Source organism: Odontesthes bonariensis, chromosome 23, assembly GCF_027942865.1.
Source record: "Odontesthes bonariensis isolate fOdoBon6 chromosome 23, fOdoBon6.hap1, whole genome shotgun sequence".
NCBI classification, from domain to species: domain Eukaryota; kingdom Metazoa; phylum Chordata; class Actinopteri; order Atheriniformes; family Atherinopsidae; genus Odontesthes; species Odontesthes bonariensis.
The window spans coordinates 3,719,387-3,848,973 of NC_134528.1; the positions used below are offsets into that span (position 1 = coordinate 3,719,387).

At 42.4% G+C, this 129,587-nt stretch overlaps 6 protein-coding genes and 1 non-coding gene across 10 annotated transcripts in view; 5 read left to right on the plus strand and 2 right to left on the minus strand.

The window, feature by feature from the left end:
- Positions 1-2,160, plus strand: part of LOC142373465 (uncharacterized) — a 9,302-nt gene extending 7,142 nt beyond the window's left edge. Inside the window, exon 3 of the mRNA XM_075456733.1 lies at positions 1-2,160. This exon is cut by the window's left edge and continues 1,731 nt beyond it. The gene's annotated coding sequence lies outside the window, so the exon portion shown is untranslated.
- The window catches only part of LOC142373462 (uncharacterized), a 155,595-nt gene extending 139,991 nt beyond the window's left edge, over positions 1-15,604 (plus strand). The window contains exons 1-4 of one of the 3 annotated variants that reach the window (XM_075456731.1): positions 5,783-6,109; positions 7,369-7,423; positions 9,183-9,353; positions 12,535-15,604. In XM_075456731.1, coding sequence (XP_075312846.1) covers positions 9,206-9,353; positions 12,535-13,844 — 1,458 coding nt within the window. In that variant the 5' untranslated portion in view covers positions 5,783-6,109; positions 7,369-7,423; positions 9,183-9,205 and the 3' untranslated portion in view covers positions 13,845-15,604. Of the gene's footprint in view, positions 1-5,782; positions 6,110-7,368; positions 7,424-9,182; positions 9,354-12,534 lie in introns of those variants that run through there. The other 2 variants (XM_075456730.1, XM_075456729.1) reach the window with 2 other exon arrangements.
- Positions 15,605-22,400: 6,796 nt separating this feature from the next.
- Positions 22,401-32,991, plus strand: LOC142373468 (uncharacterized). Of its 2 annotated transcripts, none has more exons than XM_075456736.1 (4): positions 22,401-22,728; positions 25,101-25,188; positions 27,525-27,692; positions 30,740-32,991. In XM_075456736.1, exons 3-4 carry the CDS (start codon positions 27,548-27,550, stop codon positions 32,209-32,211), a joined length of 1,617 nt encoding a protein of 538 aa, XP_075312851.1. In that variant the 5' UTR covers positions 22,401-22,728; positions 25,101-25,188; positions 27,525-27,547; the 3' UTR covers positions 32,212-32,991. The 2 variants fall into 2 exon arrangements, with proteins under 2 accessions (XP_075312851.1, XP_075312852.1); XM_075456737.1 differs by having other exon boundaries at positions 27,525-27,608.
- Positions 32,992-35,112: 2,121 nt separating this feature from the next.
- LOC142373872 (hydroxycarboxylic acid receptor 2-like) lies at positions 35,113-39,958 on the minus strand. Its single transcript, XM_075457328.1, has 2 exons — positions 39,497-39,958; positions 35,113-38,277 (listed from the first exon to the last, which is right to left on the minus strand). Exons 1-2 carry the CDS (start codon positions 39,887-39,889, stop codon positions 37,585-37,587), a joined length of 1,086 nt encoding a protein of 361 aa, XP_075313443.1. The 5' UTR covers positions 39,890-39,958; the 3' UTR covers positions 35,113-37,584.
- A 4,991-nt stretch (positions 39,959-44,949) lies between these two features.
- Positions 44,950-97,239, plus strand: stxbp4 (syntaxin binding protein 4). Its single transcript, XM_075457387.1, has 21 exons — positions 44,950-45,243; positions 55,336-55,409; positions 55,567-55,662; positions 55,762-55,831; positions 57,884-57,958; positions 65,067-65,152; positions 69,493-69,646; positions 70,890-71,022; positions 72,383-72,489; positions 73,579-73,804; positions 74,235-74,316; positions 76,117-76,196; positions 77,137-77,233; positions 78,258-78,382; positions 79,680-79,769; positions 81,508-81,573; positions 89,970-90,149; positions 91,076-91,192; positions 91,749-91,798; positions 96,029-96,165; positions 96,287-97,239. Exons 1-21 carry the CDS (start codon positions 45,188-45,190, stop codon positions 96,298-96,300), a joined length of 2,115 nt encoding a protein of 704 aa, XP_075313502.1. The 5' UTR covers positions 44,950-45,187; the 3' UTR covers positions 96,301-97,239.
- An 11,115-nt stretch (positions 97,240-108,354) lies between these two features.
- Positions 108,355-110,935, plus strand: LOC142373981 (syntaxin-binding protein 4-like). The gene is made up of 3 exons (XM_075457469.1): positions 108,355-108,429; positions 109,470-109,527; positions 110,776-110,935. Exons 1-3 carry the CDS (start codon positions 108,360-108,362, stop codon positions 110,927-110,929), a joined length of 282 nt encoding a protein of 93 aa, XP_075313584.1. The 5' UTR covers positions 108,355-108,359; the 3' UTR covers positions 110,930-110,935.
- A 9,778-nt stretch (positions 110,936-120,713) lies between these two features.
- trnas-cga (transfer RNA serine (anticodon CGA)) lies at positions 120,714-120,795 on the minus strand. Its single transcript has one exon. It is a non-coding gene; the product is annotated as a tRNA-Ser (tRNA).
- Positions 120,796-129,587: the final 8,792 nt, after the last annotated feature.

A 129,587-nucleotide genomic window follows, 5' to 3' on the forward strand; every position in this document is an offset into this window, starting at 1 on the left:
CAGTTGGTGCTTTTATTCAAAGTTTGAGCACCTACACTTTCACATTCGCAGTAGTTGCACTCGTGATTCTAACTTATCCACGAGAAAAGTCTGCTGTAAAATAAACATTGCTTACAGTTCAGGCCTCTTAGATAGTTATGAGATGATAATATTATTATTAGTTTGCTGCCTCTGAGAAACTAACTCATCAACTCGGCGATGTAGGCTGAGTTTGCTTCGGTTTGTGTTTGATTGACGGAACGCTGAGAGGGTGATTACGTGCCCATGGCATCGTGTTTATGTCAAAAAGCGTGATGAAACATGCTCCTTCGCATGCAACAGTCCAGTCTTCTCTGATGGCGGCACCTTTTTCTCACTTCAGCCCAGCAGGTTCAGTTGCTGATGACAACTTATAAAAGCATTCTTTCTCAATAGTTGAAGTTATTATTTGTACAAGTCGTAGTAAAGCTGTATGAAACATTTGATCTGGCATATATTACTGACCTGTGTGTGTTATATATGCTCTCCAAACTCGCCCCCACGGCAGTGGCTACCCTTTAAAGCTTGGATTCTTTGGCGGTTCTGTGTGGCATCTTAGCCGTTCCTAGGACTATGCTTTGCTGGACAAAGATCTCTCACCTTGTTCCTGGGTTCTGTTGAAGCCACTTTCCCGGTTTGGGGGTTCGTCCTTCGGTCCTTGGTATGTTTTTTAAGCTTCTTGATGTTGCTGCCACTTGGAATTACTACATCTATCACTACTGACTCCTTCTGTAGTCGACCACCACATCGTCCGGTTGGTCAGCCTTCTACATAGCTCATTGTTATCTTTGATGTTAGCTGTAATGTTAGCTTTGATGTTAGCTGTAATGTTATGTCCTCATCTGTAAGTCGCTTTGGATAGAAGCGACTTACAGAAAGATAACATAACATGTAGAGGAGGTGGCTGCTCCACTCTGGACCCGGTATCCATAGCCACTCTTTGTTATGGTGTGGACGGAGCATCTCCTGCCCCTGATGGTAACTTGTGCAGTCGGCTTTGAAGTGGCCTTCAGGGTTGTCTTCCATCTCCCACTGGTTCTTAATTGAGGCTCTTAGTGTCATGTTGTTGTACAGCTCAAAGCATTCCAGTGTCCATGTGTACAGCATTGAGTCCAAGACTTTCTTGTAGTCAATCGATGCACAGAGTTGTTCGTCTGATCTCACAGTCCTGTCAGTCAGTAGTTGCTGTTCAGTTCCTTTGTTGTTGCACCTGGTTCCCCTCAAGGCCCTGCTCATTTATGGATCCACATGCCTGCTTATGATGCCTGAATGGAGCTGTACAGAGGCAGGCTGTTGGCTGGTAGTTTGGTGGAGTTTCCCTCCATGAACCATGACTGTCTGACCTTCTGTCTAACCAGTCTGAGTTGGTTCCATCCGTTAGCAGCTGGTTCACGTGTGCAGCTAGTTTCTTTTGCCAGCGGTGGAGCTTGGTATCCATTCTCTGATCGTGGGGGTGTCGATTTTACCCCCCTGACCTGTTGTCTTAGCTACTTCTTGCCTTGGAATCTTAGTTTTTCATCATCAGTCTCTGCTTCTGATTGCAGATTTGGTTTCTGAGCATTAGAACACTGGCTCAGAGGTTGTTCTTTTGCTACTTTAGATGTGGAGTTTCTTACTCTCCATCGGTCTCACATCTCTTATTTTCATCCCCTCTTATTGGGATGGCTGGAATAGTAGAATTCCAACAAAGTGACAAAGGATCCTCCAGTCTGGGGGATCCTGAGAGACTCCACATCACACTTAACTCCTGTGCTGCTGTCGCAGTTAGAACTTACCTGAAGTCTTTCTTCTGTGCACCACAAGGACTCGTGCACAGCCAAGAAAGTGTCACCCAGAGAGGCTGCCTAACTGAGCAGACAGGTAAGGGCTTTAGCACACCTAGGTTTCTGTAGGCTGCTAATGCTGCCGTTCTCCACCCACAAACTGACTTTATGAACAGGCTATATTTAGTTTGCTTTGTTTTTACTTATCAACGTTTTTATATATTATATATTGTCCCCACAAAGGAAATGCTCTTACTTTTTAGCAGTTTAAGTTATGAATATTAATTTAGTGACTGTATGCTAATAGAACTGGTATCTAGTTGCATCTGGAAAGAAAAGCAGGACAAGAATTGTTCATATTTTGTAATGCTTACATGTTTAATGACATTTATGTGATTAAAAACACTTTTAAAACCTTTATGTGCAACCTTATTACACTTTTTCTTATGTTTAAGAATTATTTATAAAAATGATTTGCGGTGGAAATAAAAAAAATTTACAAAATCAAATGAAAGCAACTTTAAAAAGTCAGCAGGGAAAACTCAACCGTGTTAACACAATAGCTTATTCTTAAATAAAAATGAGTGGTGCAGATATCACAAAGCACGTTACTGTTTTTTATTTTTTATTTACTTTTTATTCGTTTTTACTTGGTAACATACACATATGTGCCAGTTGGGCACAAAAACATGACATGACATGACGAAGGGAGCATTGTGCACTAAGTAAAACGGCAACATAAGCACATCATACATAGAAATATAAGGATGTTGCTCGAAAATAGGGAAAAAAATTTAAAATAAAAATCTTAATAGAGGGTTTGAGCTCGATCTATATCGATCTATATGAAATCAGGTCTTACAGTTGACACGTAGCTGAGCCATTTTGACCAGTTCTCTTCAAAAATATCAGTTTGGTTTCTTAATTTCAATGTAATTCTCTCCATAACATCTATATTATATTATGTATGACATCAATCCACTCATTTATTGTTGGTTTTTCTTTCTTAAGCCATTTTCTGGTCAGAGCCTTTTTACATCCCACTAACAACACTCTCAAAGGGATTTGTCCCGCTTCGTGTATTCAAGTCCATCCAGATCACATAGGTACATAAGTTTGAAGTTTAGAAACAGTTTCCTTTTAAAAACAGTCTCCAGAACCCCGAGAATCTCTTTCCAAAATGGAGCCACAGAGGGACGGCCCCAAAAAATGTGAAAATGATTTGCTGAAGTATTCCCACAGGACCTCCGGCAGGCAGTCTGATCGGAATATTTGTTTTTTTGTGCTGGGAGCTAAAGAATCGAGTTTTTCCAGCTGAATTCCCTCCAAGAAGGGGAGCTTGTCACTGAACACTGCTGTCTGCAAGTCCTGTCCCGCAAGTTACTGTTTTAGCTGGAGGTAAAAAACATCCACATCTGCAGCATCTGTCCTGCTCGTGCTGTTGAATCCTCACCAACTCCTCCTGCTGTAACTCCTCCTGCTGTAACTCCTCCTGCTGTAACTCCTCCTGCTGTAACTCCTCCTGCTGTAACTCCTCCTGCTGTAACTCCTCCAGTCTCTTGAAGCTTCAGTCTGTCGGCTGCTTACTCTCAGAACCTCGGAGACCCGTGATGGAGAAGACGGAGGTGGATGGAGGTGGTGGGAGGCAACAGGATGGGGACAAATGAACTGGTGCTGTTGTTCCGTCTTCGGCTGGGACGAGGTTTTCTTTTACAGTCGAGTCCTTGATGAGAACAAAAAAATATTTGTTCAGATTCATTAAAGTACCGCAGGTAAAATGGATTTTTTATATGGTTCCTTTACATTTAGGTATCTTAAAAACAATACATATGAGATAAAATGTTGTGTGTAAATGTGAATTATCTCTGAATATCACTGTATCATAACTATAGCTTAAAGGGACAGTTCGCCTCTTCTGACATGAAGCTGTGTAACATCCCATATCAGCAACATCATTTCTGAACATCTTCTTACCCCCTGCTGCGTCCTGTGAGCAGAGTTCCAGCCTCGTTTTGGTGTTGATGAAGCTAGTCTGGCTAGTTGGCTGGGGTTTAAAAAATAAAGCGTTTTGCTTCTCAGAACAATATGTGTTCAACAGAGTAATACATTTGCATCACAAAATCGTTCTCCAGGAAAAAGTCAGACCTCACAATCGCTTGGCCCTATTTTCTCTCCCTTCATATCACTGATCAATCAGAAGAACCTGGATCCTGGATAACCGACCAGCTGACCCAAAGGCCATCATTTCAGGGACTGCTTCTCTGAGACTGTGGACAGTAGCACCTTGTAACCGTCTTACTTCAGCTACAACTCAGAGTCAGGACCAGAGGTGGGTAGAGCAGCCATAAACTGTACTCAAGTAAAAGTACTGTTACTTTAGAATAATATGACTCAAGTAAAAGTAAAAAGTAGTCATCCAAATAATTACTTGAGTAAGAGTAAAAAAGTGCTTGGTGAAAAAACTACTCGAGTACTGAGTAACTGTTGAGTAACGTCTGATTTATTTGTTAACACAAGCATTCAATCAGACAGACAAAAATACTAAATAATCATCTTTAGGCAAATTAGAGTTCATCCAATTGATAAAATATATTAAAATAAATTAATTACAAAATATCTTAAATTAAAATAATCCAGGTAAATTCAAGAACTTCAATAAAAAATAAAAGAGACTTAGGAAATGTTTAAAACATATGTAACCCATATGTAACCTAAAAAACAAACATTCACCTATCCATGGGGGAAAAACGAGTTTAGGAAACTTACCGCTACATGTTTCCTCAAGTTAGATGTTGAGTTTCTGCTGAAATGTGCGTTTGTTTTGGTTGCCACAGAAGACACATAATGTAGCTGCTGTTTCTCACTCTTTGTAAGGTAAACATGCTTTCAGTATGAGGCCTCGTCTGCGTCTTCATTTCCCACCGTTGGTTCTGACATTTTTCATCCGTTTCTTTGTTTGTTTGCTACGACTGCTAATGCTAAAGCTAACCCGTCCCGCCGCTGAGATTGAGTATGGTCACGTGACCAGACTGCACGGCTGCGTCTGATTGGTGGAACACAGTCAGGTGGTAGAGCCTTTGGCGGAAGTCTCTCTCTCTGTCAGAATAAAACATTAAAATGAGGCGTACGCGGGGGGATAAAAATAATGAGGCGTAGAATACCAAAGAGGTAAGAAGAAAAGTAACCAGCTCATTGTAGCCTAATGTAGCGGAGTAAGAGGACAGCTTCTGCTGCACACATCTACTCAAGGAAAAGTAAAAAGTATAGAGATTTAAAACTACTCCTAGAAGTATAATGTTTTCATAATTTTTTGCCCCGTCTCCAATGAGGGATCCACGTGCAGGTCTTCAACAAAGTGCTGTTATATTTTCTACCTAAATTCTGTGTTATTTCTATTTTGTACAAGACTTTGATCAACTGTGTGATTTTTAAACGTGCTTTATGAATAAAACGTATTGGATTTACTCTTTGCATCCTTTGGGTCTATTCTACATTTAAACAAATTCTGCACTGCTAATATCATATATTTAAGTATAAATTATTGCGCTGCCTTAATGGAAGAACTTTTAGCTCCTTTCTGTGTCACTTCCACTCATACCGTGTCACAGGGTCAGTTTCCAAGCTGGATTCTGATCCTCTCACAACACTTTGTACATGCCTGTGAGTGCTTTGCTTTACATTTATTTATTTATCTATTCATGTGTGTCTGTGAGCTGTATAAGTTACTGAATTCCCTCAGAATAAATGATCTATCCTTCCTTCCTTCCTTCCTTCCTTCCTTGATAGGTTTTGGTTATAACATTTGTTCAGTTTGATTACATTTACTTGTAAAGAGTAATTGTACAGTTGTATTGTTGTCTTTATATATTGTTTATTATAATATGGGACTTAAATACGTTTCTCCCCTTCAAACTGTTGGTTTGTTCTGCAGCATTGAGGCAGAATACGGCGGATAGGAACGTTTTGTCGCTCGCTTTGTGTTTCAAGGGGGACCAAAATAAAGTGCGGAACAACTGGCTAACGGTTAGCTACTGCACCTTTGCGGTGAGCCTCCAGCGGAGTTTTCACCGTCTCTACGGAACAGTTTCTGCTTCTGGTTAAACATTTAATGCTGTGAGAAGTTTTAAAGCCAAACTGTGACAGATGGAGGATCAAAGGAGCCGAAGAAGAAGCGAGGGAGCGTGAAGAAGCGGAACCGAACCCGGAAAAGACGGCAGAAAAGACGGCAGAAACACGGCAGAAAACACGGCCTTTCCCGGCTGGAAGTCACTGATGAGGGACAAATGTTTTCAGGGAGACGCCGAAGTTGTCTGTTTTCTGCTGGACAGGTAATTTAACCCACCGATGGAAATGTAGCTAGCTGTTTGATAGCGTTAGCTAGAACATGGAAACCTTTTTCTGACTGTTAGCAGGGCGAGTTTATCTGTGCAGCACAATTCAACAACAAGGTGATTCAAAGTGCTTTACAGAGACATTAAAACAGTAGAAATAAAAAGCACGATTGAAATTTTAACCAAAAAAAGAAAGAAAGAAGAACAATAGATAAAATCAGGAGTTAGAATGTGATTAAGTTTTGAAACTCGAGCTTCAGATTTGGAGCTTTATTCAGCTGAAAATAGGTGTGTCTTCAGCCTGGACTTAAACACACTGAGTGTTTCAGCTGATCTGAGGCTTTCTGGGAGTTTGTTCCAGACATGTGGAGCATAGAAGCTGAATGCAGCTCCTCCATGTCTGGTTCTGACTCTGGGAACTGATAGAAGACCGGATCCAGATGACCTGAGGGGTCTGGGAGGTTCATACTGGGTCAGGAGGTCCCTGATGCATTCTGGTCCTGGACCATTCAGAGCTTTATAGAGCAGCATCAGAACTTTAAAGTCTATCCTCTGATGGACAGGCAGCCGGTGTAAAGACCTCAGAGCTGGACTGATGGGGTCCACTTCTTTGGTCTCAGTGAGGACTCGAGCAGCAGAGTTCTGACTGAGCTGCAGTTTTTAGGTAGACCTGTAAAGATGCTGTTACAGTAATAAAGCCGACTGAAGATGAATGCAGGGACTAGTTTTTCCAGGTCCTGCTGACACATCAGATCCTTTAACCTCGATATATTCTTAAGGTGATAGTAGGCTGACTTTGTTACTGCCTTAATGTGTTTTTCCAGATTTAGGTCTGAGTCCATCACTACACCCAGATTTCGGGCCTGGTTGGTAGTTCCTAGGTGTATAGATGGAAGTTCTGTGGTGACCTGTAATCGTTTCTCTTTGGCTCCGAACACAATTACCTCAGTTTTGTTTTTGTTTAGCTGGAGCAGGGTTGGAAGTTAATATTTCTGCTCCAAAAGTAGAATTTATCTTTGTTTTTTACCCCCAAAAACCTGACAAAAGTGCACCTCTGAAATATTTAAAAGGCCAAGTGTGTAGGCTATATAGTGAGAATGATTTTATGTTGCATTCAGGGACTCGTCGTGAACTCAATAATTCTCACTGAAAATGCAGCTGAAGTCCATAAAGTTATAGATAGTTGAAGGTTATCAGTAAACAGCGTGTGAGACGGTTTTAAAGCCAACAGAACATGCTGTGGTTGTTCTTCACAGAGATGAACACCTGAACGTCTCCGCAGAAGACGGAAATTCAGCGTCTGGAACAAAGGTAACATTTAAGCTGTTTGATCTGCGTGTTTTTTTCATTAATAATAATCATTTACGTGTTTCTAAAGTTTTTATTGGGGAAGCTTACATGACACAAACAAAGTTTTAATGAACTTGAATCCCTGAAGACAAAATAAATGAACATTTTACGCTTAGAATTAGGGCTGGGCGATTTTTTTATTTTTTTTTTCGGTTGAAATATTAAACCGCAGTTTTATTTTCCTACGGTTTTTGAAATGGCTGAACCGAAAAAATCGCGATTTAAAAATGTTTCTAGACTCCGCAGATTTGTTTTGCTTTAAAGGGATAGTTCGCCTCTTCTGACATGAAGCTGTATAACATCCCATATCAGCAGCATAATTTCTGAACATCTTCTTACCCCCTACTGCGTCCTGTGAGCAGAGTTCCAGCCTCGTTTTGGTGTTGATGAAGGTAGTCCGGCTAGTTGGCTGGGGTTTAAAAAATAAAGCGTTTTGCTTCTCAGAACAATATGCGTTCAACAGAGTAATATATTTGCATCACAAAATCGTTCTCCAGGAAAAAGTCAGAGCTCGCAATCTCTTGGCCCTATTTTCTCTCCCTTCGTATCACTGCCTGCTGCCGACAGCCGCGCCTGTTACGGTGTTTGCTGCTCGGTCTGCACAGCAGGCAGTGATACGAAGGGAGAGAAAATAGGGCCAAGAGATTGTGAGGTCTGACTTTTTCCTGGAGAACCATTTTGTGATGCAAACGTATTACTCTGTTGAACGCATATTGTTTTGAGAAGCAAAACGCTTTATTTTTTAAACCCCAGCCAACTAGCCGGACTACCTTCATCAACACCAAAACGAGGCTGGAACTCTGCTCACAGGACGCAGCAGGGGGTAAGAAGATGTTCATAAATGATGTTGCTGATATGGGATGTTACACAGCTTTATGTCAAAAGAGGCGAACTGTCCCTTTAAGGGACTCCGTAGTGGCCTACTCTCTCACTTTGCCTCATACGATCACATTCCCCGCGGCACCGACAGATGTAGCAATGAAAATGGCGTCTGAGACAGACGCTGATACAGACCCACTGCAGTGGTGGAAGCTACATGAAGCTAACTTCCCAAGACTGAGTAATCTGGCCAAGAAATATCTCCATTCCTGCCACAAGTGCCCCTCCGGAGAGGGTTTTCAGTACGGGGGGTAACATGTAACATACCAAAGAGCGAGCCTCAAGCCAGAGGCAGTAGACAGGCTTGTCTTCCTCGTGAAAAACCTGTAGACGACTGCCTACAAATTATTATCATTTATTATTTATTGTATTTCATTTCACAAGTTTTTTTTCAGGGATGGCCGACAAGAGATTTTTTTTTTTCAGTTTGAAATTTTTGCACATTAATGACAGCCAAGTGGTGCTGTTTTTATTTCATTTTTTTTAATTTTTTTATTCTTGAACTGGTTTGTTCACATAGGCCTAGACTACTTGGTAATTCTCAATTGTGTCAATAAAGAAGATATGTATTTAAATTTGGCCTTGGTCTGGTTTGTTTAGAAAAAAAACAGAAAAAAACAGAAAAAAATTGAGATTTAAATCGAAAATCGTCCATTAGTTAGAAAAAAATAGAGATTTTATTTTTAGGCCAAATCGCCCAGCCCTACTTATAATATTTAAATATACAGACAAACATTTTATTATAACTAACGATTTGTTTGGAAGTAATTATTGAAATGTTCACTCGAGGTTTTCATTTCTTTCAATGAATAACTGACTGAGTGCTGTGAAAAACCTCCAGAAACATCAGAGCTAGAAACCAGGATGGTGAAGAGGAGACTCGCAGGTGGAGCAGGGATGCCTCAGAGGTGGAGCCTCCAACCAGATGAGCCCAGAGGACCCAGCCTGGAGCCCCCCAGACCTGCAGCATCCACATCAGAACCGGAGCAGACACGAGACGGCACAGATCCCAGTGAGTGACTCGCATCTGATTTATCTGTCCAAGGAAAAACAAAGAACAGAACAGAAACACTGTGGAGTGCGACGGGAGAACCGACATTATGTTATTTAACACAATTAATCACGTTTGGTGCCAGTTGTGAAAAGATGTCGAGGAAGTGATGCAGGAGGTATTATGGACACTTATTCTTGAGGGTTCATAAGAGCCAAATTTATTCATGCAGCACAGTTCAACAACAGTGTGACTCAAAGGGCTTCAATGGAAAATAAAAGCATTTCCAACTAAATTTAATGTTCAAACTAAAAGGAAGATTTAAAACGGAGTCGGGGGCCAGAAAGCAAACCTGTTCCTGAACACGAGGGGTCTTAAATAGGGATGTCCCGGTCAGGTTTTTCTGCCCCCGAGTCATTTGATTTTGAGAATCTGCCGACACCGAGTCCCGATCCGATCCTTCTACAGTACATTAAAAAACTTAAGAACGGCGAAGAAACAGATCCAGGATGTCCCTGACTCTTTATTTTATTCACCTTATTTTATCATTTGACACTTACAAACAGAGCACTTCTGTGAGGCAGCTTGAACAACAAAAGTAATAAACAAAATCTTCACATTGTAGTTTAGTGCAACAATGTTTAATATAAAAACCTGAAATACCTGCAGGCATGTAAGCAAATAAAAGTGCCTCAGTGTTCTAAAGTAAGGCCTGTAATGTGCTTTAACTGCACTCCTAATTCTTCCTCTCCTCCTCTGGCTTCACAGAAGGAAATGTACGTTTTTCTGGATGAAAACCAACATCTCTACCATGTCAGGTTTGAGCCTGTTCCTGTTCTCATCAAGAATGTTAGTCATGTCCTCGCCACCTCTTTAAATCCTAAAGTTTGCATATCTCACAGTTTGCAATCGCAGCGTTTTTTGTCGTCTCCTTTAAAATCCCTCCACACCGCAGACATTCGGCCCCCAGCTTCAAGCTGCTGCCGTGTTCTGCTTCGCTTTATGGCAGCAAAGTGACGTCATGCCGCATGTTTCTGTGTGGAGTTCAGACCAGAGACATAAAGATTCGCGGAGTTATGATTATTGTAGTTGGGGATATACACCTTCCTCAGTCGAAATAAATGCAATGTGGAGGCATTGGAGACCCATCCAAGATGGCGGCCGGGCTGATACTCAGCTCCAACAGGCAGCGTCAGTCTATGAGGCGTCTGCCTATATTATGTCTGTGGTTGAGACGGTACCACCACAGAACAGTAAATACTAAGCTGGTATTTTTTCCCTTTTGTTTTGAAATATTATAGTTCTGATAAAAAAGGCTATATATCCGGGATGAAACGTCCGATACCGATCGAGTCAGAAACCACGTGATCGGATCGGGACGTCCCTAGTTTTAAAGTCTCATAGCAGAGCATAAGATCTGATAATAAACCATTTAAAGCTTTATATAGCTTTATAAACCAACAGCAGTGTTTCATAACCTGCTCTCTGATGGGCAGGAGTCCGTGTGGAGACCTCAGGATGGACGGATAGGATCTACTTTTCTGGTCTCCGTGACGTCTGAATCAGCCGTCTGATCATCTTTTAGGAAATTTAGTTATCCAAATTAAACATATTTGGAACAAACTTTAAACATTATGTCTCTCTCGGCGCATATTTCTCGTGCAGAATAGACCTGTTATTCTCCCTCTAAGGCTGTGATGACTAATATCTAACCAGCATCGAAAATGCAGACCAAAGGTAGCATGAAATATGAACCATTTTAATAGGGCTGGGCAATGATTTAAGTGTTTAATCTAATTAATCACATGATTTCCCTGATTAATCACGATTAATCGCATTTGTACGCAGAATCCAAAAATGAATCCAAAAGTAGTGTATAGCTTTTAGCATTTAGCTTTATCTTAACTCATTGGCTGCCAGCCATTTTCAGTGCAGAGACACCCATACTGCCAAGTGTTTTACAGTATTTTGACTGATTTTCCAAGACCCACAGAAAAGTGTGTCTTATGACTATGTACACACCGAAATTACCAAAAGAAAGAGTAGACTCTCTTCTTTCATCAGGAAAAAAAAAGTTTGTTTCTACCATTTTCAGTCCTTTAGTAATAGACAGTAGAACATAGGTTGGTTTCACCAAAAACAGCTGTTTGACCAAAAAAATGGAGAAAACACGCTTTTTTTGTGCAAAGTGGCACTGCTGCCACCTTGCGGGTTATTTTGCCAGTATATTCTCTGTTTAGTGTTTACAAGCCTAAGATTTAGTGACAAACTCCGCTAGATTGTTCCCCAGCCCGCTCCGTTAAAAACGCAATTGACGTCTATAGACGTCTTTGGCAGTCAGCGTTTTTTTTTTTTTAAATTGACGTCTATAGACGTCAATGGCAGCCAATGAGTTAAATGTGCTGCCATATGAATGAAAGTGCCATAACATTTGTTGTGCAAACACACTTTTAACATCAGCATCTTTCTGTAGTTTTTATGTAGAAGCCTCGCTCCACTGTCTGTTTCCTTGAATGACTTGCTGCTATCAGTTGTGTGTTTTGCCTTTAAGTGATATTTTAGACTGGAACTACTACGCTGAGAAGACAATTCAACTTGGCAGTGTTTACAGATGACTTTGGTTCTGTCGACTCCGCCGTCTGGAAGAACTTTAACATGAAAATGGCCGAGTAAAAGTTCCGTACCCTTCTCCATGTTTGGTGGATCCGCCGATTACTTTCTTTTCCTGTTCCACAGCAGACAGCAGCAGACTTTTACAAAATAAGATAAACAATAAAACAATAAAAATAATAATAAAAAAAAAATAATAAAAATTTTTAGAAAGAAAAAACAAATAATTAAAACCTGCGTTAATGCGCGATAAAATATTTATCGGCGTCAAAACAGGATTTTCTTAATGGGACGTAACCTGAATACGCGGAACTTGGGGGTGCGTACGTGCAGCATCCTTTATGGCGAACACATAACGACGTTAAATACGACCGCTCAACAACTTAAACTTCTGATCATTCCTGAGGTCAGACAAGCTCCGCATCAGTCTTCTTAACAGCTAACAAGCAGAAAAGATCCCAGGATGCAGTTCCACATCCTCCTTGTTGCCCATAAGATGTCATCTTCATTGGTCCATTTACCCTCTGTTCTGTTATTTTCACTGATTTAACCACTTCCATTAGTGTCACAGCGGTGTATGTGTGTGTTTCAGCGTTTCCTGGTGATGTCCAGCAGCTGTCGGCCATTAAAGAAGAGGCTTCCTGGAGCTCCAGTGTGGACCAGCAGGACCCAGAACTGCTCCACATCAAGGAGGAAGAGGAGGAACTCTGGAGCAGTCAGCAGGAAGAGCAGCTGGATGGGCTGGAGGAGACCGATATCAATGGATTCCTATTCAGAGTCATCACTGTTAAAAGTGAAGACGATGAAGAGAAGCCTCAGTCCTCACAGCATTTTCAGGTTAAAGCTGAAGAAAACGGAGAGACAGAACCTCCAACCAGCAGCTCAGCTGAACACATGAAAGCAGAAAGTGATGGAGAGGAACCAGCCAGGAACCCCGATTCAGAAGGTTTTCAAACGGATGATGATGATGTAAAGGTTTCAGACAGCTCTGACACTGAAGTCAGTGATGATGAATGTTGGCAGAAATCTCCTTATTCTGAAGCTGAAGCTGGGGACACTGATCGGTGGGCACCTGAGCCAGGTGTGGATCATGGTGTCGGATGCAGCACAGACAGAAAGTCTTTCAGCTGTTCTGAGTGTGGGAAACAGTTCATCTCAAAGTATTCTCTTGGGAGACACTGGCACCTCCACACGGGGGAGAAAACATTTTGCTGTGATGTCTGTGGGAAAAGATTTAACCAAAACATTAATCTTAAGGCGCACATGAGGGTCCACACAGGCGAGAAACCGTTTGGCTGCGACGACTGCGGCAAAACATTTAACCACAAATCAAATTTAAAGAAACACATGAATATTCACACAGAAAAACCGTTTGGCTGTGAAATCTGTGGTAAAAGATTCAATCAAAACACCAATCTTAAGATCCACATGAAGCTCCACAAAGGAGAGAAACCGTTCGGTTGTTTTGAATGTGGCAGAAAATTCAAAAACAGGTCCAATCTCAAATCGCACGTGAACCTCCACACGGGAGAAAAGCCATTCAGCTGTGGCATCTGTGGTAAAAGTTTTAATCAAAACACAAATCTGAAGATCCACATGAAGCTTCACGTAGGAGAGAAATCATTCGGCTGCGAGGTTTGTGGGAAAAGATTTCATCAGAACACGAATCTCAAGGCGCACATGAGGGTCCACACAGGCGAGAAACCCTTTGGTTGTGGTGATTGTGGTAAAAGATTCAACCACAAGTCAAATCTAAAGAAACACATGAACGTTCACGCAGGAGAGAAAAAGTTCGACTGTGATGAGTGCGGTAAACAGTTCTGCAATCGCAGAAGTTTCTCACGACACGTGAGAGTCCACAGAAAAGACGAATCCTTTAGCTGTGTCACAATTAAGCTCTAACGGAGCTTAAAACTCAGCCGTCTGACTGTGATGATGCGGGAAAAGATTCAGTGAAAAACCCTTCAGCTGAGCCACAAATTAAAGTCGACAACAGAGAAAAAGCTCTCATTGGTCGTGTTTCCTGTAAAGAAAAGATCCAACAGGACAAATCATTACGTGAAATGATAATTAATCCTGTTGAAATGTTTTAACTAGGGCTGGGCAACGATTAAAATGTTTAATCTAATTAATCACATGATTTCCCTGATTAATCATGATTAATCACATTTGTACACAAAAAAAAGTAGTGTATAGCTTTCAGCATTTAGCTTTATTTTAAATGTGCTGCCATATGAATGAAAGTGCCATAACATTTGTTGTGCAAACACACTTTTAACATCAGCATCTTTCTGTAGTTTTTATGTAGAAGCCTCGCTCCACTGTCTGTTTCCTTGAATGACTTGCTGCTATCAGTTGTGTGTTTTGCCTTTAAGTGATATTTTAGACTGGAACTACTACGCTGAGAAGACAATTCAACTTGGCTGTAAATGCAGGAGGTTTTTTTTTTTTTTTTTTTTTTTTTACATTTATTTTGAAATATGTGCTTTTATGTTGAAACCAGTAAAACAGGAAGTAGCGCCGGTTAGCTCCGTTAGCTTCACACCTGTAGCAGTGATGTTACCTGCTAGTTTATCTTTATTTTATTCCTCCATGCTTGGTGGTGTTTGCTGTAACTGTGTGAGTGTGATGCAGAGGAGAAGTGGAAGTTAAAGAATCCTAGTTCTGACCGTGAAGATTGCCTCTGGGGAATGACTCTGCCGTTGGTTGAGAAGCAGCTAAAGTGGCCAGTATTACTGTGATGACTTTGGTTCTGTCGACTCCGCCGTCTGGAAGAACTTTAACATGAAAATGGCCGAGTAAAAGTTCCGTACCCTTCTTCATGTTTGGTGGATCCGCCGATTACTTTCTTTTCCTGTTCCACAGCAGACAGCAGCAGACTTTTACAAAATAAAAGCCTGTGAGCAGCAGACTTTTACAAAATAAAAGCCTGTGAGCAACAGACTTTTACGATAATAAAACCTGCGTTAACGCGCGATCAAATATTTATTGGCGTTAAATAATTAACAAGTTAACTCGTTATTATCGCGTTAACTCGCCCAGCCCTACTTTTAACACCCCTGGAAACATCCCACTTTGAATATTCAGCTTCATTATTACCCGCTGACCTCTTCACAGACGATTAGACGTGGACTCCTAAATGCACAAGCTCTTTATTCCAGGCTTTTACTGTTAAAACAATCTCATTATTAGTCATAAAATAGATTTATTCTGTCTAACAGAAACCTGGCTACACCAAGATGAATAGATCCCTACGAAGGTACCTACACCCCTGATGGAGGAGGTGGAGGGGTGGCAGCCACAGCTAATTCGGGCCTTTCAGTAAATGTGAAATTTAAAAGTCTCACACTCAGATTCTGCCACACCAGAACACTTTATTTTGTTGGACTGTGTCCATCTGGCCCTGAAACTGAGGTCTGTTAACATTATTCACTGCTTTCTCTTATGGGAACATTGTGGAGAACATTGTGGAGAACTTTATGGGAACATTGTGGAGAACTTTATGGGAACATTGTGGAGAACATTGTGGAGAACTTTATGGGAACATTGTGGAGAACTTTATGGGAACATTGTGGAGAACATTGTGGAGAACTTTATGGGAACATTGTGGAGAACTTTATGGGAACATTGTGGAGAACATTGTGGAGAACTTTATGGGAACATTGTGGAGAACTTTATGGGAACATTGTGGAGAACTTTATGGGAACATTGTGGAGAACATTGTGGAGAACTTTATGGGAACATTGTGGAGAACTTTATGGGAACATTGTGAGAACATTGTGGAGAACTTTATGGGAACATTGTGGAGAACATTGTGGAGAACTTTATGGGAACATTGTGGAGAACTTTATGGGAACATTGTGGAGAACATTGTGGAGAACTTTATGGGAACATTGTGGAGAACATTGTGGAGAACTTTATGGGAACATTGTGGAGAACTTTATGGGAACATTGTGAGAACATTGTGGAGAACATTGTGGAGAACATTGTGGAGAACTTTATGGGAACATTGTGGAGAACATTGTGGAGAACTTTTATGGGAACATTGTGGAGAACTTTATGGGAACATTGTGGAGAACTTTATGGGAACATTGTGAGAACATTGTGGAGAGCATTGTGGAGAACTTTATGGGAACATTGTGGAGAACTTTTATGGGAACATTGTGGAGAACTTTATGGGAACATTGTGGAGAACATTGTGGAGAACTTTATGAGAACATTGTGGAGAACTTTATGGGAACATTGTGGAGAACATTGTGGAGAACTTTATGAGAACATTGTGGAGAACTTTATGGGAACATTGTGGAGAACATTGTGGAGAACTTTATGGGAACATTGTGGAGAACATTGTGGATAGCAGTTCCCCAGGTTGTTTGACTCTCGGTTCTGTTGCTCCTTTAAAGAACCTTCTGATCCAGAACAGACAGAATCTCTGGTACAGCTCAGATGTTTCAGGCTCAATAAACATCCAGAATAAACTAAAGGCGCTGGCCACTTAAACCTGAAGAGAACATGACCTCATGTGTGTTTTCAGCTCTGTGGATAGATGTCTGCCTTCGATAATTAGCAGCAATGACTTCATTAACGGTTCTCTCCGGGTACTCCAGCTTCCTCCCACCGCCCAAAAACATGCATGTTAGGTTAATTAGTGTCTCTAAATTGTCCTCAGGAGTGAGTGTGAGTGGTTGTGTGTCTCGTTTGTCTCTGTGTGGCCCTGTGATGGACTGGCGGCCTGTCCAGGGTGAACCCCGCCTCTCGCCCGATGACCGCTGGGATAGGCTCCAGCCCCCTCGCGACCCGACCGACGGATTCAGCGGGTATAGAAAATGGATGGATGGACTTCATTAACTTTTTACTGACAAAACAGGCTCTCCAGTCCAAATACACACAGAACTTTTGATTTAAAACCCTAATCTGTCTGATCTGGACTCATAAATTTAAACCATTAGAGCCTCTAAATCATCAACCTGTCTGTTGGACCCATATAAGCCGGACTGTTTAAGGATGTTTGACCTCTAATCAGCCCCTCTGGTTCTGATGGGATGCAGCTATCTTTGCAGCTGGTTGTGTCTGCATGCCTTTGAGCGAGCTCTTCTTAAACTCTTAATCCTAGTTCTAACCTTCCTTTCATCTCCAATCTCCTGTGTTGAAACGCCTAACTGCCTTTTTATTTGCAGAACAATGATGTCTGGAACCGCTCCACAGTTGTGAAACAGCATGAGTTAAAGTTAGCGATGAGCTCTTTCTGACCTCTCAGTGGTTTTCTGACCCTGCCGTTGGACCTCAGTGCTGCATCCGACACCATCACAACAACTTGAACACATCAGGATCAAAGGTGCTGCTCTGGGCTGGTTTCAGTTTGTACGTGGAAGGGATGTTTCCTCTTCACTTGCTGGAGTCGTTTATGGTGTTCCACACGGTTCTGGACCGGGACCAGTTCTGTTTAATCTAGTTCTGTTTAAAACCAGTTCTGCGACATCAGGAAGCCTGACATGCATTTCCACAGTTATACCAACGACACCCAGCTCTATTTATCTATGCAGCCTGAATAAAGTAATCATGTTACATGCTTGTGTTTAAGATGTAAACCCGGATGTCCTTAAATGTTCTGAACCCAGGAGAAACATGAAGTAATTGTTCCTGGTCCAAAGTGATTCACTTTCACACACGATGGTGATCCTGGATGGCTTTGCAGTGGACTCCAGTTCTGTTGGTTGAAACCTGGATTCATCTTTAAATCAGTCAAATGTACCTTCTTGAAGGTAAGATAGAGTTTAGCTCACTTAGCCTTTGTGCACCACTTGATGTGATTATTTTTGGGATCTTTTGTTTTTGTATTATTTATTTGAAGTCATTTTGGATGCTTTTTGAGATTGACTGATCACAGTTCTTTAACTTTCTTTGTATTTGTTTAGTCTCTTTTGCTCTGTAAAGCACTCTGGGTTAGTTTTCCATGGAAAGGTGTCAGTCAGTGCTGATGAATGAATGAATAATTATATAAATACATCATTCTTGTGAAGATTCATTTGATGTTGATAGATGATTTTTCCTCAGCCAACAGATCTCCCTTCTTCTTTCCATTTAAGATGTTTTAACTCAACTTCTTGTTGACATTATACATTTATTTATATGAACAATATTCCCATTTACAAAAGATATTCTGTAAATAAAGTGAAAGAAGAAGGTTCTTATCTAAACCTTGAAAAACAGGATGTGAAAGCAGATTTTCTCATTGCTGGAACCAGCAGACATTTTCCTTTAGGTCATATGTGTCCAACTCAAGGCCCGCGGGCCAAATGTGGCCCACCACGTCATTTTATGTGGCCCGCGAGAGCTTAAAAGGTCTGATTGTCTAAAAATAAATAAGTCAAATACGTGCAGTGACCAAAAACTACATTTCCCACAATGCATGCCGATTATGTTATGCGCAAAGTGACGGCATCACGCCACTAGACTGAAGTGTTTCCAAATCGATGCGATTTTCCCAACAAGTGGAATTGAGAAATACAAATAATGATCCCAAAATGTCCAGGAAGAGAAAAATCGATGCGGATGCCCTTCCATCTGCATCAATTTTTCTGTTTCAAGAAAGATCGGAGGGCGAATTAAAGATTGTGTTATGAGGCGGTGGTGGTTGTCAAAGAGTACGATCTACGTCCGCATTCTGAGACCAAACACGGAGCTGAGTTTGCCGACATCAGGCATCAAGAAAAACAACAAACTGCCCGAGAATTAAAAGGCAAACTGCGATCGCAGCAGAATGTGTTCACTAAAAGCCACAACCGAAAACAACGCGGCAGTGAAAGCTAGCTTTGTTTGATATTTCAAACTTTGAACAAAGTAAATGTCATAATTTTCCTTTTTCTTTATTCACTTGGATAGTTTGATCGTTGATTGATGGAGTTGATGTGGGTTTCATAACCTGACAAATTAAAAGGATTCATGATATAATAACAGAGCAACAAGCAAACTTTTTTTTTTTTTTTTTTTTACATCTATGCAAATATATATATGTAATATTTGTAACTTGAATAAGTAATAAATTCAGAGTTATTTAACATTAAGGAGTAGTTACATTTATAAGTTACATCTGGACCTTTGAGGGCAACGATTATGCTGATATGGCCCTCGGGGAAAATGAGTTTGACACCCCTGCTGTAGGTTGTACTTCCTGTGAGCGTCTGCTGAATTCACCACAAACTGCTGCTTCATCAGTGAAAACACTGGTTTAGGAGCTCCTGACATTCAGGCATGAATCTTGTTTAAGATTTGTTAAATGGATTATGATTGAACTATGTCGAAGATGGATGTCAAAGTTGAAAACTAAACAAGAGCCGACATGACCGTGAGCAAAGTCCTGGTGAAGTGAATAACTGAGTGATTAAAAGACCTGAGACGGGTAAATGGTTTGATAAATGTCTCCCTGAGACAGTGTCAGTCAGAGGCATAAAACTGATAATAGAGCATCAGGGTTCCCATTGATTTCTGTTGACCCTAAAACACTAACGTTCGGTGTGTTTTACCAGGTAAAAAATGACTTCTCGTCAAGATATATCAAAACACAACAATACACTGTAAATGTATGCACTCTTCTTTTATTTCCAGCTGACAAGGAATCATGAAACAAACAAAAAAAAAAGCATAAAAACAGGGCGGGGCCCATGATCACCCAACGTTGGAAGTCATGAAAGATCAAATATTGATGTGATATTAATGATTATGTGTTATTAATAAAGAGCAAAAATGTTTAATAAAACATTATTTTTTCATTACTAAGAAATAAAATAATTGGGGGTCCTAGCAGCGAAGCTGCAGGAACCCATTGAGTTAGTAGCTTTTCCTATTATTATTATTATTATTATTATTCCTCTACTTTCTGCTGCAATTGAAGTCTATGGCAGCCCCATGAACGCTATGGTAAAAAGTTGTGAAATTTGGCACACGTAATCAGCCAAGTGCCAAAGCCAATGTCAAGAATTTTCATGGCCCAAGAGCTTACTCTCTAGCGCCACCAACACGTGAAAGTTCAAAGTGCATTCAGCCTAATAACTTTTGAATACTTGGCCCAAATTTTACAAACAAGACATCATTGGAATCCTTGGATCATGACGAGTCCAACGCACCCTATGACGTCAATTTGCGTATACTTAGATTTTCCGCCATTTTGAATTTTATCAAAAAGCTTAAAAAAGCATTTCAGGTCACACAGATTGTCAAATCTTCACGAAACTTGGCACATAGACTCTTAAGACCAAGCCGCACAAAAGTTATCGTGTGGAATTTTTAATTATGCTTCCATTTTTTCATAAAAGCCAATCAAACTCGAGGTTGACGCCCCCAAACCGGAAGTGAGGTCATATCTTGGCAACCATTTGATATCATGACGTCAAACTTATGACACAGACTCAAGACTGCTAAGGTAAGAGGCCCAAGAAGTTTGGTGACGTTCGGCCTATAGATGGCGCTATAAGTAGCAAAAATGCATTTTTGCTCATATCTTTGGACCCCTTGGTCCAAATGTCACAAATTAGGTATCAGTAGAATCCCTGGATAAGGACGAGGTCAACACACTTAATGACGTCATCTGCGCCATCATGGATTTTCCGCCATTTTGAATTTAATCAAAAACCTTCAAAATGCATTTCAGGCCACTAAGATTGTCCAATCTCCACGGGACTTGGCACATAGAATCTTCAGACCAAGCCGCACATAAGTTATTATGTGGATTTTTTTATTTAACTTCCGTGTAACCGCGGCAGCCAATCAAACTCCATGCCGACGCGCAAATGGGACATTTTGCCGTATCTCTGTGATGCATTGATGTATTGATGCCAAACTTGGTGCATGGACTCACGACGCCTTCCTGAGCAGCCCAAGCCTTCCCTATTGTGCCATTCTGCTAGGACCCCCACATCGCTGCTTGCAGCTATATTTTTACTTGAATTTATAATTTTTTTTTTCAAATATCTTAACATATCAAACATGCTGACGAACTTATTTATTCTTTCCTCACGAATAAATAACTCAGGTTTTGGTCATAAAATCTGTTTACTTTGATTACATTCACTTGTAAAGAGTCATTTTACAGAGGTATTGTTGTCTTTATATATTGTTTAATAGAATAGGGCTCGGGCACACGCGTTGCATTCTGGGATATGGTCGCCATATTGGAGGCACAATCTCGTAAACAAACCCTGAGGCAAGACGGAGATCAAGGACCAAACAGTGAGAGAAAAGTGAGAGAAAAGCATGTTAAAATCGAAGAAAGGATGTGGGATATACCGGGATACATTACAGAAGGAAGCCAGAGATCGGTACATGCAGAAGATTGGCGTTATAAACGGACTGGACCCTTATGAAATACCGAGCAAGGAATGGATTGTCGACGAAGATTTACTGCCTAAATTCACCCTTTCGGACATAATTGCGTATATAGTATGTGGTGTCAGTGCTTATACTTTGCAACAGTTTCAATTATAATGACACTTTACACTTTTGTCATGTTACTCTACTTGTAAATAAATAATGAAACACACACACTTGGCTGTATCTCAAAGCATATTTATTTCAGACTACTTCAACTTTGCACAACACTCCTGCTCATGGTGGTCAGAGTACAACATACAGACACAATCTTGTCAAAGAATGTTTTGTCTTCACCTTCGCATGGCAAAACTATGTTGATAGGTACTTTTGCTGAAAAAAAGGTGTATTGTTTCTGACAGTTCCAATCGCCCTTTCCATGTGAATTTGGAGATGGGCAATTTTCCTTGTATTTTCCACATTAAATTAAGATTAAGATCAGATTTATTTTCATGTATACATGCATACACACGAAATTTGTCCTCCGCTTTTAACCCATTGAGACATCCCTTGCTTCCAACTGACAGTGTCCTCTTGTGAAGGCGGGGATCTTTACCTCAGCACACAAAAGTCTGTAACTTACCACAATGAAAATGCAGAGAACACACTCTCATCGACACCGGGATTGAGTGGAAAGTTATGCTTGGTCGTCTTACAGCAGCGATCCATGCTAGTCGACGACGCTTTGTTATCTCGGACACTTGGTCTCCGTGGGTGTGCCTCCAAGCAGGAAAGCGTTAAAAAGATAAACCATTTACGATTTCCCCCCCATTCCTGTCACGGTTTACGCTATTGCACCCCACGACACAGCAACGTGCGACCATAGTGGCAAAGACAATAAGTAAAATAGATAAACCAACGAAGAAAGTTCCGAGACCAGGCGGGAGTACGTCTGCGCGCAGTGGAAAACAATGTAAACAAAACAGTTCTGAGCCTCCAGTATGGCCGCCGCTCACGTAGTGACGTCACGTGCCCGAGCCCTATATGGGACTTAAATACGTCTCTCACCATCAAACTGTTGGTTTGTTCCGCAGCATTGAGGCAGAATACGGCGGATAGGAACGTTTTGTCGCTCGCTTTGTGTTTCAAGGGGGACCAAAATAAAGTGCGGAACAACTGGCTAACAGTTAGCTACTGCTCCTTCGTGGTGAGCCTCCAGCGGAGTTTTCACCGTCTTTACGGAACAGTTTCTGCTTCTGGTTAAACATTTAATGCTGTGAGAAGTTTTAAAGCCAAACTGGGACAGATGGAGGATCAAAGGAGCGAGGGAGCGTGAAGAAGCGGAACCGAACCCGGAAAAGACGACAGAAACACTGCAGAAAACACGGAGACACATCGGTGTGGCCTTTCCCAACTGGAAATCACTGATGAGGGACAAATGTTTTCAGGGAGACGCCGAAGTTGTCTGTTTTCTGCTGGACAGGTAATTTAACCCACCGATGGAAATGTAGCTAGCTGTTTGATAGCGTTAGCTAGAACATGGAAACCTTTTTCTGACTGTTAGCAGGGCTGGAAGTTAATATTTCTGCTCCAAAAGTAGAACTTCTCTTTGTTTTCGGCTCCAAACAACCTGATAACGTTGCTGGAATCAGCCAAATCTATGAAAATGACGGAAAACAAACAATTAAACGATAGAAAGTAGCTGCTTTACTCGCGCTGAGTTTGTGTGAAATGACCCGGATGTGAACACAGGTTGAATGCTGGGTTGCTCTTCAGTGGATGAACCAGTATCCCTCCTGTGCAACTTAACGGTATAACTGAGCTGCAACCACAATGACTACTTTAATGAGGACATTCTGGCTTTTCTGTTAACTGTGCCGACTCAATTGCTAAATGAATTTGAAGTCAAATCAAATTTATTTATATAGCACATTTCATGTACAAACAATTCAAAGTGCTTCATATAAAATAAAAGCATTGCAGCAGGGAGTGGAAGAAGCATTAAAATACATAAAAGAATATAAAGAGAAATCAATAAAATCATTTAAATGAATTTAAAAACAAGCAACAGTCCAGATAAATTCAAAGATATCGTGCAGATTTCATGCATAGACACATGAGAACAGAAATGTCTTTAACCTGGATTTAAAAATGTCTCCATTTGGTGAAAGTTTAATCTCCACTGGCAGTTTGTTCCACTTGTTTGCAGCATAAAGCCTGATTTATACTCGGAAACCAGGTCGTCTGCGTGTGTGTCGCAGTTAACGCAGACACTACGCAGACACTCTGGTGCACCTCCTCAAAATTGTAACTCACCGCAGACAGTGCCGCAGACATCGCCGCAGGGAGGAGAGAAAGGAGGCCTCTGATTGGTCAACTCTACATCCGCTCCACACTATGCGTATTTCCGGTTTGCTAACTGGCTGGTGCTAACCGTGACGATTCTTTCGCCTCTCTGCCAGCTCCAGTAGTAGCAATATTTCTTCTATTTCTAGATCGATCAGCTGCATCTCAATCAAAGTGCGCATTCGTCCAGTCGCCATTGTTGTTGAATGACCTCCGTAACCGTAACACCCACAATCCTAGCTTGTTCGTGATTGTCCCTCTTGCGTTGTGGCGTGGGATTAACATAGCGCAGACAGCGCTTCAAGGCATAAATCAAAAATAACTGCGTCATGTCTGCGACAAGCTCACTGCGACACACTGCTGCGAAGTATACACGAGCCTTAACAGCTAAATGCTGCTTCTCCATGTTTAGTCTGGACTCTGGACTGGACCAGCTGACCTGAGTCCTTGGATCTAAGAGCTCTGCTGGCTTTATATTCTCTGAACAGATCACAGATGTAAACCATCAGCAGGCTTTTAAAATCTATTCTGTGACCGACTGGAAGCCAGAGTAAAGATTTTAAAGCTGCTGTGATGTGAGGTCGGCACATTTGCACTTCAGTGAACCGATCCTGGCATGCAGAAGTGGGCATGAGGTCCAGACACGCCTCCTGGAAATGCTGTTAAAAGGCTTCACTGCATATTATATGTTGGTCCTGGAGGTTTCACTGAGCTTGTGCCCAAACTTACAGCATCACTCTGATCTGAGTGTTTTGGGATTTTCCTTGTTTGGCTGCTTTCACGGTCGCTGGTAAAACCCAGTTTGGATTTGGGTTAGTATGCATGGCGGTTTGTCTGTGTTGGACTGGTTGGATGGTTGAAGTTAAAGGGATAGTTCGCCTCTTTTGACATGAAGCTGTATGACATCCCATATCAGCAACATCATTTCTGAACATCTTCTTACCCCCTGCTGCGTCCTGTGAGCAGAGTTCCAGCCTCGTTTTGGTGTTGATGAAGGTAGTCCGGCTAGTTGGCTGGGGTTTAAAAAATAAAGCGTTTTGCTTCTCAGAACAATATGCGTTCAACAGAGTAATACATTTGCATCACAAAATGGTTCTCCAGCAAAAAGTCAGACCTCACAATTGCTTGGATTTACAGATAAACTGGTCTTGCCTAAACGCATATTGTTCTGAGAAGCAAAACGCTTTAAACACACATGAAATGAGGAACTGAGCTGAACAATATTATGTACTCTGGAACACTGAAACTTTCCTCAATAAATCCCAAAGTTAAAAACGGATTAAATTCTCGTTCTCTGCTCGGTGTAAAGTTGCTGTTGTGAACTTAAGAATGAATTTTCAGTTTTGATGAGTGAATGAAGGCTGATCAAGGTTTACCACGACTACTGTCAGATTTGACTGTGACCGGCACCCGTTAGACATCATAAACAGTGTTATATCTATTTAATTAGGAACCAGCGCACCGGTCAGAAGCAGATTCATTTCATCATGTTTCTGATTGTTTCTCCAGCTGTGAGAGACGTGTGACGGCATCGACTCCCATGAAGAGAAAACCTTTCCGAGTCTCAGCTCCAGCAGAGTCGGCATTGATCAGACAGGTGAGGCATCACAGGAAGTAATCTTTAGATGTTTGTTTACAGCTGATTAATCATTGGTCTTTCTCTGATTTGTGCCTCCTCATCTCCTCTCGCCTGTGATCGATCTCAGTCGCCTCTTTCACAAACGCCTTTTGAAGCCGGGGTCGAGTCGTGTGTGAAAGTACAAAGACGGGGAGTCCAAGTCGATCCGCTGCTGATAGTAGTACTACGACTACTACTACTTCTTTATTTATAAAGCACTTTAAAACAACAGCAGCTGCGACAAAGTGCTGTACAGATGAAAATCAATAAACATGCAAAATATGGAAAAGACAACAGAAACAATAAAACACGATAACAGAAGTAAGAGCAAAAGTCTCAACGTGTGTTAAAAGCCAAAGAATAAAAATGTGTCTTAAGATGAGTTTTAAAAGTGGACGATAAAGGGGCACTTCTGATGTGTAACGGCAGATTGTTCCATAGTTTGGGAACGGCAACGCTAAAAGCTCCGCCTCCTCTGAGCTTTAGTTTAGACCTCGGTACCTCCAGCTGATCAGCTGACCTGAGGCAGCGAGCGGGAGAATATGAAGCAGCTCAGAGAGGTCAGATGGGGCAAGACCAGGGCCGTGTTTGAAACCGCATACTCCTATTTCTCCTACTAACTTTTTGAGTTAGTATGCGAGTTTGAGTAAGCAAGAAGTTCCCGGATGCATACTAGATTCTCTGAAATGTTGGGTATGCATCATGAGGTTACTACTCATACTCAAACTACCCAAGATGCAACCTAACGTGACGTCTCCGATCGTCATTTCCCGTCAAAACGTCTCAAGCTAGCTACAACGAGGGTAGGTTCACTTCCTGTTTTCAAAACAAAAGCACCAATTGTATCGTAATGGCTTTCCCTATGATAAAAGGCAACGGGTATTTTATTTTGTGAAAATAACCGGAAGTGCATTAGCTCACTGCGGCTAGCTTTAGTAGCGCCGTGGGAACAAAATTGTAAATAGCCGGTATTTTGTCAGGTTTCCAACACGTTGGGGATCTAAACGACTACTTTCTCTCCTGAAAATGTTTCAAATGTTGCTAAAGTTTACAGAGTTTAGAGCTTAAGAGAAATCAGCTTCAGGCCGGCTGATTTCGGCTCGGGCAGGAGTGAAATGCATTGTGGGTAAACACTCTGCATACTGTCTGATCGATGAGTATGTAGTACTTACTTATATATTTTTATATTCGCACTCTCTGTTTTTGGTGGCTTTGAATTTCGTTGTACCATGTATAATGACAATAAAGGCATTCTGATTCTGAGTATGGAAGTATGCCGTATGCAAGAAACCGCATACTGCATACTCATCGATCAGACCGTATACAGAGCGTTTACCCACAATGCATTTTGCTCCTGCCCGAGCTGAAATCAGCCGGCCTGAAGCTGATTTCTCTTAAGCTCTAAACTCTGTAAACTTTAGCAACATTTGAAACATTTTCAGGAGAGAAAGTAGTCGTTTAGATCCCCAACGTGTTGAAAACCTGACAAAATACCGTCTGTTTACAAGTATGCAGTTTCAAACACAGCCCGTGTAAACTTTTAAAAACAAATAAAAGAATCTTAAAATGAAGCCTAACCTGTACAGGCAGCCAGTGGAGAGAAGCCAGGATAGGGCTGATGTGCTCCCTCTTCCCGACTCCGGTTAGAAGCCGAGCAGCAGCGTTCTGGACCAACTGGAGACTGAGGGAAGACCGGCTAACTCCAAAGTAAAGAGCATTACAGTAATCCAGCCGAGTTGTAATGAAGGCATGAATTACTGTTTCATCTTGTCTTGAAAGACAAGACAAGATTTGCTTAATCTAAGGACTCTAATGGCTCTAAGACCTTTGAGCCGACGCGGGACATAGCACCGATGAAGTGGTCCCGCCTTGTGTGCGCTTCCACACTTTATGGCAGCATCGTGCCTCTCGCCGCTGTCGTCATGAAGCCGATTGCTCAATGCTGAACGTCTATTTTTCGACGAGTATAACACTGTGAAGAATGTCTTAACGCTTTGTGTTAAAGTAAAACTAATTTCATCTTAAAATGCCCCTGCAGGAATCCTCTGTGGAAGTCTTTTTAACATCTGCAACATCTGAGCGGCCATGACACATTTATCCGTCATTATAAACTGAATTTTTACAGTTTATTGTGACACAAAGAGGAGTTGAGTGGGTACAAGATGGAAAACCATCTGCAAAGTTGAATCCAATGAACATTTCACACTTAAAATATTCACGTTTACAGTTCAGACTCGGATGTTTTTATAAGTAATTATTCAAATGTTTCATTTCTTTTAATGAATAACTGACTGAGTGGTGTGAAAAACCTTCAGAAACATCTGGGCAACAAACCAGGATGGTGAAGAGGAGACTCACAGGTGGAGCAGGGATGCCTCAGAGGTGGAGCCTCCAACCAGGTGAGCCCAGAGGTCTCAGTCTGGTGCCCCACAGACCTGTAGCATCCACATCAGAACTGGAGCAGACACGAGACGGCACAGACAGTAAGAGACTCACAGCTGTTTGGCTGTTGTTTGGCTGCTTGATTGTGGTTAAAATCATAAAATCAGTTAGTTTTATGGAGGCAAAAGAATAAATAGAAACAGAATCATGTCTTCAGAACATCTGTGAGGAGTGAAACTTGGTGTTAAACATCTGACCGTCTGCTGCTTCAGATTTTTGGTGCTTTGTCCTCTTTCTGATTAAATCTGTTGTTGTTGTGGCCTCAGGTCTTATTTGTAAAGTCGTCTCTCAGGTTAAAAACCCTGCTGCAGCGGGTGTAAAATCAAAGGAAGTGAGAGCTTCTCATTTCCATGTCCTGCTCATTTTTAAGATGAACATAAGAAAAAAAATGGACCAGACTCTGTGAATAATTCCCTATAATATAGATCAGTGAGCAGTGCTGACCAACATATCAATGGGGTCATCAGGTGGGAACCTCCTTTCATCAGTGTTTTGCCTAGTTGGGCCGACGACACCTCCAGGAGGCTAGAGAGTGATCACTGGCGTCCCAGAGTCACCCCCCTAATGCCAGCCAACACTGCTCCTCACACCACAACAACCATCTTTTCTTTACATAACCACAAGCTACCCCAGTCTCTCACCAACTGCCCATCAGTCACAGCGGGGTGGGGATGCAAACCCTGGTTCGGGTAGGGGGTAATGGAAGTATAGAGGGTGCCAGAGGTGGAGGCAGGACAAGACACACTAGCAGATTCAGCAGACAAACTCACCTAAACAGTCCTATAATCACTAAAAAATACTAACAGAAACAAGGCCATACAAGCCAACTCACCTAAAATGGCCGCATAGTTTCAAAAGGATCAAATGGGCCACACCCTCCACTTAAATATACTGGATTTCTTCTTTGCTTCTCCCAAGAGTCTGTTTACCCTAAGTGCTCCCCCTGCTGGGCCCCCAGCTGCTATTGCTTCTTCTAATCCAAATCCACTGACTGGACTTTACTGCCTCATCTGACACTTCCTTCACTATTTTCCTCACACTCTGTCCACTTACACCCAGCTCCCTCAACAATGAGACAGCAGACTTTGCAACAAATCCTCTACATCCTACTTCCACTGGACAGATTCTAACCTTCCATCCTCGCTGCTCTGCTTCTGCCCCCAACTCCACATATCTAAGCTTTTCCCTTTCATATGCTTCTGCTACCAATTCCTCCCAAGGAACAGTCAGCTCTATGAAACAGACTCTCATTCTACTCCTGGACCACAAGACTATATCAGGTCTTAAATTTGAAGAGGCTATTTCCTGGGGAACAACAAGCTTATTTCCTAAATCTACCTGCATCTCCCAATCACAAGCATCCTCCAAGCTGCCGTGCCTCCTTATCGTCTTATTAACTTTCTCCCCCTCTTGAACAAACTGAATTGCCCTTTTCTTCACCTTAGACCCTCCTAAGTTTACCTGCCTTAGTTTATCTCCAATATCTCGTACTGAGCTCGCTCCCTAAGCAGCAAGAGAACAACCTCACAGAAAGTTGGAGGCTTCCCTTGTTGTCACAGCAGAACATTTATCATTTAGAGTTAAGAAAATATCACATACAGTAGCTTAAATGTGCTGTAATATTCCTTCAGTTTATACCTTATCAGCTGAGGAAACGCGCTGCTCAGGCTTGTAAAGTCGTATATTTCAACAGTTTCTACAGAGTAGTGTTTCCAGATTTTTACCGGAAAGCAGCAGAAGGCTCAAAGAAATGATGCCAAAATGTTCAGTTGGCATCAAATGAACGGAGCTCAGCGGTAGGCTGCTCCTCAGATGGATCAATATGTTCAAGGGCCAAACATTTCCATCCTGGATTTATTCATTAGAATTAACTTGGGCTGGGCGAGTTAACTCGTTATTATCGCGTTAACTTGTTCATTATTTAACGCCGATAAATATTTAATCGCGCATTAACGCGGGTTTTATTATTTATTTTATTTTGTAAAAGTCTGTTGCTCACAGGCTTTTATTTTGTAAAAGTCTGTTGCTCACAGGCTTTTATTTTGTAAAAGTCTGCTGCTGTCTGCTGTGGAACAGGAAAAGAAAGTAATCGGCGGATCCACCAAACATGGAGAAGGGTACGGAACTTTTACTCGGCCATTTTCATTTTAAAGTTCTTCCAGACGGCGGAGTCGACAGAACCAAAGTCATCTGTAAACACTGCCAAGTTGAATTGTCTTCTCAGCGTAGTAGTTCCAGTCTAAAATATCACTTAAAGGCAAAACACACAACTGATAGCAGCAAGTCATTCAAGGAAACAGACAGTGGAGCGAGGCTTCTACATAAAAACTACAGAAAGATGCTGATGTTAAAAGTGTGTTTGCACAACAAATGTTATGGCACTTTCATTCATATGGCAGCACATTTAAAATAAAGCTAAATGCTAAAAGCTATACACTACTTTTGGATTCATTTTTGGATTCTGCGTACAAATGCGAACAATCTAGCGGAGTTTGTCACTAAATCTTTGGTTTGTAAACACTAAACAGAGAATATACTGCCAAAATAACCTGCAAGGTGGCAGCAGTGCCACTATGCACAAAAAAAAGCGTGAATTCTCCATTTTTTTGGGTCAAACAGCTGTTTTTGGTAAAACCAACCTATGTTCTACTGTCTATTACTAAAGGACTGAAAATGGTAGAAACAAACTTTTTTTTTCCTGATCAAAGAAGAGAGTCTACTCTTTCTTTTGGTAATTTCAGTGTGTACATAGTCATAAGACACACTTTTCTGTGGGTCTTGGAAAATCAGTCAAAAAATACTTGGCAGTATGGGTGTCTCTGCACTGAAAATGGCTGGCAGCCAATGAGTTAAGATAAAGGTAAATGCTAAAAGCTATACACTACTTTTGGATTCATTTTTGGATTCTGCGTACAAATGTGATTAATCGTGATTAATCAGGGAAATCATGTGATTAATTAGATTAAACATTTTAATCGTTGCCCAGCCCAAGAATTAACACATCCAAACCACTTTGAATGTTCATTTAGTTTTAATTATTCCCAATATTTCCATTAAAGTAACATCCTCAATGACGTGTGTGTTTCAGCGTTTCCTGGTGATGTCCAGCAGCTGTCAGCCATTAAAGAAGAGGCTTCCTGGAGCTCCAGTGTGGACCAGCAGGACCCAGAACTGCTCCACATAAAAGAGGAAGAGGAGGAACTCTGGAGCAGTCATGAGGAAGAGCAGCTGGATGGGCTGGAGGAGACCGATATCAATGGATTCCTATTCAGAGTCGTCACTGTTAAAAGTGAAGACGATGAAGAGAAGCCTCAGTCCTCACAGCATTTTCAGGTTAAAGCTGAAGAAAACGGAGAGACAGAACCTCCAACCAGCAGCTCAGCTGAACACATGAAAGCAGAAAGTGATGGAGAGGAACCAGCCAGGAACCCAGATTCAGAAGGTTTTCAAACGGATGATGATGATGTAAAGGTTTCAGACAGCTCTGAGACTGAAGTCAGTGATAATGATTACAGGCAGATATCTTCTTATTCTGAAGCTGAAGACACTGATGAGTGGGCACCTGAGCCAGGTGTGGATCATGGTGTCGGATGCAGCACAGACAGAAAGTCTTTCAGCTGTTCTGAGTGTGGGAAACAGTTCATCTCAAAGTATTCTCTTGGGAGACACTGGAATATCCACACGGGGGAGAAAACATTTTGCTGTGACGTTTGTGGAAAAAGATTTAACCAAAACATTAATCTCAAGGTGCACATGAAGCTCCACACAGGTGAGAAACCGTTTGGCTGTGACGTTTGTGGGAAAACATTTAAAATCAGGTCCCATCTTAAGACGCACATGAACTGCCACACAGGAGAAAAAGCGTTTGCCTGTGACGTCTGTGGGAAAAGATTCACTCTGAATACAAATCTTAAGATCCACACGAAGCTCCATACAGGAGAGAAACTGTTTGTCTGTGAGGTTTGTGGGAAAAGATTTCATCAAAACATCAATCTTAAGGCGCACATGAGGGTCCACACGGGTGAGAAACCCTTCAGTTGCGTTAATTGTGGTAAAAGTTTTAATCACGAATCCAACTTTAAGAAACATATGAATGTTCACACAGGAGAAAAGCTGTTTGGGTGTGATAAGTGCGGTAAAAAGTTCTGCTATCAGAGGAGTTTATCCCGACACGCGAGGGTCCACAGCAGCGGGAATCTGTTCAACTGTGATGTCTGCGGGAAAAGGTTTCACAAAAATGTCAACTTTCAGGCGCACATGAAAGTCCACTCAGGAGAGAAGCCGTTCGGCTGCGATGAGTGCGGCAAGAGATTCCGCGACCGGAGGAACTTCTCACGCCACGTGAGAGTCCACATGAAAGAAAAACGTTTCAATTGCGACATCTGCGGTAAAAGATTTCACCAAAAAACCAACTTAATGGCACACATCAGAGTTCACACCGGAGAGAAGCCTTTCAGCTGCGCTGAGTGCGGCAAAAGTTTCTGCAATCAAGGAACCTTTTCCCGACACATAAGAATCCACAGCAGAGAAAAACCAAGCAGTTATGATGTTTACAGTTAAAGATCGGAAAAACCAAGTTATGTTTAAAGTTAAAGAGCCAAAAAAAACCAAGTAGTTATGCTGTTTATGGTTAAAGATCCAAAAAAAACAAGTAATTATGATGTTTACTGCTAAAGATCTTAGAAACCAAGTAATTATGATGTTTACGGCTAAAGATCGTAAAAACCAAGCAGTTAGGATGTTTACGGTTAAAGATCGGAAAAACCAAGCAGTTAGGATGTTTACGGTTAAAGATCGGAAAAACCAAGTTATGTTTAAGGTTAAAGAGCCAAAAAAAACCAAGTAGTTATGCTGTTTATGGTTAAATATCCAAAAAAAACAAGTAATTATGATGTTTACGGCTAAAGATCTTAGAAACCAAGCAGTTAGGATGTTTACGGTTTAATATCGTAAAAACCAAGTTATGTTTATGGTTAAAGATCCAAAAAAAAACAAGTAGTTACGATGTTTACAGTTAAAGATCGTAAAAACCAAGTTATGTTTATGGTTAAAGATCCAAAAAAAAACAAGTTATGTTTATGGTTAAAGATCCAAAAAAAACCAAGTAGTTATGATGTTTACGGCTAAAGATCGTAAAAACCAAGTTATGTTTATGGTTGAGAGATTTAGTGAGATTCATTCCATTTTAGTGGAAGTTGAACTCTTGGTTTTATAAATGCTAACATCGTTTCAGCCGTTCAGCGTATTAAAGCAGCTGTTTCATGGCTCCGCCCACTTCTTCCTGTACATTCGCCCCACTTACATCTGAACCTGCAAGTAAAATGAATTATTAGTAAAAAAGACCGAGTACATAACCTGAAAACAACTGGAAGCTGCTCAGTTATTGCTCACAGTGTCTGCACAGATCATTACAGATGCTTAAAGGGATAGTTCACCTTATTTTAAGTAAAGTTTTGCACCTTTGAGTATTTAGCACCTTACTTACAGTTGGCAGCGGTCAGAACTCTGTGTGTCGGGAAGCAGAGAGGAGTTTTATTTTCTCAAGCAAACAACATGTGCGGCTCTGCATCACAGGTGTGTCCTGCCACACATCAGCTGTGACTTACAGTTGATCCGGTTTCATCCCAAAACAATAACTGCCAGACTGGGAAAATGTCAAATGTAATGTCTGATGCACCTTCTGATGAGCGGCTGACGGATTTAATCATGGATCTTGGACGTTAGGCTGTTCGGTTACTGTGTAACTAACAGAAGGAACAGAATGCAGGACTGTTGGTCGAAGGGTTGGAATGAAGCTGCTCGCACCACTTCCTGTTTTATCTAACCTGAAAATGATTTTTAGTCCTAAATTCATCTGCCTGAACGAGCTGATTATTAACGCCTTATAAAGGGAGTTTTTTTTCTGTGCACGCTCGCCTCGTGCACGCTCAGGATGGGAGTTGGATTGGATTTCGTTAGCTAGGCTACTTTTTGTTTTAGCTGGCTTTGTGTGTATGAACGGTGCTAACTTGGAATTGAATTAATTGGATTGAATTGGAATAAAGTGCCTTGAGATATTTGTTGTAATTTGGTGCTTTATAAATAAAATTGAATTGAATTGAACTGATCGTTTCAGCAGCGAGTTTGTATCGTGTGAAGTTGGTGTTGGTTATGATGATGAATTTCAATGCAATCTTTATATGTACCTAAATATGTTATATACCATTGGAAAGCTAAGGGTCTTGCGCTTCCAATGATGTATGGCAATCCAAGATACAATCAGAACTGTGGATACAATAAACACTTATGTAAAACCAGTCGCAAATACAAAAAAGTGTCAAAGTCATCTATAAAGCCTCACAGTATTCTAAAAAAAGGTACAACTCCAACAAAAACGGTCCTGATACGTTGGCAAGGGTCCAGTAAATGTGCTCAGAGTAAAATAGTTAGTCTACAAAAAGATAGATAGATAGATAGATAAATACTTTATTAATCCCAATTTGGGAAATAGTTTTGTTGCAGCAGCATACAGTAAAGATATAGAATAGAATAAAATAAATATAAAATAAAATACAATAAATAAATAAAAATAGTGAATAAACATTCGCTTTGTACAAATCTACAGTGTTTTTTATTTTTTTGTTATTGTTTTTATTTTTTTTTAGGAGAGACTTCAAGCCTATTGAGGTTGAAGTTCTCTTCCAGCCAGAGGGGGGGTGTTATAGATGGTGATGGCTGCTGGTAGGAAGGATTTCCTGAAACGGTCCTTGTGACAGCGGAGCTGGATGAGCCTGTTGGAAAAGGAGCTCCGCTGTCCAACCAGCAGCTGGTGGAGAGGATGGGTGGGGTTATCCATGATGGATAACAGTTTGTTCAGTGTCCTCCTCTCCACCACCAATTCAAATGAGTCCAGTTTGCAGCTGATGACAGAACCAGCCTTCTTATTGAGTTTATTAAGCCTGCTGGCGTCACCGGCTCTGATGCTGTTCCCCCAGCAGACCACAGCGAAGAAGAGTGCACTGGCAACAACAGACTGATAGAACATCTCCAACATCTTGCTGCACACATTGAAGGATCTCAGCTTCCTCAGAAAATAGAGTCGGCTCATCCCCTTCTTGTAAACAGCATCAGTGTTGGTCCTCCAGTTCAGTCCGTTGTCCAGGTGCACTCCCAGGTACTTGTAGTCCTCCACCACTGCAACGTCCTCTCCCAAAACACACAGAGGCTTTGGAGCCGTCCTCCTCCTTCTGAAGTCAATGACCATCTCTCTGGTCTTTGCCACATTCAGAAGCAGGTGATTTCTGCCAGACCAATCCACAAAATCCTCTACCAGCGCTCTGTACTCCCCCTCCTGCCCATCCCTTATACACCCAACAACTGCAGAGTCATCTGAATACTTCTGCAAGTGGCATGACTCTGAGTTGTATTTAAAGTCTGTGGTGTACAAGGTAAACAGGAAAGGAGACAGCACAGTCCCCTGAGGAGCTCCTGTACCGCCAACCACCACACCAGACAGAACACTGCCCAGCCGGACATACTGTGGTCTGTCTGTCTGTCAGGTAGCTGGCAATCCAGGAGATGATGGATGTGTCGACCCCCATGACCTGCAGTTTGTCACTCAGTAGACCCGGCCGGATCGTGTTGAACGCACTCGAAAAATCAAAGAATGTGATTCTCAGAGTGCAACCCGATCCATCCAGGTACGAGTGAGCACGCTGCAGCAGGTAAACAACAGCATCATCCACCCCCAGGTGAGGCTGGGAGGCAAACTGTAGAGGGTCAAGGGAAGAAGCCACCTGCGGTCTGAGATGCGTCAAGACCAGTCTCTCCAGCACCTTCATCACATGAGATGTGAGGGTTACTGGTCGGTAATCATTGAGTCCAGAAGGAGTCGTCTTCTTCGGGACAGGAACCACGCAGGACGTCTTCCACAGTGCTGGGATCCTTTCTAGGTACAGGCTCAGGTTAAGGTTAAGGTTAAAAAGTCTTTCGCCCACAAAGACACAAAGTCTGCGGCGACAAACTTTCAGAATTTCCGTCAGAAGCATATTTTTCAGCACATTCTTGATCATAACTTCGGTTAGCATGCATGTATTAGCCCCGACGTGATACCGAAACAGCTCTGGTCTTTTAGCTTTTGAATGACATCTGACCTGCTCCAATAGATGACTGCTTACCCTACCTCTGCTGGGGCACAATAGTCAATTACTCACTGATGTGTCAAAAGTTTCTGCCCCTAGTCTTATGTGTGCGGCTTGAACTAGTTTAGATGGATTTTACTTTGAAGTGGCTCTCCAAAGGGCACAGGTTTGGCACACCTGGTCCTATCCTTAGAAAAACCTGTACAAAATACTCAGTTTTTGTTGTATTACAGTCAAATTTGAAGTGGGACTAGGTAAGACTTCAGGCTGTAGTCCCATTGTGTTTTTCAGTCCGCAGCCCGATGCTAAAGTCACTTTTAAGACTCATATTTAGGAAGAAAAATTGGGCAAACATAAAAATCCATCTCTTACCAGCCCTCTACTCCAAGTGGTTCAAGTACGGCTTTCAATTTACTTTGGGTATGCTTTTTTTAGGAGTTGCAGACAATAATTGCCCGCCTGTTAAGGGGTTAACGTCGTAGGGTCCTGTGCAGACATGGAGGGAGCAAAATGGTCCAAAACCAGTCAGAGTTGGACAGAGAGGTTCTAAATCCTGAGCCAGATGATGTTCTTTGCTTTGTTTTCACCTCTCTGGAAACTACCGACCCTTCAGAAAATGTCCGACTACCTGGATTCAACTAACTTAAAAAAGTACTGAGGCTCGCAGTCCACCAACCAGGACGCCTGGTGCTTCTCAGGAGAAGCGACAACGAGAGAAAAAGCCAGACGGTTTGGTCACAAAGCTCCGAAGACCAACAGCAGATGCAGATTCCTCGTGGCTACCGATGAGAACCACACAGAAGCAAACATCTAGCACTACCTGAGGACTTCTCAAAGCCTGATGTCGCTGAGCTGGAAAAAGCAGAAGACAGAGCAGATTTAATGCGCTGGAAGTTTGTCAGGCCGTCGAGGCAAAAACCAAGGAATAATCCTTTAAGTGGCACTGAAGGCGTGTTTAATGAAACGCATACAAAATCCAAACTCTTTACAATAACAAAACTCTCCAGTCTCAATCCAAATCTCCAACACTGCCCCAACAAACCATTTTGCCCCCCTTTTAAAACCCTACCCTAGGTCACATGACCAATTAGACCAAACCATTAACAGGTAGGTTCAAATATTTACATAATTATCAATAAATCATAAATATGTACATACATCCATAATTGCAATATATACTCAATATAATCACCTATTCACAAACCCCTAAACCATTACTTAACACCCAAACACTTATACATGAATAAACACATTTACACACTCCCCTACTCCCCCCTCCTACTTGCTACTGTCCTCCGGAACCATATTTAAGGGCTCATGTCCCCGGGGACCTCTTTTGATGCGACACCCCGGGAGGACAGAGCAGCCGGTTGAGGTAAGTTTCGCCTTTGTTTTGTTATAGTTCATTTCAATCGGCGTTACAAAGTATTTTCCTACATTATTTTTCACTTTTTTTTGCCAAATATCAGCAAATCCTTGTTCAAAGTCCTTTTAGGGGAAGAACTCGAGTCTGGTACATTCTGTAAAACACACCTTATTATTTAGATCTCAGCTCAGTTATGATGATTAGATGTAGTTACTGATGTGTCCACTAGGTGGTGCACGTTATCCATCCCCACATAAAGGGAGCAGAGCAGCACTGGGACGTGTCACAAGGTTATTGGTACAAATAAAAAAGAACAATAATGATAAGAATGATAAGAAGCAGGTTAAACAGTCGAGTTTAAGCAGTTTAGTAACTTCTGGAAGGTTTTATTGGCTGAAGAGGAGCAGTAAACGCATGAAATGTACGTAGTTAACGCACTGATTTCCTTCATTGCCCCGAGGCCTCGCTGCCTCTGTCGGCTCTCATGGATTTTAGTTCCTGCTGGGAGGTTGTCTGAGTCCCTGAAGAGGACGCCGCGCCCTCGCCTTCACCCCGTCTGCAGAGCAGGGCGGGGGGCACGGCCCCCAGCAGAGCCTTCCTGAACATGGAGCTGGAGAAAACGTAGACGATGGGGTCCAGGGCCGAGTTGAGGAAGTTCAGACCCAAAGACACGATGGTGAGCTGCGTGAAGGTGTAGAAGGCGGCGCAGTCCCAGGGGCGGTACGAGCGGATGATCCACACCCCGATGGTGGTCACTGTGGTGGGCAGGAAGCAGACCACGAACACCCCCACGATGGCGGCGCACGTTCGCATGGCCTTGCGCACCTTGTCGGGTTTGCCGATCTGCCGCTGCTTCAGGAAGCTGGAGATCCGGATGGAGCAGAACAGCAGCATGGCCATCGGGAGAATGAACTCCACCACGGTCAGGACGCGGTGCATGGCGACCAGGATGATGATGGCCCGGGACGCCTCTTTGTAGGAGGTGAAGAAGAAGCACTGCCGCCGGTCACCGCTCCCCTTGATGTGGTTGTAAGCCAGCATGGGGACCCGAGGACTGATCACCAGCACCCAGACGAGCGCCGACACCAGCGCCGCCTGCCGCCTGGTCATACGGTTAAAGCGGTGGTGAGGGTGGACCACCTGGAAGGAGAGGACAGTGATGACACGTTGTGATGTCACGCTGTGATGTCATTCTGCAGTCCTGCTCTCTGTTTGAGCCGGTTTCTGTTCGGCCTGACAACACGTTTAAGGTTTATAAGCTTTAATAAAAAGGTTTGTCACACAGGAATAGGATTGTTTTGAAAATAATTATGATTACAATGAATTTAACTCTATTTGGCTTGAATTGGACTATACCAGTGCTTCTCAAAGTGTGGGGGGCGCCCCACTGGTGGGGAACGGAGACATGGCAAGTGGGGCGCGACAAACGGGAGGAAAATTTAAATTTTATGCCCATCTTAAATGCTTTTCTTTATTGACAATAAAGATAATTCATGAAACAAAACACCCACACACAAACAAAGTAATAATGAATAGCTAAAATTATGAGAGGGCATTGGGAGAAAAACGTAACCTGGAACTAAAGTGTAAAAACAATGACTGACGTTGGGTTGTTAATTGTAGCAGATAGCGTAACTGTGAGCAACATGGATACATTTATGACTCGGACCACAAAAGAGCTCCAGCACCATCACAAACACACAAGACAACCAAAAAACCCAACCCAAAAGAAAATATGATGAAAGCTATCTTTCGCCTGGTAAAGGCTGCGTTAACAGTCGAGCAATAATGGCCTCATACAAAGTTACATACAGAATCCCGCAATGCAACCACAGGCTTCTCAGCTGTGACTTCTCTGAAAACAAAATACAGATCTTAGCTCAACATTGAGCATGACTTGAGAGGCAGTTTCAAGCCTGCAAACACATTTTGAGAAGTTGAGCAGTGCAAAACGGGCTCATTGTAGCCACTAATGCAGGGATACATTTTAGCTGTTTTTGTTTTGTGCACAGATTGCAAATGAAACACTTTTATTTTCTCTTTTTGAACTTTGTGTTATTTGATGTTATTGATTTTGATTCATTATAAAATATGACGTTAGTTCAATAAAGTTTTTATAATAAAAAATATAAATATTTTTTGTTGGGGCAACAGGGGCAGGTGGGGCTTGGAAATCCCCACTTGTTCAAAGTGAGGAATGACCAAAAAAAGTTTGAGAGCCACTGGACTATACTATTTAAGTGCCTTGAGATGACATTTGTTGTAATTTGGCGCTTTATAAATAAAACTGAACTGAATTGAATTGAAAAGGTTTTCCTCAGTGTGCTCATAACAGATGCAACTTGTTCTGCTTCCTCACCTTAAAGTAGCGGTAAATAGCCACCACGGTCATGAGCGCGATGCTGGCTGTGCGGTTGGAGAACATGAGGAAGAGGTTGATCCGGCACATGCCGTCTCCAAACACCCAGTGGCCCCTGAGCAAGGCATCGATCCTCAGCGGCAGACTCACTAAAGCCAGGAAGTCTGCGATGACCAGGTTGAAGAGGAACAGGGTGTTGGGGTTCCAGGCCTTCAGTTTAAAGCAGAAGATCCACAGAGCCACCATGTTTCCCAGCAGCCCCAGGATGACGTCCATGGTGAGCACCGGGGGCAGGATCACGCCTTCCAGCTGGATGCCAACCGGTGGGCAGCCGCCACCCCCTCCAGGAGTCGTGAGGTTTAAGGTGGTGGTAAAGTTAGTCTCCGGGACCATTTTGTCAAATTCTGATTATTTTATCCGTCCAAAGCAGAGCAAACAACCCAGGGACGAGTTGCTTCGAAGTGCTTCTGTTATAAATAAGCTGTGAGTTTGGTGGTTAAATAAGAGTCCCGGGGGGGAACCCGTGTGGCCAAACCAAGGAAGGTTTAGTAATTCAGGAAATCTGCACTTCCTCTTTTCCTTCTGTGGTAAGAAATCTGTGTAATGACACAAACATTTGCATATATTTTTGGAAGATAGATCTGAACATGTGACAAAGCCAAAAGTATTTTATCATTTTGTTTACACCCAAAATGAAAAGAAAATTACAGAGGGATTTCAGGATATCTGCTTTAATTTCCTAGGAAATCAAAATATACTGCCCATAGCCTAAAAAAGATCCATTTTCGCCACATCTTTTTATTATAATGTCACATAAATCAGGCCAGTAATGATTTATCAACAAATCCTTCTGTAAATATCTTCAGAATACTGCTAAGTGTATAACTGGAAAGTTTGGTGTTAGTAGGTGCTCCATAGGCTGAGATATTGATACTGGAAAAATTCAAATAACTGATTTTGAGAAAACGGCATTTAAAGATTTAAATAGGGGAATTCATTTTGGTAAATTTGGGGCGAAACGTACTGTCGCGAGTAAACAAAATGTGATGAAATAAACATTTTAATTTATGTTTTGAAATCAGAGGTCGGCACACACGGCAGTAAAATACGTGAATGTTTCCACACAAACGGCAGAGAATTACATGAGATTAGATTAATCCAGGACTCACGTGGGAACAGTTTCATTCATAAAGTGCCGCAGGCAGAAATGGAGGATGAATGACACTTTCTGGTATATTTATGGCTCTGACAGCAGGACGATTCTGTGTCATCGTGACCACACAGTTACTGATACACAGAGAAAAAAGAAAACTTAATGTGCAGGCACACATGCAGAAGAAGAACAAAGACTAATTCAAAAGTTTCTCAACACCATCCTGAGTTAGTTCCCTTATTCGACCACATTTCCTGGAAGATTCTCGCTTGCTAAATCTAAATGTATGACACGTCAGTAATGAGGTTTGCAGTTCAACCTGTGGCCAGTACAAGTGTTGTGAAAGTGTTTTATTTTGCAGGGTGTGGAAATTATTGAGGAAGTTCTGAAAAAACAAGATTGCTGCTGTTTCTGCTGTGTGTGATTAATCAGCAGGTTTTTACACGACTTGTTTTTGCTGCCATGATGAACTTTGTGTGAAGGGGTTAACCCGAGTTAGTTAGGGTTTAACCCGAGTTAGTTAGGGTTTAACTCGAGTTAGTTAGGGTTTAACCTGAGTTAGTCAGGGTTAACCTGAGTTATTTAGGGTTTAACCTGAGTTAGTTAGGGGTTACCGGAGTTAGTTAGGGTTAACCCGAGTTATTTAGGGGTTAACCTGGGTTAGTTAGGGGTTAATCTGAGTTAGTTAGGGTTTACCCGAGTTAGTTAGGTTTAACCCGAGTTATTTAGGGGTTAACCCGGGTTAGTTAGGGGTTAACCTGAGTTAGTTAGGGGTTAACCTGAGTTATTTAGGTTTAACCAGAGTTAGGGTTTAACCAGAGTTAGGGTTTAACCCGAGTTAGTTAGGGTTTAACCCGAGTTAGTTAGGGTTTAACTCGAGTTAGTTAGGGTTTAACCTGAGTTAGTCAGGGTTAACCTGAGTTATTTAGGGTTTAACCTGAGTTAGTTAGGGGTTACCGGAGTTAGTTAGGGTTAACCCGAGTTATTTAGGGGTTAACCTGGGTTAGTTAGGGGTTAATCTGAGTTAGTTAGGGTTTACCCGAGTTAGTTAGGTTTAACCCGAGTTATTTAGGGTTAACCCGAGTTATTTAGGGGTTAACCCGGGTTAGTTAGGGTTTAACTCGAGTTAGTTAGGGTTTAACCTGAGTTAGTCAGGGTTAACCTGAGTTATTTAGGGTTTAACCTGAGTTAGTTAGGGGTTACCGGAGTTAGTTAGGGTTAACCCGAGTTATTTAGGGGTTAACCTGGGTTAGTTAGGGGTTAATCTGAGTTAGTTAGGGTTTACCCGAGTTAGTTAGGTTTAACCCGAGTTATTTAGGGTTAACCCGAGTTATTTAGGGGTTAACCCGGGTTAGTTAGGGGTTAACCTGAGTTAGTTAGGGGTTAACCTGAGTTAGGGGTTAACCCGAGTTATTTATGGTTAACCTGAGTTAGTTAGGGTTAACCTGAGTTATTTATGAGTTATTTATGGTTAACCTGAGTTAGTTAGGGTTAACCTGAGTTATTTATGGTTAACCTGAGTTAGTTAGGGTTTAACCTGAGTTAGTTAGTGTTTAACCTGAGTTAGTTAGGGTTAACCTGAGTTAGTTAGGGCTAACCTGAGTTATTTATGGTTAACCTGAGTTAGTTAGGGGTTAACCTGAGTTAGTTAGGGTTTAACCCGAGTTAGTTAGGGTTAACCTGGGTTAGTTAGGGTTTAACCCGAGTTAGTCAGGGGTTAACCTGAGTTAGTTAGGGTTAACCTGAGTTAGTTAGGGTTTAACCCGAGTTATTTATGGTTAACATGAGTTATTTAGGGTTAACCTGAGTTATTTAGGGTTTAACTTGAGTTAGTTAGGGTTAACCTGAGTTATTTAGGGTTTAACTTGAGTTAGTTAGGGTTAACCTGAGTTAGTTAGGGTTAACCTGAGTTAGTTAGGGGTTAACCTGAGTTATTTAGGTTTAACCAGAGTTAGGGTTTAACCAGAGTTAGAGTTTAACCAGAGTTAGTTAGGGTTAACCTGAGCTATTTAGGGTTTAACCTGAGTTATTTAGGGTTAACCTGAGTTAGGGTTTAACCTGAGTTAGTTAGGTTTAACCTGAGTTAGTTATGGTTAACCTGAATTAGTTAGGGTTTAACCTGAGTTAGTTAGGGTTGACCTGAGTTAGTTAGGGTTAACCTGAGTTAGTTAGGGTTTAACCTGAGTTAGTTAGGGTTAACCTGAGTTAGGGTTTAACCTGAGTTAGTTAGGGTTAACCTGAGTTAGTTAGGTTTAACCTGAGTTAGTTAGGGTTAACCTGAGTTAGGGTTTAACCTGAGTTAGTTAGGGTTAACCTGAGTTAGGGTTTAACCTGAGTTAGTTAGGGTTAACCTGAGTTAGTTAGGGTTAACCTGAGTTAGGGTTTAACCTGAGTTAGTTAGGGTTGACCTGAGTTAGTTAGGGTTTAACCTGAGTTAGTTAGGGTTTAACCTGAGTTAGTTAGGGTTAACCTGAGTTAGGGTTTAACCTGAGTTAGTTAGGGTTAACCTGAGTTAGTTAGGGTTAACCTGAGTTAGGGTTTAACCTGAGTTAGTTAGGGTTAACCTGAGTTAGTTAGGGTTAACCTGAGTTAGGGTTTAACCTGAGTTAGTTAGGGTTAACCTGAGTTAGTTAGGGTTTCTCCAAATGAGAATCGATAAAGAACCGAATCGTTAAGCAGAATCGAAAATGGAATTGGAATCGTAAAATCTTATCAATTGCCATCCCTATCTCCAGCCATCTGATGTTCCATCAACCCGAAAAGGTCACATGACCCTCCTCTCCTCATTGCCCTCCACCGGCTGCCTGGATCCGAACACCTGCCCTCTCTGCATCCCGACACCCTAATCTCACTGGATAGATATTTCTGACAGATTTTGGCTTTATTAATGTAATAATACATGGAGAGCTGACCGGTTCACTCTCTTCTTATCATGTATGATTCACCGTGTTTTCAGTTCACTGATATCAGGACTTATATCATATATATGAACTGTTTGGAGACACGTTAAAGCACGCTGTGCTTAATACAAGCTCATTCAGCTGCCTGAAGCAGCATTTAGCTTCTTATGCTGCAAACAAGTGGAACAAACTGCCAGTGGAGATTAAATGGAGACATTTTTAAATCCAGGTTAAAGACATTTCTGTTCTCATGTGTCTATGCATGAAATCTGCACGCTATCTTTGAACTTATCTGGACTGTTGCTTGTTTTTAAATTCAAAATTTGTTTCTCTTTATATTCTTTTATGTATTTTTAATGCTTCTTCCACTCCCTGCTGCAATGCTTTTATTTTATGTGGAGCACTTTGAACTGTTTTGGACATGAAATTACTGCTGAGTTCTTCTCAAATTGATTTATTTATTTATTTATTTAGTCATTTATTATTATTATTAGTTAGTAGTAGTATTTTTACTAGAATTGGTATTATTATTATTGTTGTTAATACAATCATTGTAAATATTTTTTAAAAATTTGACTAAAATTAGACTACTTGACTTAATTGAATTTCCCCCATTGGGGGATGAATAAAGTATTTTTCTATTCTATTCCACAAATAAATTTGCCCTCTTGTGGTCAGGTTGGGAACAGCAGCTTCCCCAACAATCTGCGCATAAATCTGTCTCATATCATATCATAAATCTGTCGGCATGTCTCTGCTCCTCATCAGTGTTTTCCGCCTGGAAGAAGCCTCACCAACGTTTCTTCCTGCTTTCTTTCTTCACCTATCCTCATTTATCTTTTGTTTTCTTTGATGAGGTCAGTTCACGCGCTGCTGTCCGTTCTCTCATCACATTAAATGATCCTCAAACTTGCCCTAAAACAGCAGACTCCCCTCTGAAAGCCTCTTATGGCAGTAATACTGCGGATCTCCTGCTGCACAAACACACAGAAATGCTTCTTCCTCAGCTCGCTGTTCATTTAGCAGAAGGATGATTGAGGCTGATTGAGATTTAATAACATTTATCTTGATATTTTGTTGTTGTTAAACACATTAAAGGCGTTTGACCGTCACACTTCATATTTTTTATCAGATCAAAACACGGAACGGTGGTTAAAAGTCACTCAAATGCCGAAGATCTTCTCCTCTAATCCCATTCTTCAGCATGACTCACGCCCCGCTGTGCGCGCGTGCCGGACAAACAAAGCGCGCATGCCGAACCAAACTTTCCGTTAAAAACTAAAACCAAACGCGTCTCAGCTCTCATCGGAGCAAAACGGAGCTCTTATTCTTTAAAGTTTTCCATCCGGTGTAACGTGCTTGTGCTTATGCCGCGCGTGCACGTGCGGTGTATATGTAACGGCCGGGTATCAGGGTGGATTAGCGGGAAAGGTAAGCGCGTCTCTCCCCGTGCAGGCGGATTTCCATCCCTCTTCTCTGCGCTCCGCCGCGCGCGGCCACACACACACAGACCGACCCCGCGCTCTCGTCTCAGCCCGTCTCCCCCCGAAGAAACACGCACCGTCGCCGCGCGCGTGTTTTCCCCGTGTCTGAGAGAGTGGGTGCGCGTTTGGGAGGTCTCCCACACGCCGGGGTGCGATGCCATTCCTCCCCCAGGACGCGGAGCGCTTCGATGGGCTGTCGCTGCTGTACTGGTGAGCCAATTCCCCGCTTCCTCCCTCGCTCCCTCGCTTCCTTACTCCCTCGCTTCCTTGCTTCCTTGTGTCCTATTGTTTTAAAAAGAAACGGGGGTCCCGGGCCGCCCGACGCGTCTCCAGCCCGTGTTTGTTTGTTCGCTCCTTCCTCATGTGGGTCACGGACCTCTGAGGTGGGATAGATTTACAGCCTGTTTAGCGACAGATGCCTCGGAGTTTAAGTCCACATGCCTGTGCGCGTTCTGGGTCACGCGTGTCAGAGACGTTTTAAAGGACAGGAACATTTTTAATGACCGCCGCGCCTGTACACGCAGACACATATATTTACATATTTGTGTATTTATGCATCCCGCCACAGAGCATCGGTCTCCGCTTTCTTTTCTGACTGCGGCGCGTCTATCCAACAGCTGGAGTTGCTGCTTATTCTCACAGAATTAAAGCTCAGACAGGCAGGCTGCTGTCAGAGGAAATGATGATAAAAGAAAACAGCTGGAGAGACTCAGGCAACCAAAAGGTTCTCACGCGCACGATGACGCAGAATTCTTTCAAATCTGCCAGAAGTTAAGGAGCCTGAGTTGCTGCTGTTTTATCTTTAGGTTTCTCCTGCAGTTATTTCTTCTTCTTCTGAGATGTAAATGTAAAATGTACTTTATTTCTACAGCCCTTTACAGACATTTTGCTGCAGCAGGTTCTACATTCGCTTCTTTTTCTAAAAACAATGAAGTTGGTCAGTAAAGAAGCAGAAAATCTTTTCTTTGGACTCTTAATTAATTGTAGATTTAAGTTCCAACATTCGGCCCTGTATGAGATGGCAGATAGAAGCAGCGCGCTGTCTGCCTGCGTCTGGTGGTCTTCCAAAAATCTAGCATGAGGTCATTTGGCAGTTTGTAAATGTAAATGTGTTTTATTTCTACAGCCCTTTACAGACGATCCTTACGGTGTACCAAAGTGCTTTACAGCAGGTAATAAATAAAGAGAAGAAGAAGTAAAAACAAATAAAAACAATAAAAGAACAGTGAAAGCAACAAAATCGAATAAGATAAAATAAGATAAAATAAGATCAAAGTGTCATCATACTACTGGGTATTAAAGCCATCCTAAATAAGTAGGTTTTTAGCCTGGGTGTGAAGAGGCCCAGGTCAGAAATAAGACGCAGCTGGACGGGGGGCTTATTCCAGAGCCTGGGGGCAGCTTTGGGAAAAGGCTCGCTCACCCCAGGGTTTGTATTCTGACCTGGGCACTTCCAGCAGAAACTGATCTGCTGACCTCAGAGCTCTACCAGGACTGTTAAAAGCTCAGATAAATACGACGGGGCGAGGCCGTTAAGAGCTTTAAAAACAAACGTTAAAAGTTTAAAATCAGTTCCATAAAGGACAGGAAGCCGATGGAGGGAGTTAAGAACAGGAGTGATGTGCACACGTCTGTTGCACTGGAAAAAATGCCCCTCCAAAAATAAGTAAGAAAAACAACAAATAAAAGACGTTTTTGCTTGAAATAAGCAAAAAAATCTGCCAATGGAACTAGTGAAAATCGGCTTGTCAAGATTTCTTGAAATAAGATGTGATATTTAGGACTTTTGAGTTAAAAGTGATCTTGAAATTAGCTTAAAAACCTCTTCAAATTAAAAAAAAAGCTTGTTTCATATGAAATATGACTCAAAAGAATTTGTTTTCAAGACTTTTTCATTTAACAAGATATTCCAGATGTATTGTCTTCAAACAAGTCCCTATATCTGGCTGAAATGGTACTTGTTAGGCAGTTGTGTCTGATATTAAGTGTAATGAGATATTTTGACTAGAAATGAGACAAATATACTTGGTAAGACTTTGATTTTTGCCAGTGTGGTGTTGGTTAAAGACGGGCAGCAGCGTTCTGCACCAGCTGAAGGCGACTGAGAGAAGACTGGGAGACGCCCACATAAAGAGCATTAAAATAGTCTGACCTTGAACTTATTAGGGCTTTCTCAAGGTCATGATGACTTAAAAACATGATGAGATGTCAGGAAACAGTGAAAAGTGAAACTACAGAAAGGTCCCCGCGGTTTGAATTCAGATTAAATGGACTGAACTTCCACAGTCCATTTAACTCTGCATTCCCAATTCAGATTAAGAAAACTACAAAAGCAAAATGTCCTCATTTTGACACCATTCTGTCCAGAATTGTCTCCATGAATAACGCGTCATCTTTACATCGGACCCTGTTTGTAATTCCTCTGGTTCTGGGCATCATAAGGGCTGCTCGGTGCTTCTGTTGTCGGTACTGTCGGGGTTGCTGGTTTGGATCCTGGATGGCAGCTTCTCTGCGGGGCCTAAGTGTGAGCATGTTGGCCCTGTAACGAAGTGGCGGCCCACCCGGGCTGCAGCCCACCTCTTGCCCAGTGGCAGTTTGGATGTGCTGGTGAACATGAAACAGGAGGCAATGTTGAGATTTGAGTTTGGACAAACTTGAGCTGAAGTGCTGCTGCTGCTGCTGTTTGAAGTCTTTGAGCTTTTCTCTGTGTCATCACCAAGAAAAACTCTTGAATCAGAACTGTTGTGCTTTCAGCCTTTCCCGAAGCATTTAGAGAGCCTTTAGACGAGATAAAAAGGTGTGAAAAGCTTCAAATGTGTGGAAAATAACCAGAAAAGCCCAATCTGAACCCCAAACACTTTATTCCTGAAGGTTTAGTCATGAACAGACATCATATAAAACTAAAGTTTTGCCAGATTTCCGTTGCTGACGCAGACGTTTGATCATTAAGTCTCTGCTGAGGAGTCTGTCTTCAGAACGCTGCATCGTGGTTTAAAACGTTCAGTTTCATCCGAAGGAATCGTTTAAAAAGAATCCTGCATCCTGCTCCACCTCTGGTGGGAGACACTTGATCTTTCTCCTGGGTGCAGAAGAGGAAAAAGGCCCCACAGATGCCTCCACCGGAGTTATTTTAGGGCCCAACAAGCTGCCTTTAATTTGACTTTACACAGATGTTAAACTCCTGATAGATCCATCAGACTAAATGACTCCACTGTTGGCTGCAGATCTAATGTAAAATCATGTGATAAAACTAAATATCTGAAGCTTTCTGACTGTGGTTCAGACTCCAGATCTACTTGGTTCAGATCAGGAAAGGAAATGCCTGAAAAACGTAGCTCCTCACAAAGTGTTCGGGCTCTTTTAGCTGAAGAAGGTGACACACATCCCTGAGTTCTGCAGTTTGAAGGCAGGAAAATCCCCCAGAAACGGACGCTGTGATCTCAGAGTCTCTTTGAGCGTCTGACACAGACGGACTCTGGTTCATCTGGATCAGTCTGCATCTGATCAGTCTGCATCTGATCCGTCTGCGCTGCGGGGGGCTTCTTTTTATTCTTGTTTCTGTTCATCACTGGAGCATACGGGCGGCGGCAGAGACAGGAGGAGATTAAATATGCAAACACCAAACAATAATCCTCAGTGCAGCTCTTCCTGACACAAAGACGTGCAGCCCGATCCGCTCTGCAGTTTTTTTTTTTTTGCTTTGGACTAAATTAAAGGGAATAAAGCTGGAAGTGCGAAAGCTCCTGACAGCATTTCAAACCTGACACTGCATTATTCATAACTGCGTTTCTGTGTTTAAATGTTGGAAAATCCCTTTTAACACAGTTTGCATCTGTGAAGATGCAGAAACCAAACTAAAGCTTCTGTTTACCAGATGAATTTGAGCATTTCTATAAGGGTTTTCACCTGGGAGACTTCCTACATGGAAAGAAGTTGAAAATGCATCGAAAATAGATGATTTAACACATTTCCTGCATTAAATCTAAGCTGCCTCTCTCATGGAAGTATCTTCTTCTTCTGGGGCTGCGCTGGTTCTTCTTCTGCTGCGCCTTGGCAGCCGGCCTGTTTGTGATGTTAACGATCTGCGTCAGGTAATGCAGATTAGCAGGTATTAAGTGATCAGTTTAATTGCTGCTTCGTGTCCCAGCAGCTGCTTCTGCTGCACATTTGGAGGCTGTTTCCGTCGGTTTGTGGGTCTGAGGAGCTGCTGTCGGCTGTGAGGGTCTCGATGTGGAAAGGCTTGTGTATAACCTGCTGGATGCAGGTAAAACTCAGCAGGTTTCCATAAGGAATCCAAATGGATCAAATGAATCTGTCCTCATGGGTCCTCTTAATCCACGACCAAAGCTTATCCATTTAATCAGGTCTGCTAGCAGGTGAGTCTAATGAGGCTCGGGACTATTTAAATCCAGAGCAACATTCTTCTGATGCTGTTTCTTTATACACTTAGTGGTCAGAAAGCCTTCTCCCCATGTCGTGTTAACATAATGAAAGTGATTATCCAAAGCCCGTCTTCACAAAGCTGCTGTTCTGGTGCAGAAAAACCACCCAAAACTGCTGCTTCTGCAGCTCATCCCACCACCGCCTCTCCTGCCGCCTAAAAGCAGCTCTCATCGGGCATTTGTGGCGTTTGCTTTGTCAAAAACCTCACTCCTCAAGCTGCACCTCACTCAGAGTTAAAGGGACAGTTCGCCTCTTTTGACATGAAGCTGTATGACATCCCATATCAGCAACATCATTTCTGAACATCTTCTTACCCCCTGCTGCGTCCTGTGAGCAGAGTTCCAGCCTCGTTTTGGTGTTGATGAAGGTAGTCCGGCTAGTTGGCTGGGGTTTAAAAAATAAAGCGTTTTGCTTCTCAAAACAATACGCGTTCAACAGAGTAATACATTTGCATCACAAAATGGTTCTCCAGGAAAAAGTCAGACCTCACAATCTCTTGGCCCTATTTTCTCTCCCTTCGTATCACTGCCTGCTGCCGACAGCCGCGCCTGTTACGGTGTTTGCTGCTCGGTCTGCACGGTCTGCACAGCAGGCAGTGATACGAAGGGAGAGAAAATAGGGCCAAGAGATTGTGAGGTCTGACTTTTTCCTGGAGAACCATTTTGTGATGCAAATGTATTACTCTGTTGAACGCATATTGTTCTGAGAAGCAAAACGCTTTATTTTTGTGGTGAAGGTTATGAGTGACGTTGGACGGCAATCCGACAGCAGCAGGAAATGTTTCTGTGACATATTAACCCAACATGTACTCTGTGCAGAGGTGGGTAGAGCAGCCAAAAATATGTACTCAAGTAAAAGTACTGTTACTTCAGAATAATATGACTCAAGTTAAAGTAAAAAGTATTCATCCAAATAATTACTTGAGTCAGAGTAAAAAAGGTGAAAAAAGTACTCAAGTACTGAGTAACTTTTGAGTAACGTCTGATTTATTTGTTAACACAAGCATTCAATCAGACAGACAAACATACTAAATAATCATCTTTAGGCAAATTAGAGTTCATCCAATTGATAAAATATATTAAAATGAATTCATTAATTACAAAATAGCTTAAATTAAAGTAATCCAGGTAAATTCAAGAACTTCAATAAAAAATAAAAGAGACTTAGGAAATGTTTAAAACATATGTAACCCGTATGTAACCTAAAAAACAAACATTCACCTATCCATGGGGGGAAAAACGAGTTTAGGAAACTTAGCGCTACATGTTTCCTCAAGTTAGATGTTGAGTTTCTGCTGAAATGTGCGTTTGTTTTGGTTGCCACAGAAGACACATAATGTAGCTGCTGTTTCTCACTCTTTGTAAGGTAAACATGCTTTCAGTATGAGGCCTCGTCTGCGTCTTCATTTCCCACCGTTGGTTCTGACATTTTTCATCTGTTTCTTTGTTTGTTTGCTACGACTGCTAATGCTAAAGCTAGCCCATCCCGCCGCTGAGATCGAGTATGGTCACGTGACCAGACTGCACGGCTGCGTCTGATTGGTGGAACACAGTCAGGTGGTAGAGCCTTTGGTGGAAGTCTCTCTCTCTGTCAGAATAAAACATTAAAATGAGGCGTACGCGGGGGGATAAAAATAATGAGGCGTAGAATACCAAAGAGGTAAGAAGAAAAGTAACCAGCTCATTGTAGCCTAATGTAGCGGAGTAAGAGGACAGTTTCTGCTGCACACATCTACTCAAGGAAAAGTAAAAAGTATAGAGATTTAAAACTACTCCTAGAAGTGTAATGTTTTCAAAAACATACTCAAGTAAATGTAACTGGTTACTACCCACCTCTGGCTCTGCGGCCATGTCAAACGATGCTTTAAAAGCTAAAACTGTGGAGCAGATGGAGTCTGTGCACGACAACACGGGGACGCTGTCAGAGGGGGAATGAGCTCATGGTTCCCTCCAGATGAGATGAGATGGCACAATGGTAACCGCTCTGAACTGGACCCGAGGCAACAGCGAGCTTTGCACGATGTTCCGTCCCCAACCGCAAACGCTTTACACTTCTGAGTCTTTTCAGGCCAGTTCAGCAGATTCTGATCAGATGGGAACTACCCCCAGCTCCGACTCATTCAGTGTGATCAGAGCCAACATCACACCATAAGCTCAAGCTGCTTATTTAATCATAAACAGGCGGTTTGGTGTGAATAATTTACATGCTCGTACACCTTTAATTCCATAATCTGTGCGGCCCACACAAAGGTCAGAGTAATGAAACAAGGAGGGCTGCGCTGCCGTTAAACTTAAGAACGGAGTTCCACAGATGTTCATGGAAGCAGCATGCAGGTGATCCCACCTGACGCTCGCAGATTAAAAGAGAACGCTGAGCTCTGTCTTATGAGAAAACGTGGCTTTGAATTCGATCCACACGGCTGCTGTTTCAGCCTGTCGGACGTCTGAATCAGCACGGTGTAAACTGTCATGATGCCCAAGAAAAAGTCAGGCTTTTTCCTTAAATGAATGGTTTACTGTCAGCGAACTTCGAACAATAAAGAGGCGCTGAGTGACGGCTGGGACTCTGATGCTCTGCAGAATATTTGGTTGCTCGCTGCTCCACAAGACGGATGATGTAATTATCTTTAATTAAGCCTCTTCACATCAAAGTGACCTTAACTTCACTTCACATTATCCCCTCCTAACTCACTGCATGGTTCTGGCGGCAGCACGGCTTCACAGCTTCTCTTTGAATGAAGCGAATAAAGATGTGACACTCCTGAACCCTCCTCAGCTCTGCTTTTACAGGATGGGAGGAAAACCGATAAGTTCAAACCCTTTGGAAGATATCTGTCTGTTCTGGAAGTCACGATTCTGTCAGGATTCAAGTGTTTCTGGGAGTTCCTGCAGCCCAGCGATGCAGAGGTTAGCTTAGCAGAGGTTAGCTTAGCAGAGGTTAGCTCACAGAAAGAGGGCCTCTGGGTTGATTCTGGGCCTTTCTTTGGAAACAATCTCATATTTCCAACCATTGTCCAAAGACGTATGTGAGGGTTTCAGTGTCAGTGTGCACAGTTGCCCGTCTCTTTGCGTTGGCCCTGTGAGGCCCCGCCCCCTGCAGGGAGACCCCCGTCACCCCGGGCACCGAAATGAAGGGATAATCTTTAGACCTTTAGTGCAGAATTGTCCAGATAACGGGACCACTTTACCACCTGCACAGCCCTGCAGAAATGGTTGTTTAACTTGAAACCACAGAAGAACATCTGCAGTTCTAAACTGGGTGGTAAGTCGGGCCCATCGGCACCAGAATGGTGCAGAATTTAAGCAGAACAACTTTCATTCAGTCAGTTAACGAGCAGCTTCAATGAGAACGGGCCACGGTGTCGTAATGATGATGCTCTCAGCTGATTTATAGTCCCAGAGTTTCACGTTTTCCGGTTTAGCTCCTTCCTCTCAGAACAACAACACCGCCATTTCTGAAAGAGTTTACTGTGTGCCGGTCAACATTTGGTCAAATTATTTGCATTTCAACATCAACGAGCTCCAACTCCAACAACAGTCTTTCTCTCTCAGTCGCCATCGTTCACTGTGAGGAGTGGAACGGAGCCGGAAGGTGAACAACCAATCAGCCACTTTCACCATAGACGTAAGAGATTGGGTCGTCTAACGTAGCGCCGCCTACTGATCGGGAGGTGAACTGCCTTGAGTATCTGACAGCCCGACGAAGAACTTTGAAAGGTTTAATAGCCTCTGCGTGACCACAGAGAAGCATACTGAGGCATTTAGAGTTCATGTAAAATCGCCCTGGTTGGATTTCACAGCAGCAAACCACCAAGATGAGTCGGGTCATTTGAACCCAGATTATCTCGGTCTGACAGAACCGAGTGGAACCCAGAGGATCTGTGGGTGGGGGGGGGGGCAGTAACTAATGCAGTTTCTGTTGAGGAATGTGTGGTGCATGTGAGACCCTGGCTGTGTTTGAAACTGCATACTTCTCCTACTACTCATACTAACTTTTTGAGTTAGTATGCGAGTTTGAGAAAGCGAGAAGTTCCCGGATGCATACTAGATTCTCCGAAATGTTGGGTATGCATCATGAGGTTACTACTCATACTAAAACTACCCAAGATGCAACGTAACGTGACGTCGCCGATCGTCATTTCCTGTCAAAACGGCAGTTTCAAGCTAGCTACAACGAGGGTAGGTTCACTTCCTGTTTTACAAAACAAAAGCACCAATTGTATGGTAATGGCTTTCCCTATGATAAAAGGCAACGGGTATTTTATTTTGTGAAAATAACCGGAAGTGCGTTGCTCACTGCGGCTAGCTTTAGTAGCGCCGAATTCGTGGGAACAAAATTGTAAACAGCCGGTATTTTGTCAGGTTTTCAACACGTTGGGGATCTAAACGACTACTTTCTCACCTGAAAATGTTTCAAATGTTGCTAAAGTTTACAGAGTTTAGAGCTTAAGAGAAATCAGCTTCAGGCCGGCTGATTTCAGCTCGGGCAGGAGCGAAATGCATTGTGGGTAAACGCTCTGCATACTGCCTGATCGATGAGTATGTAGTATGCAGTATGTAGTATGTAGTATGCAGTATGTAGTGTGTAGTATGCAGTATGTAGTATGCAGTATGTAGTGTGTAGTATGCAGTATGTAGTGTGTAGTATGCAGTATGTAGTGTGTAGTATGCAGTATGTAGTATGCAGTATGTAGTGTGTAGTATGCAGTATGTAGTATGCAGTATGCAGTATGTAGTATGTAGTATGTAGTATGTAGTATGCAGTATGCAGTATGTAGTATGTAGTATGCAGTATGTAGTATGTAGTATGTAGTATGTAGTATGCAGTATGTAGTGTGTAGTATGTAGTGTGTAGTATGCAGTATGTAGTATGTAGTATGCAGTATGTAGTGTGTAGTATGTAGTATGTAGTATGCAGTATGCAGTATGCAGTATGCAGTATGTAGTATGCAGTATGTAGTGTGTAGTATGCAGTATGTAGTATGCAGTATGTAGTGTGTAGTATGCAGTATGTAGTATGTAGTATGTAGTATGTAGTATGTAGTATGCAGTGTGTAGTATGTAGTATGTAGTATGTAGTATGCAGTATGTAGTGTGTAGTATGTAGTATGCAGTGTGTAGTATGTAGTATGCAGTATGTAGTATGTAGTATGCAGTATGTAGTGTGTAGTATGCAGTATGTAGTATGTAGTATGTAGTATGCAGTATGTAGTGTGTAGTATGTAGTATGCAGTATGCAGTATGTAGTATGTAGTATGCAGTATGTAGTGTGTAGTATGCAGTATGTAGTATGTAGTATGCGGTTTCGAACACAGCCCCTGTTGGAATGATCTAAGTGGACGTGATCCCGAGCAAAGGGGCTCATCTGGGCTCATTCTCGCGTTAGCGCCTCCTAGCTGCACCACCTTTGTGCTGCATTCAGATTTAACGGGTACCAAGACTGATGAAGCCTCTGAGGACGGAGGGCTTCGTGCACGCCACTCATTAGTCTTGCACACGCTCAGATGCAGCCATGTGAGAGGAGGCGCCCCCCGTTGCCCCGCTGGGACGCTCGGCTGAGCCTAAACACACACCGGGGGCCGTCGGGGATATAATTATTGTTTTGTAATGTTCTCTGATTGTTTTGAGTCATTTGTCTGACATCCAGGTCGCTGGCGGTTCAACCGCTGTGCGTTTGGGAGGAGACGGATTTTATTGGTCGCATGCGGCCGCCTGCAGGAGGGAGGGAGGGAGGAGGCGATAACAAAATCCTGCCATGATTTGATTATTGTGTACAGCAGCGCTCTGAGGACACAGAGGCTTTGCTGGAGGCGGGATGTTGATATGTTTCTGAGTCCATTGTGTCTTTGTTTGTTGTCAGGACCATCATGGGCCCGCACGGCATCAACCGGGCCGTCCAGAGGCTGGAGTTCTGCGACTGTCGGAAGGGACTCGGTGAGCACCCGACCCCTGCTGACCCCTGTGACCTCGTTACGACTCGTCTTTACGCTCAGTGTTTGACAGCAGTTCAGTTCTGTGTTTGCTGTCAGACTTCAGAGCCTTTTAAGATCTTCCGGGTCAGTTTCTGAGTTCCCTCTTTGTGCTTCCGCAGGTGTTAAAATAATCGGAGGCTACAGGGAGCTGACGGGGGAAGAGTTTGGCATCTACATCAAGCGGGTGATCGCAGGTGGCCTGGCTGCCCTGGATGGTACGTTCTCTGGGTGTCTGTCTCGTTTGAGGAAGGAGAAGCACAGTAACTGTCATAATCATCATTATCCCCCCTCACCTGTCTGTGCGTCTGTTCCAGGGCGGCTTAAGTCAGGTGACCTGATTTTGGACGTCAATAATATCAGTCTGATCGGGGTGACCAACGAGAGGTGAGTTTGTTTGAGCGTACTTTGGGTTTTCCTTCAATGTTTCCTGTTTCTGAGGAAGCTGTGACGCTGCGTAATAAAGTCAGGAGACGAAAACTCGAATAATTCAAAGAGAACACTACGACAGAACAGAGGAGGCTGGAAAAGTAGTAAAAGTCGGAACAAATCGTCTCTTCTTTGGACAACAGTCAGCTGCTCAGCGGTTTGTCGTATTTACGGTTCTGGGATGTTTTCAGAGGTCTGTGCTGCTCTCAGGTGGGTTTTTCACCACCTGAGGGTCCGGCTGCCGTGAGACGTGCAGAAAACAAACACAAATAAAACTTCTTCATGTCAGTGATGCAGAACGGTGATCACCAACACGCTTATCACACATTACAGACCATAATCACACACATTTATTTAGCATGAACAGTGGAGACCCTGCTGCTCATGTTCTGATCCATTCTTTCCTTTACAGCCTTTATTTCTACGCTTTTATCATTTCTTAGTTCTTTGTTTGAACTTTATCATCCCTGCATTCAGCCTTCAGTATGTCGACTCTGTCATCGCCCCAGACGTCCTCGGCTGCCCTGATCTTTTCACTTCCTCTCCTCCGCACTCACCTGCTGTTAAATCCATCCCAGCTGCGCTCACCTGTCTCATCAGCCCTCTCGGTATCAGAGCTCCTTGGCTTTGTTTTGTTCCTTCCATGTGTGACTTCTACCTTGTTTGGTTGTTTCATTTTTTAGTATTTTGCTTTTCCGAGTTTAGTTCTCGCTTGTCTCCGTTTCCCACCGACACCTCGACAGCTCACACATGATTTGCACAGCAGGAGCTTCTGTGGTGAAGATGCATCCTCAAAGCTGCAGGATGTCAGGGCAGAGAATGCAGGACAGTCGGACTTTTGTCCGGGACACATCAGACGCATACAATGATGTTGAGCACGTAGAAACTTACGGTCAGGTCAGCAGAGCAGAGCGAGCACAGCCACTCCCTGTGATCGCTCTGGAGGATTACCTGCTGGACTCGCGCTCCCTGATCTTCCAGATTTCTTTCAGTGTAGCTGGACGATCTCAGCAGGGAGTCCAGAGCTTTACTACTGTAGCTTTCTCATTTTAAGCCTCTTCAGAAGCCGAGTGCTTACGTTCAGGGGGCAACAGTCGAAGAGTTCAGCAGAGTTCATGCTTTCTCTGTTAGCACTCAGTCTGTTAGCACTTTCTCTGTTAGCACTCAGTCTGTTAGCACTTTCTCTGTTAGCACTTAGTATGTTAGCGCTCCTATTGGATGTCAGTTGTTTTCTTTGTTTTCTTTGGTTTTTCCTCGACTAGTTTTCATATTGCATCATGTTGCATGTTGCAGTTACATGTTACAGTTACATGTTGCAGTTGCAGTTGCATGTTGCAGTTACATGTTGATGTTACATGTTGCAGTTGCAGTTCCATGTTGCAGTTCCATGTTGCAGTTGCATGTTGATGTTACATGTTGCAGTTACATGTTGCAGTTACATGTTGATGTTACATGTTGCAGTTGCAGTTCCATGTTGCAGTTCCATGTTGCAGTTCCATGTTGCAGTTCCATGTTGCAGTTACATGTTGATGTTATATGTTGCAGTTATATGTTGCAGTTATATGTTGCAGTTGCAGTTGCATGTTGCTGTTGCAGTTACATGTTGCAGTTGCAGTTACATGTTGCAGTTATATGTTGCTGTTGCAGTTACATGTTGTAGTTGCAGTTACATGTTGCAGTTGCAGTTACATGTTGCGGTTATATGTTGCTGTTGCAGTTACATGTTGCAGTTGCAGTTACATGTTGCAGTTACATGTTGCAGTTGCATGTTGATGTTACATGTTGCAGTTACATGTTGCAGTTACATGTTGCAGTTACATGTTGCAGTTGCATGTTGATGTTACATGTTGCAGTTACATGTTGCTGTTGCATGTTGCAGTTCCATGTTGCTGTTGCTGTTGCATGTTGCAGTTGCTGTTGCTGTTGCATGTTGCTGTTGCAGTTGCATGTAGCAGTTACATGTTGCAGTTGCAGTTGTGAATCTGACATCTCTGCTGTGCTTCCTGACAGAGCGGTGGAGATCTTGAGGACAGCGTCGCTCTCTAATCACATGTACCTGCTGATTGCCAGAGATGATGAATCCAGGTAAACAATCACCACTTCCTTTAGTTTAGGATACGTTTGTTTGCCCCTCTGGCTGCACTGCTGTTACTGATGGAGATAAAACAGAAGTGTTCTGGATATTTGAAGGTAACTTGATCTAATCAGTTAAAATGGCTTCTCGGTCAACTTTCTCAGATACAAAAGGTCATAAACTTGGATGTGGTCAGAGTTGCAGGGCCTTAAACAATGAATTATTTCTGGTAAAATTGATTAGATTAAAGAGGAAGCCATTTGAAAATGAAACTGTGAAAACTCTTGTTCACTGACTGTAAAAGTATTTATTCTGTTGTAAAACAAACCCAAAACTATCTGACTATCTGCAGTTGTGTTTTTGTTCAAATGTGTAGCCTATTTTCCCTGTTTCCACTTCATCATTTTAGCCTTAAATGGCTCTAATGTCTACACGCTACACATTATTTCTGTGGATGTGCAGTGTTGGTAGCATCTCTGCTCAGCTTTCTGTGCTGGTGGAAGGATTTCTGCTGGTAACATGTGCATTTTATCACCTGTGATGGTGCATAACCATGGCAACAGGAACATCTTTCCAATGTGGGATCAGCTGATTAAGCTTTCCAAATGCCTATAACAACACCATATCTTTACTAATAAATAAATCTCATTTCCCCTCAGGGACTAATGAATTATTATTGAGTTGAGTTGAACTAATAATTAAGGTGTAAACATGGATATCGTTTATGCTTCTGGCTTCTGTGGTCCTCTTCTATGTCACCTATTTCTCTGATGAACAAGTCACGGGAATATTAGACACTGACAGCAAAAGCAGTAAATGTCATCCTGGAGTGTTAACAGCTGGACCTGAATGGGCTGGAAGCACTCCTAATACAGAAACTATTAGTACAAATGAAAGGAAACGTGTGACGTAATTACTGCCATCTAGTGGTCAAATTCGAGATGGCAACCATCCAAAATATCTCGTTTTGTTAGTTTTTTACTTGACCTCAAATGCATCTAAGGGACAGAAGATGCTAATCATCAAGTTTTCCTGTCGCTAAACACTTGTTCAGCACAATGTTTTCAAGTCATTGCAATTTTTTTCTTCTCTTCCAATCAGGATTCCTTCCTTTTCCACCGTGTTTTCACACCCAAATGATCAGTTTTATCGTACCAGGTTAGATCTACATGTAGCCAAGGGCGGACTGGCCACCGGGACTTTTCCCTGTGGGCCGGTGGGTCAGTGAGCCGGTGCGGCCGGCAAAAAAAAAAAGAAATAGAGTTTTCATGTAGTTAGGCTGGCCTTTAATGTGATAACCTATGTTAACAGTTCCTCTAGTGTCTGGCTCATCAACATTGGAGGGCCCAGGGTATAGGCCCCGCCTCCTCTCCATCTGTCAATACGTCAATCAATCAGCAGTGCAAAAATTGAGAGAAAAGAAAAGACACAACAAGCAGATGAGCTAGCAAGAGAGCTAGCAAGAGAGCTAGCAAGATTTGAAAGTAGCACCTCCGCTAAGCGGGATGGATCAGTGCTCCATGGAAAGCCACGCCCCCACAAACTTGAGCGCATCTGACGGTGGGACTCATGTCTCATTCACCTGTACATATTTCATGAAAATAACAAATCCCCCCGAAGCAAAAAAAATAAATTACCTGTCCAACAGGTTTTTTGTCCTCGGCCCGAGGAGTTTGGATCGCTCAGCTTTTTGTCTTCACACTATTAAGGAACTATTCCAGACTATTCTAAGTAACTATGAAAACTATTACATATTAAATCTAAGGCCTCAGATTAAATTATGTGTAATTATCTCTTCAATAATGTTTACATGCATATTTTTTTGTCTCCCACAATCAACATATTTGTTCCACCTTCCATCATCCACCTCCAGTATTTGCCACCATGCTCTGCTGCCCCGGCCCCTGAGTGGGCCAGTCAGGTAGTAAATTCCCGGGCCACTTTTTTGCCCCTGGCTGCAGCAGAATACACTGTTAGACTGTTACAGGGATCAACATGATTACGGCTTAAGGCTGAGTTAAGGCTGAGTTATACTTCTTTTAACTGCCCTTGCGCTTGCGTCTTGCGCGTATGTTAATGGCTCGAGACGTTTATGCTTCATTTAACTTTGCCGACGCTTGCGTGTGCTGCGTGGCGATTCACCGCCAGGACAGTAGATGGAGTAGCGGGTTTTTTCAATGACAAGCCTACTACAATGAAAGCAAATTCACCGCCAGGACCTCTTCGAATGGATTCATGCTTCTACTTCTTGTAAATAGCCGGTACTATAAACCAGGCATGGTTTATAGTCGGTAACGCAAGACGCAGAGCAAGACGCAAGAAGAAACGCAAGCCCTTGCGCAGTTGCAAGCCCCCCATTGCGAGCTTGCGTGTGTCACCTCAATTTTCTAAACTTCACGCAAGAAAAGACGCAAGCCTACTACTTGAAAACGACACACTCATCGATCAGACAGTATGCAGAGCGTTTACACACAGTGCACTTCACTCCTGCCCGAGCCGAAATCAGCCGGCCTGAAGCCGATTTCTCTTAAGCTCTAAACTCTGTAAACTTTAGCAACATTTGAAACATTTTCAGGCGAGAAAGTAGTCGTTTAGATCCCCAACGTGTTGAAAATCTGACAAAATACCGGCTGTTTACAAGAAGAAGAAGCATGAATCACTCGAAGAGGTCCTGGCGGTGAATTTCCTTTCATCGTAGTAGGCTTGTCATTGAAAAAAGCCGCTACTCCACCTACTGTCCTGGCGGTGAATCGCCACGCAGCACACGCAAGCGCCGGCAAAGCTAAATGAAGTATAAACGTCTCGAGCCATTAACATACGCGCAAGAAGAAAGCGCAAGGGCAGTTAAAAGAAGTATAACTCAGCCTTTACTCAGTTTTACGGTCATGTGCACGCTGCCAGCAGAAAACAGCTTAGGCATGCGTTACCATCTCATGTTTCACAGCCATAGATTGTGACACCACCACATTTGGGAAAAGTGGACGCATGTAGGTATCACATTCAGTGGTGATGGAAGGTTTTAGCATGGATCTCTGGCAGTGTTTGCACACTGTGGCTTAATCACACGGATGTCCGTGTTTGTTGACGCTCGCCCTTTTTTATGTTTGCATTGCAGAAGATTGTGTGGACGGAAACAAGTTTAAGAACCAGCAGTGAGCAGGAAAATCTGCAGTTCTTCATCCCTTTTTCAAGTTGTGCTCATTTAAGAATCATTAAAACGAGTTTTTAAGCTTCTTATTTTGCCTCATCCAGTGAGTGTGGAAGGAATTTAAGGCTTATTGATGGAATCGCTTTTTCTTCTCCCGGGATGCCTACCCGACACCAGCTGATGTTTTCCAGCGCAGGCAGCTTGTCTCTTTGTCTGCCTGCGGAAACAAGGCGTGTCAGGTGGTTTGATCTGTCCTCTGTGTGAACTCTGAGGTGACAGGCGGGGGGGTAAACGGACCTGGCACTCTGCTGGTCCCGGTGCTTTTCCACGTCATCCTGCTGCGTCAACTCAAACGCAGCCTGACACAATAGGGACGCTGTGCGGCCTGTCCACAGGGTTTCAGCGGCAGCTAATCACAGAGTCAAAGCAGCACAGGAATCAGGAGCAGCTTTGCAGGACGCGCTGCAGACTGCTCAACTTCATCTCGCTGCTGCGGAAAGTCATGCAGCCGCTTCAGTTTTCTGCACGGATGAATTTCTGCTTCTGCCGTGGTTGCAGTTTTGACAGTGAAGGACATTTCTGTGGTTTCAAAGGCAAAAACAGGGTTAGATTAATATTCTTTATTGATTAAAAAACAAAAGCAGCACTTTTAAATGAATGCACTTTGAATTGCCTTGTGCACGAATTGTGCTCTACAAATAAAATTGCCTCGCCTAAATAAACCCGAAAGTCCTGATTCTGCTCCGGTTTGTCCCCTCATTGAGGGTCAAGCTCTGCAGACGAGCAGATGGAGGTAAAAACAAAGTTCAGCAGCTTACAGCAGGCGATAGGGAGTGATGTGTTGTTGTGACTGCAGGGAAGGTCGTCTCACCTCTGGCAGACAGAGGAGTCCGTTCATTTCTATCCTTTTCGTTACGCAATCAGAGTGTTGGTGCGGAAGCAGCTTTGTGTCGACACATTAGAGATTCACCCCAAAGCACAACCTCTGTTGTTGCAGCAATTTGTTTAAAACTTGAAACAAATTATGATGATTATCTGCAGCCGGCCCTGAACCGTACAGCGGGTCGCTGTGAGGACGCCGTGATGTAATCACACGGCGGGGATTTGGGGCTTTGTCCTCACCGGTTCACGGTGACATGAAGGCTGTTTAAGCCAATGACCTGACAGACAAACAAAAGATCCTTCAAGTCATCACAATCAGAAACTATCTTAAAATAATTAGAATATATCTGGAAATCATGACCTCGTATTTCAAACTTCCAACTTTACTTAATGAGAGAGAACGTCTGTATTTTCAGATCATTGTGGGAACACAGGCAGAACATTTGGGAAACAAAAACATGGACATAGAGCTTATCGATGAGGAGCTTTTTGTGTTCAGGATGCTAAATCGGATTGAGGGCTGAATTTCCCGAACATTACGTTTGTTTTTTAATCTGTTGCATGACAATCAGGGAATCCTGTAGATTTTCTGGGGCAGTTTAGGAACACTTAACTACAAATAAGTCGCTGTTTAGACGTTTGTTTTATGTTCTAATGCCACCAACAAAGAAGATTAAGTCTATTGCCTAATTTCTGTTTAGGGGTAGGGTTGGGTTAGGGTTTCAGGACCTCAGAAACCACTGACTGGTTTCACACCAGTTAGCTGGATTTAGCCTTTTAGAATTCTAACAGATGTGACACATCTGTGGCAAACAGAAGTAAGTCAAAGTTCCATCAACATGCAGTCTGAGTACACTGAGCTCATTCACACACATAGTTTTACTTTCTTGTAAACGGCAGCTGCTTCTATAACTCCTGGGATTCTTATATTTACTTTGATTTTTAGTCCAAACAAAACTTCAAACACAGAGACTTTTTCTCGGGTTTAGCTATTTCTCTGACTATACCTCCTTCTTCTACATACATAGGCTTTTATTAAATTATTCCTATATTTAGTATTCTTTCAGACACACCTACTTTATCCTCAATCCAATCGCCTACTGTTGATCCAAATCCACTAGCTAAACTAAAGTTATTAATGACACCTGATTATGCCATAATTTGTCGGCCTAAACCTAACCTAACCTATTAACCCAAACCCTTAGGTCACAGGACATTTTTTATAAAAATAATTCTTTCCAGTAAACATTTCCCACCCCATTTACAACTGCCCACTTATCGCTATATACACCTTCCCCTGCCCCCTGCCCTCAACCTAAGGTCACATGACCAGAGCCCTAAGTCCACCTTACCTGTGTACCACTTTTTTCAAACTAAAAATTCATTTTAATAACTTTAATTTAACCTTGTAGCACCCACAGTTGCAGATATGCAACAAGCTTTTTATTTATTTACATTATATTTTTATTTATATTTTTATTTACATTACATTATTTGTTTTTTTTTTAAATTTACATACATTATTTACAGTCATGTGTAATATTTTTTTACATTACATTTTATGTGCCGACAGTTGTCACAGCATCATTTTCTCGGCTCAGTGAATTACACTCTGCTTTGCGGTGGTCTGTTCTAGTTGGTTCTGCTCTCGTTTGGTCTGCTTTGTCCACCTTTCACAGCGCTAATGGGAGCTCAGCTCTCCAAATTGTATTATTACTAAATTAATCAGGAAAGCCCACAGTTGCCTAAAATGATCAAAAATAGCCCAATTCCAAAAATTCCAAAATTATTGGTTTATTCCCACCCAAAAAAGATGCAAGAAGAGCCAAAATGATTTTTTCTCAATGATTATTCATATGCTTGGGTGCTACAAGGACAAAGTTAAGTTTAGGCCCTCCTTCAACAAAATCCTGCTCATTCCGTATGTGACGGGAGTGTCTGAGAAACATAGAAGGATTCTCTCCAAACACAACATCAAGAGCACTTAAAACCCAACAACAGTCTCAGACAGAAACTGGTTTCCTCAAAGGAGAAAACAGCCAAACACAAGCTGAGCCTCCTCCTCAGCCCATGACACAGTATTCGCAGCATGACACAATGTGGGTTATACAAACCAGTCGAGTGGGTCAGTGACACACATGACTCAACACTTTTAAAAGTGTGAATGAACTCACCCGCAGACACTGAAGAAGCTTTATGAATAGATAACCATCTGCCCTCTTAAAGGATTACCATGACCCGGATGACTGAGAACCAGCACTGACATACTTAAAGTGGAATAAGTTACATCTCAGTACCACCTCAGTGAAATATAAGCAAAGATCCCAAGAAATCTTAAAGGAAAATGATCGTTCTTTCTGCCTCGCTGTGTCTCAGTTTGCATTGAACAGTTCCCTCTGAAGGTTTAGCCTCAGGATGGAGAGAAAGATTCCTCAAACAACCTCTTGAAGGTAAAGGAGAAGTTCAGAGTTGTGAGGTCAGTGAGGGATAATTGCTCTCCGGATGTTTTCTAACCAGTGGTCGTGCAGATCCCGTTTAAAAGGAATTAACAGCCAATCGGCTCAAACTCGAATCAGCCGGCGGCGGCGGCCGATGATGCGAGTCAGGCCATGTGAGGGAGACAAACACTCAGAGATCTGCCGGCTCTCCTCAAACCAGAGACAGGAGCGTGCTGTAACAGCCCTGCAGGCAGCAGGAGCTCAGCTGCAGCTCCGGTTTGACCAGTTTTCATGTTTCCGGATCAAGATTTCAAAAAGGAAAGGAAAGACAAACAAACCGTCTCTGTGTTGTTTGTTTCTACACTCCTGGAAATAGTTTCACAATATATGACACAATATTTCAAAGAAGGACCTGCTGGGTTTAGTAAAACATTACAGGCAAACACTTGAAGACGATGTCTGTCAATATGATGGCAACACACAACTGTTATCCTGTAATGTTGTATTAATGAGACGTAGGACTAAAGGGCATTAACTCAGGAGGCATAAACCTGTTTGGGCACAAAGACTTGGTGTAAATCCAGGTGATTCAGGTTGAATGTAGGTCAGTGGGATGAAAACATGACTGTGATGTGTTTGTGTGACCTGCAGGAGGGAGTTCGCAGAGCTGATGGAAAAGTACGGCTCCAATAACATCCCAGCTTCAGGACGGATCTCTCCAACACAGCTCTCCACAGGTAAAACTCCTCTGACCACAGTGACTCCCACAAACCCCCAAACCAACATTCAAAGTGCCCTTTGAGGACGGGATGACTGGAGGTAACATCCAAAAATGTCTCCTCGCTTTCTGAACGCATCCTTCGAAAAGTTTTCTCCAAAAATATAAACTCTTGTAGAAAAGTTTTGACTTCTAAAAGATTTTCTGTTTCTCCAAAAAAGATCTAATTAACATGTTCCTGCTTCACTTCACCACCATTCCCAGGATGTTCTGGTCTGAACGTAATGCTCCGAGATGTCCCCACTGTTTTAAAAACTTTCCTACTTTTTACCCATCACATCTATCCAGAACTGTCCCTATTTGAAAAAGTCATGATGTCTAAACTTAAACTTTCATTGACTTTAATGCAGTTGAATAGAAAATGTTGCTTGTTGTAGAAACGTTCAACTATTTCAGGAAATGTTGTGACATTTAAATAAACTCTTAAAAAGTGTCACACATGGAATTAGTAATGTTGTGACTTTATAACAAACGTCTCGACTTTTCCTGAGTTTTATCCAAACTGCCCTCACAGCTTTCAGCTGTCTTTAATATCTGAAACGGTCGTTTCTCCAAACTTATCCTTCAACTCACACTTCCTGGTGTTCAAAATTATTCAGATAGTTCATTGTGTTTAAATGATTCCAGATGTTTTAGGGGATGTTTTAACTTTCCGAATTCTTCTCCCTGATTCCTAAGATTCCGTGGAAACTTCTCCTTGGTCCAAACATTTCATCACTTCTGTAAATTGTTTCATTTTTTCACATGAATCAAATGTCCTCAGTGTTCAGAAAAAGTCTCAACATTTGAAAAAAGCTGTTACTTTTTTCTTTTTAAATGTCCCCGCTTCACCAAACAACAAATGTCACAAACGTTTCGACACTTTCATGAAATGTTCTAACCATTTTCACTTTACTAAATGACATTATTTCATTCAAAGAATGTCCTCAAACTTAGGAAATGTACCCTCTGTGTAGTTTTAAAACACGCTGTCGTATTCTAAAGATGTTCTCACATCAGATAACTCATCGTGTTCTAAAGAGGTTCTCACATCAGATAACTCATCGTGTTCTAAAGAGGTTCTCACATCAGATAACTCATCGTGTTCTAAAGACGTTCTCACATCTGATAACTCATCGTGTTCTAAAGACGTTCTCACATCGGATAACTCATCGTGTTCTAAAGACGTTCTCACATCGGATAACTCATCGTGTTCTAAAGACGTTCTCACATCTGATAACTCATCGTGTTCTAAAGACGTTCTCACATCTGATAACTCATCGTGTTCTAAAGACGTTCTCACATCGGATAACTCATCGTGTTCTAAAGACGTTCCCACATCAGATAACTCATCGTGTTCTAAAGACGTTCTCACATCAGATAACTCATCGTGTTCTAAAGAGGTTCTCACATCAGATAACTCATCGTGTTCTAAAGACGTTCTCACATCAGATAACTCATCGTGTTCTGAAGAGGTTCTCACATCAGATAACTCATCGTGTTCTAAAGACGTTCTCACATCAGATAACTCATCGTGTTCTGAAGACGTTCTCACATCAGATAACTCATCGTGTTCTAAAGACGTTCTCACATCAGATAACTCATCGTGTTCTGAAGACGTTCTCACATCAGATAACTCATCGTGTTCTAAAGACGTTCTCACATCGGATAACTCATCGTGTTCTAAAGAGGTTCTCACATCAGATAACTCATCGTGTTCTAAAGAGGTTCTCACATCAGATAACTCATCGTGTTCTAAAGAGGTTCTCACATCAGATAACTCATCGTGTTCTAAAGACGTTCTCACATTGAATAACTCATCGTGTTCTAAAGACGTTCTCACATCTGATAACTCATCGTGTTCTAAAGACGTTCTCACATCAGATAACTCATCGTGTTCTAAAGACGTTCTCACATCAGATAACTCATCGTGTTCTAAAGACGTTCTCACATCTGATAACTCATCGTGTTCTAAAGATGTTCTCACATCAGATAACTCATCGTATTCTAAAGACGTTCTCACATCAGATAACTCATCGTATTCTAAAGACGTTCCCACATCAGATAACTCATCGTATTCTAAAGACGTTCTCACATCAGATAACTCATCGTGTTCTAAAGACGTTCCCACATCAGATAACTCATCGTGTTCTAAAGACGTTCTCACATCAGATAACTCATCGTGTTCTAAAGACGTTCTCACATCAGATAACTCATCGTGTTCTAAAGACGTTCCCACATCAGATAACTCATCGTGTTCTAAAGACGTTCTCACATCTGATAACTCATCGTGTTCTAAAGACGTTCTCACATCAGATAACTCATCGTATTCTAAAGACGTTCTCACATCAGATAACTCATCGTATTCTAAAGACGTTCTCACATCAGATAACTCATCGTGTTCTAAAAACGTTCTCACATCAGATAACTCATCGTGTTCTAAAGACGTTCCCACATCAGATAACTCATCGTGTTCTAAAGACGTTCTCACATCAGATAACGCATCGTATTCTAAAGACGTTCTCACATCAGATAACTCATCGTATTCTAAAGACGTTCTCACATCAGATAACTCATCGTGTTCTAAAAACGTTCTCACATCAGATAACTCATCGTATTCTAAAGACGTTCCCACATCAGATAACTCATCGTGTTCTAAAGACGTTCTCACATCAGATAACTCATCGTGTTCTAAAGACGTTCTCACATCAGATAACTCATCGTGTTCTAAAGACGTTCCCACATCAGATAACTCATCGTGTTCTAAAGACGTTCTCACATCTGATAACTCATCGTGTTCTAAAGACGTTCTCACATCAGATAACTCATCGTATTCTAAAGACGTTCTCACATCAGATAACTCATCGTATTCTAAAAACGTTCTCACATCAGATAACTCATCGTGTTCTAAAGACGTTCCCACATCAGATAACTCATCGTGTTCTAAAGACGTTCTCACATCAGATAACTCATCGTATTCTAAAGACGTTCTCACATCAGATAACTCATCGTGTTCTAAAGACGTTCTCACATCAGATAACTCATCGTGTTCTAAAGACGTTCCCACATCAGATAACTCATCGTGTTCTAAAAACGTTCTCACATCAGATAACTCATCGTGTTCTAAAGACGTTCCCACATCAGATAACTCATCGTGTTCTAAAGACGTTCTCACATCAGATAACTCATCGTGTTCTAAAGACGTTCCCACATCAGATAACTCATCGTGTTCTAAAAACGTTCTCACATCAGATAACTCATCATGTTCTAAAGACGTTCTCACATCAGATAACTCATCGTGTTCTAAAGACGTTCTCACATCAGATAACTCATCGTATTCTAAAGACGTTCTCACATCAGATAACTCATCGTGTTCTAAAGACGTTCTCACATCAGATAACTCATCGTATTCTAAAGACGTTCTCACATCAGATAACTCATCGTGTTCTAAAAACGTTCTCACATCAGATAACTCATCGTGTTCTAAAGACGTTCCCACATCAGATAACTCATCGTATTCTAAAGACGTTCTCACATCAGATAACTCATCGTGTTCTAAAAACGTTCTCACATCAGATAACTCATCGTGTTCTAAAGACGTTCTCACATCAGATAACTCATCGTGTTCTAAAAACGTTCTCACATCAGATAACTCATCGTATTCTAAAGACGTTCTCACATCAGATAACTCATCGTATTCTAAAGACGTTCCCACATCAGATAACTCATCGTATTCTAAAGACGTTCTCACATCAGATAACTCATCGTGTTCTAAAAACGTTCTCACATCAGATAACTCATCGTGTTCTAAAGACGTTCCCACATCAGATAACTCATCGTGTTCTAAAGACGTTCTCACATCAGATAACGCATCGTATTCTAAAGACGTTCTCACATCAGATAACTCATCGTATTCTAAAGACGTTCTCACATCAGATAACTCATCGTATTCTAAAGACGTTCTCACATCAGATAACTCATCGTGTTCTAAAAACGTTCTCACATCAGATAACTCATCGTATTCTAAAGACGTTCCCACATCAGATAACTCATCGTAGTTTTTGACCCCGTGTTGGACAGATCTTCCTCCAGTTACACAACCGGATCTCTCTATTTCAGCTGATCTTCACAAACACAAAAACGTTGAATACATAATCAGTCTTTAGATATTTAAAACCGAACTCGTCACAGTTTTTCTGCAGCTCCATCATTCTCTTCCTCCCTTCTTCATCCTCCTGCTTCCCACTCGGCTTCTATTTCTCTCTCCGTCTCCCACCTCATCCCGCTCACGGTCTTTCTTCTTCTCTTGTTTCGGCTCAGGGAAGCTGACAGACACGGCCTCCTCCTCCTCCTCATCCCGATCAGAGAGCCCTCAGCTCCTCAGTCCTAAAGATGGCGTCACCACCTACACTCATGCGCCCCATTATACCACCAACCCTGCCTACACCGTGCACACGCCCGCGCACGCCTTCAGGTAGGACGGTTGCAGCAGATCTCAGCTTCACACAGAAATATGTGACCGTGATGTCTTCACTGCCCCTGTATTCCTACAGAATCCATGTGGAGACATGTGATTTCAGACTGTTTTAGAACACTGATCAGAATAATCAAACTCCTGATTTGATCAAATAACATCAGGAGAACACAGCGGCGTCAATTCAGCCAAAGCTAAGGTACGGCAAGGTCACTACAGTCACATGACTACAGTATCAATCAATGTAGCTTATCTGTGTGCAAATGCAGCCTCACTCACATAGCCGCTAACATAACAATAGACTCGTCTCCGTCTCCCTGTTAGCATTAGCAGTAGCATTAGCAGTAGCATTAGCGGCGGAGGTGCTGAAGTGGACAGCCTCGTTAACAGCCTGAATTCCGCCTTCACTCCCTGGTCCTCCTTCCTCCGCCGCTGGGGCAACATTGGACCCCTTTTTTTGGTGATAAATAAATCTAAAGTTTTCTGTTTCCTTTTCATATTTTACGTTAATTAGCAAACAACAAATCCCGCTAATAACATCAGCTTTGACCTCCAGGGTTTCGTCATCTTGTGGGAGGGGAGGGGGGGCTGGGAGATACCACATTTCAAAAGAGAAGATGATACTTAGATAAATTGATTGTGTTGTTCAGAATGTCATTTGTAGTTCATTTATATGTATTAAATAATAGAATAATCAATACAAATTGACACAGAGTAATTCCATAAATTCATTTTAAAGAATAAAAGGAAAACGAACATTTACATTTTCCCCTGGAGCCAAAGTGTGGCAGCTGCCTTACCCAATTGACGCCGATGGGAGAACATATAATAAAAACTATTTTACGGATACTTTGTCTGGTAATTTCTTGTTTTCACCAACTCTGTTTACAGATGTGTTGTGAAAATGTGTTGTTCACAAATAAACTAACACAGTTTCACACAAGCCCTTACTAGATATATTTCAGAGGTTAAATAGCAAAAATAGAACTCAGAATCATACTGTTTTAATTGCTTCATTCACACTTTGCTTCTGGTTCATTCAGCAGCCACAGAAAGTTTCCTCTTAGTGCTGATTCTGCTGCATGGAAAACACCAGCAACAACTAAAAATAGTGAAGAGCATCTTCAGCAGTTTTCCGGAGGAGGAGGAGGCGGAGGGTTAGAGATTATGCGGCGTTGTAGCTGACTGTGAGCGGGGTTTTTAATCGCTGTCATCCTGCCCGTCTCTTCTTCTCTTTCCCCAGTGACAGTGTCATTCAGTTGATATGTGTTGCCAAGGGAACAGGCCTGGGGCTTGTCATCAAGGGAGGGGCCAACCGAGCCGATGGACCAATGGTGTCCATTCAGGAAATAGGGCCTGGAGGAGACTGCCAGAAGGTCAGTGTCCTGGCAGAGAGCGTCTTTAACATCAGGGGAGGCAGCCACGGTTCAATCCACAACCGATTTATTAGAAAGGGAAAGAAGGGCAGTAAGGAGTTATTCCGGCTGCAGTTGACATTAAACGTAAGAATCAAAGGAGAATGTTCAGCTTATTAACATTATTTCTTATGTCTACAGTGGTGAAAAGGAAAGTTCACCCCTCAGTTTGAAGGGTTTTAACTAGGGCTGGGCAACGATTAAAATGTTTAATCTAATTAATCACATGATTTCCCTGATTAATCACGATTAATCGCATTTGTACGCAGAATCCAAGAATGAATCCAAAAGTAGCGTATAGCTTTTAGCATTTAGTTTTATTTTAAATGTGCTGCCATATGAATGAAAGTGCCATAACATTTGTTGTGCAAACACACTTTTAACATCAGCATCTTTCTGTAGTTTTTATGTAGAAGCCTCGCTCCACTGTCTGTTTCCTTGAATGACTTGCTGCTATCAGTTGTGTGTTTTGCCTTTAAGTGATATTTTAGACTGGAACTACTACGCTGAGAAGACAATTCAACTTGGCAGAGTTTACAGATGACTTTGGTTCTGTCGACTCCGCCGTCTGGAAGAACTTTAAAATGAAATTGGCCGAGTAAAAGTTCCGTACCCTTCTCCATGTTTGGTGGATCCGCCGATTACTTTCTTTTCCTGTTCCACAGCAGACAGCAACAGACTTTTACAAAATAAAAGCCTGTGAGCAACAGACTTTTACAAAATAAAAGCCTGTGAGCAACAGACTTTCATGATAATAAAATAAATGATAAAACAGGGGTGGTCCGTGGCGTTTTGGGTTGAGCAGGCGCCCCATGTACAGAGGCTATAGTCCTCGCTGCAGCTGGCCCTGTGCTGCGTGTTGTTCCCCCTCTCTCTGTCCCCTGCTTCCTGTCTCTCTGAACTTTCCTATCCATTAAAGGCACAAAAGCCCCAAAAAATTATATTAAAAAAATAAATAGAAACTGCGTTAATGCGCGATAAAATATTCATCGACATGAAATAACTAACGAGTTAACGCGATAATAACGAGTTAACTCGCCCAGCCCTAGTTTTAACGTATCGGGACATAATAAAAACCACCTGTTCCTCAGCAGGTGTTAAACTCAGTAAATCCATAATAGCAGATGTGGATGGCTGTTGCTGTGTTGATAGTTGATAGTTGAGTTTTCCAGATTTATTAGTAGGTGGTCATGCAGGTAAGTTGTGGCCCAGGTTAAACTTAATTATAAGTCTTTTATCTGGAGGAAAATGTGCACGGCCAGAAGCTCGTGTGTGTCGCTGAGCACAGCAGGACCTGATCGTTCCTGTTTACCTGTTTCAGGATGGAAGGCTGCAGGTGGGGGACCAGCTGGTGTCCATCAACAAAGAATCTCTGATCGGAGTGACATACGAGGAGGCGAGGAGCATCCTGACACGCACCAAACTCAGGTCCAACACGCCTGGAGCCTTCTTCAAAAGCAGAAATTACTCAAAGACAACACAAAGCAGAGCGATGGTCTTCAATAAGATGTTCTCTTGTTGCCTGTTATAGCTGGGTTCGGCTAACAGGTCATTTTATGTTGGCTTTGACGGTCACTCTTCTTATTCAGCCCCTTTGACCTATTCTGCGCCTCCAGAATCCATGTTGGTTCTTTGTTTACAGTCTGCATGCTCCATGTTGGGCTCGTTTTGACAAGACATAATATCGCCAATCACCTTCCTGCTGATGACACTCAGCTTTATGCTGATGACATTCAGAAATTGTTGGGCAGATGTCGAACCTTAATGAAAGTGAAACAGAGATTTTGGTGAACAATCACGACATCAGGCAAAACTAACCACCAAAATTGAATATTATCGTGTCACTATGATGAAAATCACATGTAAAGAGCCTCTGTGTTATTCTTTATGCTTGCCTTTATCTTTTATGTTGCATGTTGAGTCTGTAGTTACAACCAGTTCTTTCAATTTTGACCTTTGTCAAATGTTAAACCTGTTATTCAGCTGCCTAATATCACTGGTCCCATCACATTGACTTTCTGTCCAGTACAGCATAGATTATAAAATTTTAATAATTAGGTGTAAATGCTTAAATGATCTGTGACCTTTTGCTACCTTCATTTACAGCTCCAACACTGGAACAGCCTCCTCTGCATTTAATGAATTATTTCAATTCATTTGATCCAACCTTTATATCTTTGCCTCCACTCAGAGATAAAGGGAATTAACTTTTAGCCACGATTTTACTTATCAGGACATAATAAAAACCATCTGTCCCTCGGCAGGTTAAACTCAGTAAATCCAACCTCAGATGGCATATTACACTGAGTCATTATTTATGGAACTAAAACTGAGACAAAACACTGAAGCAGTGTGTGAAAAAGCAGCATAATATGTCATGTGTTGTTGGATTTACTGAGTTTTAACAACTGCTGAGGAACAGGTGATTTTTCGTAAAACCTAGAATTTAAAAACGTACACTAGGTTAAAACAAGCACATTTAAAAAAAAAAAAAAAACGACTCATCTTGTGTTGTAGACCGGACCCAACGGTGGAAATAGCCTTCATCAGGCGAAGGCTATCATCCAGCTCCAGCAGCGGGTCACACAGCCCCATCTGTCCACAGGGGTGTGGAGCTGGAGGGGCTCCACAGACGAGGGGCCCAGGGCCAGGCAGCGTGCCTCCGCAGCCAACTGTGGTTACCAAGATCACCTCCAGCCGAAACCCCGCCTGTGAGACGCTGCCGCCCGTCAACATCACCCAGGTTTGAGTCCCACACATGGACCTCAATCATTTTTATATGTTACAATCAAATTACACCACAGAGATTGGTTTGGTTTAATTAAAACCAAAAACATCTTGAATGTTGTTTCTTATTGTTCGTGCTTCAAACGATCACGTTCAATAAACGCATCCAGAAGGTTCTTTCATGATTCAGTCCAAACCAGCAGTGCAGACCTCGTGGTGACACAAAGTATCAGGATCATTGTCCCTGTGATGGAATTCACCTTTATGCTGATGACACTCCGCTTCATAGTCTTGTCCAGGAGCGTCTCAGGGAAATATATTTCTAAATATTTTCTGTGAAAGCAGTGAAGAAATTCCACAATCAGATCTGTCCGAGCAGAGGAATTAAACCAGGATAGTGAGCACACACACTACTCTTTTTAATAACATGGTGTTAATGTTTGCAGGTGCGAGTGTCTCCGGGCAGAACAGAGCAGACACATGTCTCCTCACCACCACAGAACGACAGCGTCGCTGATACAAACTCTGGTGAGCATCAGTTTCCTCGAATAGACTGGTTAGGAAACACTCCTCAGGTAACCGTTCATCTGGACATAAGCAGAAACCCAAAGGGCTCCATCTTAGGCCTGTCCCATGGTGATAACAGCACAGAGCCACGGTGGAGTGACCTGAGGGCTCCGAGCTCATCCAACAGTGCTTTCTGTCCTTGGCCTTTCCACGCTGAGGTTTGTCACGGTGGGTGGTGCGAGGCGTGGATGAGGATGTAAAGAAGCAGAAAATCTTTCCTTTGGACTCTAATTGGGGGCCCAGCAGCGAAGCTGCGAATGCACCCATTGTGTTCGTAGCTTTTTCTATTATTATTGATCCGTTTACGCTGCAATGGAAGTCTATGGCAGCCCCATGAATGCTATGGTAAAAAGTTGTGAAATTTGACCCACGTATTCAGCACCATGCCAAAGTCAACCTCAAGAATTTTCATGCCCCAAGAGTGTACTCTCTGGCGCCACCAACACGTCAAAGTTCAAAGTGCATTCAGCTGCATAACTTTGTACTCCTTGGTTCAAATTTCACAAATGAGGCATTATTTGAATCATTGGATCAAGACGAGTCCAACGCACCCAATGACGTCATTTCTTCGTCTAATTAGATATCTGCCATTTTGAATTTGATCAAAAACCTTCATAAAGCATTACAGGTCACACAGATTGTCCCATTTTCACGGGACTTGGCACATAGAATCTTCAGACCAAGCCGCACAAAAGTTATCATGTGGATTTTTTCATTTCGCTTCCGTTTGCCCGTGGCAGCCAATCAAACTCTACGCCGATACGCAAGCAGGACGTTGGGCCTCTCTGCGATGCATTGATGTTTCAATGCCAAACTTGGTGCATGGACTCATGACGCCTTCCTGAGCAGCCATAGCCTTGCCTATTGTGCTTATGCTGCTAGCCCCCCCCCCCCCCCCCCCCATCGCTGCTTGCAGCTATATTTAATTGTAGATTTAAATTTTGTTGCATTTTAGAAAAGTTCCACCATTCAGCCCTGTATGAGATGGCAAATAGAAGCAGCGTGCTGTCTGCCTGCGTCTGGTGGTCTTCCAAAAATCTAGCATGAGTCTGTCATTTGGCAGTTTGCAGGAATAGTTCGTGTTACCATAACCATCTGCCTTAAAACTCCCATTTAAAATGGATTTGATCTGAACCTGTTGCATAGAATAGAACAGATGGGACTGTGGATGTGAACGCTGCCTGTGGTTTATAGACGTGTGTCCACCTCCTGCCTGAATCTCAAGTGTTACATTAAGTATATATCATTCATTAAAAAAGAGAATGACATCACTTCTAGAAGAGTGGATTGCTGTATGTTTTAAATCAGGACGTCACGGAGCACAGGAGTAAAATGTAAAGCATGCAGAAACACCGCGTGTGAACAGCTGAGCTGCTGTAAACTGTGAGCTTTACACCAAAGTGAGACAGATGGCGTGTGGTTGTGGAAGGAGGAAGCGAGGCAGGCGGGAGGTCTGGTGTACGATTGGCTGCTGAGGTGTGAAGCCTCGTCACGTCTGCGTGCACGAGGAATCTTGAGGTCTTTCTCCATATGGGAACTTCTGTTGATGTCACGCTTTAAGACTAAAGTGTTGCTCCATGAGGAGGGTGGAGGAAGTTGTTCAGGGAACCTCCACCTTCGCTCCAGTTAAACCAGTTTGTATGATGGTTGGATTAGCTCTGTTGAGCACTGGTAAAGCACTGAAAGCTTCCTCCACATCTCTTTCTGTCTCTCACCATCCCAGTTATGAGCTCTTTATGATTGTTGGGTCTGTTTTCTCAGACTCGGCCTGCAGTCAGCCTCCTCAGAGGAAAGGCTCTCTGAGCGCCAGCTGTCGTCTCAAACTGGAGCGGCTGGAGCAGGTGAGTCTTCCTCCATCTTTCCTGCTTTCCTACCCGGTTAGATTCTGATTATGTGCAGCAGTTTACGTTCTCTCAGGCCACTTTTTTAACAGTGTAATGACAGAGCCCGTAAATCAGCTCAAAAACATGACTCTTCATCAGGTTCTGATTAAGTTTTTCACGGCGTCTCGGTATTCTCTGGACAGTTTTCTGCATCAAATGGAACAAACCGGATCTCAAAGATCCTGAACGAAGTCATCTCTGCACAGCTGATATTATTCATTTATTTATTTATCATTTTTAACTTCTAGTCTGGTTTCAGAGCATCTCATTGTACATAGACTGCTCTTTTTAAGGTGACCTTTGACCTTCCTGACACTTCTGACACTGTCTGATGTGTGGTTCTGAGCATGCGTGTTCGGTTAAATGAAAAAAATGACTTGCATATGCAGCTGACCTGGACAGGTAACCCTAAAGTAACTCCTACCTGAGTAACAGCCCTGCTCTCCATCAGCCAATCACAGTGAAGCTGGCCCAGCGCGAACACAAAGCAGTGGAATCTGCTGCTGAAGGCAGATGCTTCAGTTTTAATTCAATAACCACCAAAATCAACAGTATTCATGAACATGTGACTGTTTTCTGGTTCATTTTCTCAGTCACTCGTCAAAATTAAGTCAGAATTTGGATGAATTTGGATGAATTTGAATGAATTTGGATGAATTTGGATGAATTTGGGTGAATTTGGGTGAATTTGGATGAATTTGGATGAATTTGAATGAATTTGGTTGAATTTGGGTGAATTTGGATGTATTCGGGTTACTGCACAGAAAATAAAAAGGCCTCAGCGTGATGAACACATCCATGAGTGACTGAGCTGGTTGTGAAATGTGAATGCATGAATGTCGATGCTTGTTTCACTGCTGCGAGCCGTGTATTGATCAGTGTGTTTGTGTGTTTGCAGGCTCTGGATCTGATTGGTCTGAAGCCCACAGAGGCTCAGCGGCAGGCGCTGAGGACTAGTCTGCGAGCCGATCCGGCCGGGACGGTGGCCTTCACAGGTAGGACATCGATGCTTCCATCGCCTTTTCCTTCACCGTTCAATGTTCTTCTGTTTGCTCTGATATATTTATCTTTTTGGACTTTCTGTATGATGGTTTTTACCAACAGATACCAGAGTTGATAGAACAGTTCAGGACTCCTGCTGCTCCCCTGCACAGACACGAGTGTTTTCACATCGTAGTGATTTTATTATGTCAGTATGTGTGGGTATCAGGGCAAAGTCTGTCCTTAAAGCAGCCCTTCTCTCCAGACTTTGTGCACTTTTGTCTGATTTCTGATTCTGGTAATGTTTCAGTCCTGGTTCTGTTGGATCTCAGCGCTGCGTTTGATACTGTAGATCACAGAATCCTGTTGCACAGGCTGGAAAACTTTGTTGGACTTTCTGGAGCGGTCCTTAACTGGTTCAGGTCCTACTTAGAAGGCCGGAGTTATTTTGTTACAATTGGCAGCTATGAATCTGAGCGAGTGGCCATGACTTGTGGAGTCCCCCAGGGGTCAATTCTTGGACCTCTTCTGTTTAACTTGTATATGCTCCCTTTGGGTCAGATATTGCAGAACTTTAACATCAATTATCACAGTTATGCAGACGATACACAACTTTATGTGTCTCTGTCACCATGGCGACTGCAGCCCAGCAGACGTACTGTGTCAGTGTCTGGAGGAAGTAAACACCTGGATGAGAGAGAATTTTCTACAGTTAAATGAAGACCAAACTGAGATCATTCTGTTTGGGAGCAAAGAGAAGAGGGTCAGCGTTGGTAAATATCTTGAGACTCGGGACCTTACAATCACTGACCAAGTTGGTAACCTCGGAGTGTTGATAGACTCAGATCTGACTTTCAGCAGCCACATCAAAGCTGTCACCAAGGCAGCTTTTTACCATCTCAGAAACATCAACAATCTCAGAGGAGTCTCTGAGTGAAAGGCTGAGATCTGGGAACAGCCAGAACACGATCCGGGAGTTCGCTGAAGGCTGCCACATGACTCATCCACTCAGCCTTATTTGTCTTCTTGTGTTTCCAGACTTTGAGAGTCTGATCCAGGAGCTGTTCAAGCCTCAGCTGGAGGAGCTGGTCAGCATCCAGCCGGGGTCCAGGTTCACGTCCGATGACCTGTCGAGCCTGTTGGAGTCGCCCACCAACCCGCAGGTACGAGCGCTCTGACCAGGAGTTCAGATCGGGCCCAGTGAAAGCCAGTTCCCTGCACCTGATGATGGCGGCCGGACTGGAGTCCACCAAATTTAAAGTTGGAGGATTTCCACCTTGTAAGATGGACAATCGGAAAAGATCTAGAATCTTGTGGTTTGTTTGATTCCTCGATGACTCTGCAGCACCTGCTGGTGGTTTAAAACGTTAAAACTAGGGCTGGGCGAGTTAACTCGTTATTATCGCGTTAAGTCATTAATTATTTCATGTTATTTGTTAATAATAGACAAATATTTTATCACGCACGGGCGCAGGTTTTATTATTTATTTTATTCTTGTAAAAGTCTGTTGCTCACAGGCTTTTATTTTGTAAAAGTCTGTTGCTCACAGGCTTTTATTCTGTAAAAGTCTGTCGCTCTCACAGGCTTTTATTTAGTAAAAGTCTGTAGCTCACAGGCTTTTATTTAGTAAAAGTCTGTTGCTCACAGGCTTTTATTTTGTAAAAGTCTGTTGCTGTCTGCTGCGGAACCGGAAAAGAAAGTAATCGGCGGATCCACCAAACCTGGAGAAGGGTACGGAACTTTTACTCGGCCATTTTCATTTTAAAGTTCTTCCAGACGGCGGAGTCGACAGAACCAAAGTCATCTGTAAACACTGCCAAGTTGAATTGTCTTCTCAGCGTAGTAGTTCCAGTCTAAAATATCACTTAAAGGCAAAACACACAACTGATAGCAGCAAGTCATTCAAGGAAACAGACAGTGGAGCGAGGCTTCTACATAAAAACTACAGAAAGATGCTGATGTTAAAAGTGTGTTTGCACAACAAATGTTATGGCACTTTCATTCATATGGCAGCACATTTCAAATAAAACTAAATGCTGAAAGCTATAAACTGCTTTTTTTTGTGTACAAATGCGATTAATCGCGATTAATCCGGGAAATCATGTGATTAATTAGATTAAACATTTGAATCGGTGCCCAGCCCTAGTTAAAACTGATTCTTAAATCTGCTTCTCTGGTGCTCATTAACTGGATTTCTTGATTTTGACTTGTTAATATGGGGAACTTTAACGAGCTTTTCTACTGTTGGAGGGAACAAACACACGAACCACTTAGCCCAGATCTGCATCTGCACTTTAAGTCCAACACAGGAACTAAATGCAGGTTCAACATCGATCTGTTGATGCTCTGAGTGAGGGATTCCTGGACCGTCCTGTCAGCAGGATGTAAGATTTAGGTGTTTTGTACGGATAATACTGGATTTCATCTGATCTGGTTGGTCTTTCTGTGTCTTTGTGCAGCCATCGCTGTCAGATTCAGAGGACCTGGAAGAGATGGAGAAGCTGAGGAAGGAGCACATCGAGGCTCTGAGGGAGATTAAGAGGCTGCAGGTGAGATCACCTCCACCGGTTCCATGAGCTGAAGGGTTTGTTTGAGGAGGTTCAGGCTTCAGTCCTTAGAATCTTCAGTGAAACATTTACATGCTCAATCATGCACAAGAACAGGAGAAATTATACTAGATATACAACACCCTGCTTTAACTGGAGCCCCACAAAGTCCTGAGGTGATTAATCAGAGAATTCAGGTCAATTCACAAAAAGTTGACTTCTTGTATCCTGACAGAGGTGGGTAGAGTAGCCAAAAATTGTACTCAAGTAAAAGTAAAAAGTGCTCGGTGAAAAAACTCCTCAAGTACTGAGTAACTGTTGAGTAACGTGAGTAACGTCTGATTTATTTGTTAACACAAGCATTCAATCAGACAGACAAAAATACTAAATAATCATCTTTAGGCAAATTAGAGTTCATCCAATTGATAAAATAAATTTAAATTAATTCATTCATTACAAAATAGCTTAAAGTGATAGTTCAGAGTAGATTCAACCTGGGGTCATTTGAACCGTGACATCCAGCCAAGTAGCCCACCCGAAGTTTTTTCGATATTGGCTGAACATCAGCTGAGTTACTGAGTTATCCCGAATAGCTTAGTTGAAGCGCTAATGGAACCTGGCAGTATCTCCAAAATTACCACACTAAAATCACATGCCATGACACCAAACTTCTACAGTAGTACAAATATGGTCTGTACTCACAAAGCGATGCATTTGGAAGTTTGAAAATAGTCCAGGAGTTTATAATTATCAACACAAGCCTGATAGCTTTTCTGCTGCTAAAGCTGCGTCGACGTCACTTCCTTGATCTGGGAGCTTCAAAGTAAGATGAGGGTTGATCTACTACTTCAGATTCACGCCTGAACTAGAATGAATGAGTCAGGATTATGAAGCAAAGCACTGAAGCACATTAACTGCTGCTTGTTTACAACACAAGTTGGGAATGTTGTGCATTTGATGATGTTTTATCTTATAGTTTTACAAAATGTACAAAAGGAAAACAGGGAAATTCTGTAATGGTTGTAAAGGTTCACAGGAGGTTTTTTTTAATGGTTTTTGCATCATATCACCCACCCACAGAAAGAAAATGTTTGTTTCAAACTCACTCTCTTCTTCATAAAGTAGATCCATAAAAAAAAAGCACAAGATTCTGCTGCTCACAGTTCAATAAATGCATCAATGCACCCTGTCGTCTTTCACAGCTTGTTTGAGGCTCTATTTCACCTGTCTGCTCAACAGAGCGCTGCTGAATAATCTGAATAATCTGTATAATATCAGAAACTGGAGCATTAAGGCAGAGGTTCAGCAGACCAACAGAAAGTGATTGTTGGTTGGATTTAAAAGCTCGATAAGACTTGGTCTTTTCTTGGGTTATGACCAAAGAACTCCACATTCTAAATGGGGCTAAAATGAGGAAGCTGGTGTACGTTGGATTTTTAGAAAAAGAACCTGTAGTTACTGAAAGGAAGATTCAAGTGAAAATCTGCCCCCCTCAGAGGCTGTTTTTCTTCGTCATTAACACTTTATAAAGACTTTCATTGGTTTCCGGGGATTTTTTTCTTGCTGTTCAGTTAAAGTTTGGAGCTGGTTTCATAAGCAGCATATCTTTCAGTTTATTTTGTAAACCTGTCTGAATCTGTCTCCACATTTAGGAGCAAACATATTTATTTATTTCATATTTAAAATGGCCGTGTCTGCTTCCTGTTGACTTTGTGCTGGTTCTGCGCTCTCGCCTCTTCAGGAGCAGCTGGTCGAGTCTCAGAGAGTTCACCACGAGATGGAGGAGGAGCTGAGCAAAGCCAAACAGGTGCGTCACACCTGCTGCACCCACAGACCGCACCACGCCGTCCCTTGGCACCCTGATCAAAGTTCCACTTAATGGAAGAGCAAACGGATAAATCAAAAGTTTTTAGATTGCGTAAAGAAATAAGTTACCGTGAGTGAACCTGGATTTATCTTTAAAGCAGCAGCCGTCTGATAAAACGTGTGCGTGTGTCACTTCAGTCCTGCATCACAGACACCTTTACTGCTTGAACTAAAACTACATCATGAGACACTTTTCTTTCAAACTGGTGGAAAATGTGTTGCTGGTCATTGAAAACATGCAGTTTCCATGGTTACCTTGGTGCGTGGCATCCCGCTTCAGGTGCAGGCCGGGAGGTAAGAATGCTGAATAAAAAGGGAAGAAGAAGAAAGGTGTGGTTCACACTGCTCTCGTCTGTTTGTGGCCTTTTCCCCGGCTGTGTGTGTTTGATGATGGCGTCTGATCAGCAGGCCCGACACACACATTCGTTTTCCTGTCTTTGGGATGATTCATCATGAGCAGAATACATCCCCCAACCCTTTACACTAACGTACCTGGATCCACCGCATGCAATGCAAACTCCCAGACGGACTAAATGTGAGATTAAAGGTTACAAAGCACACCTGAGCACCTGGGCAGAATTATGAGAGCATGAGACAGGAAGTGTGTAAACTGCAGGTCTGAGAGTAAACTGCAGGTATGAGAGTAAACTGCAGGTATGAGTGTAAACTGCAGGTCTGAGAGTAAACTGCAGGTAAGAGTGTAAACTGCAGGTATGAGTGTAAACTGCAGGTATGAGTGTAAACTGCAGGTATGAGTGTAAACTGCAGGTCTGAGTGTAAACTGCAGGTGTGAGTGTAAACTGCAGGTATGAGTGTAAACTGCAGGTATGAGTGTAAACTGCAGGTCTGAGTGTAAACTGCAGGTATGAGTGTAAACTGCAGGTGTGAGTGTAAACTGCAGGTATGAGTGTAAACTGCAGGTATGTGTGTAAACTGCAGGTATGAGTGTAAACTGCAGGTGTGAGTGTAAACTGTAGGTATGAGTGTAAACTGCAGGTGTGAGTGTAAACTGTAGGTAAGAGTGTAAACTGCAGGTATGAGTGTAAACTGCAGGTATGAGTGTAAACTGTAGGTGTGAGTGTAAACTGCAGGGATGAGTGTAAACTGCAGGTATGAGTGTAAACTGCAGGTGTGAGTGTAAACTGCAGGTAAGAGTGTAAACTGCAGGTATGAGTGTAAACTGCAGGTATGAGTGTAAACTGCAGGTATGTGTGTAAACTGCAGGTGTGAGTGTAAACTGCAGGTATGAGTGTAAACTGCAGGTATGAGTGTAAACTGTAGGTGTGAGTGTAAACTGCAGGTAAGAGTGTAAACTGCAGGTATGAGTGTAAACTGCAGGTATGAGTGTAAACTGTAGGTGTGAGTGTAAACTGCAGGTATGTGTGTAAACTGCAGGTGTGAGTGTAAACTGCAGGTATGAGTGTAAACTGCAGGTATGAGTGTAAACTGCAGGTATGAGTGTAAACTGTAGGTGTGAGTGTAAACTGCAGGTATGAGTGTAAACTGCAGGTATGAGTGTAAACTGCAGGTGTGAGTGTAAACTGCAGGTATGAGTGTAAACTGCAGGTGTGAGAGTAAACTGCAGGTATGAGTGTAAACTGCAGGTATGAGTGTAAACTGCAGGTGTGAGTGTAAACTGTAGGTGTGAGTGTAAACTGCAGGTATGAGTGTAAACTGCAGGTAAGAGTGTAAACTGCAGGTATGAGTGTAAACTGCAGGTATGAGTGTAAACTGCAGGTGTGAGTGTAAACTGCAGGTGTGAGAGTAAACTGCAGGTATGAGTGTAAACTGCAGGTATGAGTGTAAACTGCAGGTGTGAGTGTAAACTGCAGGTGTGAGTGTAAACTGCAGGTATGAGTGTAAACTGCAGGTAAGAGTGTAAACTGCAGGTATGAGTGTAAACTGCAGGTGTGAGAGTAAACTGCAGGTATGAGTGTAAACTGCAGGTAAGAGTGTAAACTGCAGGTATGAGTGTAAACTGCAGGTATGAGTGTAAACTGCAGGTATGAGTGTAAACTGCAGGTATGAGTGTAAACTGCAGGTGTGAGTGTAAACTGCAGGTAAGAGTGTAAACTGCAGGTATGAGTGTAAACTGCAGGTGTGAGTGTAAACTGCAGGTATGAGTGTAAACTGCAGGTGTGAGTGTAAACTGCAGGTATGAGTGTAAACTGCAGGTATGAGTGTAAACTGCAGGTGTGAGTGTAAACTGCAGGTATGAGTGTAAACTGCAGGTGTGAGTGTAAACTGCAGGTAAGAGTGTAAACTGCAGGTATGAGTGTAAACTGCAGGTATGAGTGTAAACTGCAGGTGTGAGTGTAAACTGCAGGTAAGAGTGTAAACTGCAGGTATGAGTGTAAACTGCAGGTAAGAGTGTAAACTGCAGGTATGAGTGTAAACTGCAGGTAAGAGTGTAAACTGCAGGTAAGAGTGTAAACTGCAGGTATGAGTGTAAACTGCAGGTATGAGTGTAAACTGCAGGTAAGAGTGTAAACTGCAGGTATGAGTGTAAACTGCAGGTATGAGTGTAAACTGCAGGTATGAGTGTAAACTGCAGGTGTGAGTGTAAACTGCAGGTATGAGTGTAAACTGCAGGTGTGAGTGTAAACTGCAGGTATGAGTGTAAACTGCAGGTGTGAGTGTAAACTGCAGGTGTGAGTGTAAACTGCAGGTGTGAGTGTAAACTGCAGGTATGAGTGTAAACTGCAGGTGTGAGTGTAAACTGCAGGTATGAGTGTAAACTGCAGGTGTGAGTGTAAACTGCAGGTGTGAGTGTAAACTGCAGGTATGAGTGTAAACTGCAGGTGTGAGTGTAAACTGCAGGTGTGAGTGTAAACTGCAGGTGTGAGTGTAAACTGCAGGTATGAGTGTAAACTGTAGGTATGAGAGTAAACTGCAGGTATGAGTGTAAACTGCAGGTGTGAGTGTAAACTGCAGGTATGAGTGTAAACTGCAGGTGTGAGTGTAAACTGCAGGTATGAGTGTAAACTGCAGGTATGAGTGTAAACTGCAGGTATGAGTGTAAACTGCAGGTATGAGTGTAAACTGCAGGTATGAGTGTAAACTGCAGGTATGAGTGTAAACTGCAGGTATGAGTGTAAACTGCAGGTATGAGTGTAAACTGCAGGTGTGAGTGTAAACTGCAGGTATGAGTGTAAACTGCAGGTGTGAGTGTAAACTGCAGGTATGAGTGTAAACTGCAGGTATGAGAGTAAACTGCAGGTGTGAGTGTAAACTGCAGGTGTGAGTGTAAACTGCAGGTGTGAGTGTACACTGCAGGTATGAGTGTAAACTGTAGGTATGAGTGTAAACTGCAGGTATGAGTGTAAACTGCAGGTATGAGAGTAAACTGCAGGTGTGAGTGTGTCTGAGTCGGACCCCCACAGCAGCCTGCAGTGGGAGGAGTGTGAGGCCTCTGATCTAAAATAGTTCCTCCTCGTCTTTGTTTGTTGTGATTCAGCGCTGAAGGGCCCCGGCCTCTTTTCTCTCCCCCCACGCTGCCGATCAGCTTCTGTATCGTTGCATAAGCTGATCGATTTATCTACTTTTGGACACGGCTAACAGATACTGTAGCGGCCGGGATGTTTCCCATCTATATTCTGGAATCATGGCAGCTCACTGCAGACTCACTCTGACACGTTAGATGTTAGTTTCTGTTTATAAATGCTGGGTTTTCTCTTTGCTTTATTATTGTAAAGACTTGGATGGTTTAAAGAGACGTAAACCGATGCAGTGAGAATGCAAAAGCTTTTATTACAACGGAAAATTAAGTTATTTCAGCCGATAATTTCTTCTGTTCGGGAGCTCATTGATCAGCTTCATTGATTCATTGATCCATCCTCCATCAGGGTGGAGGAATCGGATTATTGCTGTTTGTCTCTTTTTATGTTTTGTGGTAAAATTACACAAAAACCACGAAGCTGAAGCACGGAAAGAAAAACTGCATCTTTGGCTCAGTGCAAGCTGCTCTAAGGTTGAGTCTCTTTCACTCAAAGAATCTGAATATATGGATGAATTTATCTCAGAGAATCAGACAGATTGAACAAACACTGTGCACGTGAGTGTAGACACCCGTGTAGACTTCTCCCATCGCGCAGGTGGAGTCATTATATTAGCCAACATGACCTTCCAGCTAATCTTTGATGCTCGAAGGAAAGGTAAACACCGAACCGTAGATTCTAGAAAATAAATGATTATTGTGTTTTAAAGGGACAGTTCGCCTCTGCTGTATGACATCCCATATCAGCAACATCATTTATGAACATCTTCTTACCCCCTGCTGCGTCCTGTGAGCAGAGTTCCAGCCTCGTTTTGGTGTTGATGAAGGTAGTCCGGCTAGTTGGCTGGGGTTTAAAAAATAAAGCGCTTTGCTTCTCAAAACAATATGCGTTCAACAGAGTAATACATTTGCATCACAAAATCATTCTCCAGGAAAAAATCGGACCTCACAATCTCTTGGCCCTATTTTCTCTCCCTTCGTATCACTGCCTGCTGCCGCCTGCCGCGCCTGTTACGCTGTTTGCTGCTCGGTCTGCACAGCAGACTGGAACTACTACGCTGAGAAGACAATTCAACTTGGCAGTGTTTACAGATGACTTTGGTTCTGTCGACTCCGCCGTCTGGAAGAACTTTAAAATGAAAATGGCCGAGTAAAAGTTCCGTACCCTTCTCCATGTTTGGTGGATCCGCCGATTACTTTCTTTTCCTGTTCCACAGCAGACAGCAACAGACTTTTACAAAATAAAAGCCTGTGAGCGACAGACTTTTACAATAATGACACCTGCGTTAATGCGCAATAATTTTTAAATAATTGACAAGTTAATAATAACGAGTTAACTCGCCCAGCCCTAATTCTTTTAGATATTATATCATGCCTTTTAGCCTGGGAACACCTCGCGAGTGTCGCTGGGGAGAGAGATGTTGGGGTTTTCTCCTTGGACCCGTTGCCCCGGCAACCTGAACTCTCATAAGCGGGAGATAATGGATGGATGACTTTCTCCCACAAACTGGAGAAGCTCCCATCTGTTCTCCTCAAAGTCCGCTGTAGATGCTACTTGTTGCCATCACCCGTTTGTGAGCTCAGGTGGAGGTGTGCACTCATTAAAGCTGTCAGCGTTCTGCTGTTGGAAACACGCATGCATGAAGCAGAAGAGGAAGCACACAGCAGTGAGTTCAGCTGTCCTCCTGCAGCGCTGTCATATGTGCAGAAGGCACACTTTATGAAGGGAAACGGGTCGATCTCAGACGTGGAAATCACACCAACAAACGGGGCGAAAGGGATTTCCATCTGCCGCCGGGGACGCTCTCAGCAGGGCTGCATGTGTTTGTAAAACTCTTCCAATAAAGAGACTCTGGTTGTGTTCGAACCCGCATACTGCATACTGCATACTACATACTGCATACTACATACTGCATACTACATACTACATACTACATACTGCATACTGCATACTACATACTACATACTACATACTGCATACTGCATACTACATACTGCATACTACATACTGCATACTACATACTGCATACTACATACTACATACTACATACTGCATACTGCATACTACATACTGCATACTACATACTACATACTACATACTACATACTGCATACTGCATACTACATACTACATACTACATACTGCATACTGCATACTACATACTGCATACTACATACTGCATACTACATACTGCATACTACATACTACATACTGCATACTGCATACTACATACTGCATACTGCATACTGAATACTACATACTGCATACTACATACTGCATACTACATACTGCATACTACATACTGCATACTGAATACTACATACTGCATACTACATACTACATACTGCATACTGAATACTGCATTCTACATACTGCATACTACATACTACATACTGCATACTACATACTGCATACTGAATACTACATACTACATACTGCATACTGAATACTGCATACTGCATACTACATACTGCATACTGAATACTACATACTACATACTGCATACTGAATACTGAATACTGCATTCTACATACTGCATACTACATATTACCATACTACCATACTACATACTACATACTACATACTGCATACTACATACTACATACTACATATTACCTTACTACCATACTACATACTACCATACTACCATACTACATACTGCATACTGCATACTACATACTACATACTGCATACTACATACTACATACTGCATACTGCATACTACATACTACCATACTACATACTACCATACTACCATACTACATACTGCATACTACATACTACATACTGCATACTACATACTACATACTGAATACTGCATACTACATACTACCATACTACATACTACCATACTACCATACTACATACTACCATACTACCATACTACATACTACCATACTACATACTACCATACTACCATACTACATACTACATACTACATACTACATACTTCCAACATCTAAAAATTTCAACTGAATTTTTAATGTTGAATTTTTTTACACAGATTTTTTTTTTTTTTATTATTTTTTTTATTTTTATTTATTTTTTTTAGAATTATTATTATTTTTTTTTTTACACTGTTGGTTTTTCAAATTCAAAGTCTGATTCTGATGCTGTAAAAATTCAATATTAGAAATTCGTATTCAAACTCTGATGGCACAGAAAAACTTCCATATATACTGAGAAACCCGGTTCTGAGTTTGACTGTGTTCAGAGGACACAGTTTACTGTAATTCATGCTCAGATGTGTCACTGGGTGTTATCACAGTTCAGTACGTTGAAGCCGGCTGACCGTCGGAGGAGAGGCATCCCCGCAGGGTGTGCACATCGCAGCTCAGAACTGGGACACAGTTGGTGATAAAATTAGATTGTTACAGATGGTTTTCAGCGCCGAGCATCCACTCAGGGTGGAGATGAGCGGCCATGTGCTCCTCTGTGTGTGTTGGGTAACTAATGGATCCCAGCGTGGGATGCCTTCCCTCCAGCTGTGGCCTCGGGGGCCCGAGGGGCCCTGAGAGGTTGCCCCCATGTTGAAGCCTGACCTCCAGCTCTCAGGAGGGAGCGTGTTAACCCCTTCCTGCCCCCGCCCGCCCACCCACCCTCAGGGCGCACAAGCTGTGCAGCCTGGCAGCGAGAAGCGGAACAAAAGAGCAGCGGCTGGTCCAGACGAGAGGTTTTTCTGCTCCGTCGCTGGGAAACGATGCTCACATGTGCCCCGATGGAAGCTTCTCTCTGTTAGCTGGTTATGTAATAAGAACCGGAGGAATAAGAACAGTAATAATTTGGGCTGGGCGAGTTAACTCGCTAGTTATTTAACGCCGATAGTTATTTTGTCGCGCATTAACGCAGGTTTTTAATTATTAATTTTTTATATATAATTTTTGGGGGAAATTTTGCGAGCGCCACCTGCCAGTCTACGACATGAAAGAATCTAAACTTTATATTTTTGGGAGTCGCTCATTAAAATGGTCCCCTTAATAGGATTAGTTTCGCATGGGCGACGAAATTCGGTACGCTCATTCATCATGCCCAGACGCACAAAAAAGTCTCAAGTTGCCATGGTCCCACGTTCACAGGAAGGCGGCCATTTTGGATGGAAAGTGCGTTTTGGTGCCATTTTTGCCCGATTCCACGCCTTGCAAATTCAAACTCGTCCTACAGATTTAATGCTACAGACTTCAAATTGGCCAGGTTACTCTTAAGTAAATCATTGGGCAACTTTTTCAAAATATAAGGGCGTGGGCGTGGCAACGCCTCAAAGTTCGATGACTCGCCGTCACTCGCCACAAAAAATGAAGTCGCTTATAACTCCCACATACATAATCCAATCTGTCCCAAACTTCACACGGTGAATGCTGGACCCAGCCTGAACGCGCACATATTATCATAGTGACATCCACCTATAGCGCCACCTGCTGGTGGTTTGAAACGTCTTTTTTTTCCACACCTCGCATTTCATTAAACTCCTCCTACAGATTTAATTTATTTTATTATTGTAAAAGTCTGCTTTTACAATAATAAAATGATGTGAAAAGGATGTTTTCCCAACAGCAACACAAAGTTAAACTGAGTAATCTTTGGCAATTATCTTCTTTGTGAAGGTTGGAAACAGGTTCCTGTTCCCTCCTTTAATAACCCCGCAGAGCACAGACACATCATCCTGCTTTGGTTTCCTGGGTGACGCTGCCTCCAAAACGTCGTTAACCTTATCAGAGTCGGGGGGACGCTGGGAAACGCCCCAGAGCAAAGAGCGCCATCATGCTAACTCAACACTAAACACTAAACACTAAAGGAAGCTGGGCAGATTTATGAGCTGAATCCTTGTTTTCACCCGTCTGCAGGGCGTGAAGGTGGGAGCAGAGGAGAGTCGAGCTCTGAGGACTCGGATCCAGCTGGCCGAGGAGGCCCAGAAGCAGGCCAGAGGGATGGAGATGGACTACGAGGAGGTGATCCACCTGCTGGAGGCTGAGATCGCCGAGCTGAAGACTCAGAGAGTGGAGCAGCCGGCGCCCACCAAGAAGGTGACCCACATGACTTCCAGCCACAGCTGCCCCAGCTGCTGGTGTTTGTTGTGTTCACACCATGATGCTTTAAAACCAGCGACAGGGCTGGAGGCTGCTGACGTGTTTGTTATATTTCTGTTGGACAGCTCGGTCCAGACTTCATCACAGAGAGAAGGACCCTGGAAGCATGGTGGATTTTAGTGTCATTATTCATAAGATTTAGATCAATTTAATCCACATCAGAAGCAGTCGGGATGGTTTGGGATACAAAAAGAATGCAAAAATGCTGCGATTCCAATATTTATTGTGACTTTTATTTCATTGTAGACTATTTAAACTCTCAGCAACTTCATTTCATTTGTTAAAATATATGCATTTTTACATTGTAGGCCTGTAAAATATTAGGATATGGGCGGTTTATGGCGTCTTCACACAGGGAAGCTTGTGTGGTGAAGGTCATGATGTTCATTTGGATGTTAACAGATGAAACGAAGCTGAACAGGAAACATGTCGAGTTCAGACTGTCTGATATTAAGTTAAAGTTAATGTAAGAATCATTTTTAATTAGCATTTTCCTTTTTTCCGTTTGGTTTTCTACATTTACTGCTCAGAGTCGGTAATAGAAACGTCTGAGAAGGCGCTGCGTGCTGCCGTTTAGGACCGATAATAAGCTCCGTAAATCTTAAGTGTTAAAGGATCCTTAAAGGATCTTTTAAATGTTACTTCAGCGGTAAAGATGTTCACATTCGTAAATGTGTTTCCACCAAAGAACTGGTTTAATTTGTGTCTTCTGCCTCCAACGAGAACTTTACTGCTGATGAAAGTGGGACGAGCGACAGAACCGGCAGCTTTAGAATAAAGACGAGTTGTACTGGGCATCAGATCTAAAAGCCATCAGGTGTGCAGAGCACAGAATCTTTAATGTTCATCTGTTTTTACCACAGGAGGAGACAGAGGAGCTGAAGAAGAGAGTCGCCGTCCTGGAGTGTCAGCTACGGAAGAGCGAAACGGCCAAGAAGGGCTTTGAGATGTCAACGGAAAAGCTGCTGAGTTTTGTGGAGGTAAACCAGAGCCAGAGGAGGAATCTTTGTCATGTGACTAAACCGCTGAGCCGCGTTTTAGCCGCGTTTCAGCAGTGTTTCAGCCGTGTTTCAGCCGTGTTTCAGTCGTGTTTCAGCCGTGTTTCAGCCGTGTTTCAGCCGTGTTTCAGCCGTGTTTCAGCCGTGTTTCAGCCGTGTTTCAGCAGTGTTTCAGCCGTGTTTCAGCCGTGTTTCAGCCGTGTTTCAGCCGTGTTTCAGTCGTGTTTCAGTCGTGTTTCAGCCGTGTTTCAGCCGTGTTTCAGCCGTGTTTCAGCCGTGTTTCAGTCGTGTTTCAGCCGTGTTTCAGCCTTGTTTCAGCCGTGTTTCAGCCGTGTTTCAGCCGTGTTTCAGCCGTGTTTCAGCCGTGTTTCAGTTGTGTTTCAGCCGTGTTTCAGCCGTGTTTCAGTTGTGTTTCAGCCGCGTTTCAGCCGTGTGTCAGCCGCGTTTCAGCCGCGTTTCAGCCGTGTTTCAGCCATGTTTCAGCCGTGTTTCAGCCAGGTTTCAGCCGTGTTTCCTTGTCTTCTCTCTGTTTCTGCAGAACGTTCAGGAGTTCCTGCTGGAGAGTCAGGGGCCCACAAAGAGCTTCAGGTAGGCCGAGTGTCTCTGTAATAATCTGAGCTTCTAACTTTTCATTCTTCAGAGAGTTCTGCCTCAGTTTCAGGGTTCGGCCTCAGGTTTGGGGTCATGTAACAGTCAGGGTCCTCACAAAGGTGGCAGAGTTACAGGTGTGTGAGAGCGAGTTGATTGGCAGCCCGCTGTTCGTTAGAGGCTCAGCGTGAGCCGGCAAAGTGGTTGCCAAGGCAACCGGCGGCCTTCATCTCCTGGTGTTTGTGTGTTTTTATTTTTTATTTTCCACCAGCATGTGCGTACAGCGATGTGGGAAATAAAGCCAAATGTTCCAGCCTCAGTAAATCCAACCTGAGAGCAACAGCAACACAAAATCAAATCAAGTTTATTTATATAGCACATTTCATGTACAGAACAATTCAAAGTGCTTTACATAAAATAAAAGCATTGCAGCAGGGAGTGGAAGAAGCATTAAAAATACATAAAAGAATATAAAGAGAAACAAATAAAACAATTTAAATGAATTTAAAAACAAGCAACAGTCAAGATAAGTTGAAAGATAGCGTGCAGATTTCATGCATAGACACATGAGAACAGAAATGTTTTTAACCTGGATTTAAAAATGTCTCCATTTGGTGAAAGTTTAATCTCCACTGGCAGTTTGTTCCACTTGTTTGCAGCATAACAGCTAAATGCTGCTTCTCCATGTTTAGTCTGGACTCTGGACTGGACCAGCTGACCTGAGTCCTTGGATCTAAGAGCTCTGCTGGCTTTATATTCTCTGAACAGATCACAGATTGTAAACCATCAGCAGGCTTTTAAAATCTATTCTGTGACTGACTGGAAGCCAGAGTAAAGATTTTAAAGCTGCTGTGATGTGTTCAGATCTCTTAGTCCGGGTTAAAACTCCAGCAGCAGCGTTCTGGATGAGCTGCAGATGTTTAATGCTCTTTGTGGGAAGTCCAGTTAAAAGAGCGTTACAGTGATGGAGTCTGCTGGAGATGAATGCATGGAGGAGTTTCTCCTGGTCTTAAAAAGTTAAAAAAGTAAAAAGCTCAGATTGCTTCAGGTGGTCTGTAACGTAGTGCAGGTGGGAATGTGTTTGTACAACCCTACTTATGGGGACTTTCCCCTCCCTCTGAGGAAAAGTTAAGTCTTCGTTTGACCTCTGAGGGTCTGGATGAAGTTAGGATCGAGTTTGCTTCCAGCGATGGAACCTGAGTTATTGTCCTCAGAAGTGATGGATGCACCGCTGCAGTGTGTGTGTGAGACAGAGACGGGGACTCGAGTCACTGTTTTGATGACTTGTGACTTGACTTGACAAAAAATAAAACACTCAAGACTTGACTCGGACTTGGAAGTTAAAGACTCGGCACTTGAATGACTTGAGAGTTTAGCATCTAGCATAACTTCGAACTTTGTTCGTCATTTGAAGATCCATTCTGACCAGTAAGTGTTCGTCATATTAGCTAATATTATCCTGTTAGCCTAGCCAGTAGTTAGCTAACGTTAGCTTGATATGATACGGGGTGGACAGGTTGGACACATTGGCCAATGATGTTAACTGACAGTTACTTATATCTTTGTGTTTTCACTTTATTAAGATCAGATTCTGCAGGTAAAATTGAAATAATAAGGTGACTTTGACTTGCCCAATAAAAAAGGACTTGGGACTTGCACATGTGTGACTTGGTCCCATCTCTGATGTGAGACACTGTATCACATGTAATGAGGGCTCCTGCAGCGAGCTCATTAGTCCTGCTTCACACACACACCTGGTGGTCCAGCCTGGCCCACTTCAGCCCAGGTGGTCCGGCCCACTTCAGCCCAGGTGGTCCGGCCCACTTCAGCCCAGGTGGTCCGGCCCACTTCAGCCCAGGTGGTCCAGCCCACTTCAGCCCAGGTGGTCCAGCCCACTTCAGCCCAGATGGGACTGCAGTCGGCTCGCTAATGGCCGCCGACAGCGAGCGGCTGCAGCGGCGTTACGAAACATCTCAACCTGCGGGGGGAGCGTGAGGTCACCGCGTGAGGTCACCGCGTGAGGTCACCGCGTGAGGTCACCGCGTGAGGTCACCGCGTGAGGTCACCGCGTGCTCTTCTTCGTCTAATTATCTGATCGGCGCGTAGAGAGACGCCACAGAAGAAGAAGAGCAGACGGTTTCCTTTCTTTCTTTTCTTTATATTTCTCCTTTTCTTCCTTCTTCCTTTCCTTTTTCACTCCTTCCTTCCTTATTTCTTCTCGTCCTTTCTGCTCTCCTCTTCTTCTTCTTCTTCTTCCTTCTTTGTTTGTCATCCTTCTGTTTTCTCTCAGTATTTGCATCTCTCCATCTCTCCTCTTTCGTATTTCCTTTCCTCCCTTATTTTCTTCTCCTCTCTTCCTCCCTCAGCTCCTCTTGCTTTTCCTTTACCTCCCTTCCTTTCCTCCCTTATTTTCTTCTCCTTTCTTTCTCCCTCAGCTCCTCTTGCTTTACCTTTACCTCCCTTCCTTTCCTCCCTTATTTTCTTCTCCTCTCTTCCTCCCTCAGCTCCTCTTGCTTTTCCTTTACCTCCCTTCCTTTCCTCCCTTATTTTCTTCTCCTTTCTTTCTCCCTCAGCTCCTCTTGCTTTACCTTTACCTCCCTTCCTTTCCTCCCTTATTTTCTTCTCCTCTCTTCCTCCCTCAGCTCCTCTTGCTTTTCCTTTACCTCCCTTCCTTTCCTCCGACGCTCTTCCTTCTCACCGGTGTTTTCCCTTCTGATCGGAGCATCTTATGTAAGCTGTATTCTGTAAATCAGGTGGATCAGACCTGTTATTAAGTCTCCCATCTGTGACACCTCCAACCTACTTCCTTTCACTCCGGTGCAGGTCAGTGGAACACCTCAGCTTTCATAACCAGCGACCCCCTGCACCTGCTCTTTATTTCCACTCGCCTGTCCGTCCGTTTCTAGGTCGGCTGAAACGTCCGTCCATTCACCGAAGGCTCCTGCTGCATTGTTCCTCTTTGTGTGGAATAAACGGCCTGTTCTGGCTCATTTAATGACTTTACCCATTCTGAATATCACTTTCATCAAAGTCTGCACCCATGCGCATCACTGCTCATGATGGAAACGTTTCACTAACTCAGAGGGGTCACATGGCGCTGAAAGGATTGGATAATTGGCTAAATTAAAAGCCTGCTGATGGTTTACATCTGTGATCTGTTCAGAGAATATAAAGCCAGCAGAGCTCTTAGATCCAAGGACTCAGGTCAGCTGGTCCAGTCCAGAGTCCAGACTAAACATGGAGAAGCAGCATTTAGCTGTTATGCTGCAAACAAGTGGAACAAACTGCCAGTGGAGATTAAACTTTCACCAAATGGAGACATTTTTAAATCCAGGTTAAAAACATTTCTGTTCTCATGTGTCTATGCATGAAATCTGCACGTTATCTTTGAACTTATCTGGACTGTTGCTGGTTTTTATTCATTTAAATGATTTTATTTGTTTCTCTTTATATTCTTTTATGTATTTTTAATGCTTCTTCCACTCCCTGCTGCAATGCTTTTATTTTATGTGAAGCACTTTGAACTGTTTTGGACATGAAATGTGCTACAAATAAAGTTAATTTAATTTAATTTAATTTGATTTGATAAAGGCTGGATGAGGAACTCAGTCCGTCATGTTGCTGAAATGGGATTAATTATAACTTTGTTCTGGTAGATGCTGGTAAAGTGAGTTATCCGCCTGCATTGTTGATGAGAAGCCAACATTCAGATAAACTTAGACGTTAATAAGTCTATTAGACTATTAAACAGTATATTTGAACTAATCTGGACTGTTGCTTGTTTTTAAATTCATTTAAATGATTTTATTTGTTTCTCTTTATATTCTTTTATGTATTTTTAATGCTTCTTACACTCCCTGCTGCAATGCTTTTATTTTATGTGAAGCACTTTGAATTGTTCTGTACATGAAATGTGCTATATAAATAAACTTGATTTGATTTTGTGCTGCTGTTGCTCTCAGGTTGGATTTACTGAGGCTGGAACATTTGGCTTTATTTTCCACATCGCTGTACGCACATGCTGGTGGAAAATAAAAAATAAAGGCGAACTATCCCTTTAACTCATCGTGTCATTAATTGATGATAAAGATCTGATTTCAGCCTCTGGGCCCCCTGGTCAGAAGTCCCCTCAGAACCGGGTCCCACCAGTAAAACTAAGCACTCCGGGTGTGTGTTTGCCTCTGCTGTGGTAGTTTCTCTCCGCTGACTCGTCGGCTTCTGTGTTTGCAGCTCTGGAGACGTGAAGGTCGGCCCGTCGTCTCACGGCGTGCCCCCTCGCTACAAGAGGAGCCCGTGGACGGCGGCCACGCTCAGCCAGGAGGCCAAGGAGCTGGCCCGGAGCGTCCGAGCCCTCCTGGAGGTCGACTGTAAGTGATCCGCAGGCCTGCATGTCCTCCTCCTCCTCTCTGTCTCTGCCCTGCATGCGACTCCCGCCGGATGAAACTCAAACCGACCTGCCGCTGTGAGTGACTGTCCTCCCCGTTTCAGTGCTGACCTTCTAGAGGAGCGTCGGCGAGGCATCGGCCGGACACGTCAGCGCCATCTCTGAGCCCCAGCACTCTCCTCCCCGCCAGCTCCTCGCCTCCTCACCTCCGGCTAACGGACTCGTGTGAAACCTGCATGAGACATGTCTGTTTCTGTGAGGCAGCGCATTGGTTCCAGTGTGTTGACCTGCAGCCGGAGAGCTGGAGTCCGCGTTGTTAGAGGCTTCGGTGGGACGCTCCTGCAGGTGAACACACTGGAGGAGGACCTCTGTGAGGCTGATGGGCCACATGAATGTTTCCAGCTTTGGCCCATTGGACTCCTGTTATCGTGTGATCAGAGTAACGGCACCGGATCTCATTTTCTGTTCAGGAAATATGATTTATATCTCAGATTAAATGTATTTTATAAAAAAGAACTAAAATAATCTAAAATATTTCTTTTTTTTCAGACGTTCAATTTTTTTTTGATCAAATTAAATCAAATCAAATTTATTTATATAGCACATTTCATGTAAAAACAATTCAAAGTGCTTCACATAAAATAAAAGCATTGCAGCAGGGAGTGGAAGAAGCATTAAAAATACATAAAAGAATATAAAGAGAAACAAATAAAATCATTTAAATGAATAACAGTGCAGATAAGTTCAAAGATATCGTGCAGATTTCATGCATAGACACATGAGAAAAGAAATGTTTTTAACCTGGATTTAAAACATGTTTAAATGTTTTTTTAATAGGGCTGGGCGAGTTAACTCGCTAATTATTTAGCGCTGATAAATATTTTATCGCGCATCAACACAGTTTCTTTTTTTATTTTTATTATTTTTGGGGCTTTTGTGCCTTTAATGGATCAGAAAGTTCAGAGAGACAGGAAGCAGGAGGGCAGAGACCCACTACGCCACGGACCACCTCTGTTTTATTATTTATTTTATTTTGTAAAAGTCTGTTGCTCACAGGCTTTTATTATTGTAAAAGTCTGTTGCTCACAGGCTTTTATTTTGTAAAAGTCTGCTGCTCACAGGCTTTTATTTTGTAAAAGTCTGCTGCTGTCTGCTGAGGAACAGGAAAAGAAAGTAATCTTTGGATCCACCAAACATGGAGAAGGGTACGGAACTTTTACTCGGCCATTTTCATGTTAAAGTTCTTCCAGACGGCGGAGTCGACAGAACCAAAGTCATCTGTAAACACTGCCAAGTTGAATTGTCTTCTCAGCGTAGTAGTTCCAGTCTAAAATATCACTTAAAGGCAAAACACACAACTGATAGCAGCAAGTCATTCAAGGAAACAGACAGTGGAGCGAGGCTTCTACATAAAAACTACAGAAAGATGCTGATGTTAAAAGTGTGTTTGCACAACAAATGTTATGGCACTTTCATTCATATGGCAGCACATTTAAAATAAAGCTAAATGCTAAAAGCTATACGCTACTTTTGGATTCATTTTTGGATTCTGCGTACAAATGCGATTAATCGTGATTAATCAGGGAAATCATGTGATTAATTAGATTAAACATTTTAATGCCCAGCCCTAGTTTTTTTTAACTTAACTTCTTGTCATAGAAGAAACTTTGGAAAAGGGAATTCAGACTAAAGAGGTGCACAAACTTTCGTATCAAGTGAGCAATGGACAAAACTTCCCAAACATTGGTGTGGTCCTTTAACTTTGACCCTGCCTCTCTCTCCGTATCAGTGAAAACCTTCATCTAACAAACAATAGAAACCAGTAGAAGCCTTCAGCATCGCAGTACGATGAGGCTTTCATCAGCCGTAGCTAACGCTCCTACCTGAGCGATTTACAGGTAGAACACCACTTCCTGTAGCTTTCCGTTACCTGCTCAGTGTTTAGCTTCGTGTTTGAGTGGCTGAACGCTCGTGTTTGTGCAGTAGATTAGCCAACAAAATCAAAGCATCATCAAACAGCGGAGGGGGAGAGATCCAGCACGCCCGACTCACCCGCAGACACCGGGAGGCGTTAAAATGTTCTGATCAGAGGCTCGCCGCAGCCCGACCGGGCGTTTTTCTGCTGGTTGTTCCTCTTCTGTGTTCTGAAACAAGCTGCAGATCCTGAGTCTGAAGCTGCCGCTCTGTAAAATATGGCTTTAGTTTCTCTGTGTGACCAGCTGGGCTGTGATGTACATGATGAAATAAAAAAAACCTGATTTGAAACGCACCTGCTGCAGCTGTAAGTGTTGCTCCTTCGGTTCAGACTCCGATGGGTTTATTCACAGTTCCAGAAAGAGGAGAGACTCCAGATTACTCCGAGCATGGAAAATGACTAAAGGCTGATTTATGGTCGCCTACGGAGACCCTCCCTGAGACGCTCTCCATCGCTTGCGTGCATCGGCCAACATTTATATCTATCTATCCGTTGAGGAGACGGAGACCGCAAGGGTTGTGATTGGTCGGCTAATGACATCATTTCCTGAATCACTTTCCCGGTTTAGCTCCTTCCTCTCAGAACAACAACACCGCCATCTTTGAAAGAGTTTACTGAGTGTGCCGGTCAACATTTTGTCAAAATTATTTGCATTTCAACATCAACAAGCTCCAACTCCAACAACAGTCTTTCTCTCTCGGTCGCCATCGCTCACTGTGAGGAGGAACGGAGCCGGAAGGTGAACAACCAATCAACCACTTTCACCATAGACGTAAGAGATTGGGTCGTTTAACGTAGCGCCGCCTACTGATCGGGAGGTGAACTGCCTTGCGTATCCAACATCCCGACGGAGAACTTCGTAAGGTTTAACAGCCTCTGCGTGACCACGGAGACGGATTGACGGATAGCGACGGAGAAGCATACCGAGGCCTTTAGAAGAGGATACAAGGTCAAAGAAATGTTCAATCATAGTTTAGACCTACTGTTATGAAGATGGTGGAGCAGGAGGGGGAATCCATTCTTAATCCATTCTCTTTTTAACTGCGATAGGTCCAGTTCCTGATCTGGAACCAGTTCTTTGCATTTCAACAGCTGTTGAACCGGCTGGACCGGTGAGGATAACTGGTTCCAGATCAGCGCTAACTCTTACCTGGTTCTAGCTTTAAGAACCTCTTACATCAGGAGCGTGTTTCAGGAGTCCAACCTGAAAAAACTACAACTTTGAACAGCTGGTCTGTCTGATCCAAGCGAGAACAAAATGTAGACATAACGATCTGAGGATGGGAGTGCAGGATGAGTCCCAAAGCAGCCACCTCATATGAAGGATGTCGACCCGCTGACGAGTGGAAACTTAAAGGGATAGTTCGCCTCTTTTGACATAAATCTGTATGATATCCCGTATTAGCATTATCCTTTATAATAATAATACTAATAACTTGAACTTATATAGCGCCTTTCAGGGTACCCAAGGTCGCTTAACAAGAGAAAATAAGGGGGGAAGGGTGAACTTTAGCTTCGTTTCCACTATGCAGTCCGGTACCTTTCCCACTGTACAAAGGGGACCCTCAGTGGGTGGGCGGAGTGCGTGCCGAAGCATGAATAGCAAATGACAGCAAATAACATCCATAATGTGGAACCACCTCCCAGCTTCTTCAGCTTGATGCCACACCGGCTCGCGGTCCGGTTGAAACCACTCTCTGACATTTCTGCTCAATCAGCTGGAAAACTTTTTGGTTTTGCCCAGTGCCATCGAGCTCCCGCTGCACAGCCTCCTCACCAACAACGGAGAGCAGAGCCTGGAACCGGTCCTGTGTGCTCGGTACCCCAAGCAGAAGGGTTACAGACATGGTAACGGGTTCCATGGGACCGGCACGCTTTGGTGGTTCAGAACTGTTCTGAACCGACCCGTACCGGACTGCATAGTGGAAACGAGGCTATCTTCTTACCCCCTGCTGCGTCCTGTGAGCAGAGTTCCAGCCTCGTTTTGGTGTTGATGAAGGTAGTCCGGCTAGTTGGCTGGGGTTTAAAAAATAAAGCGTTTTGCTTCTCATAACAATATGCGTTCAACAGAGTAATACATTTGCATCACAAAATGGTTCTCCAGGAAAAAGTCAGAGCTCACAATCGCTTGGCCCTATTTTCTCTCCCTTCGTATCACTGCCTGCAGTGCAGACCGTGCAGACCGAAGTGCAGACCGAGCAGTCCCCTGCTTCCGAGCAGCAAATGTTACACCTCCCCTTCCTTCAAAGGGGAATAGTAAAGAACAGACACAAGAAACGATGTTACTGTCGTCACGTCCAGTGTTGTAATGAACGAGCAGCAGCAACAAGTTTCCCCTTCGCTAACTTAGACATAATAAGTGAGACTCGATCAGCAGGTAAGACTCTCAAAACAAACTTTTAAGAAATCACTCTAAGAAAACAATGTACAATGAAAAATAAGCAAAATAATATTCAAGTATTGGCATTTTAAACACTTTATTGTTCTAATGAATTTTTCTATCGTCTGTTATTGCAAGACCAGAGTAGCTGATCACAGATCACTCGATTAGAAAATCAATGTGCCAAGTTCTCTTCTACAAAGACACAAACAAAAATGTGTTCTTGCTTCTCTCCAGGCACCACCATGAATGAAAACAAAACACTTTTTAACCAAATAGTATATTCTTTCTTTTTGTTCAACAGCAAACATATTTATAACCGTTACATAAACACCGTAACAGGCGCGGCTGTCGGCAGGCGGCAGCAGGCAGTGATACGAAGGGAGAGAAAATAGGGCCAAGAGATTGTGAGGTCTGACTTTTTCCTGGAGAACCATTTTGTGATGCAAATGTATTACTCTGTTGAACGCATATTGTTTTGAGAAGCAAAATCATCATAAATCATGAATGATGTTGCTAATATGGGATGTCATACAGCTTCATGTCAAAAGAGGCGAACTATCCCTTTAACCTGTGAAGGGAACAGAGTCAGGAAAATGTAGAAATTCTACGATGTTTGTTTTAAAGGGAAGTTCCGTCATGAGTTTGGCTTGACTTCAACCTGTGAGTGAACTGGATGGGTTGGTGTACCTCAGCTCCCAGACCAGTTTGTGTTTGGTGGAAATGCTCTAAAGTGTTCCAAGTGTGGCGCATGAGCTGAACCAGAACCCGTTCTGTACTCAAGATGTGTAACAAATGCAATAAGTTACGCTGAACTGGATCCTGTAGGAAAGCACTCCTAGCAAATGGCCAGAGCCATCAGGTGGTCTGTTGGCAAAGAGAGATCAAACACATAGGTCATGGTGGGATGAGGCACAGAGTGGCATCTTTTCAGCCATTTCAGTTTAAATACAAAGAGTTGTGTGTTATTTAACAGGAGTATTTGAGACTGAAGCCTTCCAGCAAATACATAGGCCCAGAATGACGAGTAGGAGAATATTGTGTTTCCAGGAAATACTGATAAGGCAGATAAAAAAGGCATGAAATGCTTAAAAATCAAATCCTTTAAAGCTTTTCCTTCGGTTATTTCAACATAACAAAATGTCCTGGTCCCTGTCAGCACACAGAGGTGTCCTAATGGGGACTGTAGCAGCTGATTTAGAGTGAAAACATCACGTATAAACAGAGACGGTGTCACATCTCCAGCAGGTATATCTGCCATCAACGTTTAACTGAGCAGCAGCTGGTGGAATCTGAATCTGTGAGAACTGAAGAACTGGTATCGGCTGTTCTGATAAGGATGACACATGTAAGTCAAGACTTTGTGTTCACATCTGCCAGCAGAGATGAGGGCTTAATTTCTCCAACCCCAATAAAATGAGGTCTGGTTTCTCTACATAATGAGATCAATTCTGTTATTTTTCTGTTAAGTTCATATGGGTTACATAATCCTAAGTTCATAATGGTTACATAACCCTAAATTCATAAGGGTTACCTAACTCTGAGTTCATCGGGGGTTACCTAACCCTAAATTCATAGGGGTTACCTAACTCTAAATTTATAGGGGTTACCTAACCCTAAATTCATAGGGGTTACCTAACCCTAAATTCATAGGGGTTACCTAACTCTAAATTTATAGGAGTTACCTAACCCTAAGTTCATAGGAGTTACCTAACCCTAAATTCATAAGGGTTACCTAACCCTAAATTCATAAGGGTTACCTAACCCTAAATTCATAAGGGTTACCTAACCCTAAATTCATAGGGGTTACCTAACTCTAAATTTATAGGGGTTACCTAACCCTAAATTCATAGGGGTTACCTAACCCTAAATTCATAAGGGTTACCTAACCCTAAATTCATAAGGGTTACCTAACCCTAAATTCATAAGGGTTACCTAACCCTAAATTCATAGGGGTTACCTAACTCTAAATTTATAGGGGTTACCTAACCCTAAATTCATAGGGGTTACCTAACCCTAAATTCATAGGAATTACCTAACCCTAAATTCATAAGGGTTACCTAACTCTAAATTTATAGGGGTTACCTAACCCTAAGTTCATAGGAGTTACCTAACCCTAAATTCATAGGGGTTACCTAACCCTAAATTCATAGGAGTTACCTAACCCTAAATTCATAAGGGTTACCTAACCCTAAATTCATAGGGGTTACCTAACCCTAAATTCATAGGAGTTACCTAACCCTGAGTTCATAGGGGTTACCTAACTCTAAATTCATAGGGGTTACCTAACCCTAAGTTCATAGGAGTTACCTAACCCTAAATTCATAAGGGTTACCTAACCCTAAATTCATAGGGGTTACCTAACCCTAAATTCATAGGGGTTACCTAACCCTAAATTCATAAGGGTTACCTAACCCTAAATTCATAGGGGTTACCTAACCCTAAGTTCATAGGAGTTACCTAACCCTAAATTCATAAGGGTTACCTAACCCTAAATTCATAGGGGTTACCTAACCCTATATTCATAGGTGTTACCTAACCCTAAATTCATAGGGGTTACCTAACTCTAAGTTCATAGGGGTTATCTAACCCTAAATTCATAGGGGTTACCTAACCCTAAATTCATAGGGATTACCTAACCCTAAATTCATAGGCGTTACCTAACCCTAAATTCATAGGGGTTACTTAACCCTAAATTCATAGGGGTTACCTAATTCTAAGTTCATAGGGATTACCTAACCCTAAATTCATAAGGGTTACCTAACTCTAAATTCATAGGGGTTACCTAACCCTAAATTCATAGGGATTACCTAACCCTAAATTCATAGGGGTTACCTAATTCTAAGTTCAAAGGGGTTACCTAACCCAAAATTCATTGGGGTTACCTAACCCTAAATTCATAGGGGCTACCTAACTCTAAGTTCATAGGTGTTACCTAACCCTAAATTCATAGGTGTTACCTAACCCTAAATTCATAGGAGTTACCTAACCCTAAATTCATAAGGGTTACCTAACCCTGAGTTCATAGGGGTTACCTAACTCTAAATTCATAGGGGTTACCTAACCCTAAATTCATAGGAGTTACCTAACCCTAAATTCATTGGGGTTACCTAACCCTGAGTTCATAGGGGTTACCTAACTCTAAATTCATAGGGGTTACCTAACCCTAAATTCATAGGGGTTACCTAACCCTAAAATCATAGGGTTTACCTAACCCTAAGTTCATAGGGGTTACCTAACCCTAACCCTGTTAAAGCTCTTGTGGAAAAGCTTTAAGTGGAAGGCTTTATGATGAGCTGTCTGCATTAAAGGACCCTAGGTTTCAGCATACTGAAGCACAGAGTCAGCTCGACCTTCATATTCTTTATTCAGTCGAACAGAGCATCAGTGCTGGAGGTTGTTGGGTTCAGTCCGTATTCAGCAGCAAAGATGTGGATTTTTGATGCAGTCACTTAAATTTCCTCCATCAGAGTGTCAGTGGGAGGATGTGGGCGCGCTTACATAATTACCAGCCGTTGTCTCAGGATCACAGGCGGCGAGCAGGGACTTCCTGCAGCAGCTCTGATGGAAAGTAGGTCAGACTGTTTACTTCACGTTTGGACACATTTTGGGTTTTTTAGCAGTTTACTTGATGGTGTTTGAGGTTAGATAATCATTCAGAGGCTAAAATGTAACTTCATCCCACTATGATCAGTTACTGAGATAAACTCTCTGATTTCAAATGGCTGACCCCTCCTAACATCTACCCCTCATCACATCTACCCTATTTGTGAGCTAATAGGACCTAATTCATACTTCATTCTGACATTCGCAGTCATTAAAATTATAATAATTTGTTCGTTCTGCTGAAAATGTTCAGACCTGGCGCCCAGCATGTGTCTGCAGTGATAAACTTATTTATAACTCCGTTCACCTGAGGCTGGAGGTCTGAAGCCCGACAAACTGGGGCAGTTATTCAACGTCTGACAGTTTATCAGGAGGTAATCAGTACGAGACGAGGACCTATTCAGCTTGTTTTGGGGCTGTTAAGTCTCCAGATGGTGGTCTGTAATCTGAAGTGTAACAAGAGAAGAAGAGAGGTCCAGTTTCCAGGTCTGAGGCGCCAAGTCAGAGAAATTAGGACTCTAAACTCAGAGGAGAAAAGGTTCTTCTGTTTCATAGATGTGAATTTACACTGATTAGAATGTAAAGATCAAAATCAAATCAAATTTATTTGTAGCACATTTCATGTACAAAACAGTACTTTACATAAAATAAAAGCATTGCAGCAGGGAGTGGAAGAAGCATTAAAAACACATAAAAGAATATAAAGAGAAACAAATAAAATCATTTCAATGATTAAAAACAAGCAACAGTCCAGATAAGTTCAAAGATATCGTGCAGATTTCATGCATAGACACATGAGAACAGAAATGTTTTTAACCTGGATTTAAAAATGTCTCCATTTGGTGAAAGTTTAATCTCCACTGGCAGTTTGTTCCACTTGTTTGCAGCATAACAGCTAAATGCTGGAGGACGTCGCACTGACTTCCATCCATGTTCTGGAGGTAGAAGCTGTCAGAGAACCAGCTCTTCATCCTGAAATCGGGCCCTTCTGTCCCCTTCTGTGGCCCCATTTTCCCTGAAAACACACTTTTTAATGAGAAACAGAATCAGCAGAAATAAGACTTTTCACCAGAGGTGGGTAGAGCAGCCAAAAATTGTACTCAAGTAAAAGTACTGTTACTTCAGAATAATACGACTCAAGTAAAAGTAAAAAGTAATTACTTGAGTAAAAGTAAAAAAAGTGAAAAAACTACTCAAGTACTGAGTAACTGTTGAGTAACATCTGATTTATTTGTTAACACAAGCATTCAATCAGACAGACAAAAATACTAAATAATCATCTTTAGGGAAATTAGAGTTCATCCAACTGATAAAATTAATTAAAATGAATTAATTCATTACAAAATAGCTTAAATTAAAATAATCCAGGTAAATTCAAGAACTTCAGTAAAGAATAAAAGAGACTTAGGAAATGTTTAAAACATATGTAACCCATATGTAACCTAAAAAACAAACATTCACCTATCCATGGGGGAAAAAAACGAGTTTAGGAAACTTAGCGCTACATGTTTCCTCAAGTTAGATGTTGAGTTTCTGCTGAAATGTGCGTTTGTTTTGGTTGACACAGAAGACACATAATGTAGCTGCTGTTTCTCACTCTTTGTAAGGTAAACATGCTTTCAGTATGAGGCCTCGTCTGCGTCTTCATTTCCCACCGTTGGTTCTGACATTTTTCATCTGTTTCTTTGTTTGTTTGCTACGACGGCTAATGCTAAAGCTAACCCGTCCCGCCGCTGAGATCGAGTACGGTCACGTGACCAGACTGCACGGCTGCGTCTGATTGGTGGAACACAGTCAGGTGGTAGCGCCTTTGGCGGAAGTCTCTCTCTCTGTCAGAATAAAACATTAAAATGAGGCGTACGCGGGGGGATAAAAATAATGAGGCGCAGAATACCAAAGAGGTAAGAAGAAAAGTAACCAGCTCATTGTAGCCTAATGTAGCGGAGTAAGAGGACAGTTTCTGCTGCACACATCTACTCAAGGAAAAGTAAAAAGCATAGAGATTAAAAACTGCTCCTAGAAGTATAATGTTTTCAAAAACTTACTCAAGTAAATGTAACTCGTTACTACCCACCTCTGCTTTTCAGGCTGCATCTGCTTCATCCGTTTGTATTTTTTTGCAGACGGTTACCATGACGACCACAGGCAGCAACCACCTCCATGATTCAGGTGCAATGAACAGCGTCTCCTGAGAGCTGTTAACTTTTCACAGCTTCCAGCATGCTTCTCATGATTTATCCCCAACGACTCGTCGCTCGACTGTTCCAACGCAAAGCTGCCGGATCGGACCTTTAAAAGCCCCCCCGACCAATCAGAAACCGTACATCTTCTTTGTGATCGCAGCATCTCTTTGACTTAAGGAAACAAATGATTTAGTATTTAGAGTTTGAGTTTGAATGTCTCAAAACAGATTAGATCTTCAGGCAAAGAGAAAATGTTTAACACGAAGCACAGACTTACTGAAACTGAAGCATTTCAAAGGAAATCCTGGTGTTATTTTTATTTTACTGTCAGATTATCAGCAAACTGATGCTTTCATATGATTAACCGACTCAGATTTAATCTTAAAAATGACAGAACAACGCTTGTTAGGCTGCATAAAACAACGTGGAACAGTTGGTGTAGTTTAAAATGTGTGTGAAATGACTCCAAAAGGCATCAATAATGTTTCTCCCCCAAGGAAAAATAATGATAAAGCATTATCACAGGGTGACAGAGCAGAAACAATGTTTCAGATCAATTACGAATATTTTTATGAATCCCAGAAGGGAAAAGATGTTGCTGCAGTGTGAATTCATATTTTCAAAGATATGATGTTGTTGAAGAAAACAAAGAAAGAAAAGTTGAAGTGTAGCAGAGAGGAAGGTGTGGTAGAAACCTTCAGAGGTCTCCATCAGTGGGTCGGGGTTTTGTTTTGTTGCTTAGCAACAACTTAGCTGATGATGTCACACACAGCATCAGCAGCTAACTCAGGTGAACTCTGTCAGCAGACAACATGGACAGAAGCTTGTTGTTGGTGGTGAAGAGGTCAACAGGAAGTGGCTCTATTAGAAACAGTTGGAATGGGTACAGCGCCACCTATCATACCGGGCTATGACACGCTTTGTGCCTCTGATCCCATTTACCGCCATATATCCGAGGAGAATTACCCTTGCTCAACTCATTCTTATTGTAATTTAGCCAATAATCTGATCCTTTCAGTGCCATGTGACCCCACTGAGTGATATGTCGTTATAGAGCACGCCCAAAACATTTAGTGATGCACCGAGGGTCATGAAGACATGGACTGCCATCCTCTGCTTCTCACTGGCAGCTGTAGCTGCTTTCATTGACTGTGTTGGTGTCTAATTTCACATTAAATATGTTTACACAGCACTGAAACAGCTCTGGTCAAAGTGTTAAACGACATCAGGTTGAATACTGATTCTGGTGATGTTTCAGTTCTGGTTCTGTTGGACCTCAGCGCTGCGTGTGATACTGTAGATCACAGAATCCTGTTGCACAGGCTGGAAAACTGGGTTGGACTTTCTGGAGCGGTCCTTAACTGGTTCAGGTCCTACTCAGAAGGCCAGAGATATTTTGTTCCAATTGGCAGCTATGAATCTGAGCGAGTGGCCATGACTTGTGGAGTCCCCCAGGGGTCAATTCTTGGACCTCTTCTGTTTAACTCCCTTTGGGTCAGATATCGCAGAACTTTAACATCAATTATCACAGTTATGCAGACGACACACAACTTTATGTGTCTCTGTCACCATGGCGACTGCAGCCCAGCAGACGTACTGTGTCAGTGTCTGGAGGAAGTAAACACCTGGATGAGAGAGAATTTTCTACAGTTAAATGAAGACAAAACTGAGATCATTCGGTTTGTTTTGGACTTCCCAAAAAGAAAATTAAAAATAAACATCTCTGTGCTTCAGCCACCTGGAAGGTCCATTTCTACTTGATTTTCTGTTTTGAAGCGCCTCGCGATCTGAGAACAGAGCTCCATATATAAAGATTATTCACTGACTTACTTTAACTACAACTCATTTAACATAAAAGGTAAAAGCAAACTTAATATGATCTAAAATGGAGGCTTGTTTTTAAGCACAGATCAACAGTGCAGCCTTCGCTCCTGTTGGTCACGTGACTCCCGCCTCCACCACCTGACACCGGCCTCTGATCCCTCGGCCCCGCTTCGGCACTCAGCCTGATGGGGTGAAACCTGGCCGGTGAAATGCATCGGTCTGAATTCACAGCAACACAAAGCAGCATCTCGCCTCAGATCGGGTGCTTTTGTTCCAGCGGTGAGAACTACATGCTCGACTCGGTGTGTTTACATGAGGATCGCTGAACTGTGCACGCAGGAGCGTTTCGTTTCCTGTCTGAGAGGCGAACGAGTTCAGGCCGTCAGACTCACAATCAAAGCAGAGAGACGACCTTCTGTCACCACGACAGAGATCATGTGACACGGCTCATTAAAGCTCGAAGAACAAACAGCCAGATGCAGCTTTGCAAACCTAAGCTGTACCTAAGATGTAGCTCTTGGGTTTCTGACCTTGGGGTGACCTTTAACCTTTAACATGCTAACTGAGGCCTGCAGAGTCTGAGATGTGAGAGGTTCCTTCTCTTAAAGCTCTTCTTTGGATGTGGGCTGCCTTTTGTTCCGTTCTCTGCCAACATGATCCCACACTGCTTCAGTAATGTTGAGCTCCGGGCTCTGGGGAGGATTCATCCCTCCATCAGACCTGCTGCCACTGATTTTCAGCCCACTTCTTGTGTCCTTTGGCACAGCTCAGCCTTTTCTCCCTGTTTCCCTTCCTTAAGAACGGCTTCCTGACAGCCACCCTTCCATGGAGCCCATTTCTGATGAGGCTTGGGCCAACAGCAGATGGATCAGCTGAAGCTCCAGATGCATCTCTCAGCTCCTGTGTCAGGTCTTTGCTGGATGTTTTCCTCTTTCTTAAGGACATCACTTTCAGATCCTGTTCATCTGCTGGAGATAGTTCTTTAGGCCTGACACTTCTTCTTCTGTCCTCCACTTGTCCAGTTTCCTCAAATGTTTTAAGGACACACTGCACACCATGCTGAGATATGCCAAGTTTTCAGCTAACAGCTCTTTGGGAATCACCTTGTTGCTGCAGAAATCCTGTTTTCTGTCTGTCACACTGTGTTATCTTTGCTGTTTTTCACACATGCAGCTAAAGAAATGGGAACAAATCTTAATTCCAGTCTTAAAACCCACAAAGAGCTTCTAGATTATTCACAAACAGGAAGAAATGAGGTTCTGATCAGGACCAGTGCTGTAGTTCAAACATCAACTAAACACTCTTTACTCTCCCTCCAGGTCTTCCTTATGGCTGGGAGGAGGCCTACACCGCTGATGGAGTAAAATACTACATCAAGTAAGAGAAACTTTCAGCACATCCTAATTGTTTAGCTTATATTTCTAAATTTAAATACTAAACTCTTAAATTATCATTAAACTGAAAAACAAGTAGCCTACCGGATGGGATACGACACTTCTCTGAATGATGCGACATGTTCTGTAACTTTTATGGCCATCAAAAGAGAAGGCCAATGAAAACGCAGAGTAAATCTGCTTTAAATCATAGAAAATACAGCAAAACCTGCCTGAGAACCATCACATTATTACTAGGACTGGGCGAGTTAACTCGTTATTATCGCGTAAACTCGCTAGTTATTTAACGGCGATAAATATTTTATCGTGCACAGTTTTTTTTTTATATATATATTATTTTTTGGGGCTTTTGTGCCTTTAATAGAGAGGAAAGTTCAGAGAGAGGGGGAACAACACGCAGCATAGGGCCGTCCGATGTGGGACTTGAACCGGGGCCAGCTGCAGCGAGGACTATAGCCTCTGTACATGGGGCGCCTGCTCAACCCACTACGCCACAGACCACCTGTGTTTTATTATTTATTTTATTCTGTAAAAGTCTGTTGCTCACAGGCTTTTATTTTGTAAAAGTCTGCTGCTGTCTGCTGTGGAACAGGAAAAGAAAGTAATCGGCGGATCCACCAAACATGGAGAAGGGTACGGAACTATAACTCGGCCATTTTCATGTTAAAGTTCTTCCAGACGGCGGAGTCGACAGAACCAAAGTCATCTGTAAACTCTGCCAAGTTGAATTGTCTTCTCAGCGTAGTAGTTCCAGTCTAAAATATCACTTAAAGGCAAAACACACAACTGATAGCAGCAAGTCATTCAAGGAAACAGACAGTGGAGCGAGGCTTCTACATAAAAACTACAGAAAGATGCTGATGTTAAAAGTGTGTTTGCACAACAAATGTTATGGCACTTTCATTCATATGGCAGCACATTTAAAATAAAGCTAAATGCTAAAAGCTATACACTACTTTTGGATTCATTTTTGGATTCTGCGTACAAATGCGATTAATCGCGATTAATCAGGGAAATCATGTGATTAATTAGATTAAAAACTTTAATCGTTGCCCAGCCCTAGTTATTACATGACATCAGCTGAGTGCAGGTCCAGTCCTGCTGAAAACCTGCCTGAGAAAGCAGCTGGAAAAGTGCCCGAAGAGGCATGAGGATGCTCAGAAAAGCGTTTGGTGATGCATAACTTTCAGCTCGCTTCTTGTTCTCTGTTTCTTGTTGTGACCCATGACAGTCACATGACCCAGACGACATCATGGCGCCTCCCTGAGACAAGCGGCGCCGTCCCCGAGCCGCCTTCCCCCGCTGAGGCCTCGGAGCTGGACGCAGAGCGGGACGGAGAGGTGTCGGGCTGGAGGCCGAGCCCGGCCATAGAGACGGAGATGTAGAAGCCGGTTCTCCTTCCTCTGGCCTCTGCATCACTTCAGCTTCCCCCCCGACAGCACAGGCTGGCTGAAATCCTTCACTTAAAGCCTATAATAAAGTCTACACAACATACCTGTACATTTTAGGAAGCTCGTTTATTTAACTTGAAATACTTTCTACATGTGGATTTAACTCACGTCTGCAGCCAGGTGTAAATCTGTGTGAAGCGAGCAGGAAATAACCGCCCACAGTCATCTACGTCAGTCTTTAGCTTCATATGTGAAACATTTTTAACTGTCGGGTCAGATCTTTCACATCGCTGAGATCTTTCTCATCACAAACTCTTTGTTACCAAACAGTTAAGAATCAAATCAAATGAAATCAAATTTATTTATATAGCACATTTCATGTACAAACAGTTCAAAGTGCTTCACATAAAATAAAAGCATTGCAGCAGGGAGTGGAAGAAGCATTAAAAATACATAAAATAATATAAAGAGAAACAAATAAAAGCATTTAAATGAATTTAAAAACAAGCAACAGTCCAGATAAGTTCAAAGATATCGTGCAGATTTCATGCATAGACACATGAGAACAGAAATGTTTTTAACCTGGATTTAAAAATGTCTCCATTTGGTGAAAGTTTAATCTCCACTGGCAGTTTGTTCCACTTGTTTGCAGCATAACAGCTAAATGCTGCTTCTCCATGTTTAGTCTGGACTCTGGACTGGACCAGCTGACCTGAGTCCCAAGAACAAAGGATAAAAGAAGGCTGAAGCTCAGTGATCACATTAAAACGTCCTCTTCACCCTCTGAGAGACAGATTCTGACATTAGAAAACCCCTTAACTCCAGCTCCAGTACTGGCAGAACACATGTTGTCCTTGTGGTCCAGTTTATGTGGAACAAACAAAAAGAGGTTTAAAAACTCACATGTCTGAACATAAGACTGCGACATGTAATAAAAACATGCCGTGCAGTTTCCCAACGGTCATGATGTCATGACATAATGACAGAGATGGGACCAAGTCGCACATGTGCAAGTCCCAAGTAATTTTTTCTTGGTCAAATCAAAGTCAAGTCACCTTATTATTGTAATTTTACCTGCAGAATCTGATCTTAATAAAGTGAAAACACAAAGATATAAGTAACTGTCAGTAAACATCATTGGCCAATGTGTCCAACCTGTCCACCCCGTATCATATCAAGCTAACGTTAGCTAACTACCGACTAGGCTAACAGGATAATATTAGCTAATTTGACGAGCGCTTACTGGTCAGAATGGATCTTCAAATGACGAACAAAGTTTGAAGATGCTTAACACTCAACAAGTCATTCAAGTCATCGAGTCTCAAGTCAAGTCAAGTGCCGAGTCTTTAACTTCCAAGTCCGAGTCGAGTCTCAAGTCTTTTCTTTTATGTCAAGTCAAGTCACAAGTCATCAAAACAGCGACTCGAGTCGACTTGAGTCCAAGTCACAGTGACTCGAGTCCCCATCTCTGCATAATGACATCATGACATCATGACATGCCGTCATGACATCATGGCTTCTTCTGATTTTGGAGAATTGACTGAATCTCACCTTCGCGCAGAGGTGGTGACATCATTCAGTTTATTGGATTAAAACACTTTAAATATATAATTTAAGATCCGATTTATTGGTAATGCATACATACAAAGTTTGTCCTCTGCTTTTAACCCATCCAGGTTGGCACGCACATGCACACACACTCAGAGACAGATGCCAACCTGGAGTGGTGGGCAGCCATTCAGGACCTGGGGAGCATGGGGTTACAGTGCCTTGCTCAAGGGCACCTCGGCCGTAACAAGGAGGTGGAACTGACATCCCTCCAGCTGTCAGTTCCACCAATCTTTTTTTGAGTGGCGAGAGTGGGAATTGAACCTGTCAACCTTCCAGTTAATGGACAACTGACTCTAACCACTGAGCCACAGCCGCCCTTATACAGGGGATCCCTTTGGCATCAATGAAGAATTGAGTTTATTTTCTTTGATATTAAATACAACACGTTAATTATTCTGCTAGTTGCTTTGTATTTTATTTACGGTACTGTTGACCTTCCTCTCATAAGGTTTTTACGTTGTTAATAACATTATGGATCAGAAAGGTAAGTGTGAATTAAAATGAGTCAGAAGCACACATGTTGGAGACTCACAGACTTCTCTGGTGTTGCTTTAAACGTGGCCACAAAGCTTCCATCTCCTCTGCAAACGTATCTTTACTTACCTAAGCATTTATTTATGTAAAAGTGTCGTTAACTGTCCTACATGCATAATGTTGGATGCCTGCTTCTGTTTACATGATGTGAACATCTGCATGGAATCAGGTACTTTTGAGTAAAACACTGGTTCAGCATCCAAACTGCACAGAGATGCCATCAGAGATGCTTATCAAAATGTTTTATGGGCAGATCTTTACCATGAAAACAAACTTTATCGTTCACCTTTGAGCCCTGACTGCTTTTCTGGGTATTTCTTCTCTTCTGGAACTCAGTCAGGAAACACAAAGAACATGTGAGTGAACTTGAATTCCACTTCTGTCCCAAGTACTCTTTAGGCATTAACAACCAGAGAGGCCAGAGGCATGAGGGGCTCAGGAAACTTCCCGTTTTCCTGGTGTCCACTTCAACCCGCCGGGGCTTTTCCGTCTCATCTCAAAAGGCTGCTGCTGCTCCTTCTCCTCTCTTTGTTCTCAGCCTCTTCTCTCCAAGCAGGCGGTGAATGATTTTGTTTTCCCAGAAACAGGAAGGCTCCTGCAGCTGATGAAGCTACTCTGAGAGGCTCTACACTTCTGTCTCTGAGTTGTTTTTCAGGGCCACAATGGAGCCTGAAGTTTGCTGTCCAAACTAAGGAGAAGTGTTTTTCTTCTCTGTGGGAGCTCAGAGGTGGACGGACTGAAAGGAAACCGGGACCCATCCACACGTCAGCGTTTCCATCCGACTCAAAGGAGGAGAAATATATGACCCGTGTCCTCAGTGGTTTATTTTCCAACACAAAAATAAGAGTTTTCATTCCGTAACCTCATCATTTCATTCAGTTTGATCATTTCCAGACAAACCAGTTTGTTACAGTGTTTAATAATGAACTTTTTTAAAATTGATCTTTTTATATTATTTTTAGTGATTCACAGTAAACAATACATCAAAAGAGTCATATTTTCATTTTTCTGCATAACCCAACCCCCATCCCACCCATCCAAGAGACCCTTATTACCAGAGGTGTGAGCAGAATGGCATGTGTGGGGGGGCAGTTAGCTCATCTGGGGGGGCAGAAAACAATACCTGAAAAAATCGGTGGAAAACCACGGCTACTTCAAGCATAATAATAATAATAATAATAATAATAGTAATAATAATAATAATAATAATAATAATAGTAATAATTCAATTCTGTTTTGGAGAGGTTTTTAGACCAGGACGTTAGGATGCAATAGCTTTTGTTTAACATGCTCCACATTCTCCATTGAGGGTTTAAATTCAAGTAGATACTTGGGGCAAGACATCCAGCCAACTCCAGGTTTTTATTACCTTCATTAAGTCTACATTTCAGATCATTATATACAACAAAAACATCCGAAAATGTGAAAATCGCCTTTTTTTTTTCAGCAGCAAGGGGTTAAGGTTACGGGGGGGGGGGGGGGAACAGGATAACAAAAAAATAAATAAAGCTATAAACTTTGAAGATATATGCTTTTTTTTAAAATCACCACCTGCATTTATTCTATCGATACAAGACACAAACAGAGATAATAAATCGTGGCCTTTTTTCTGGCCAGTTTTCTTTGGATGGACAGGGCATTTCTCAGGGGGGCAGGGCCCCCCCGAGCCCCCCCAGTAGCCATGCCCCTGCTTATTACTTTATATGAACAGGTTAGTGTACCCAGATGAGCTGGACAACAGTGTGAGAAAAGACAAAAAGCACAAAAGCAAACAGTTAAGTAAGTGAATAAAGTAGGCAGAAAAAAAGGGGAAAAACGAGGATTGCAACTTAACACTTTTGTTTGTTTGCTGCCTGCGCCTGCCTGTAACTCTAAAACCTGATGTTTAGGTTGAACATAAAAACGCTTCAACATGGAGTTTGACTTCATGAGAAGATCCTGTTCTGTGAGACAGACCGAGGCCTGGGACCTCCTGATGCTGATGATTTCCTGCAGCTGTTTGCTCGTTGGGATGCAAACAGCTGCTGAGAAAGAAGCACTGGTGGAAGTCTGCAGTGATTTAATGACAGAGTGTCTGCAGAGGTGATGCTGTAACACACGCTGGTGTTATCATCGGACTGTAACGTGTTATGTCACGGCAGCAGATCCATACAGAGAGCATCTTTCTGTCTCTGCTCGTTCTGTTGATGACGTCTGAGTGTGGAACACTGGAAAAAATCTAAATCTTACCAAGTATATTTGTCTCATTGAGTATCTCATTAACCTTAAAGGGATAATCCGGAGTAAAATGCACTTTAGATCAATTTACGGGATGTTGGGAGTACATACGTTGAGTTGACATCAAAATCATGTCATTCGGATGGGTTTTGAGAATTTCGATTTGACCGTTTTTAGCCAAAAGTCGTTAGCCTGGAAGTGAATGGGGCAAATCATGTCGCCGCAACAAAACGCTATTTTTATACCTCTTCTACAGCTCTAAACAACATAACACTTACGTGGCAGTGAGTAGAGGGTCCCTAAATCCAAACAGAAGTGTCCCGAGGTCTTCATGTGGTCGGATAGAGAGTCCAGAATGAATTTAATCAAGCCAGTATCTTTCCGGAAATGTTGCTGCTGCAGCTGCTGCTACAGACCGTGGTGAAGTTGGTTTGATATTGGATATTTGGATATTCGACAGATATTCACAATAAGGAAATAAGGTGTCTTTTTTTTCAAACCAATTGGGCTTTTTAATTCTCAAAACCCATCTGAATGACATGATTTTGTATGTCAACTCAACGTATGTACTCCCAACATCCCGTAAATTGATCTAAAGTGCATTTTACTCCGGATTATCCCTTTAATATAAGACACAACTGCCTAACAAGTACCATTTCAGCCAGATATAGGGACTTGTTTGAAGACAATACATCTGGAATATCTTGTTAAGTGAAAAAGTCTTGAAAATATCTTGTTTTGAGTCATATTTCATATGAAACAAGCTTTTATTTTTTCATTTGAAGAGGTTTTTAAGCTAATTTTAAGATCACTTTTAACTCAAAAGTCCTAAATATCACATCTTATTTCAAGAAATCTGGACAAGCTGATTTTTTTTTTTGCTTATTTCAAGCAAAAAAGTCTTGTATTTGTTGTTTTTCTTACTTATTTTTGGAGGGGCATTTTTTCCAGTGAAGTCACTGAATCAAAGTCCATACTAATCAGATTTGTCCAGTGTTTGGATGCAGGTGAAGAGGTCACAGGGTGATGTGGATGGTTGTATTTACAGTGTGTGCAGGGCCGATATTCCCTCTGCCCGGGGCTCCCCGTATGGATTTCCCTTCCCACTCACAAGTGCAGCTATAAATATCGGCTGTTCTTGGAAACACTGCTGACACACAGAAACACAAAGCTGTTTGGACACAACATTCCGATGCAGCATCTTTAGTTTCAGCCCACCTGACGTTCAGCTGCGGTTTGTGGAGCAACGAAAGCACAAACCCATTGGACACGATCACAGAACCCTGCTGAGTCCCTGAAATGGAAGAGGACACGCTCATAAACCACCGAATTATTCACTTCCACACTATCAGGAATAAGGACAAACACTGGCTTTATTTTGCCCTTTAAAGGGATAGTTCGCCTCTTTTGTCATGAAGCTGTATGACATCCCATATTAGCAACATGGAACAAGTATATTCACCCAACAAACAGCTCTCTATAAAAAGGAAATTAAAAGATCACCTGTACTCTATGGAACTGTCTTAATACTTTTTCTTCTCTTTTTTGTTTATAGTTGCCATAGTAGTTGCAATTTAGTCTTTTGATTTATTGTAATTTATTTCTTGTTCATTGCTTGATTATAGATTTTTGTGATGTTGTTTTTATTCTTAATTGTTTTTTTTTCTCTCTCATTAATCCATTTGTTGTTTTATCCTGATAAGATACATTTAATTTTGTTTATTCATCTTAATGGTGAGGTTCCTGATAAGCCCTCCCAGGGTTTCTAACCTCTCCAGCAATGATTCATTGCAGCTTATCATTTATTATCTATTGTATGTATATTTACTTATTTATTTTTATTCTAATTCTTTCTTTTATGTGATATACTCTTGTTTGTAATGCTTTATTAAGGCGCAAACAAACAATAAACAATAAACAACATCATTTCTGAACATCTTCTTACCCCCTGCTGCGTCCTGTGAGCTGAGTTCCAGCCTCGTTTTGGTGTTGATGAAGGTAGTCCGGCTAGTTGGCTGGGGTTTAAAAAATAAAGCGTTTTGCTTCTCAAAACAATATGCGTTCAACAGAGTAATACATTTGCATCACAAAATGGTTCTCCGGGAAAAATTCAGACCTCACAATCTCTTGGCCCTATTTTCTCTCCCTTCGTATCACTGCCTACTATTATTCATTACTAGCTCTAAATGACAGAATTATTATAGAATATTATAGAATAATAGAAATAAACTGAGACCAAGACTGAAATATCTTTGGTTTAATACTGTCTGCTATCAAATAAAAGTGTAATCTGATAAAAGAATCACACACTGTTGTTTTCTTCTGGTTCAGGACTGTGAGAGAAATGCTTTTAATGAAAGTTCATGATCATATAAAAGGAGAAAATCACAATATAAACGTTGAAAGGAGAGATTAAAAAGACAAGAAAAGTCTTCACTTAATTCACTGAAAGGATAAAAGCAGCAATGAATGTAAAATGAAAAGGTAACAGCTGGACAAAAGTGGAATAAGAGGTGTTAATCTTTATTAACTGTATGAATCAGGGGCGTCTGCAGCGTTTACTGTGTTCCCACCTGTGTGAGCATTTTCCACCCAAACCAGCAGCGAAGTTACACAAGCTGCAAAGCCTCTTTGCTTCGACTCAACCTGAGATCACAAGGTCAGCGGCAGCATCAACCGCCCTGTCAGGACTGGATTAGAAAGATCAGCCCAAACACTTAGTGATTGGTCTGCATGCAAAGATCAATGATGGTGAGCATCGCAGGAAAGCCAACTTCATTCAGCTCCGTTCTGCACGGAGGTCCGATTAAGTGTCTTACTTTGAAAAACAGGAAACGGGTCTCAGCTCTGTGGGTCTTAAGAGGCGCCAGGAGGTCACTGAGCTCATTCAGAACAGCTTGTGTAACTCCTGATTTCAACCATGATGCAGTAAAAGAGCATTTCTATGTACTCTACATATGCATATATAATATATACATATAGAATATATACATATATATAGTCATAGTTTATTTATAGAGCACATTTAAAACATCCGTCGACTTGAGTCGACCAAAGGGCTGCACAGAAGCAAAAGCATAATAAAAATAATCACAAACACTACAACAACAAATACAACACAAGGGATACTAATCATTCAATATAAAACAAATTAAGATTAAAAAGTGAAAATAAAAAGACAGTAAGAGTGATAAAGAGAAGGCGAGAGAGCCAAGATTCCTTGCTCAGCTGGGAGTGAATGCTGAGGAGAGGAGATGCATTTTCTTTCTTTTATTATTTTTTTTTGGGCTTTTTGTGCCTTTAATGGATAGGAAAGTTCAGAGAGACAGGAAGCAGGGGGCAGAGAGAGGGGGAACAACACGCAGCACAGGGCCACCTGATGTGGGACTGGAACCGGGGCCAGCTGCAGCGAGGACTATAGCCTCTGTACATGGGGCGCCTGCTCAACCCACCACGCCACGGACCACCTCTGTTTTATTTTATTATTGTAAAAGTTTGTCGCTCACAGGCTTTTATTATTGTAAAAGTCTGTAGCTCACAAGCTTTTATTTTGTAAAAGTCTGTTGCTCACAGGCTTTTATTTTGTAAAAGTCTGTTGCTCACAAGCTTTTATTTTGTAAAAGTCTGTTGCTCACAGACTTTTATTTTGTAAAAGTCTGCTGCTGTCTGCTGTGGAACCGGAAAAGAAAGTAATCGGCGGATCCACCAAACATGGAGAAGGGTACGGAACTTTTACTCGGCCATTTTCATGTTAAAGTTCTTCCAGACGGCGGAGTCGACAGAACCAAAGTCATCTGTAAACACTGCCAAATTGAATTGTCTTCTCAGCGTAGTAGTTCCAGTCTAAAATATCACTTAAAGGCAAAACACACAACTGATAGCAGCAAGTCATTCAAGGAAACAGACAGTGGAGCGAGGCTTCTACATAAAAACTACAGAAAGATGCTGATGTTAAAAGTGTGTTTGCACAACAAATGTTATGGCACTTTCATTCATATGGCAGCACATTTAAAATAAAGCTAAATGCTAAAAGCTATACGCTACTTTTGGATTCATTTTTGGATTTTGCGTACAAATGTGATTAATAAAAATGAAATAAAACCTTAAACTGGATCCTAACATTAACAGGCAGCCAGTGTAAAGAGGCGAGAACAGCCGCCAGCGGGCGGCAGCATTTTGAATGACCTGCAAACGGCGCAATGCTGTCCTTTCAAGCCCAACGAACACGGAATTACAATAATCTAAACGTGACGTAATAAAAATGTGAATTAATCTTTCAAGGACATTTCCTGGGAGATAAGTTTTCGCTTTTGCCAACAGTCTAAGTTGAAAGAAGCTTGTCTCAAACCTAAAGTTATTCTCCAGGATAACGCCAAGGTTCCAATGGAGCCAATGGCGCTGTCACATCCATCTGGCAGATTTTGTTGACCAAATAAAATGATTTCAGTTTTGCCTTCGTTCAAAGACAGAAAGTTTCCTTCCATCCAGGTCTGGATATCTTTAAGGCTTTAATCTTTCTGGTAGAGCCTGAACAGAGGCTCGTTTATTTGTCTTTAGGGATAAATAGATTTGTACATCATCGGCAAAGCGATGAAAAAAGATGTTGTACTTTCTAAAAATGGATCAACATATATAAAGAGAAGAGGAGGGGGCCTAAAACAGAACCTTGCGGAACTCCACAACTTAGGGGGGAAGTGGCAGAAGAGTACTGCATATATATATATATATATATATATATATATATATATATATATATATATATATATATATATATATATATATATATATATATATATATATATATATATATATATCAGGCTGGACGAGAATCCCTTTTTTCTATCAGGAAACTCTTTCATATCATTACAGACTAAAAGTGAAACAGATTGTAGATTTTAGTCACATTTAGTCCAGAGAACATAGAAATGTTACACAAAGTCGAAACAGAGACACAAGGAGGACCCACGTGGAGGTAGGAACACTAGCATGATGGAAATGTGAAGATGAGAATAAATGAGAGTGATGTGTGAAGAAAATGGGGATGAAGACATGAAGGTGATATGAGGAAGCTTTGCAAAGTCGAGCCAAAGGGACGACGGAGGTGTGACGCAGACATGAAAAGAGGGGATACAGGTGTGATGAAAGTACTGTTGTAGCTATATGTGAATGGAAATATGAATAATTAATTACATTAAATGTGAAATAGAAAGTTCATCTTCGATCAATTTTCTTTCTCAGGACGTAATAAAAATGTGGCTGCTCATTATTTACTGAACACAGAAGCAGTGAGTGAAAAACTAAGTGAACTTCCATCCAGCAGCTGTAAGGTTTGCGTTGACCTCAGCCACAATAATCAAACCACTAACCTTCAGGTTATTGGACGCTCGCACCACTGAGCTGCCCCCAAATGAAAGCTCGCCACGAACAGGATTCGAACCTGTGAGGGGAAACCCCATTGGATTTCGAGTCCAACGCCTTAACCTCTCGGCCACCGTGACACATAACAACTCAGGGTGGACTTCAAGCTGGGTGTTAGCATTCAACATGCTAACTGAGGCCTGCAGAGTCTGAGATGTAGCTCTTGGGTTTCTGACCTTGGGGTAACCTTTAACCTTTAACATGCTGACTGAGGCCTGCAGAGTCTGAGATGTAGCTCTTGGGTTTCTGACCTTGGGGTGACCTTTAACCTTTAACAAGCTTCTGCTTTTATAGAGCTGCTCACACTGACTGATGATCAGTTAATCAGAGCACCTGCTGATCTTTCTGTGGCTTCACGATCCATCATTTATGGGAAAATCTCAATTAGTGAAGTTTTAAAGTGCGTTTTAAAGGGGAACTGCAGTATTTTCAACATTAAGCCTCTTTTCTGAGTCGTCTGCAATGTTTTAGAACCCCCCTCACCGCTTTTTTGATGTTTACTGCTGTCTCCGGTATTTGCCTAAATTTGATTCATCTCAACCTGCTTCAGAACAGCAAGTCATGCGCATGTCCAAAAAGGTTCGTAAAAGCACCATAAACGTCCGTTTTCAAAATCATCAACTCACCGGAGTGGTTACTGGTGTGCACTGGTAATCCATATCACATTTCGTTGCGAAAAGTTACTTCTGTCGTGTTTTATTTGACATTTTGTACTGGATGTTCGTTGATATTACTCCGCCACCGCTAAGAAAATAGTGCGAGCATGAACGAGCATACCGGAGACGGCAGTAAACATCAAAAAAGCGGTGAGGGGGGGTTCTAAAACATTGCAGACGACTCAGAAAAGAGGCTTAATGTTGAAAACACCGCAGTTCCCCTTTAAAGGCTGAAACCTTTCTCAGAAGATACCTGTTAGCGGCTGCTATTAGCAGCTGAAAACTTCCCCACCTGTTAGCATGCTGCTGTTAGCAGCTGAAACCTTTCCCACCTGTTAGCATGCTGCTGTTAGCAGCTGAAACCTTTCCCACCTGTTAGCATGCTGCTGTTAGCAGCTGAAACCTTTCCCACCTCTTAGCGGCTGCTATTAGCAGCTGAAACCTTTCCCACCTGTTAGCATGCTGCTGTTAGCAGCTGAAACCTTTCCCACCTGTTAGCATGCTGCTGTTAGCAGCTGAAACCTTTCCCACCTGTTAGCGGCTGCTATTAGCAGCTGAAACCTTTCCCACCTCTTAGCGGCTGCTGTTAGCAGCTGAAACCTTTCCCACCTGTTAGTGGCTGCTGTTAGCAGCTGAAACCTTTCCCACCTGTTAGCATGCTGCTGTTAGCAGCTGAAACCTTTCCCACCTGTTAGTGGCTGCTGTTAGCAGCTGAAACCTTTCCCACCTGTTAGCATGCTGCTGTTAGCAGCTGAAACCTTTCCGACCTGTTAGTGGCTGCTGTTAGCAGCTGAAACCTTTCCCACCTGTTAGCAGGCTGCTGTTAGCAGCTGAAACCTTTCCCACCTGTTAGCGGCTGCTGTTAGCAGCTGAAACCTTTCCCACCTCTTAGCGGCTGCTGTTAGCAGCTGAAACCTTTCCCACCTGTTAGTGGCTGCTGTTAGCAGCTGAAACCTTTCCCACCTGTTAGCATGCTGCTGTTAGCGGCTGAAACCTTTCCCACCTGTTAGCAGCTGCTGTTAGCAGCTGAAACCTTTCCCACCTCTTAGCGGCTGCTGTTAGCAGCTGAAACCTTTCCCACCTGTTAGCGGCTGCTATTAGCAGCTGAAACCTTTCCCACCTCTTAGCGGCTGCTGTTAGCAGCTGAAACCTTTCCCACCTGTTAGTGGCTGCTGTTAGCAGCTGAAACCTTTCCCACCTGTTAGTGGCTGCTGTTAGCAGCTGAAACCTTTCCCACCTGTTAGCGGCTGCTGTTAGCAGCTGAAACCTTTCCCCCCTCTTAGCGGCTGCTGTTAGCAGCTGAAACCTTTCCCACCTGTTAGTGGCTGCTGTTAGCAGCTGAAACCTTTCCCACCTGTTAGCATGCTGCTGTTAGCAGCTGAAACCTTTCCCACCTGTTAGCGGCTGCTGTTAGCAGCTGAAACCTTTCCCACCTGTTAGCATGCTGCTGTTAGCGGCTGAAACCTTTCCCACCTGTTAGCGGCTGCTGTTAGCAGCTGAAACCTTTCCCACGTGTTAGCGGCTGCTGTTAGCGGCTGAAACCTTTCCCACCTGTTAGCAGGCTGCTGTTAGCAGCTGAAACCTTTCCCACCTGTTAGCGGCTTCTGTTAGCAGCTGAAAACTTTCCCACCTGTTAGCATGCTACAGGTGTCTCTCAGAGAAGCAGCCAGCAGGCTGCAGGTGTGAGTCAGAGCTGTGTTTGGCCCAGTCACCGCTGCCCTACTTTCTCTCACAAAGGTCGTCACATCGCTGCTTTAGCAGCTGCTGTTGCTAAGGAGCTTTTAATGAGAGCTGACGGGGCTTTAACGAGGACTCACCTCTCTCTGTGTCAGAGTCTGGGAGGTGGAGGCGCTCGCTGTGCTCCTCTTCTTCTCCTCCTTTATTCCCTTTATACCCATCTCATCCATTCTTTCTCCTTCTGGTTTCACCTTCTCTCCTTCTCTGATCCCTCGTTCCTCTTCTCTTGTTGACCTTTTTCTGTCCTTTTCCTCTTTCTTTTCTTTATCTCTTTTCTTTTCTTTATCTCTGTTCTTTTCTTTATCTCCTTTCTTTGCTTTATCTCTTTTCTTTTCCTCTTTCTTTTCTTTATTACTTTTCTTTTCTTTCTCTTTTCTTTTCTTTCCTTTTCTTTATCTCTTTTCTTTTCTTTTCTCTGTGAGACACACTTGTCTCCACTTCTCTTCTTCTATTTTCTCCTTCCTTTCCTCTGTTTTTCCCTCATTTAAATGCCACCTTCCTTTCCCCACATTTCCACTTTCTCTCCTTTCCTCATCCCTTTCTTATTGTTTCCTTTTCACCCATTTTCCTCTTTTCTTTATTTTTCTTTAGCTTGTTTTTTCCTCTCATCCCTTTTCTTTCCTTCTGTCCTCTCACTTGTTTCAGAGCTTTTATAACATCCTTCTCTTCCTCTCTATCATTTCATCTTCTTAAATGTAACTTTCTTTTATCTCTTTCCTTTTCTTTATCTCTTTCCTTTTCTTTATCTCTTTACTTTTCTCTGTGAGACACACTTGTCTCCACTTCTCTTCTTCTATTTTCTCCTTCCTTTCCTCTGTTTTCCCTCATTTAAATGCCACGTTCCACTTTCTCTCCTTTCCTCATCCCTTTCTTATTGTTTCCTTTTCACTCATTTTCCTCTTTTCTTTATTTTTCCTCAGCTTGTTTTTTCCTCTCGTCCCTTTTCTTTCCTTCTCTCACTTGTTTTTGAGCTTTTCTAACATCTTTCTCTTCCTCTATCATTTCATCTTCTTAAATGTAACTTTCTTTTCTTCATGTCTTTTCTTTATCTCTTTACTTTTCTCTGTGAGACACACTTGTCTCCACTTCTCTTCTTCTATTTTCTCCTTTCTTTCCTCTGTTTTCCCTCATTTAAATGCCACGTTCCACTTTCTCTCCTTTCCTCATCCCTTTCTTATCATTTCCTTTTCACTCATTTTCCTCTTTTCTTTATTTTTCCTCAGCTTGCTTTTTCCTCTCATCCCTTTTCTTCTCTCCTCTCACTTGTTTTTGAGCTTTTATAACATCCTTCTCTTCCTCTCTATCATTTCATCTTCTTAAATGTAACTTTCTGTCCTTTAACTTTTCTTTGCACCCTGTTCCTTCCTTTCTTTCCCTTTTGTCTGCCTCAGATCCTGTTTTCTTACTTCTTTTCTTAATTTCTTTCTGTTTCTCACTTTTCCCACTTCATCCTCTCCTCCCCTGCTGGATTTGTTTTTCTCCCGCTTCAGAGCACATGAGATTCAATGTGACTGGGCTGCAGGAGGAGGAGGAGATCAGGAGCCAGCGGCCTCTGATTGGATGAAAGTAGGTCAAACCGGCCCACTCATGTGACCCAGCATTTTTCTCTCCGAGCTCGGTGTGTACGGGTGTGCGTCAGAGAGAAATAATCAGAAGTAAAGCAAACAGTGTTAACTGTCCTGAGAAGCATGCATGAAGCAGCAGAAAAACAACTTTAAAAAAACAACTTCCAACTGATGTCTGCTTCCATCATTAAGCAAACACCTGTTGGATGCTTCATTCATTCTACATTTTATTTTGCTCTTCATCCTGTAACTCCTAATTATGAACAATTAGAGACATTACTTTATGGTAATCGTCATCACGGTTTCAGATCAGCCAAAATGGGACTCCCTGTCTGTCTTCAGCCTCAGGTGTAATAATGAAGGCACCTGTGTTCATCTATCAAATCAAATCAAATCAAATTTATTTGTAGCACATTTCATGTACAAACAGTTCAACGTGCTTCACATAAAATAAAAGCATTGCAGCAGGGAGTGTAAGAAGCATTAAAAATACATAAAAGAACATAAAGAGAAATAAATAAAATAGGGCTGGGCGAGTTTACTCGTTATTATCGCGTTAACTCTTTAATTATTTAACACCGATAAATATTTTATTGCGCATTAACGCAGATTTCATTTATTTAAAAAAAAAATGTAAAACAAAATGTTTGGGGGGCTTTTGTGCCTTTAATGGATAGGAAAGTTCAGAGAGAGGGGGAACAATATGCAGCACAGGGCCAGCTGCAGCGAGGACTATAGCCTCTGTACATGGGGCGCCTGCTCAACCCATTACGCCACCGACCACCCCTGTTTTATTATCTATTATATTATTGTAAGTCTGTTGCTCACAGGCTTTTATTTTGTAAAAGTCTGCTGCTGTCTGCTGTGGAACAGGAAAAGAAAGTAATCGGCGGATCCACCAAACATGGAGAAGGGTACGGAACTTTTACTCGGCCATTTTCATGTTAAAGTTCTTCCAGACGGCGGAGTCGACAGAACCAAAGTCATCTGTAAACACTGCCAAATTGAATTGTCTTCTCAGCGTAGTAGTTCCAGTCTAAAATATCACTTAAAGGCAAAACACACAACGGATAGCAGCAAGTCATTCAAGGAAACAGACAGTGGAGCGAGGCTTCTACATAAAAACTACAGAAAGATGCTGATGTTAAAAGTGTGTTTGCACAACAAATGTTATGGCACTTTCATTCATATGGCAGCACATTTAAAATAAAGCTAAATGCTAAAAGCTATACGCTACTTTTGGATTCTGCGTACAAATGCGATTAATCGTGATTAATCAGGGAAATCATGTGATTAATTAGATTAAACATTTTAATCGTTGCCCAGCCCTAAAATTGTTAAAACTAAAAATAAAACTGTTCTAGAATGCGCTGCTGAGGGTGGCAGCATGTTGGAGTAGCTCTGTACCTCACATTGAGATTTTTCTTTTTCTCTAAATTTCATTCCTGTTATTTCTTGGAAGAAATTGCATTTTTTGGACAACTGTTCCTTCCTGCCTTGGATGCTGTGCAGCTGGATTAATTTTTCCCAATACTTTTGTATATTTTACTCTTTTGTCATGATGCATCACCATAGCAACAAGGCGGTTTACAACAGGGAGCAGCTGAATAATATTGGAAAAGCAGAAATAATTCGACAACTGAAGCCAGAAATCCCACTGGAATTGAAAAGGAGGCGTCGTGGATGCAGAGCAGGAGCAAAGAGGAGAGAAAGAAAGAAGAAGTTCAAACCATCTCTGCCATCCTGCATCATGGGAAATGTAAGATCGTTAGCTAACAAGTTGGATGAACTTTTAGCCTTGATAAGGACTCAGCAAGAATATCGGGAATGTTGCATTATGTGTTTTACTGAGACATGGCTACAGGATCATATACCCGACTCCAGCGTCTCTCTGCCGGGCTTTCTGACTGTACGAGCAGATCGAGATTTAAAGAGTAGCAGGAAAAGGAAAGGGGGTGGATTGGCAGTGCTTGTCAACAACAGATGGTGTCACCCAGGACATGTTACTGTGAAGAGTCGTCTCTGCAGTCCTGACATTGAACTATTGGCAGTAAGTTTTCGTCCATATTATTTGCCAAGAGAGTTCACCAGCGTTGTTTTGGTGGCTGTTTACATTCCACCCTCAGCTGTTGCAGACACTGCATGTGATGTCATCAGTTCCGTTGTTGCTAAGATACAGACGCAACACCCCAATTCTTTTGTGGCAATATCTGGTGATTTTAATCATGCCTCACTCTCTGCTACACTGCCAACTTTTCAACAGTTTGTCAGCTGCTCTACCAGAGAAAACAAGACATTGGATTTGTTTTACACAAATGTCAAGGATTCATACATTTCCAAATCAAGACCTCCCCTGGGAAAATCAGATCACAACCTTGTTTTTCTCTGTTCAGCATATAAACCCCTTGTCCAGAGACTACCTGTCACAAAAAGGACTGTTAGAAAGTGGTCACAGGAAGCTGAAGAAGCCTTACAGGGTTGTTTTGATGCAACCGATTGGATTTCTCTTTGTAAGCCACATGGAGAGGACATTAATGCCATGACTGAGTGTGTGACTGACTATATAAACTTCTGTGTGGACAACACCATCCCCACCAGAACAGTGAGATGCTTCCCTAATAACAAACCCTGGATCACCAGTGAGCTAAAGGAACTATTGAACAGGAAAAAAAGAGCCTTTAGGGAGCGAGACAGGGAGTTACTGAGGAGTATACAGAAGCAGCTCAAAGTCAAGATCAGAGAGAGCAAGGAGGTGTATAGAAAGAAGCTTGAGAGTAAACTGCAGAGGAATGATATCAGAGATGTGTGGTCAGGAATGAAGAAGATCACAGGCCTCAAGCAGAGGGAGGATCAGATGGATGGGAGTCTGGACAGAGCAAATGAGCTGAACACATTCTTCAACAGGTTCTGTTCAGGAACAAGCTCACCATCCTCCCCTCCTGTTCCCAGCCAAAGAGACATCCCACCCTCCTCTGACCCACAGCTTTCCTGTAACATCTCCACCTCCACCTCAGTCATGGATTCTTCTGCTTCCACTAGTTTGTCTTCAACCCAATCAGGAGATGCTGCTGTCCCCTTTGCCTCCCCCTCCCACTTTTCTGTTTCTAGAGGTAAGGTGAAGAGGCAGTTGGAAAGACTGAACCGGAACAAGGCTGCAGGTCCAGATGGTGTCAGCCCCCGAGTCCTGAAGGCCTGTGCAGAGCAGCTCTGTGGGATTCTGCAACACCTTTTCAACCTTAGCTTGACCCAAGAGAAGGTACCACTGTTGTGGAAGACATCCTGTCTGGTTCCGGTACCAAAGAAAACTCACCCCTCAGACATCAATGATTACAGACCTGTTGCTCTGACATCCCACATCATGAAGGTCCTGGAGAGACTCCTGTTGACCCACCTGTGTAAGCAAACCAGCACATATCAGGACCCCCTGCAGTTTGCTTATCGCCATGGAGTTGGAGTTGAAGACGCTATCATACACCTGCTTCAACAAACCCACTGTCATCTGGACAAAGCAGGCAGCACTGTGAGGATCATGTTCTTTGATTTCTCCAGTGCATTTAACACAATCCAGCCTGATCTGCTTAGTCTGAAACTCCAGAAGACTCAGGTGGAGGCCTCAACAATCACCTGGATTAATGACTACCTGACAAACAGACCACAGTTTGTCAGACTGAAGAATTGTGTGTCTAACCAGGTGATCAGCAGCACAGGAGCACCACAGGGGACTGTACTCTCACCATTCCTTTTCACTCTGTACACTTCAGACTTCCAGTACAAGTCAGACTCCTGTCATCTACAGAAATATTCAGATGACTCTGCAGTTGTCGGGTGTATCAGAGATGGACAAGAAGCTGAGTACAGAGAGCTGGTGGACCGCTTTGTGGCATGGTGTGGGAACAATCATCTCATCTTGAATGTTAACAAAACAAAGGAGATGATTGTAGATTTCAGGAGAAACAGGGTCAGATCAAACCCTGTTTCCATCATGGGAGAAGAAGTGGAGGTGGTTGAGGAATATAAATACCTTGGTGTTCATGTGGACAACAGACTGGACTGGAGACACAACAGTGAAGCAATCTACAAGAAAGGACAGAGCAGACTGTACTTCTTGAGGAAGCTAAGGTCCTTCAAGGTTTGCAACAAGATGTTGCAGATCTTCTACAAGTCTGTTGTTGAGAGCGTCATTTCCTCTGGCGTCATCTGTTGGGGCAGCAGCATCAGAACCAGGGACCTAAAAAGACTCAACAACCTGATAAGGAAGGCTGGTTCTGTTCTGGGGACGACTGTGGAACCTCTGGAGACAATAATGCAAAGAAGGATTTTGCATAAAATCAAGAGAATTATGGACAACCCTGAACATCCTCTCCATGAGACTGTTATCAGAAAACAGAGTCTCTTCAGTCAAAGGCTTCTTCAGTTTGGATGCAAAACGGACCGCTACAGGAAATCTTTCCTGCCCACAGCCATCAGCATCTATAATAACTCCTTGATTTAATTGAGTTACATCAACATTTAATTTCCCTCTGGGATAAATAAAGTATTTTTGAATTTGAATTTGAATTGAAATAAAATAATTTAAATTAATTAAAACAAGCAACAGTCCAGATAAATTCAAAGATATCGTGCAGATTTCATGCATAGACACATGAGAACAGAAATGTCTTTAACCTGGATTTAAAAATGTCTCCATTTGGTGAAAGTTTAATCTCCACTGGCAGTTTGTTCCACTTGTTGGCAGCATAACAGCTAAATGCTGCTTCTCCATGTTTAGTCTGGACTCTGGACTGGACCAGCTGACCTGAGTCCTTGGATCTAAGAGCTCTGCTGGCTTTATATTCTCTGAACAGATCACAGATTGTAAACCATCTGCAGGCTTTTAAAATCTATTCTGTGACTGACTGGAAGCCAGAGTAAAGA

Bases quoted from the DNA above. Each gene is read 5' to 3' on its own strand.
- LOC142373468 (XM_075456736.1), top strand. From the start codon at position 27,548: ATGGTGAAGAGGAGACTCACAGGTGGAGCAGGGATGCCTCAGAGGTGG. The intron at 27,693-30,739 runs GTAAGAGACTCA...TGTGTGTTTCAG, and splicing joins GACACGAGACGGCACAGACA to CGTTTCCTGGTGATGTCCAG.
- LOC142373872 (XM_075457328.1), bottom strand. From the start codon at position 39,889: ATGGTCCCGGAGACTAACTTTACCACCACCTTAAACCTCACGACTCCT. The intron at 38,278-39,496 runs GTGAGGAAGCAG...CTCTCCTTCCAG, and splicing joins CTATTTACCGCTACTTTAAG to GTGGTCCACCCTCACCACCG.
- stxbp4 (XM_075457387.1), top strand. From the start codon at position 45,188: ATGCCATTCCTCCCCCAGGACGCGGAGCGCTTCGATGGGCTGTCGCTG. The intron at 72,490-73,578 runs GTCCAACACGCC...CTTGTGTTGTAG, and splicing joins CTGACACGCACCAAACTCAG to ACCGGACCCAACGGTGGAAA. The intron at 91,799-96,028 runs GTAGGCCGAGTG...CTGTGTTTGCAG, and splicing joins GGGCCCACAAAGAGCTTCAG to CTCTGGAGACGTGAAGGTCG.
- LOC142373981 (XM_075457469.1), top strand. From the start codon at position 108,360: ATGCATCGGTCTGAATTCACAGCAACACAAAGCAGCATCTCGCCTCAG. The intron at 108,430-109,469 runs GTGAGAACTACA...CTCTCCCTCCAG, and splicing joins CGGGTGCTTTTGTTCCAGCG to GTCTTCCTTATGGCTGGGAG. The intron at 109,528-110,775 runs GTAAGAGAAACT...GACCCATGACAG, and splicing joins GGAGTAAAATACTACATCAA to TCACATGACCCAGACGACAT.